The sequence below is a fragment of the Lynx rufus genome, unplaced genomic scaffold (assembly GCF_022079265.1).
Source record: "Lynx rufus isolate CCGP_SWC_20201006 ecotype Redwood Valley unplaced genomic scaffold, mLynRuf1.p SCAF_8, whole genome shotgun sequence".
Taxonomy (NCBI): Eukaryota; Metazoa; Chordata; class Mammalia; order Carnivora; family Felidae; genus Lynx; species Lynx rufus.
The window spans coordinates 25,226,615-25,348,510 of NW_025814896.1; the positions used below are offsets into that span (position 1 = coordinate 25,226,615).

At 45.5% G+C, this 121,896-nt stretch overlaps 2 protein-coding genes, 1 long non-coding RNA gene and 1 other non-coding gene across 6 annotated transcripts; 1 reads left to right on the forward strand and 3 right to left on the reverse strand.

The window, feature by feature from the left end:
• Positions 1-9,492: 9,492 nt before the first annotated feature.
• On the reverse strand, positions 9,493-64,437 carry CHMP4B (charged multivesicular body protein 4B). 2 transcript variants are annotated; one of them, XM_047069465.1, is made up of 5 exons: positions 64,248-64,437; positions 15,107-15,284; positions 12,776-12,890; positions 11,570-11,696; positions 9,493-10,363 (listed from the first exon to the last, which is right to left on the reverse strand). In XM_047069465.1, the coding sequence occupies exons 1-5, from the start codon at positions 64,435-64,437 to the stop codon at positions 10,299-10,301; spliced, it is 675 nt and encodes a 224-aa protein (XP_046925421.1). In that variant the 3' UTR covers positions 9,493-10,298. The 2 variants fall into 2 exon arrangements, with proteins under 2 accessions (XP_046925421.1, XP_046925422.1); XM_047069466.1 differs by lacking the exon at positions 64,248-64,437 and adding an exon at positions 36,569-36,865.
• On the reverse strand, positions 29,582-29,688 carry LOC124504521 (U6 spliceosomal RNA). The gene has a single exon (XR_006960477.1). It is a non-coding gene; the product is annotated as a U6 spliceosomal RNA (small nuclear RNA).
• On the forward strand, positions 63,595-64,407 carry LOC124504125 (uncharacterized). The gene is made up of 2 exons (XR_006960311.1): positions 63,595-63,755; positions 64,354-64,407. It is a non-coding gene; the product is annotated as an uncharacterized LOC124504125 (long non-coding RNA).
• Positions 64,438-74,975: 10,538 nt separating the features above from the next.
• Positions 74,976-121,695, reverse strand: ZNF341 (zinc finger protein 341). 2 transcript variants are annotated; one of them, XM_047068182.1, is made up of 15 exons: positions 121,655-121,695; positions 115,395-115,505; positions 113,336-113,532; positions 110,031-110,180; positions 106,381-106,632; positions 102,404-102,599; positions 100,948-101,038; positions 98,812-99,005; positions 98,385-98,575; positions 93,798-94,006; positions 86,212-86,308; positions 83,077-83,209; positions 79,993-80,104; positions 79,666-79,736; positions 74,976-77,529 (listed from the first exon to the last, which is right to left on the reverse strand). In XM_047068182.1, the coding sequence occupies exons 1-15, from the start codon at positions 121,683-121,685 to the stop codon at positions 77,000-77,002; spliced, it is 2,565 nt and encodes an 854-aa protein (XP_046924138.1). In that variant the 5' UTR covers positions 121,686-121,695; the 3' UTR covers positions 74,976-76,999. The 2 variants fall into 2 exon arrangements, with proteins under 2 accessions (XP_046924138.1, XP_046924139.1); XM_047068183.1 differs by lacking the exon at positions 113,336-113,532 and having other exon boundaries at positions 121,655-121,684.
• Between the last annotated feature and the right edge of the window lie 201 nt (positions 121,696-121,896).

Consider the following 121,896-nt stretch of genomic DNA (forward strand, 5'->3'; position numbering starts at 1 on the left):
TTGAAGGTGTTGCACTAGAAGAGATTATCTCAAAGGCTAGGTGGGATTCGCAGACTTTAATGAAAAAGAGAATCATGTGGAAGCATGTTTAAAATGCAAGTTCCGGGGCCCCACCCTGCAAGCAATTCTGATCCAGGCAGGAATCTGCATGTTGAATCAATCCTTGGGAAATTCTGATGCAGACGTTCTGTCAACCTCAGGACAAGAACGGGTCTTCAAGGAGGCTGGAAAATCAGGCAGGGACCTGCCAGATCAGGGCTTGAGAGTGGAAGCTGTGATTCTGTCCAGAGGGCAGTAGAAGGCACGGAGCTTTTATAACAGGAGTGACAGCTCTTTAGAAAGATTACTCTGGCTCCAGCTACCAGGAAGGATCGGGACCTGGGGAGGCAAGGTGAGTGGCAGAGAGATCACGGAGTTCACTGCAGAAGTTGCTCAGTTGAGATTTAGGTGTCCTGGACCAGGTGGTGGTGATGGACAGGAAGGAGAAGGGACAGATTTCAAAGGTAAATCCTTTAACTTCCTTGAAATACAGGAAGAAAACACTGACATTTCTGATTATCTGATTTATCCCAGGCTTTTATTTTTTAATTATTATTTTAAAAATGTTTTTAACATTTATTCATTTTTCAGAGACAGAGCATGAGCGAGGGAAGAGCAGAGAGAGGGAGACGCAGAATCTGAAGCAGGCTTTAAGCTCTGAGCTGTCAGCACAGAGCCAGATGCGGGGCCCAAACTCACGAACCAGGAGATCATGACCTGAGCTGAAGTCGGACATTTAACCGACTGAGCCACCCAGGTGCCCCTAATTATTATTTTTTTAATGTTTATTTTTGAGAGAGAGAGCGTGCACACAAGCAGGGGAGAGGCAGAGAGAGAGGGGGACAGAGGATATGAGATGGGCTCTGCACTAACAGCAGTGAACTGTCCTACGTGGGACTCGAACTTACCGTGACCTGAGCCAAAGTCAGACGCTCAACCAATTGAGCCACCCAGGCACCCCTTATCTTAGCCTTTTAAAACGTTAAGGTGTTGGGGTACCTGGGTAGCTCAAATGGTTGAGCGTCCAACTCTTGCTCTCCTCTGCTCAGGTCATGATCTCACAGTTAGTGGGATGGAGCCCTGCATGGGACTCTGCGCTGACAGCACAGAACCCCTGCTTGGGATTTTCTCTCTGCCCCTCCCTCGCTCCCTTTCTCTCTATCTCTCTCAAAATAAATAAACTTAAAAAATAAAATCAAACCTTAAGGGGTTCTGTATGTATTATGTATACAATATATTAGTATAGAGGTACACATATATACTATATAAATATACATATTTATATTACATATAATATATCGAGAGAAGGAAAATATATGTACATATATGTATATCTATAGAGAAAGATTGATAGAGAGATAGATAGATGATAGATGTAACATGTACTCAAAAGAATTCTCTGGATGGAGTTTGGAGACCAGATGAGTTAATTCAATTTCTGGCACATGGCCCATGTAAACACTCTCTGTTGGCTATCATGACAGATTATGTCTTCCAAAAATAGGCCCAATGATACCTCCTGTCCTCCAGGGTCTTTTAGAACTAGCCATGCTCTCATCAAGAGGTCGAGTCTATTCCCCTCCCCTTGAACCTGGGTGGGTCTGCAACTTATAACCGGTAAAATGCAGCGAAGTGCCTCTGCATGCCCTCTAAGGCAAGGTCCTAAAAGTAATGCACCTTCCCAGAAGCTGGTTGGGGCAATCCCTTTTAGAGCCCTGAGCTTGGACTACATTGAGGCTCCCATACTGTGAGGAAGCCCAAGCCACATGGAGAGGGCCTGTGCTCCTGCTGACAGTCCCAGAGGAGGTCCCGGCCAATAACCAGCATCAACCACCACATATACCAAAGGACTGAAGAGGTCTCCAGATGATTCCAGCCATTGAAGTAATCGCCAGCCTTCAGGTCTTTGCAGCTGAGGCCCCAGTTATTGAGGAACAGAGACAAGTGGTTTCCACTGGGCCCTTTCCAAATTTCTGACCACAGAATCTGTGAGCATAATGAAATAGTTGCTTTTCACAACTAAGTTTCAGAGTGGTTTGTCATGTAACAATAGACAGGTAGAACTGCCATCATTACGTACCATGGTATCTTTGTCCACACCTTCTATGAGGGAACCAAGTGTCCCCCGCATAGCCGACCAAGCTGAGGATGGAGAGAAGGAAAGAGGTAGTAATTACCGGTGAGATGCTCTGGAGGAAAATGGGTAGGGTCTCAGGGTGGGAGGGCAAGCCAGGCCCTGAGGGGGTCCCACCTTCGAAAGCCTCTAGGAAGGAGCTAGGAGCCTGACTCCACTGTGAGGTTCTGACACCACCACTCCATTCCTGGTCACACTGGATGATTCTAGATCCTGTTGCCTGTGGCCCTTTTGCTCTCAGAGGAAGATTCCTGAGAGAGTTGGCCTCCTCTTTGGACCTGACCATTTGGTCACATTCAGAGTTGGCACCTTCTGAGGGAGACAGGGAGGAGATTCTGTGAACTCCCTGCTCCCACACCACTGTGGCAGGGAAGGAAGGGCTGCAGGGCCCGGGAATAGGGGGGTTTGGATTCCTGTGGCTCTACTGCTCCCCAGTTCTGTGGCCTTGGCCAAGTCACTTCATCCCAATGAGCTTAGGTTTTATTAGCTGTAAAATAAGGCAATATTTGGCCCTGTCCTGAAATTGTTCTTGGGTGGATAAAATAAAATGAAACAGATTAAACCCTTGTTCTTCATAAATAACTTCCTTAATATTTGCCATTCTTTTAAGGCTGTTGTTCTTACTGAAAACCAACAAGTCCAGGCAAGTAACATCACTGAGCAAGAGAACACATTTCTGCTCTGAAAGGGGAGACCTTTCCCCTCTTCTCCAGCCCAGAGTTGCCCTGTACAAATTTGGGCCCGGTTTAGCCAGAGGCTCATGGAAGCCTAGCCTGGGATTGGTGCAGAACCTTGGCTGTGAAACCCAAAGCTCTGGGCTTCTATCCCAGCTCTACCTGACTCCTCTGTTGTCTGAGCAAGGCCAGGACACAGCCTAGCAGGAAGGAAGGAAGCTGCTTCTCCAGGACAGGGTACCCAGGGCAGATAGGAAGAGACCTGGGTAGGGAGACAAGGAAGTTGAGTTCATGTCTTAGTTCTGCAGTATTTGCTATGGGATTTGAAGTACCTGGCGCCTTTGTTTCCCCACCTATAATTCATTTCATAAATACTTAACTGAAGGTCTACTGATTTTGTTCTTGACCAGCTCAGACCCACACGGAAGACCAGGGTGGCCTCCAGGACTTTGAACATGCCTTTGAAAACTATCCTAACTCCCTGTCTTTCACACCATTTCCCTTGCTGAGTCCTCAACGTCCCTCAATCTTGGCTAAGGCAGTGCTTCCTCTCACAAGCCCTCCTGGGGCAGGTACCCTCTTCTCAATGGGTTTCACTACATTGATTACCCAGCCTGTGGTGGCAATGATGTTGAAGAGGACGATGGCCTGATTTTCCCACCAAACCATGAACTGGCACAAAGATGCCCAAATACAGTTGTGGAATGGCCTTCACAAAACAGAAAATTAATCTGCTTCTTTCTGTCATTGATTAGCAGTGGGACCCAAAGTTTCCCTACAGCCTCAGTTTTCACATCTAGTAAGTGGGACTGGCTCCTAATACCTGTGCTTCCCACCTCTATCTCACAGAGCTCTCTAAACCTTGCTGTGTGCTTTACAGGTCATGACCTCACAGCAGTTATGAGGCAACCTAGTGGGTTGAAGTGTCCCCTGAAATTCATGTCCACCTGGAACCTCACAATGGGACCTTATTTGTTTTGTTTTGTTTACTTTTTATTTTTTGTATTCTGCTGCTTTCAGGCCATTTGATACATTTTTCATTTCTTTTTTTAAAATATCATTTACTGTCAAATTGGCTTCCATACAACACCCAGTGCTCATCCCAACTGCCCTCCTCAATGCCCATCACCCACTTTCTCCTCTCCCCCTTCCCCCATCAACCCTTAGTTCTCTGTATTTAAGAGTCTCTCATGGTTTGCCTCCCTCCCTCTCTGTAACTATTTTTCCCCCTTCCTTTCCCCCATGGTCTTCTGTTAAGTTTCTCAAGATCCGCATATGAGTGAAAACATATATTTGTCTTTCTCTGACTGACTTATTTCACTTAGCATAATACCTTCCAGTTTCATCTACGTTGCTGCAAATGGCAGGATTTCATTCTTTTTCATTGCCAAGTTATATTCCATTGTGTATATAAACCACATCTTCTTTATCCATTCACCAGTTGATGGACATAATTTGGCTACTGTTGAAAGCCTTGCTATAAACATTGGGGTACATGTTTGGGGTGCCTGGGTGGCTCAGTCGGTTGAGGGTCCAACTTCGGCTCAGGACATGATCTCGCGGCTCGTGAGTTCAAGCCCTGCATCGGGCTCTGTGCTGACAGCTCAGAACCTGGAGCCTGCTTCAGATTCTGTGTCTCCCCCTCTCTCTGCTCCAACCCATTCTCATTCTGTCTCTCTCTCAAAAATAAATAAACATTTAAAACAAAATTTTTTTTAAACATTGGGGTAATGTTTCTTCCCACATGTGCCCCTACGCATCAGCAGTCCTGTATCCCTTGTGTAAATTCCTAGTAGTGCTATTGTTGGGTCGTAGGGTAGTTCTATTTTTAATTTTTTGAGGAACCTTCACACTGTTTTCCAGAGCAGCTGCACCAGTTTGCAATACTACCAACAGTGCAAGACGGTTCCCGTTTCTCCACATCCTGCCAGCATCTATCGTTTCCTGATTTGTTCATTTTAGCCACTCTGACTGGCGTGAGGTGGTATCTGAGTGTGGTTTTGATTTGTACTTCCCTGAGGATGAGCATCGTTTCATGTGTCTGTTGGTGATCTGGATGTCTTCTTTGGAAAAGTGTCCATTCATGTCTTCTGCCCATTTCTTCACTGGATTATTTGTTTTTTCGGGTGTGGAGCTTGGTGAGTTCTTTATAGATTTTGGATACTAGCCCTTTATCCGATATGTCATTTGCAAATATCTTTTCTGTCAGCTGCCTTTTAGTTTTGTTGATTGTTTCTTCTGCAGTGCAGGGAACTGATTTGTAAAAGACAAAAGATTTATACGATCTGAAGAGAAACCAGAGTATTACAATGGTAACTTATTTGGAAATAGGGTCTGCGCAGATGTAATTCAGGTAAGGATCAAGATGAGATCATATTGAATTAGGGGGGACCTAACAATGATGAGTGTCCTATAAGCGACAGAAAAGGATACACAGAAACATGCAGAAGAAAGCCATGGACTTCAGACCTCTTAAACTGCGAGAGAATAGATTTCTATTGTTTTAAGGCAGCTGGTTTGTGGTCATTTGTTATGGCAGCACTAGAAGACCAAAACAGACAGATGTGTTATTACCTGCACATTACAGATGAGGAAACAGGCTAAGGCAATGAAGTCACCTCCCTAGGCCCACAGAATCCTTGTGCTACAGAGGCAGGATCTGAACCTTATATGCCAGACCCCAGAGCCCTGTGCCCTTGGCATCTACGTCTTGGCCTGCTGCTGCCCACACACCAGCCCACTGTCTAGTCTGCGCTTGGAAGACACAGGACTGTACCCGTGGTAACTGCTGTTTCTGAAATTGCCACACTCGGGGAGCCTGGATGACTCAGTTGGTTAAGCACCTGACTCTTGATTTTGACTCGTTCATCATAAGTGAGTTAGAGCCCCAAGTCAGGATTCTCTCTGTCCCTCCTCCACTCATGCACACTTTCCCTCTCTCTCTCTCTCTCAAAAGTAAACAAATAAACTTTAAAATTGCCACCCTCACTTCAATGAGGGAAATGGAAGGCAGCCTAAAATGCTTCTTCTCCACTGCTCCTCTTGTCCCGAAACTATTGCCTGAGCAACTCATTTTTTTTTCTTTCTCCTCCCCTCCTTCCTATCTGCCCTCCCTCCTTCCTCTGCTTCATTTCTAAGTTTATTTATTGAGAGAGAGAGAGAGAGAGAGAGAGAGAGAGTCTGTGTGAGCATGCACACAAGCAGGGCAGGGACAGAGAGAGAGGGAGAAAATGAGAATCCCAAGCAGTCTCCGCGCTGTCAGCACAGAGCTTGAGGACTGAGCTAAGAGTCAGGACACTTAACCAACTGAGCCACCCAGGCATCTCCCTGCCTGATTTTTGAGGGCTGTGTAGATCCCTCAATCTCATGCTCAAGATCTCAGTCGAGCCCCAACCTATCCCTCCAGTTCTACCTCTTCTCAAGCAAGCCCTTCCTCCAGTCAAATCCTCCTGAGGCAGCCCTCACTTCACTGCCTTCTTGTTTCCCCCCATAAGGTTCCCTTGGTCTAGAATGCCCCATCCATCACAGGCACACATAAAAAAATCCACTTCTGGGACACCTGGGTGGCTCAGTCAGTTAAGCGTCCTGATTCAGCTCAGGTCACTGAATCCCACGGTTTGCGGGATTGTGGGATCAAGCCCTGTGTTGGGCTCTGTACTGACAGCACAGAGCCCCCTTGGGAGTCTCTCTCCCCCTCTCTGCTCCTCACCCATGTGTGCAGGCTCTCTCTCTCTCTTAAAGTAAATTTAAAAAATTTACTCCTTCTTCAAGCCCAAGCTCAATTTCCACTTCCTCCTGGCACAACCAGTCAATAGCACATTCCCCTCTGACCATACACATGCTTTCATGCAAACATCCTTGAGGCCCGATCTGTGCCAAGCAGATCTAGGGGCCAGGAAATGTGATGACCTCACTGTCTGGTAAGAGAGTGAGGAATCCTAACAAGAGGAGGAAGTGGGAAGCAGAGGATGAAGCAGCAAATGCCTGCGGGAACGAGGAAAGCTGTGCCCAGGAAAGGAAGGCCAAGGGACCAGAGCCCATGTAAAGGCTGGGAAGCAGAGAGCACATATTCTAGGAGACAGAAAATTCTGCATAACAATATGGGGAAGTCATGGGGAGAGGTGAAAATGGGGGCCAGGTCACAGAAAGTTCATGTGAACCATTCTGATGTCTTGATCCCGTCCACCCTACATCAGAATCACCCAAGGAGTTTGTTAAAATGTAAATTCTTGGATCCCTACCCAGATCAGGGATGGGGCCCAATACACTTGAATTTTTCACAAGCTCTCTGGGTAATTCCAATACACAGAAGAGGAGAGAGTAGAGGTAGATTGAAGGGTTTGAAAGGAATACATCATGATCTGATTTGCTTTTTAGAAGAAATTGATGGTGCTAATCTCACATCTGCCTTTTGGTGTCTGCCTGTGTGGTAGATACTTGGTGCCACCTAATTCAGCAACCATCCCTCCTTCTTTCTTCCTAACAGAGAATAATGGGCTCACAGAAGGAGGCTCCACCCCCAGCCCAACGGGAGGATCCGGATTGGACCCTTTTGTCCAGTCCCAGATTCCTTTTATACACTTTCCCAGACTCCTTTAGACCATGCAACAGTTGTGGCTCAGGAGATAGAAGGATAGTTTGTGTGGAGTCATCTGGGAAAGGTTTGCCTCCTGTTAACATGGGCAGATGCAAAAGAAAACCTGGCTAGTGCTGATCCTCCTTCTAGATCCTGAGTGTGTGAAGAAAGGCCATCTAATGATCAAGAGGTAGCAAGCCCAGAAAGGAAAAGCTAATGTATGGAGGGTGGCAGTGCAGGATACAACGATCCTGGCTCTTGAGGACGTGGTTGAGGCACTGCCTCCAACCCAGACTCCCCCAGCGCCCTTCCACCCAACCCTCCACCAACCCAAGACTTCTCGTCCTGAGACTACTAGAATCCAGCTCTCTTGAGGGCAGCGACTTTGTCTGTTGCATGCACTCTCCCTGCCTTGAACAGTGCCTGGCACACAGTAGGTGCTCAGTATTTGTTGAGTAAGTTTTGAATGGTAAGTAGATGACTTTAAGGTTTACACCAGTCATCTGAGTCATCTGTTAGCTTGTAGCCAATGAATCCTGACATAGTAGGACTGAGAACCTCCTGAGAGCAGGAGAGACTAAGCATGACTGAACACTACCCCACAGGCCTGCCACAGCCCACATCCAAGAGGAATAAGCAGCTCTTTCTCACAGGAGCTCCAAACACTGTCCTGGACCTGGGTTCAGGCCTGCCAGCGCTGGATGGTTGGGTCTGTGAGTTCCCCTCATCCAGACCTGGGGTCAGAAGCCCTTGAGGCAACTAATGAGAAGCTTAAGAATATCCACTCTGGATTTCCCACACCAAAGGACATCCAGGAGCTACACCAACTGCAGGGTGAGAAGGTGGAAGCTGGCAGCAAGTGTTGCCACTAGATTCTTCTTGAAGTGGAAAGAAAGAACTTCTGAGAATAGCCAGACCCACCCTCCATACAAGTCATGAATTTTCAAGGCACTGTGGTCAAGTCTCAATCCTAAGTGTGGCAGCCAGGGAAGATGAGAAATGAGGAGGCAGGCACAGGGCATCAGCAACGTCACAAATAGGACCTCTGATGATCTAGTCCCGGCCCCTTGTTTCACAGATGGGAAAATGAGATCCAGGGAAGTGGGCAACTTGCCCCACCGTACCCAGTGAGCAATGGCAGTGTTTGTGAACTCAGGTTGATTTTAATCTTAAGAGGTTTAGGGACGGGCATTAGAGAAGGGATCCTCTCAAATTCTGCCAATTGGCATTCAGAATTAAGAACAAATATGCATAGGTCCAATTTTTTTTAAGTTTATTTATTTTTGAGAAAGAGAGAGAGCGAGAGGGGGAGGGGTAGAAGAAGAGGGAGAAAGAGAATCCCAAGCAGGCTCTGCACTGTCAGCATGAAGCCCGATGTGGGGTTCAAACTCATGAGCTGTGAGATCACGACCTGAGCCAAAATCAAGAGTCAGATGCTTAACCGACTGAGGCACCCAGACGCCCCAGGTCCACTTTTCTGAAGGAGAAGGTCCACAGTGTTTGTCAGATTCTCTAGGGGGTATAAGACTAAAGAAAGGTAGAGAGAATGGAAGAGGCCAGGCCAGGGTCACATGGTGAGTCACTGCAAACCTGAGACTACCACTTGTGTCCTAGATTCTCAGTCACTGCCCTACACTTTCTCTCCATGGGAAAGGCCATTTTCTTCAGTGCACCAATGTACCAGATTGGTTCAATAAACCAATGCACCAGGTAGGACTAGTCAGTGGGAAGACCATGGTTTCCAAAAGGTGGAGGCTCTGCTGTCCTGTTGGCACTGCTCATGGACACTAACAGAGAAGAACTAGGAAAGAACATGGAACTACACGAGAACCATTCACTCCTGAGCTGTGCCCAGACGATCCCTGAGCAAGATGAAGGCCACGGATCCATGGCATCCAGAACGTAAATGCATTTCCAGTAAGACGTACTCTGTTCTTTGGTTCTGACTGTTGACGCACGTCATGCTCAAGTCTCGTATATGCTTCCACAGGCTCCACTGGATACCGTGCTAGCCTTGAAAGAGTCAACTCCCAAAGCAAATGACAGATTGATTGAACACAACAGCAAAGTATGAAAATTAATTGAGATATTTAATAGACAGTGCAAACCATAATTTCATCTGAATATAAATGTATGCACATGTTTCCAATGAGTTATCTATCAGTTATCACAAACAGCAACAAGGACCTTAGAGCTATGTTAGAAAAATGTATATAGCTGGAATTTAACTCTACAATCTCACTTGCTCTCAAGAACACCATTCATTTCAAATCAGTGTCACAAACTCCAAAAAACCAGGGGAGTACGAGTGAGGGGTGGGCAGAGTGGTAAACACAGGGGCCAGTATACAGGTGATGGACAGAAATACAGCTCTCAAGGAACCCAAATCAGATGCATTATTACAGCTAAGGACAAGGAAAAGCCTATGGCTTTAAAAAACGATTCTTCTGCCAGTACCATACAAGTCTCACAGAGATGTGCGACGAGTCAACTGACTTAAAAGGACAGAGGCTACATTTTCAGATCATTTCAACTGCACACGGTCGACCCTTTCCATTGAGGTTCAGCAGTGGAGTTAGCGTAGTCCAGAAGCTCAATGTTGGATTTGCAAATACAGTTTATTTTACAGAAATTCAACATTATAAACAGCAGGCACCTCCCACCCACCCCCCGCCCCCCCACCCCCCTCCCCATCCCGCTGGGTGCAGACCATGCTATGCAGAGAGTGAGCAGTGATGTGGCCCTACTGCTTTGGAGGGAGATTCAGGAGCGATGGAACCTGCCTGCACCATGTCCTGCCTGCCCCACACACGCACATGCCTGCCCGCTGCACAGGCCACCAGAGTCTGTCTGGGCCCAGCCCGCATTGGACCAGTTAAATGGATCCAGCCCAGTTCTCCAATTCCTTCATGTCGTCCTCTTCTTCTTCCTTCTTCTTGGCTGTGTAAAGAGAGAAAGGGCTACTTAGAAGCTGGTTACAGTGCTCTCAACACATTCTGGCTGGGTGCCAGGGCTGTGCCACATCATGTCTACAAAACAGCCCTGCCCTCACACCCAGCCTTGTGGCCAAGCTATCAGCAGACTGTTTCTCTGTGCCTGAAAGCTGCAGCATAAAACTCCTGATAACAGGCATACCAGCTCCCAGCACCTCCCCTCCACCAGCACTGAGGCCAGGCAAAACAAGAAGGATTCTACACTGAGAGTCTGTCAGACTTCAGGTGAGGTTTCCATCCAGAGCATTCAAGGAAGAACCCCAGAGGAGATCTAATCCTTGCCAGCACTCCCCCTCCACATTAAGTGGCTTGAACCACCTCTCCACACCCACTAGTGCCCCTTAAACAGTGTGTGGATGTGGACCCCCTTTGCCTGAACCCACCATAGGCTGCTGACTCAACTTGAGGGATCATTTCTTCTCTGTATGTGGGAGGGTAAGAGGACAACAGCCTGGTTACACTGCTCCCTGGGTTCTCCCTCCATGACAAATCAAACTGCTATATCTTTTCTAGAAGTCTGGTGTGGAATACTTCTACCAAGGGTGAAAAATGGAGGAGGGAGGGGGAAGAAGGAGCAGGCAGAAGGAAACGAAGGTTTTATAGAACCAGGTCTCTAAAAAAAGCCAAAGAAGTTTCCTTCCCACAGTGGCTGCCTCTGAGGCCCTAAGTTTTTATAGGTGTGCACAGAACAGGCTATTAGACGGAGTAAGAGCTGTCCTGGAATTAAACTCTCACATCTTCTCCTAGTGCCTAGAGCTTTGTCTTGTTTGGTGACATAGGAAAAAATCATTCTGGAATAATAGTTCTCAACTGGGGGTGACCCCCCACATACTCTGCAGGAGACATATGGCAGTATGGAGACATTTCTGGTTGTCACACCTTGGAGAGGACAGAGCCCAGGGGTGCTGCATAAACATCCACAATGCATAAAACAACCCCCTTCCCCCAACCCAAAGAATTACCTGACTGTGTTAATAGTGCCGAGGTTAAAAAACCCTGTTCTAGAGAAAAACTAGGAAAACACAGGTGACGTTGTCTCTATGGCCGTCAGAACAGATTTTATGTGGTTCTCAATCCTGGGCAAACTCAGGACCCAAACTGACACCACCACATGGCATCAGGGATATGTCATGACTGGGTAAGAAGTACTCACTGGGTTTTGATGGTAAGGTTATAGAGGGAACATTTGGTAGAGGGACTGTTTCGGGTCCACTGATTTCCAGCAAATTCTTGTCTAGCTCCTCCTGTTCTAGTTCTTCTAATTCTGCCATGAGCTCATCCTGGTAAAAGGAAACACAAGAGTGAGACAGATGTCCCTGGGAATCCTAGCCCCTGCAGCAGTACCTCTTTCCTGATGGCTCAGGGGACACACACCCCTTCGAAGGTCAGAAGAGAGATAACTCCAGGTCCACACTCTGTGATTCAAACCCTAAACATGGTTCTACTGGTGAAGCTAACATACCAGCAAGCAGTTATGGAGTCTATATCCAGGGTCCTGCACTAGCTGTCAGCATTTTGAGAGAAGGGATTATACACTTGATCTTAGCCAAAAGGCCGAGAAGCGATTCAGAGAAGGGATCATGTATTTTCATTCCTATTTCTTTATCTCAGAACTGGGCACACTCCATGAATGTTCAGGAATACTTGCTGAATTGAAATTGACTTGACTAGTCCATCAAATTTTAGTCTGACAACATGAAAACCCTGGTGCTGGGAGCCACAGGTGAAAGCCACAGGCTGTATTGTCAGCTACACCGCGGGAATCAGCATGAAGAGGTCCAGTGGAGAGGACCTCACCTTCAGTGGCCTCAAATCTAACACAGAACGAAATACCTTCAACAGGGCCTGTTATTGGATTTTAGAAAGCTAAGAGACCCAAGATCCCAATTGCTACAGCAGAAACCAGCAGGTGGCCGAGTTCCAGATGGATCCCTCAGGGGTCAGATATAAATGCTCCTTCCTTGGCTTCATCTTTACCTCAAATCAGAGTTGCCTGAGGGCAAATCCTGTACCAGGGAATGGTCACCTCAGTTGCCACAGCTCTGAGCCTAGGGTCCACCACGAAAGGTGTAAGATAATTATTTACTGAAACCAATTACTGACCTGAAGCCTGCTGAGGAGTCCCTATGAAGGTTCCTCTACTCAACCTAAACTTCTACACCAAAGAGTGAAAGCATCTCTAAAAATCCAGAATTAGGGAGAGTTAATACCATGCCCTGTTTACGTCCAAGTCTCTGGAGGGATGAGAACTGGTGATTTCCAAACCACATACACCCTACTGGAGAGCCTTCAACAGCACATCAAAAGGTGGCTTGGGTGTCATTTGTGGAACTTGTGAGAACTGCATGAAACCACTCACCTCATCAAACTCTTCTCCAAATCCTACAGGTTTTGAAATAGCTGTTGAAATCTCCTCTGCAAGTTCTTGCTGGTCAGCAATATCCTGCATTAACTCATCAACTTTATCGATGTCCCTTCAAAAGAGATGGACAGACGTAATATTAGACATTCAGTCTGTGTGAAGAGGGCCTACGAGGCAGGAAGAGAAACCCCACTTGCACACAATCTGTTTCCTAGCGCTACCCTCTATACCCGCTACAATTATTCCCTGTGAGGAATTACTTTTTTGTCTTTATTGTCTTCCTCCCCCTTTTAAAACAGAGAAGCACAGAATCAAGAGGATGGAAGTATTCTTAGACATCATCTACTCCCAACACCCTAAGGAAATAAGGCTTAGCAAAGTTAGATGCCACATTCACGATCTCTCATGTAAGCTAGTAATAAACATGTCAAATGAGACTACAGGACTTTAACTCCTGGGCCAGTAAGCTCTTCTTCAAGCTCAAGGGCAACTCTAACACCGCACAGGGGGAGATAAAATCACAAATCATAAAATATAGCTGTGCCACTTGACAGTTCCTCCCCATCTACTCAAATCCACTTATGAACCTCCACCGGGCTCCAAAAGAAAGGCAAACATATAGAATTATTTTCTATATACTATCAATCTTATAAACAATCAATATAATAAACACACACATATTTCAAAGTACGCATAGTGGTTCACTGAGACATGCTCTCTGCTGGGCATCTTGGAGAACATAGAAATTTTTTTTAACGTTTTATTTATTTTTGAGAGAGAGACAGAGCATGAGTTGGGGAGGGGCAGAGAGAGAGGAAGACACAGAATCCAAAATAGGCTCCAGGCTCTGAGCTGTCAGCACAGAGCCTGATGTGGGGCTTGAACTCACAAACCGTGAGATCATGACCTGAGCCAAAGCCAGACGCTTAACTGACTGAGCCACCCAGGTGCCCCAATACTTCACTTATTTAAAGGCTACTTTTCCTGCAACCCCACATTTCTAGAGCAGAGATCAGCAGACTTTTTCCATAAAGGAGCAAAGAGCAAGTATCTCAGAATTTGTGGGCCATACAAACTCTGTCACAAACCTGCTGTCTACCACAAAAGCAGCCAAATAGACAGTATGTAACTTAATGGGCACAACTGTGTTCCAATAAAACCTTATTTACTAAAATAGGTGGCAGGCCCATAGGAGGCATCTTGCCAAACCCTGTTCTAGAACATGGCTAAGTACCCCAAGGAAGTAAAAAAGGGCTTCAAGTACCCAAATATATGATCCAAGTCCAAGTACTGCAACAAATGCAGAATTTTGCTCATGGGAGAGACTCTCGTTTGGAGTCTAGTGTTACTCTGGCCTTTAATTACAACTATAACAAGGGTGGCTATCTAGTTTCTTAGGCCACTGTATGTGAGAAGTAGCCACATAAGGGAAGGATTGCTGAGGTCAAGAACATCATTTTTACAGATATATTTTTATTTATTTATTTTTTCAACGTTTATTTATTTTTGGGACAGAGAGAGACAGAGCATGAACAGGGGAGGGGCAGAGAGAGAGGGAGACACAGAATCGGAAACAGGCTCCAGGCTCTGAGCCATCAGCCCAGAGCCTGACGTGGGGCTCGAACTCATGGACCGCGAGATCGTGACCTGGCTGAAGTCGGACGCTTAACCGACTGCGCCACCCAGGCGCCCCAGATATATTTTTTAAAGTAATCTCTAGACCTAACATGGGGCTCAAGCTCACAACCCAGAGATCAAGAATTGCATGCTCTACTGAGCCAGTCAGGCACTCCAAGAACATTGTTAATATGACAGCCAAAGACAGAGCAAGGGGGGAGCCAGAAAATTCCATCAAAAGCAGATGTAAAAACAGAGAGATCCAAAGTCCTCAGAAGCACCAATCTTTTCAGGGTCCCTACAGCATCAGGAAAAAGCCCTGGACAGTGATTCTAATCCCAGTTCTATCCAAGCTCACATATAACCCGGGGCAAGTCACTTCCCCTCTCTGGGACACAGCGTCCCCCTTGATAATCAGAGGCCTGGGCAAGAGGACTTTCTAAGGACCTTTCCAGCAAGAAACTCTGCTCATCACAGTTAACTCTGAATTACTCAGAAATACAGTTTCATTCCATGTGATCTGCTTCTATAGGCAACAAGATACAGGATCCATTTTAGGAGTTCCAAAAAAGAATGCAAATTAATACAAATTCAGATGTTTGAATGGGTAAGTCAAGGGGTTGCCTAAGGCCTTGTCCTGGGATTGAGGCATTCCAGGGCCAGCACTGCCCTGCCACACGGTGCCCACCCCACCAGTGGGTGACCACGTACATGTTGTCGTGCGCAGCCTTCATGGCCTTGGCAGCATAGCCCATGTTCTTGAGCACCTCCGTGTTGGTATTGGCGTTCTCCAGGGCCTCTCGCTGAAACTCAATGGTTGATAGTGTGCCGTCAATCTGCGCCAGCTGCTTTTCGTACCTCTTCTTGCGCTTCAGTGCCTGGAGGGCAGCTGCATGGGGGGAGAAAATAGGGTTTCAGAGAGCCCAGATCAGAATATCTTCGAGTTCACTTGAGTCTTCTCCCTAATTATAGTAGATGCACCTCAGTTGCTGCTTTCACTATAACACAGGGTTAATAATCTCTTCTATGCAAAGAGCACATTCAATTTTCTAAAAAAAACTATACAAAATTCACATACTTCAAAATGCAGCAAAGCACACAAGCAAAAGTTCACACTGTGTAACCACACCCCCACAAATCAAAGAATGGAGAGGCACCCAGATGGAGGCTGCGTTTTGAGGCCATACTGCTTTAGGTTCAAACCCCAGCTCACAGACTTAGGTGAGCTACTGTGCCTCCCTGATAGGTTCACTGTGAGGAGTAAATGAGATAATATATGTAAACACCTAGCACAACATTAAACAGAGCGGACACCCAGAAAACAGCACCTCTGATTATTATAAAGCAGCTTTTAAAGTATCATTTTATGCTAACTAAATTATAAAAACAATAAATAATTACTATACTAAATACTGGATCAGTTGGGGTTAAAATGCTCTCTCACGCATAGCTGACAACTGTAAATTGATACACTGCTTCTGAAAAGCAACATGGCAACATACAGCAATAGCCATAATGATGTTCCTGCCCTATGACCCAGTAGGGGTCTGGAATACATTCTGGAATTGTATTCAACAAAAGCAAAAATCCTCATGCCTAAAGATGGTTACTACAGCATTCTCTATCACAGAAAACAAAACACAACTAAAATAAAAAGACAGAACTCCCTATCAGGGACAAATCTAGAGTCTGACCATTTGGTCAAGTCAATGTCATCATCTGTCTATGCCTCCTGGCATGTCTATGCTTCTGTCTACGCATCTGTCTATGCTTCCTGGATCACTGGTTCCTGGATCCAGTCAGGGTAAGCAATTTGACCAGGTGCATTTGCGGCAGAGCAAGAGCCAAAAGCACATCTCCCTACTCTCAACCCGGGTTTTGTTCTCCTTACTGTCTCCCCGCTTTCCACCAGAAAGTATCTTTAGTATACATCTTAGATGGTTATCAAAGCCAGAAAGAAGGCTCACCACAGACTTAAACATAAGAAATGGGCTGGGTCCGGGAAGCTGCCCAGCCCTACCTTGGCCTGGACAGCGCTAGCCTTAGACACATACGGACACACATATTATGCACCCACACACACACTCCCCATGTCCCTGAGTTCCAGACCACAGCCATCTCTGGTGGGCTCTCAGAGACATGCAACTGCCCTCCCTACAGGGCTGTGGTTTCTCCACATGTCACATGAATAGGTTCCATGCTCCTTTCACTCATGCTCCCTGTTAGCCTAGGATTGCATCCTTAAAACCATTTGCCAAGGGAAAATGGCCTTGGCCTGCACATAAGCAGTCCATACTTCCTCTAAAAGCAGCAAACAAAACCACTAGGAAAATTCCTCCAGCCAAAGCATAAAGCAGGCTAATGAAAAATGGCAAAAAATCTGAAGAACAATGAAATGTGCCTACTTAAAAGCTGACAAATGGGGCGCCCGGGTGGCTCAGTCGTTTAAACGTCTGACTTCAGCTCAGGTCATGATCTCACGGTTCATGAGTTTGAGCCCTGTGTCGGGGTCTGTGCTGACAGCTCAGAGCCTGGAGCCTGCTTTGGATTCTGTGTCTCCCTCTCTCTCTGCCCCTCCCCCATGTGCGTGCCCTCCCTCTCAAAAATAAACATTAAAAAAAAAGAATGCTGACAAGCCATTCAACCTATTTCCCTTGATTCCTGTGTGAATGGCCTATGACTTCAAGTCATACCCAGGTGTCCCCAAGACTCCTCTGAATGAACCCCTTCAGCTGCTAATACTAAGTCATACATGCTATAAAAGTACCTCACAAAACGGCAACTCTTTAAGGTAGAAATGACCACCCTCTGGGGCACCTGGGTGGCTCAGTGGATTGAGCGTCCAACCTTGGCTCAGGGCTCAGGTCACGATCTTGCAGTTTGTGAGTTCAAGCTCCACGTCAGGCTCTGCGCTGAGCCGTCAGCACAGAGCCTGGAGCCTGCTTCAGATTCTGTCTCCCCTTCTCTCTATCCCTCCCATGCTCATGCTCTGTCTGTCTCTGTTTCTCAATAATAAATAAACGTTAAAAAAAAAAATTAAAAAAAGAAAAAAAAAAGACCACCCTTTTTAGCCGACGAGGAAACTAAGGTTCAAACTCAGGTTACCTGGTAGTAAGTGACATAAGAGATTAAGTCAAGTGCGGAACTCCAAAGTCCATGCTTTGCCATTCTGTTGCACCTCGCATTTAATGAAAAAGGTAGGATCCTGCCCTGGAGGAGTCATCTAGTCCGGCAAAGAGTGTCAAGGAGACCGTGGAAACACAGAAGAGGGTGTGCAAATCCAACCACATCATTCCTTTGCTTAAAAACCCTCAACATCTACCTGTACCCAGAAGACAAAGCCTCCATGTGATTTAATGTAGCCGGTAAGATCCTGCAAGGGACTGGGGTTCTCACCACAGGTCAGGTTCTGGGAGCCCTTTGCCACTGAACATCACGACAGAGGGAAGATCTCCTGGTATGTAAGTGCTCAGGGCCCGGAGCTGTTTCCTTGTGTTTTCCTTAGTGCCATGCTGCCTTTCCACAGAAACTCAGACACATTCTAATCAACAAATGATTCTCAAACCTTCTCAGACCACAGATGCCTCTTTCCCAGGTCCACCTCAGCCATCCCCATCACCCATGGAATACCCCAGCCTATAAAAACTTGTCTGCCATGTTCATGAGTAAAGTGAACAAGGTTGTCTGACTGGCTGCTGTGTGGTAAGTAAACAAGATGGTTGTGGCAGTCCTGGCCACCTTCTTAACAAAGAGATTGGAGCTGAGAAAGGTGAAGCGACTCATCCAAGTCACGCTGCTATTTTGCGTGGAGGGGAGGGTTCAACCACTGGTCTGCATAAACCCCAAGGCCTCTGCTCTTCCCACACAGGCTCAGAATGATGGCAAGTGACACTGGGACAGTTCTTAAGCATGAACAATGAGATGACACATCTGCCTTGCTTTTCGGTGCTCTGAGTATAGCAGAGGCCTTGATTTTATACAGTCAGCTACATTCTGATTTTTTTGTTTTGTTTCCAGTTTAAAAACAAATTTCTTCTTCTTTTTTTTTTTTAATGAACTCTTGTATTGAGGGCTGACTTTCAACAGATGGCAGCGAGGGAGCTGTTCTGCTACATACAAAACCCCAACCCAGAAAGAAGCAGGTCGTCCATGAATGGTTTAGCACCAACTTCCCCATACATTCTGATTTTTTTTTTTAATTTTTTATGTTTATTTATTTTTGAGAGACAGAGCATGAGCAGTGGAGGAGCAGAGAGAGAGGGAGACACAGAATCCGAAGCAGGCTCCAGGCTCTGAGCTGTCAGCACAGAGCCTGATGCTGGGCTCAAATCCACAAACTGTGAGATTGTGACTGAGCCGAAGTTGGACACTTAATTAACCAACTGAGCCACCCAGGCGCCCCACATTCTGATTTTTAAAATCAAATTTATTCTTTCCCTATTAACATCACAGATTTAGAACTGCTTTAACTTTTTTTCTACTAGATTTTCAATTGGCAGTGACTCCTTACATGCTAATCTTACATTTCTCTGATCTCCACCCTACTTCTTAACTTCTCTAAGCGATAAATGATATGGAAGCAAATACCCAAACATAACAGGGAGGTAAGCAAGGGTCCCCCCATGAATGAAATGTTTATATTTTTCATGTTTACAGACCAGCACAGTGGCTAGTACATAGTAAGTGCTTCATACATATTAAACCGAATCTCTAATTTCATCTGTATTTAAATTTTTCATGTATTTTATGCAAGGTTCTTCATGTGTGATGCACCCACATTTTATCACTTGTGTACTTCTGACTCAAAGGAGAAATGATAACGTCTCATCGAAACACTGGCTAAAATGACCATTTGGCAGGATTCTTTGCCTGCATTCCTCCTGCAGGAACTTCTATAATCACATGCCCTACCCTCTCTTCTCACCTGAAAGTGTGTCCTGAGACTGGAAAAAAGGCCTGAGCAGAGCCTTGCTCTCCAGGGTTCCCATTCTGCCTGCAGGGTTCACACAGTCTCTTCCTCTCCATGTAGCAAACTCTCCAGGATGGTGTCTGGCAGGACATTTGATTTATCTATCCCAATCTAATCCTGTGTGTACCTTTCAACCAGTTAAAAATTTCAAAGAAAAGGGGTACTTAATTCATTTTCTCCCTTCATACATAGTTCATGAGTAAAGTAATCTTGAAATTAGACATGGGGTCACCATTTGGGCTACAAGATATATAAATATTCACAGCACTTAAACTACTCTGTATCTTAGAAACAGTGTGGCACAGTGGTGAAGTATAACTTAGGCCAAATTAAAGGAGCAAAGTGCCACTTTTCCTGCATAGTTACACTTAAAAGTAAAATATCATCCATCCCAACCTTATTTCTGACCACAGAAACTTACTTCTTTTTTCTCCTTTTTTCCCAAATGTTTATTTACTTGGAGAGAGAGAGAAAGAGAGTGTGTGCCTGCATGAGCAGGTGAGGGGCAGAGAGAGAGGGAGACAGAGAATCCCAAACATGCTCCACAATGTCAGCACAGAGCCCAATGTGGGGCTCAATCTCACAAACAGTGAGATCATGACCTGAGCCAAAACCAGGAGCTGGAGGCTTAACCAACTGAGCCACCCAGGTGCCCCCAGAAATTTACTTCTATAAGTAGCCAAAGTTTAAAGGGCCAAACCCAATGTTTTACATAAATATATGCTGGCTCTTAATGTCTTACTTTGTATGTCTCTAAATTCCTAACGGTTGGGTTAAAAAACAAAAACAAGAACAGTACTGGGTTCTCATTACAAGAAAAAACAAACAAACAACTGTGTGAGGTGATGGATATTAAACTTATCGTGGTAACCATTTCACAATACACACATACATCAAATCATTATGTTGTATACCTAAAACTGATACAATGTTAAGTCAATTATATCTCAATAAAATGGGGGGTAAAGGGAAAAAAAAGTACTGGGTTAACAAGGAGTTTATCTAAACCAAATAAAGAGGTGTCCAAAGAAATCCCTTTTCTGCCAAAGAACCCTAGCGTCATTCATAAGCACAGCAGCTTTAACGACTAAAATCTAGGGGCACCTGACTGGCTCAGTTGGTGGAGAATGTGACTCTTGATCTCAAAATCGTGAGTTCAAGCCCCACAATGGATGTGGAGCCTACTTAAAATAAAACAAAATTTTAAGAACAACACAACAAACAACTAAAATCTAACTCAGGCCAATAGAAGTTAAAGAGGTTGCTTTTAGATGGAAAAAAATAGTCCTTGGAATCTCCATATTTAATTATGCCTTTGCCGGTTCCAAGAGAGTAATTACAGCAGCAATTACAGAATCTAATAACCAGCTTTATTGGCTCTGAAAGCTGAAGCAAAAACAACTCCAACCATGTTGAAATAAACATTGGTCTCCAGACAGTTGCTTCATTAGACACTCTAAACAGCTATTTGGAGGAAAAATACAGAAGAGATACCCTATGAAAGAGAGCAGTTGAAAATGCATTCACCCAGGACTGGAAACTCCTTCTGTAAGGCACCTGCTAGTGACAGTACAGAAACCATTTTCGGAGAACACATCAATTCAATACAACTAGATAGGATGCTCCTTTCTCTTAGGCAAAGGCAGATCTGACTTCTCTTTGAAGAGTTGCTAAGGAGGGCAAGTTTGCCTGCTCTGATCTGGGGGCATTCAATATAGGGGCCATGAGCCCAGGGCATCTCTACAGATGCTAAAAAGTCATAACTGTATGCTTAGTGACTAATACAGAGAGATTTAGGCAATGGTTATTAATACTAATAACCTCTCACTGAATGAATGAATGATGGTGTCTACAGTCCTTTCAAAGACCCAAGATTCCACATCTGAATTCATCAAGCAAAAGATACACGGACTAGGAGGGAAGGAGGAGAGTGCAGTTCCTTTCCCACTCTCAGCATGAACTACACAGCAAACACAAACATGCTCCAGAGGACACCTACACACAGATGCAACACTAAGTGGGAATTCTGAAGAACACTCAGCAGTCTGATCATGGCAGGGCTACTGGCAGGCAGGCAGCTAAGTGAAGCTGAGGGAGCCCTGCTTTGCCTGCCTCCAGCCATCATTCAGATGCTCCCTGCTCATCATGCCCATGAGTAAAGCCTCAGTTGTTCAGGATACCCTTAGCCAAGAAAACCACATCTGGCCTTTAAGTCACTAGTCACGGCTGGGGTTACCTGTCATCTACCCTGTGTATGTGGGCAAGAAAAGACCCAAAGTCAAAACAACCCAGTTGATCACCAATGTCAAAGAAAGCCATCCTCTTGCAGGGATGGTTATTAGTAAGCATCCCGCACCCCATGGCATCAGATGTCCCACCAGACCCGACCAAATGAGTTCCAACTTTGGCATCAAAAGGGGGAAGGCTGCATGCTTGAAGAACTCACAGAAATACTTATGTCCAACCTGTCTCATTAGAGAACTGAGAAAAAATGATGCCCAGAAAAGGTGACACAGCTTGTCAGGATCATATAGGGAATTAAAGAAAGAACCAGAACCCAGGTCTGCAGCCAGGGCTCTTTCTACCACCTTGACTCTCTTATCTCCAAATCAAGTTGCTACAAGTAAACCAGCAGTTTCCCCACCATAAGGAAAACAATCTCCTAATGGTCTTCCATCCAATTTCCAAATTCTGCCCTTTGCAAACCTCATTTAAAAGCTCATGCTGGGGGCACCTGCCTGGCTCAGTTGGTAGAGCACACAACTCGATCTCGGGGTTGTGAGTGTGAACCCCATCTCGGGTGTAGAGATTAAAAATAAAATCTTGAAAAATAAATAAAGCTACCAATATTCTCTCCTAAGTCTCCAGTTAGAAGAAAAAGAAAAATTAATGGAAAAAAGGTGTAACATCTTCCTGGTTCCAGAATATTTCCCCTACATGGACGCTGTGGATCCTGTCCACAGCTGCAGAAAAAGGGGCCTGGATGGGCTCTCATTTCTCTACCCTGTATAGAAGTGGCAGGAATAGCAATAGCCTGGGTCTACAGGGGCTCCAGAAAGGTCTCAGAAACCCAAATGTGCCTTTAAGCCCAAACAGAGGCTGTTTTGTGTTCATCATCATCATCACTCAATATCTCAGGCTCACCTGTGAAAAAGAGGGCCTCATCCTGCAAAAGCCTTGGAATGTTGTATTTATTAAGCCCACACGGCTAGAGTACAGGCGAGAGGTACAGGCAGCATTTTTCAGAGCAGCCTCCTTCTCTGTGATGTATCTCCCCGTTCCCCTAATTTGCTCTCCGTGGCCTGGAGCTAATGCACTCCATTTAGAGATGGTAAAATAAGTACTTGTGTATGACCAGGAAAGTGGAGTCTGAAACCCTGCTGACTTCATCAGCAAACACACAGGGAGTACAGTACTCACTGCAAGGAAAAATCCTAGAGAGACAGAAAGAAGCCCCTTATCTGCTTAACGGGACAAAGATGAAAGAAATAAGTCCCCCAATCAACAATCTAACAGAGTATCAAATTGTTCCAAATCATTTAAACAGCACATAGAAAATATGTTCTGCAAAAGTCAGATAAAGGCAGGATAAGACACCTTCAAACAAGCTTAGGAAATGCTGGGTCATGTCAAGTTAACATGGTCATTTAGAGAGTCTAGCAGTTCAGCTGTGAGTTTCAGTTCCATTATCAAGTAAACTCTGAGCAAATTACTGAATTTCACTAATCCTCAGATAATAATACTCATCTCATAGAATCACTGTGAGGATTAAAATGAGATATGTTTGTGAAGCACCTGGCACAGGGCCAGACATGCCAAGTGCTTAATAAGTGGTCATTGGTATTATTCTTAACTGCAGGAATTCTCAGAGCCTGTTTTAACAGAAAGAGAACCACCACGATCACCACCTGCTCCCCCCCTCCAAAAAAAAGGATAGCTTGGGGGAAAAAAAAATTTAAAACCACCTTGATTACTTAGCCAACATAAGCTTCATCATCCTTGGTCCTGGTTGATGTGTAGTGGCAAGGGGCACAAAGAAAAGACTGTGAGGCTTGGTGGCAGAATCCTGGCTCTGACGCTGGACTGCAGTAAGTAATTTCACCTCTCAAATTATTTCACCTCTTCATCAAATGGAAAATGGATAACACTACCCCAAAGATGAATGAGAAAGATAATCTCTCTGAAAATACTCAATAAATGCGAGCATTCTCCATCTTGCTCATTTCTTTAAATTTCTGCCTCTCTCTCCTTGCCTATGCCTGCCATTCTCTCGGGGGAATCTCTGTGTCTTTTCTCTATCCTGTTCCTCCCCTTAGCCCAGTGCATCTCTCCAAGAAAGGGCTGCAGCTGTGGATCAGTGAGCAAAATACAATAGAGAACAGCAGCTAACATTTATAAGTGGCTTCCTGGGTGCCAGGCACCATGACTGGTGCTTTACATGTTCACTGGATCCTCCCAAGAACCCTATAAAGTAGGTACTGTTATTGCCCCATTGACTGATATGAAAATTGAGGTTCAAAGAGTTTAACACCTGCCCAAGTCATATGGTTACACAGTGAGAGGCCTGAGATCAATGCCAGGCTGCCTATCTGCAAAGAGTGTGTTCTTACTCCATGGAGAACATCTATCTACCCTGCACTGAGAAGGCAGGTGGCCTGCTTTTGCCTGAGCCTGGGGATCTGAGAGCCTCCTGTGCCTTCCCCACACAACAGATTCCACAAGCTAGTAGCCTGGCACCAAAGGCATCCAGAGGCAGCTCAGTCTGCCCAGAAACACTTGACTAATTGGTAATCCATGAGGGTAGGCAGTAAAAGCCTTTGGCTGAAAAGACAATTTTTTTTCCCTACTGGATTTTAAATTGGTTAAAGGTACATGTGCTAAAGTCCAACCATTTTATTAGCTCCTCTGCATTTAGGTTGGCAATTCTACATAAATGGGGAGATTGTAATGAGTGGTTTTCTGTTTTAAAGAATATCTGCTTCGGGGTGCCTGGGTGGCTCAGTTGATTGAGCGTCTGACTTCGGCTTAGGTCATGATCTCACAGTTCATGAGTTTGAGCCCCACATCAGGCTCTCTTGCAACATGGAGCCTGCTTTGGATCCTCTGTCTCCCTCTATCTCTGCCCCTCCCCTACTCACATGTGCTCTCTCTCTCTCTCTCAAAAATAAATAAACATTAAAAAAAAAAAAGAATATCTTTTCCCTCATGCCTGCCCTGTGTCTTCCCTAGACCACATGCTCCTAAAGAGTGGAACCTACACTTCTGTGCACCTAATAGCACTGACACAAGGAAAAGAGATGGGGGTACTTCATAATGCCCAACTTTGCCCTGTCATTTCTTCTGAGGCCAGTGGGCTCTGGCCTCTGTCCTCTCACCCCATAATATCCTCTAGATCTTTTCCCCAGAACCTAAAATGACCTTCCCTCTCTATTCTAGAAGACCCAGGGACCATAGCTATAAGAACTTGGTAAAGTTTCTCAAACTTCTGTCACTTGCTTATGTTTTTTTTTTTCCTGTATTAACTCCCAGTGGAGTGCCTAGAACTTTATTTGTATTTATTTTATTTTTTAAAGTAATTTCTTTTTTTAATTTTTTAAAACGTGTATTTATATTCGAGAGAGAGAAACAGAGCATGAGCAGGGGAGGGGCAGTAATTTCTATACCCAACATGGGGCTCAAACTCACAACCCCAAGGCACCCCATGATGCTTAGAACTTTAAATTTTTCTCTTTTTTAATGTTTATTTATTTTTGAGAGACAGAGTGTGAGCGGGGGAGGGGCAGAGAGCGAGGGAGACACAGAATCCAAAGCAGGCTCCAGGCTCTGAGCTGTCAGCACAGAGCCCGACACAGGGCTCAAACCCATGAACCGTGAGATCATGACCTGAGCTGAAGTCGGCCGCTAAACCAACTGAGCCACCTAGGCGCCCCAATGCCTAGAAATTTAAAACCAGAGTCCAGGGACCTGTTTAAGTGACAGTGAGCCTAGGACCTCCCCTTGTGACTACATCTGAGGGGAAGTAGCAGAGACTCAGAGTAAGCAATAGACTGTTCCAGACTAGGTCAGTGGGAGTGGCCTAGGCCATAAGCAAGAAGAAAAGATGGCCAAGGGAAGTCCACCCAGGGTAGCAGTGCAAAGGCCTGTGAGGCTGCTCCCTTTTGTTCCAAAAAGGGCAGCTGATGGCTTTTCAGGGTTCTGCTGCAGCTGGGTTCAATTCAGGCAGGAAGAAGCCCCATCTCAGTTCCCAGACACAGCAAACATCCAGAGAGTAACTCTTGTGACAAGGGTAACTCAGGGCCAGATGGGGGTACTAGGATCCCAGGAAGGAAAGTGATCTGCCTTTAGTTATTGAGGGCCACAGTCAGACAGCCTGTGCTTTGGGATCCTAGGTCAAGGTTCTTTTCTGTATGCTGGTCAGGGCACAGAATTTTATTTAAGCAGCTGTCAGAAACGGAAACTGAGTACCCATGCAGCCCACAGATATGTCTTAGTTGTCCCATGTCTTAATACATAAATTTGAATGTTACATATTTCACACAAATATCCAGATTTTTGGCTTCCTTTCGATACTGCAATTTTTCTGGCAACAATCCAACATAATTAAGTAGCAGCTATCCTTTTCGAAAGGGCACACACTCTCTAGTTCACCTCAGTGCCCACCACTTTCCACTAACATATACATGGCCATGTTATTCATATACATGTCCTGACTACCCCATAACACTAGACATTCATCTTAGGTCTGGAAGAAACAGTTACGAGTTATCTGGAACAATCCCTTACCTTCAGGCAGTTAAGGTTATTCCTAATATAAAGACAGGCAACCAAAGGTTCAACAACTTGTTCAAAGTCACAAAGTTAGAGGTAATAACTAAGAAGAATCCAAGCCAGGTACCCTGTCCCCTGGGACAGTGCTCCTTCCACTACTCTTGAGAAGACTTGTGTCTAGACAGAACCTGGAACATGGGTTCCAGCTCTAACAATATATGAACCTATATAGTTCTGAAATTTCTAGTAATTGATTAAAACAAATACAAAGGTTTCTTCTGATTGACCCTGTGTGATCTTGAAACTGTAATTAACATCAATATTCTCCATTTCCTGAGTATTTTGCATAATGAAGTTTTCTCTGTCCAATGAAATTAGCAGTATTTCTTTCAACTGGTTTCACAAACTGTGCTAGAAAAATCAGAGACTCCTTCTGGCATCTGAACTCAGCTGCTCCAGCTGGGGAGAGGAAGTCAGCATTCATATTCAACAACTAGCCACAAATGTCATTCATACACATCATTCAGGAAGAAGAGGTAATTACAGTTAGAATGTAAAGCCAGAAGCCCTCACTCTCCATTTCTTTGTAAGTTCTGGCACTGCTGACGTCCTCTCTCTGAAATGGCTCTCTCCTGTCAGTCTTAGAAGATACCCTAGAGGGGCACCTGGGTGACTCAGTCAGTTAAGCGTCTGACTCTTGATTTTGGCTCAGGTCATGATCCCATGGGTCATGAGTTCAAGCCCCATGTTGGGCTCTGTGATGACAGTGTGAAGCCTGCTTGAGATTCTCTCTCTCTTCCTTTTCTCTCTGTCCCTTAATCCTCTCTCTCTCTCAAAATAAATATAAATAAACTTAAAAAAAAAAAAAAGATACCCTAGAGGGTCTCTGGCTCCCATAATCATTTATTCTTGGGTTTTTCTGGATCCTTTCTCTCCTCTTCTTAATTCCAAATGGGTGGATGGACCTCGAACCTTGATCCTGAGTTCTTTATACACATACCTGAGCTAACACTTGTTCGCAGCCTTGTATTTTATTCCTTCATTTAATCCTCACAATAAGGAATTAGTCTTAGTCCATTTATAGATAAGGAGATTTAAGCTGGAGAGATTAAGTAACTTGTTAACCTCTCAATGCTTGTGAATAACTGGCAGAGTCAGGATCCAAATCCATATTCCTTCTGCTTCCAGCCAAGATAAAATGGTAGGGACTACCTAAAACTTAACCTCCTACTTAAGAAAAATGAAACGATTTTCAAGACACAGGGTATCAGGTAAAAAAAGGTCAGTGATCCCTGAGATGGGACATAAACTAGGTGACAACTCCCCTAGTTTATTGCTTCGAGAGTTTCCTAGGCCTCTGTGCAGGGAGAGAAACCAGGCAGAGTCTGGCAGGCTTCCAGACTTGACGAGATAGAGCTAAGAGTCTAGAAAGACCAAAGTGGCTAGAGTTCACAGGAGACACAGTACCAGAGAAGACAAAGCTGGAAGGGGGAGAGAGGGGAGAAGGGAGAGAGAAAGAGAACACAAAACACAAACTCTTGGAGATCTGTAGAGAGCTCTCTCAAGTATTCAGCAAAATACTGATCAGTGATCAGGGAAAGAACCACTCAAAAGGATTAGAGAGAACAGTATCAGGTGCTCACATGGGGCTGGTTACAGTACCTGCTCCTCAGCCATACTGGAAAACCTCACAATTCATGGGGCTTTGGGTAGAGTACTCAGAAAGGTCTTGTCTTGGGGCTCCTGGGTGGCTCAGTTGGTTAAGCTTCTGACTCTTGACTTCGGCTCAGGTAATGATCTCAAGGCTCATGAGTTTGAGTCTCACGTTGGGCTCCACACTGACAGTGCATAACCTGTCTAGGATTCTCTCTCTCCCCTTCTCTCTGCCCCTCCCCTGCTCCCTCTTTCTCTCTCTCTCTCTCTCTCAAAATAAATAAACTTTAAAAAAAGAAAAAAATACGGGGCGCATGGGTGGCTCAGTTGGTTAAGCATCCAACTTTCAGCTCAGGTCATGATCTCGTGGTTTGTGGGTTCGAGTCCCACGTAGGGCTCTGCACTGACAGCTCAGAGCCTAGAGCCTGCTTCAGATTCTGTGTCTTCCTCAATCTATCTCTGCCCCTCCCCTGCTTGTGCTCTCTCTTTCAAAAATAAATAAATAAACATTTAAGAAAAAAAAAAAAAAAGAAGAAGAAGGGTCTTGTTTGAGTGGTGGGAAATAAATAGCCCTGTTTTGGTCCCACCAAATAAATTTTAAAAGCAAGACCCAAAAACACAAATTGTTACCAACAAAATGAACTATGCCCAAACAAAGCTTAAGAATATTTACAGTGTGGTGCCTGGGTGGCTCAGTCAGTTGAGCATCCTACTTCGGCTCAGGTCATGATCTCATGGTTCCTGGGTTCGAGCCCCATGTCAGGCTCTGCACTAACAGTGCAGACGGAGCCTGCTTGGGATTCTCTCTCCCTCTCTTTCTCTTTGCCCCTCCTCCACGCTCTCTCAAAAATAAACAAACATTAAAAGAAAAGAGTCTCTTAAAAAGAAAGATATTTTTTAAAAAAAAGAATATTTATAGGAATACAGAAATATCCAATACCCAGTAAGGTAAAATTTCCATTTGACATCTGATAAAATTAGCCAGAAGGAAAATGATACCAGACGAAAATACAGCCCTATACAGAGGTATGAGGAGCACCAGAAAGAATAAATACATAAACATATACAGCTTTCTAATTAATTAATTTAAAAAGATTATATTAAGTAATCTCTACACCCAATGTGGGGCTCAAACCCACAACCCTGAGATCAGGAGTCGCACATTTCACTGACTGAGCCAGCCAGGAACCCCACTTTTTAATTATGTAAATCTCTTTATTTTTATTTTTTTTTTTTAATTTTTTTTCAACGTTTATTTATTTTTGGGACAGAGAGAGACAGAGCATGAATGGGGGAGGGGCAGAGAGAGAGGGAGACACAGAATCGGAAACAGGCTCCAGGCTCTGAGCCATCAGCCCAGAGCCCGACGCGGGGCTCGAACTCACAGACCGCAAGATCGTGACCTGGCTGAAGTTGGACGCTTAACCGACTGAGCCACCCAGGCGCCCCTATGTAAATCTCTTTAAACAGAAAAACCAATAATGTAGTGAGGGGTTTATAACATATGTAAAACATATGACAGCAGTAGCACATAAGCCTGGGGGAAGTGAGACTGTACCACTGTATGGTTCAGGTACTGTATGTAAGGCGATAGTATCACTTGAAAATAGAATATATAAGTCAAAGATGTATATTACAAACTCTAAAGTAAATATTTTTTTTTTTTTTAACGTTTATTTATTTTTGGGACAGAGAGAGACAGAGCATGAACGGGGGAGGGGCAGAGAGAGAGGGAGACACAGAATCGGAAACAGGCTCCAGGCTCTGAGCCATCAGCCCAGAGCCTGACGCGGGGCAAAAATATGGAACGCTTCACGAATTTGCGTGTCATCCTTGCGCAGGGGCCATGCTAATCTTCTCTGTATCGTTCCAATTTTAGTATATGTGCTGCCGAAGCGAGCACTAAAGTAAATATTAAAAATAACAAAGAATTACAGCTAATAAGCCAACAAAGGAGATAAATGGAATCAAGAGAAAAAAATGGTAGCAAAGAACAGATGAGACCAATTTTTAAAAAGAGCAAGATGACGGATTTATATTTAGCCATATCAATAATCACATAAAATGTAACCATCTAAATACCTCAATTAACAGGCAGAAGTTGGGGCACCTGGGTGGCTCAGTCAGCTGAGCGTCTGACTCTTGATTTCAGCTCAGGTCATGATCCCAGGGTTTTGGGATTGAGCCCCATGTTGGGCTCCATGCTCAGTGTGAATTAGATTCTCTCTCTCCCTCTGCCCTTTCCCTCATTCTCTCTCCCTTTCTCTCTCTCTCTCTCTCTAAAATAAACAATGGGCGGTGGGGCAGTGGGCACCTGAGTGGCTCAGTCGACTGAGCATCTGACTTCAGCTCAGGTCATGATCTCATAGTTTATGAGTTGGAGCCCCACATCAGGTTCCCTGCTGTCAGCACAGAGCCCACTTCCAATCTTCTTGCCCTCCCCCACTCACACTCAAAAACAAACATTAAAAATAAATAAGTAAATTAAAAAAATTAAACAATAGGGTGCCTGGGTGGCTCAGTCAGTTAAGCATTGACTTCGGCTCAGGTCATGGTCTCGCAGTTCATGGGTTTGAGACCTACGTTGGGCTGTTTGCTGTCAGCATAGAGCCTGCTTCAGATCCTGTGTCCCACTGTCTCTCTGCCCCTCCCCTGCTTGCGCACGCACACATGCACACTCTCTCTCTCTCAAAAATAAGCATTTAAAAAATAAACAATAAAAAGAAGTTTAATGTAAAAAAAAAAAAAGAAGTTATTGATTAGATTAAAATCCAACTACATGCTGCCAACAAAAAACACACTTCAAACATCAAGACAAATAAGTTAAAAGTAAAAGGATGGATCCCCAAAAAATTAAAAATAGAACTACTCTACAATCCAGCAACTGCACTACTAAGTATTTATCCAAGGGATACAGGTATGCTGTTTCAAGGGGCACATGTACCCCAATGTTTATAGCAGCACTATTGACAATAGCCAAAATATGAAAAGAACCCAAATGTCCATCGAGGGGTGAATGGATAAAGAAGATGTGATATATATATACAATGGAGTGTTATTTGGCAACCAAAAGGAATGAAATCTTGTTATTTGCAACAACATGGGTGGAACTAGAGGGCATTACGCTAAGTGAAATTAGTCAGAAAAAGACAAATTTCATATGACTTCACTCATATGTGGAATTTAAGATACAAAACAGATGAACATACGGGAAGGGAAGCAAAAATAATATAAAAACACGGAGGAGAACAAAACATGATAGACTCTTAAATATAGAGAACAGAGGGTTGCTGGAGGGGTTGTGGGTGGGGGATGGGCTAAATGGGCAAGGGCCATTAAGACACTTGTTGGGATGAGCCCTGGGTGTTATACGCAGGGGATGAATCACTGGATTCTGCTCCTGAAATCATTATTGCACTACATGTTACAATGTAACCAAGGTTACACTACACAAAAGAAGGCTGGAATGGATATATTAATTAATATACCAAAGTAGATTTCAAAGCAAAGAATATTACCAGGAACAAAGAAGGTCACCTCATAATCATAAAGAGTTCAATTATCAGGAGGATATAACAATTAGAAACATTTATAGACCTAATTATAGAATTTTAAAATACATGAAGCAAAAATGGATAGAATTACAAGGAGAAACAAATCCACAATTACAGTCAGATTTCAATACCCTTCTTTGACAACTGATATAGACAGGAAATCAGTGAGGATACAGAAGTCTCGAACAGCTCAAAATCAATAAACTTGACCTAACTGACATCTATAGAAAATTTCACCACCAACAGCAGAATACTCATTCTCTTCATGTGAATATGGAACATTTACCAACATGGACCTCATTCTGGGCCACAATACAAAGCTCAATAGATTTAAAAGGATTCAAGTCATAAAAAGTATGTTCTCTAACCATAATAAAATTAAATTAGAAGTCACAAACAGAAGATCTCAGGAAAATTCCCCAAATACTTGAAAACTAACATATTGCTAAATAACCCATAGGTCAAAAAAGAAATTGAATGAGAAATTAGAAAGTATTTTGAGGGGTGCCTGGGTGGCTCAGTCAGTTAAGCTTCCATCTCTTGATTTTGGCTCAGGTCATGATCTCATGGTTCTTGGGCTTGAGCCTTGTGTTGGGCTCTGTACTTACAGCACAGAACCTACTTGGGATTCTCTCTCTCTGCCTCTCCTTGGCTTGCATGTGCACTCTCTCTCTCAAAATAAATAAATAAAATTTTTTTAAAAAGTATTTTGAATGGAATGAAAATGAAAATATAACACATCAAGATTTGTGGGATGTCACTTAAAGCAATCCTTAGGGGAAATTTTATAGCACTAAATGCTTATATTAGAAAAGAAGAGGGGCGCCTGGGTGGCGCAGTCGGTTAAGCGTCCGACTTCAGCCAGGTCACGATCTCACGGTCCGTGAGTTCGAGCCCCGCGTCAGGCTCTGGGCTGATGGCTCAGAGCCTGGAGCCTGTTTCCGATTCTGTGTCTCCCTCTCTCTCTGCCCCTCCCCCGTTCATGCTCTGTCTCTCTGTCCCAAAAATAAATAAATGTTGAAAAAAAAAAAAGAAAAGAAGAAAGACCTCAAATCAGTGACCTCAGCTTCCACCTTAGAGAAACCAGAAAAAGAATAAAGCCTAAATTATGCAGAAGAAAGGAAATGAGGATCAAAATGAAAATCAATAAACTAGAAAACAGATGTATGTTAACTAGACTTATGGTGATCATTTTGCAATATATACATATCAAATCAAATATGTTGTATACTTGAAACTAATATGTCAATTATACCAATAAGGCATAACAAAATAAAAAATAAATAAAATAGAAAACAGAAACAATGAAATAAAAATAGAAATCAATGAAATAAAAATCTTGTTCTTGGGGCACCTGGGTGGCTCAGTCTGTTAAGTGCCCAACTTCAGCTCAGGTCATCAACTTGCAGCTTTTGAGTTCCAGCCCCTCATTGGGCTCTGTGCTGACAGCTCAGAGCCTGGGGCCTGCTTCGGATTCTGTGTCTTCTTCCTCTCTACCCCTTCCCCACTCGTGCTCTGTCTCTCTCTCTCTCTCTCAAAAATAAATAAACCCTAAAAAAAAAAAACAAAAAAAAAAACCCCTGTCTCTTTGATCAATAAAATTGAACTTCTAGCCAGAATGATCAGGAAAAAAAAAGTTGCCAATGTCAGGAATGATGTAACATCACTACTGATTCCACAGATGCTAAAAGCGAAAGGGAATATTATGCACAACTTCATGCTAATAAATTTGAAAACTCAGATTGACAAATTCCTTGAACAACCCAAATCCATGCTCCTTCTACTATCAGGAATTATACTTTGCTTGTAATACTTTGTTACCAGAAACAAAAAAAGACACAGCCCCAAAGCTGAAGGAGTTCACAAACCAGCAAAGAGATGGACAATGTGATATAATGACAGAGGTAAGCACAGGGCACTATGGTAGCCCAGGGGAGGGGAACCTAACCTTTGTAGTTATCACACACTTTAAAGGATGATACGAAAGGGGCACCTGGCTGGCTCAGTCAGCAAAGCATCCGACTCTTGATCCCAGGGTCATGAGTTCAAGCTCCATGTTGGGTGTGAAGCCTACTTAAAAAAATAAATAAAATAAAAAAAAAATAAAGGATGATAAAAGATAGGCAAGAGAAACATATCCCAGGCAGGAGGAACAGAAAGGCATTGGGGGGGAGGGGGAGGAGTAAGGAAAGATAAAAGCTCAAGAGAGAAACTCAAGAACAAACTTGTATGTCTTATTAAGGAGCTGCTAGACTTTATCCCAGGATTAGAGGGAAGCCATTGAAAGATTCTAAGCAGGGCAAGCATGTGATAAGATTTGCATTTCAGAAAGATCTCTCTGGCTGCTGTGAAGAGAAAGGACTGGTGACAACTGCAATAATCCAGAGAGTTTGGATTTCAAGGGCCTGAACTAAGGCCACAGTGGAGGGACTGACCAGAAGAAGATGAGAGGTATCAAGAGGGAAGACCTTGGCCTGTATCATCTGTTTGAATGTGTAGGGGAAGGAAATGAGAAAATGCACAGTCAGGAAGAACCCCCAAGTTCTGGTTGGAGCAACAAGGTGGTGGAGATGCCATTTCTCAGAGAGACTAGTAACCAACTCAGGGGAGAAAAGACGAGGTGCCCCGAGAAGGCACTTTTAAAATTACATACCAGGGCGCCTAGGTGGCTCAGTCGGTTAAGTGTCAAACTCTTGATTTCAGCTCAGGTTCGTGGGTTTGAGCCCTGTGTCAGGCTCCATGTTGGCAGTGTGGGGCCTGCTTGGGATTCTTTCTCTTCTTCTCTCTGCCCCTCCCCTGCTCACTCTCTCTCACTCTCAAAAATAAACTTAAAAGAATGTCAAAAGCTTTAAAAAATAAATAAAATAATGTATCACTTACATGACTATGTAATCAAAACAAACAAAAAAGTAACCTTAATAAAAGAGCCAATTTCTGCCCCATCCCCAGACATGAAAAGACAGTTGTATCTATTTTTTTATTAAAAAAATTTTTTTTTAATTTATGTTTATTCTTGAGAGAAAGAGACAGAACACAAGCAGGGGAGGGTCAGAGAGAGAGGGAGAGAGACACAGAATCTGAAGCAGGCTCCAGGCTCTGAGCTATCAAGCACAGAGCCCGACGTGGGGCTCGAACCCACAAACCATGAGATCATGACTTGAGCCAAAGTCAGATGCTTAACCAACTGAGCCACTTAGGTACCCTAAGACAGTTGTATTTAAAACAGCAAACAGGGGCGCCTGGGTGGCGCAGTTGGTTAAGCGTCCGACTTCAGCCAGGTCACAATCTCGCGGTCCGTGAGTTCGAGCCCCGCGTCAGGCTCTGGGCTAATGGCTCAGAGCCTGGAGCCTGTTTCCGATTCTGTGTCTCCCTCTCTCTCTGCCCCTCCCCTGTTCATGCTCTTTCTCTGTCCCAAAAATAAATAAAAACGTTGAAGAAAAAAAAAAAATAAAACAGCAAACATGTATTAAGAACAACTTAACTATGCCTGGCACTTGAGCTGTGGCCTGGTCCCACGAGTGGAGTAAGGACACTGATCACACTCCTCCCACCCACCAGGTCTCAGGCTGTATGCTCTTAGCCTGCCTTACTGGAGGTGATCAGGTTCTTGGCTGGGACATAGGAAAAGCAGAGCCTACCCTTGGTTTCCGTTCCCAGGCTAGGATGAAATGTTTCTTTTCCAACTGGCTTTTCTTCCCCTGCTTCCAGCTGAATTCAAGCCAACAAAAGCCCCCTCTGCCTGAACAAGCAAGAAAGCACTCTGGCAACTGAGATGACAAGAGAGGTCTGGGGGTTGAAGTCGATTGTGGGGAAGTGGGGAGGGGGAAATGCCAGCAGAAAAGCACTACGAAGTATTTGTCCAAAGCAAGAGGGAAAACCAAACTAGTGTTTTCTCTTAGAGTCGGAGAGGCATGATGAAGTGGGTAGAGACAAATTACCCTCCTTGCCCAAATGGCAGCTTCCAAAGAATGGAGGGCAAGAGGAGCCACAGTAAGCTGGTGTCTTTCTGGGAAAGAAGGTTTTGCCGGGTCCACAATAAATAGGGGCACAGAATCTCAGTGTCCTGGAACCCTAATGCATATCTCTATTTTCACACTTTAAGAATGGGAACTCGGGGTGCCTGGGTGGTTCAGTGAGTTAAGCATCTGACTCTTGATCTCGGCTCAGGTCATGATCTCACAGTTCTTGAGTTCAAGCCCCACATCGGGCTCTGCACTGATGGTGCAGGGCCTGCTTGGGATTCTGTCTCTCCCTCTCTCTGCCCCTCCTCTGCTTGTGCTCTCTCTCTCAAAATAAATAAATAAATTAATTAAAAAAAAAAAAAGAATGGGAACTCTGGGAGGAAGGGACTTGTCTCTCTATCTCAGTATTCTCAGTACATAGTAGGTGTTCCGTGAGGGATGGTTGGCTGGACAAACACACTTCTGGAGGATAAGTCCAACCTTGTTTGCACAGAGGAGGAAACTAAGACCCAGGGAGGTATAAGCAGAGTATGTATTCAGTGAACCCTGGTGGAAGGACCAGAACACAGGTCTCCAGTTCTTTCCCACATGCCCCCACAAGCCCCGTTGGGGCTGAGAAAGAATGAATGAGCAGGAGCAATGAGCTCTACCAGGCAGGAGGAGAAAAGTGCAGGGCAATTGTTTCCAAAGGACCACCCTCCTCAAACACCAAGCCTCTACAAACAAACCTGCCTCCCTGGCCATGGAGCGGAACAGGCTTATGATCCAAGCTGGGTCACAGAACAGCTCCTCCCCTCCACTGCTGTGATTAGCCTAGTCACGAGTACCTAACCCAAGCAGCCAATCAGATTCCTCTTCTGGAATTTGCTAGGAGATTCCAGAGGAGAGAAATGAGAGTGAAGGGAGTTAGTGGCACATTCCCTGCCAAGATCCAAAGCTCTAAGCCAGAGCAGTTGGCAGCCCTGGCCCAGGCTCATGAGGAAGTCAGTAAGAATGAGTCAACATGCTGAAAGAGAGACCAGCTCCACCCTGCCCTTTCCCACAGTCATATGTGTCAATAAGTCCTCCTTCCGCAGAGTAAGCCGGTATGAGTTGGCATTTTATCACCTCCAACTAAAACCAAACTGGCAATACCAGAAATGAGATAGTACAGAAAAACAGCAGAGACGCTGGAGCAGGATTCTCAACCGGGGTCCAGGATCCCTACCACAACCTGCAAAATTTCACATGCACTGTATGTGTAGTTCTGGGAGGAAACGGCACTTACTGGATTTTGAAAAGGGTCCATGATGTCCCAAAGAATTAAAAACGAAGGAGCTTGAGAAAAGGGAGACAGACACTCCCAAAGCCAGGGCCTCCAGCTGAGGATCCATCAGGAGTTCTTGAATGGTCTACCAAATTTGGAGGTCTATACTTCCTTACTGTTTCCATCCCCTAGCTCTGCTGCCCCCAACTTCCTTCATGCCTGCTTTTACCCCTGCAGTAGCCTCTGCACAAATATTCCTGCCTCCAAGAAAGCAACTGAACTGATATTTTCTTCTTGCTACTCTCTACTTTCTGCAACTTTTGTGCTGGGTTGTTTACCCCAGTAATTAGATAAGAACCTCCCTCTTCCTTTTTCTTCCCAGTCATAGATCCTGTCACATGGTGGAGAGACATACAGCAGAGGTTCTGAGGATCTCAGGGCCACAATAAGAGAGGAACAAAAGGGCATCTCTAGAGGACAGGGTCATTTCTTCTTCTACATGCACCTTGCCAGTCGACCTGGGCCAGGGCGATTAGGTGGGAGTTTGGCTAAAGTCCTGTTTACACACACATATGCACTTCCACACCTCTGGGGGAACTTACCTCTTATTTCTATATTCACTCTCCCTGAGGAGCTAGGTGATTAACAATTCTACCTCCTCTCCCATAGCCATTTACCACCCCTCCCAATTCTGGCAGACCCGGATCAAGGCTGAAACATGGAAAACAGCTTCAGCCCCTCCCTCCATAAAGGCATGAAAAGCCTCTTTGCCCACAAATCTTCAGCCTAAGCCCTAAACCTTCAGCACACCAAGGGAAGGCCCCTTCCTACAACTGAAGCAATCAGGACCCAAGAGCAAGAGGACTGTGTCCAGAGCAGAACCCTGTGTTGAGTGTGTGTTTGGGGGAGCAGAGGGATTATGTTGTGTAGTTGCTCACAAGGTTGTGACTTGGGCTCTATGAGCTGGGGGAAGGCAGGGGGAAGAGAGAGTGTATGTGGATGGGGGTAGGAGGTGCCCCCTCCCCACCTGTCACCAATGGTCTTTCTTTCTTTCTTCTTCTTCTTCTTTTTTTTTTTTAACCAGTGGTCCTTCCAAACACAAACTTTAACACTCCACTCCCCTGCCTAGAAAACCCTGTACTGGCTTTCATTCTCTGTAGCCTCCTCAGGCTTCCAGTTCTCCTCAAATGCCCATCTCACTCTTCATCTGGTTTGCTCCCACTGGTCTTGCAGGGCTGTCCAGGCAGCAGCTTCTCAATCCTCCCACTCTCCCCAGGCCAAGTGAGGACACTTCTCCTGGATCCTGAATCACTCCTTGCTGAAAGCTGCCTCAAAACACCAAACTGTACTACTGTAACTGACATCCCCTTGGTGCAATGAAGCTTCTGGGGACAGTCCCTGGCTTAGATAAGCTGTTCGAGCCCACATGTCACTTGAATGAATGAGGAATAAGCAATGCCTATGGTCTGGTCAGTCACTTAAAAACTGCCCAAGAACCTGCCATTGTTGCTTCTACGCCTAAGAGTTGATTTGAACCAAGTCTGGCTACTAAAAAAGTTTTTAAACTATCTCAATGGACTAGTAACCCCAACAGCCTGAGATCCTCATAACACTGGGAGATAGCTCTAATGAGACTTTTATCTTTGCCAGTCCTCACTATTTATGAAATCACAAGACACCCACAGGTCTACCTCCCAGGGTCAAGGAGAAAACAAATAATGAATCTGTTCCTGGCTCCAACCTCCAGGGAATTTAATAGTAATGGCAGTTCTCTGTTTTTATTCTTTGCAAAGCTTCTGAGCAGACATGCTAATAATGGCTGGGAAGACCCTCTTCCTAATCTACTCCATTTCTTTTTTTTTAACTTTCAAATGTTTTCATTTATTTTTGAGAGAGAGAGCATGAGCAAGGGAGGAGCAGAGAGAGAGGGAGACACAGAATCCAAAGTAGGCTCCAGGCTTATAGCTGTCAGCACAGAGCCGACATGGGGTTCAAACTCATGAACTGCAAGATCATGACCTGAGCTGAAGTCGGATGCTCAACTGACCAAGACACCCAGGCACCCCTACTCCTCCTTTAATACCTTTTATTATTTTCTGATTCAGGTCAAATCTCATTGTAATTAATTTCCTGGGGATAGTCAAATTCTTATGCTGAAATGAAATCCATTTTTGTCAACAAATGCTGTAAACAACTGGGCCACAGTCAGGTAATCCTGAGGTACCATGAGGTGGGAATCAGGCAGATTTGGTCCATATCCTGGCTCTGTTGTCTATAATTTGGATAATCTTGTATGAGCCTTGAGCTTTAACTTACTCATTTATAAAATGGTGATAGGGGCGCATGGGTGGCTCAGTCGGTTAAGCATCCGACTTCGGCTCAGGTCATGATCTCACAGTCTGTGAGTTCGAGCCCCATGTCGGGCTCTGTGCTGACAGCTCAGAGCCTGGAGCCTGCTTCACATTCTGTGTCTCCCTCTCTCTCTGCCCCTTCCCTGTTCATGCTCTGTCTGTGTCTCAAAAATAAATAAACATTAAAAAAAATTTAAAAAAAATAAAATGGTGATAAGACAATAAAATAATTCTGGTATTAACTATAATGCCTATCACCTAAAAAAGGTTCAGCAAACATTAACTGAATCAGAATCCATATGAAAAAAAAAATCCCATTTCGGAAAGTACAGTAATAGTCATTCCCAAAAGGTTTTCCCAAGACTTTTAATTGGAAAGACATAGGCAAATCACTTAACCTTTCTAAGACTCAGTTTCCGTATATATAAAATAAGGATAATAACATCTGCATCTCACTGAACCACTACAAGGAAAACAAGGCAGCACATGCAAAGTAGTTGTATAGTACAATACCTAATAGTAGATGCTCAATAAATCTTCATCCCCTTCTCCTTCAATAGCAAAAGAATGGAAATAGAGGCTTAGAAAGCTAAGTAACTTCCCCCAAATTGCAGTCAGTTAAGTGATAGAGCCTAATCCAGTTTGCAAATCCAGTTTGTCTGACTTCAGAGCCCTTATTATGATTATTACTCCTATTTTACAGATGAGGCCAAATAGTTAATCTTGATGGCAGACATCAAGTAACATATATATTACACATATATATGTAAAAAACAGATTTTACTACACACACACCCACGCACACACACCCAATCATGAATTTGCTATCTGGTCTTTCCACTAAACACTGTAGCTTATAACCATATATGTGAAAATAATAAAACTGGAGAACTAACTCCAAACTGCACAGAATTATCAGAAGCCAAAATAATGAAGGGATGATAATTTCTATTCCCTTGAACAATACACAACAGTGATAGATTATAATTGGATTATTTAGAAAAGAATGTAAAGAAAGGAATGTTAGAAAGCAGGCTTCCTACCGAGGAAAGCAATACCTCAGGGGTCCCCAAGTAGTCAAACAGAAAACAAAAAGAGAAGGAGGATAAGTGCCGAAGATTCTCCAGCCAATTAAAGCACTTAATCCTGGCCACAGCAGCCTCCACATCCCCTTGCTATCCACATCCCTTTGCTATGGGGATCCCAGGGCACCCCCTCAGACTACTGACAGCCTCAGTCTTCCCTAGAGGAGACACTCTCACCTCTCCCTCCTCCAGCATTTTGCTTCTCCTGGTCCACTGTTGGGGGAAACCATCCAGTGCTCCTGTCACTCTGTATTCACCCTCCACCTCACCACTACCCCGTCCTAGCCATGCTTCCTTTGAAATCCTGCTGAGCACTCTTCCAGAACATCTTTGTACTCACTAGACATGAGACCTGGTTCTGGTTCCAGCCCTGACCAAATCAAAGTCTTAGTTTCCTCATCTGTAAAATGGAGATGGGGAACGGACCCAAATGATCTAAGACTTATGATTCTAAGACACAGTAATTCATCAAACCTGAACAAGGTTCAGCCGAGCTAAGTCATGTGCCCTTCTTTCTTTCCTATCTACACATACACTAAGGTAAAGCTCTGCAATGTTCAGATGTCCTAGGCTATTATCTTATTAACCCTATCTTAGGCACTGGTCTTCACTACCTTGAAAGAATCTTTCTTTAAAGAAAGGGACCACCTTGCATCTACTTAGACATGGCCTTCTTCCCTCCTACCAACCACAGAGCCATATGCCTTTATTAGCATTTAAAACAAAACAAAAACTTGTTTCTCACACATGAAAACAGATCAGAAAAGTCACTCTTGAGTCTGCTTTCACTTAAGACACAGAAAATTCGATGTTTTAAACGATTTGAACAAAAGGGTTAGAGAAATTCAGGCTAAAATTAACTCACAAAAGATTTGCCGTCTGGGGCACCTGGGTGACTCAGACAGTTAAGCGCCTGACTCTTTTTCTTTTTTAATTTTTTTAACGTTTATTTATTTTTGACACAAAGAGAGACAAAGCATGAGCGGGGGAGGGGCAGAGAGAGAGAGGGAGACACAGAATCCGAAGCAGGCTCCAGGCTCTGAGCTGTCAGTGCAGAGCCCGATGCAGGGCTCAAACTCGTCAACTGCAAGATCATGACCTGAGCTGAAGTTGGACGCTCAACCGACTGAGCCACCCAGGCGCCCCAAGCGTCTGACTCTTAATTTAGGCTCAGGTCATAATCTCACGGTTGTGGGATTGAGCCCTGCATTGGGGCAGACAAAGAAGGGGAGAAGTGCCTTGTTTTTGCTCTCTTCCATATTGTCCATGTTGTCTCCAGCAGAAGTGGAAAGGCCAAGCAAACACCATAGATGCAGATTTTCAGCTAGGCTTATACCTCTCCAAAGTACCCAATATGGTCTGAAAATGCAAAGAACTGGCTGAGAAGGGACTAAAAGTCCAAAATCTGGCTCCTTTCCTATATTTATGAATAGTGAGAAGGCTGGGGAAAATTCTCTGGCTATGTAAATATATATACTCTCCTCTCCCAGCCAGAAGCAGCCTCTTTCCTTCAAGCCGCTTCTCACAGCCCTTCTCAGTCTCCATTGGATCCTAGTCATAATCCCTGATGGGCTGTGAACCTAAGACAGAGGCCAACAATTACTCATTTCTGAACCCCCAGCAACACCTAGCACAGCACTCTCCACTACTAGGTGTTTGGGAAACATGCTGAATGAGTAACAGAAGGATAATATAATGCCTCTGAGATACTTAAGGGGACTGGAGTAAACAAATAAAGTCCTTAGCTGCTATAAAAATCACCAAGACTACTGAAGTGCTAGAAATGTTCTATGTCTTGATCTGGGTGGTGATTACATGGGTATATACATCTGTTAAAAAAAAACAAAAAACCATTGAGCTATACACTTAAGACTTGTCTGCTTTACTATAAACAAATTACATATTAATTAAAAAAAAAAGAAAAAATCAAGAAGCACCAAAAATTGTCATTTGTATACCAACTTTTTCCTAGGTCTTTTTATAGACTTCCTAATCTTCTCCAGAGTCCTGTAAAAGGAGTTAAAAGTAGGAATATTCTAATCCCTTGGATAGGTTCTTAGAAGGCAGGGAAAGACAGCCTGGTTACACAAAGAGTCAGGAAGGTAGCTACAAGACCCTGACGTTTATGAGCCTCCACCCAGGCTGTGCCATCCTGCCAAACCACCAACAGCCAGTTATAACTCAAAAAAAAAAACCACCCCCTAAAATAGCAACTGTTTGCTCCTTCTCTCCCGTCAGCTGGCCTTCTGCGTGGCAGCTTTAATTTTATTTTCAAAGCCATTCTGGCAACAGGCCACACCAGAGTCTGTTGAGAAGCAGTGAGGCAGCAGAACTAATCAGAAAGAGATAAGAGCCACGGGTTCTAGTCCCAGGTTTGTCTTCATGAACTGTGTCACTTTAAAAAAAATTTTTTTTTTAGGGGCGCCTGGGTGGCACAGTTGGTTAAGCGTCCAACTTCAGCCAGGTCACGATCTCGCGGTCCGTGAGTTTGAGCCCCGTGTCAGGCTCTGGGCTGATGGCTCAGAGCCTGGAGCCTGTTTCCGATTCTGTGTCTCCCTCTCTCTCTGCCCCTCCCTCGTTCATGCTCTGTCTCTCTCTGTCCCAAAAATAAATAAACGTTGAAAAAAAAAAAAATTTAAAAAAAAAAATTTTTTTTAAATGTTTATTTAATTTTGAGACAGAGACAGAGACAGAGCAGGAGTGGGGGAGGGGCAGAGAGAGAAGGAGACAGACTCCGAAGCCAAGCTCCAGGCTCTGGCGCTGTCAGCACAGAGCCCGATGCAGGGTTCAAACCCATGAACTGTGAGATCATGACCTGAGCCGAGGTCAGCCACTTAACCAACTGAGCCACCCAGGCACTCCTGAGCTGTGTCACTTTTTATTTATTTTTAATGTTTATTTATTTATTTTGAGGGGGGACAGAGAGAGAGAGAATCTCAAGTGGGCTCTGCGCTAACAGTGCAGAGCCCAATATGGGGCTCAAACTCACGAACAGTGAGATCATGACCTGGGCCAATAGCAAGAGTCGGTCGCTTAACCAACTGAGCCACCCAGGCACCCTGAGCTACCTAACCTCTCTGGGCCTGGAATCTCCCTCTATATGGGCAAGATGAGCTCTAAACTTGTGTGATTTTTCCAGAGCTGCTTAGGACACATGAAAGTACTATGAAAGTTAATAAAAGGGAGAGAATGGTCTTTAATGGGCACTAGTAGGGCCTTGAGGTTTTAAAGGCCTTCATTTAGAACCAGGTGAGTAAATGTCTTCCATATTTTTATTTTTATTTATTTATTTATTTATTTAATTTTTTTTTTCAACATTTATTTATTTTTGGGACAGAGAGAGACAGAGCATGAACGGGGGAGGGGCAGAGAGAGAGGGAGACACAGAATGGGAAACAGGCTCCAGGCTCTGAGCCATCAGCCCAGAGCCTGATGCGGGGCTCGAACTCACGGACCGCGAGATCGTGACCTGGCTGAAGTCGGACGCTTAACCGACTGCGCCACCCAGGCGCCCTGTCTTCCATATTTTTAAAAGGCTTAGCTGTTCAGGGCAGTGCTAGGACCTCAGGTCTTTGCAGAGAAGCCCACTGCTCTCCCCAAGATATACAGCATCATCTTTAGTCACCATCCTAAAAAGCAGATTTATTATTTTTTTAATGTTTTTATTTATTTTTGAGACAGAGACAGAGCATGAACGGGGAGGGTCAGAGAGAGAGGGAGGGAGGCACAGAATCCGAAGCAGGATCCAGGCTCTGAGCTGTCAGCACAGAGCCTGACACGGGGCTCGAACTCATGAATCGTGAGACCATGACCTGGGCCGAAGTCGGACGCTCAACCGACTGAGCCACCCCGGCACCCCTAAAAAGCAGATTTAAATAAAATGACTCAAGTCAGGCCAGCCTTGACCAGCTGGTTCTTTTCTCCACTCCCTTCACAAAGGAGACAACTCCTTTGTATCCTGTGGCCCCAATCCTGTGGGTTGGTGAGGAGGTCAAGTCCTATTACAAGGAAGCATCCTCAGTATGTTTAACTGGTCACTGCTGGGTTTTTGTCCAGCAGGGCTTAAGCCTGCTCAGCCCCAGAAAAAATGTGTGCATCTGATTTGCCAAAAGACTGGCAGTCAAGTGAGAGTCAGACTACTGATCCAAAGCAGGCTCAGACACCAGAAGAGATGCCTTCTGGCAACTGCGCTGCTCACCTGGACAGAGGCTCACGGGAGCAGCTAAAAACGATTATTCAGCTCTGGCGTCTGAACCAGGGAATCACAATTAAAAACAAAACAAAACAAAACAAAACGTCCATCACATTCTACAAAACAGTCTGTGGCTGCCCTCAACATCTACACTGAGCAGGGCTGTACCCAAGCTGCTAACAGACAAAACAAACACTAAGCTGCTCCATCTTTTTATGCAGCAAAATTGCTTAGAGCAACACCTGGTTCTCTGGAGAGTTACTGTAATACAGCACTTGTTGACTCAGACAATGTTAGAGCAGGAAGAATCTCAGCATTCATTTAATCCATCCTTTTCATTTTATTGTTCTCAACAATAGCTGATTCTCAACAAATTGTTGCTTCTCAACAAAGGCCCAGAGTAGAGAAGGCACTTGCCCAAAGATACTAGTTGACAGAAACAGAACTAGAACTGGGGTGGTCTCTAAGTCCTAGGGCTCTGCTTGACCATCCTGGGTAATGGAGGGAGCACCTAGAAAAGAGGGGAAAAAAACAGGAGGCTGGGAGTTCAGGAAAGAGTGAATAAAAGAGTGAGTTCTCAGATTTTTGTGACTAGGATAGCAGAGACCAGACTGAACTTGAAATGTATGGACCTCAGAAACAGAAGTCCTTCTCATCAGCCAAGGGAGGTAAACTCTCCCCATCTCCCTCTCTCATGGATCAAAGATAAACATGAAGGGAAAATTAAATAATCTCAAAGATCACAATTAATTGAGTAAGCCGGCCAGGGAGTCGGGAGCAAAATGCACAACATGAGGTAGTCAAGGACGTGATTAATAAATGAGGCTTGGTCAAACTAGTTTAAGTAGGGAAGATCTGCCTATCTTCAGCATATAACCTGAGATACTCTCAAGTGGAGAAAAGTTACTGTTCTGTCTCTACCCAGCTGCCCAGGATGTTCCAGGCTTCAGATAAAGCAGAAGGGGAACCAGGAAAAAGTAACCAAAGAAAGAGTAATGACCCCCCTTATAAGGGAACCACTCTCTACCCACCTCAATCCCTCTGGTAATAATGGGTAGAAAGCCTACCAATGGGTAACTTCAGCAGGGTGCTGCAGCAAGATGGCTGCTGGTCCCCACAAACTGTTCAACAGACAGAGTGTCTATTCAGTATGTGCCTCACTAAATTCAACCTAACAGATTCCTCAGCTTAGTATCCAGGGCCTCCTCAGGGAGGCTGCAGCCTATCTTTCCAACTGTCACTCTGTCTGAGCCACCACTACCCCCCACCCTTCCCCTATCATCTCCCCTCCCCTCCCACATACACACAGAGTACCTTGGTTCCACAATTCCTTCAGCACAGAATGGCCTTACCCCCTTCCTCTGTCCCAAATCTTCATCTGTGTCCTACTATCCCTTCACATGGAGTCTTTCACAGTGGGCACTTAAAATGCTGGCCAAATTGGGTAGAAGCTAATCTAACAACTTTTTTCCTTATCCCACCATCATCTGACATAAACAAACAACCCCATCTTGGGATGCCAACCAGAGTCCCAGTTCCTAATCCTGAGAGTAGCCGGCTCTCTTTCAGGGACCATTTGTGTGGCCTCACCTCTCTGCCTCTTACCTCTGAAATAAGAGAAATATTTCTTGTCAGAGAAGCTGAGTGCTTCGAGATGAGAGGCTTTGGAAACACATATTCTCAAGTTCAACGCCATTATTTTAAATTCCCCTCAGACCAATGCACCATTTACCAACTAATGCTAAGAACTTAAAGCTTGTTTCCAGCCAAATGCCTCTTCTTTTATCACAAATGCCCTAGTGTATGGCTGTTGAGAGAGCTGCACTGAGGACTCTGGGTAGCCTAGTGGCTTTGTATTTCCACAGACTATGGAGATTTTTCTCTTGAGTGTAAAAATAGTTCATGGTTTCAAGAAAAGCCCCGAGTTTCAGGTCTGCTGTTCTCTCAAATCTCATGGTATAATACATTAACTGGTTCCCAACCTATGGGTTGTGAGCTCATAGGGTTCATAGTCGCCACTACACTACACTGCTCTGTGAAATGTGCCTGCCCAGCACTGTCTGTGCCCTAAATGGTGAATATATCACACAATAATAAAAGCAACTGTCACTTGACCACCTACTGCCATTCATGTGACAATCCTAGGATGGAAACACAGACAGTGGGTATTCAATAAATATTGGTTGAAGGTAATTATTTATCTTCTCAATTAATGGGTACTAAAGTACAACTACACATTATCACATGACCATCCCTGATTTTTTCTGGAATTGGAAAAGCATCCTCCAACCTGAAGACTGAAAACCTCTGGGTTGGTTAAAGAGTCCTGAGTAGGGAGACATTCTGATCTAGGTCCCAATTCAAGCCAGACTCCCAGAAAGCAGAGCCAGGAGGCTGTGTCCTATCTCTAGACCTTGGTGTCCTCAGCAGAACAACAAAAGGGTAGGATTAAAAGTACCCTTAATGGATCCTCTCAGCTCTGCTCTTTAAAACCTCTCACCCTTAGGCCACTCTCTGGAGCAGTGGTTCTCAAACCTAGGAGCTTCTGTCCCCCAGGGGACATTTAGCAGTGTTTAGAGAGTGTTTTTTTTGTTGTCACAACCGGAGGAGGAATGCTATGGATATCCAGCAAGTAGAAGTCAAGGATGCTGCTAAACATCCTGCAATGCACAGGACAGTCCCCTCCGCACCAAATTCTCTGGTCCAAAATGTCAATAGTCCCAAGGTTGAGAAACACTGCTCTAGAGACCACTGAGAAACTGAGCTTGTTGTGGTAAAAGAATGGAAACCAGGCTGGGAAATGCACAATGCTAATGCTGTAACAGACTGTGAATGAATGCAGTGAGCAAAGGCTCTCAAACCATTCTAGACACATATAAACAGTCTCTTGGTTTTCTCTCTGGCACTAGTCCCACTTTGGATAACATAATCCAGTCATTCTGAGGACCCCCAACCTTGCCCTCCCCCTCCTCCTCAACCTGACCCACACCTGTTATTGACACATTGCCTTGCTAAAGCTGGCAAGAGAATCTGAAATTAAGCATTAACAGCAGGGAGCCAGGGGGCACCTGGGTGGCTCCATTGGTTAAGAATCCGGCTTTCCTCAGGTCATGATCTCACGGTCCCTGAGTTACAGCCCTGCGTTCACAGCTCAGAGCCTGAAGCCTGCTTTGGATTCTGTGTCTCCCCCTACCCCCGTCCCTCCCCCACTCATGCTCTTGTCTCTTTCTCTCTCAAAAATAAACAAACATTAAAAAAAAAAAATAGCAGGGAGCCAGAACAGTGCATGGTATAGTAGGAAAGCACCAGACTGGAGCTCTAGCCTTGACTCAGTCCCTACAGAAACCACTTAATTGTTTTGAGCCCTGGTTTCCTCCTCTGCAAAATGGGATTAAAATCACAACCTGTCCTATTTTATAAAGCTTCTCTTTCAAAACCAGATCATGTATGTGAAAGTACTTTGGAAGCCACAAAACCCTATACAAATGTGAAGTATTTCCCTGCAGAATAACCTACACTGTACTTACACTATGTAAAGAATAGTATAAAAATGTATTTCCAGGGGCACCTGGGTGGCTCAGTCAGTTAAGTGTCCAACTTCACCCCAGGTCATGACCTCACAGTTCGTGAGTTCGAGCCCCGCATCAGGCTCTGTGCTGACAGCTAGAGCCCGGGGCCTGCTTCAGATTCTGTGTCTCCCTTTCTCTCTGCCCCTTCCCCGCTTGTGCTATGTCTGTCTATCTGTCTGTCTGTCTCTCTCTCAAAAACAAATAAACATTTTAAAAAATGTATTCTCAAAGACAGGATTTTGTCCATTGATAAAATTATGAGCACTGAAGGCTATGGAGTCCTGGCCCTATCGGACACCAAAAATACCAAAACCCACGGTGATGCAGCCCACATTAGGATCCCCCAAGACTTCTGGATTGGACCAGTGACTCTGTACTCTGAATGTCAGCTTTCTCATCTCTAATGGGGGTGTGGGGTGTAATATCACTTACATGGGTGGTTGGAAAAAAATCAAACATGATCAAGTCTGTAAAGTATATGGCATTTCCCAAAGACAGGGGAATGTTTTCATTTTCTGAAGATATTTCTAGTTCTGAAAATAATCTTTTTACTTTGAAAAAGTTTTTTAGAATGATGAAAATAACTTAAGAAAAGGTGTTTCCATACTGCTCTGTCCTTTACACCTCCAAAATTACCTCTAAAATCTAAACATGAGGGGGCACCTGCGTGGCTCAGGCTTAGTCCGTTAAGTGGCAGACTCTTGATTTTGGCTCAGGTCATAATCTCGAAGTTCATGGGTTCCAGCCCTGCATCGGGCTCTATGCTTACACTGTGGAGCCTGCTCTGGATCCTCTGTCTCCCTCTCTCTGCAACCCCCCTCAAAAATAGTAAGTAAATGTTAAAAACAAATTTTTTTTAACAATAAATAAATAAAATCTAAACATGAGAAAGGCTGTCTGCCACCACCAGCTCTGCAGCCCTGTCTGCTAAACACAACAAGCTGGATGCCAGGCTGATACTAGCTCCCTCCTTGGACATGCCATAGAAGGCTATCAGAGCCCATTACAACTCAAAACCCAAATTTTCTAACTTCAAACTTGCCAAGAAATCTGCAACCATTCACTGACCTTGTACAAGATTCTAAAAGGAGAAAATGCTCTGGAGAGGTGGAAGCAACTGGTATACTTGAAGGAGAAACTAGCAATTATTTGAGCTTTAAAAATTTTTTTAAATTAAAAATTTTTGTTTGTTTGTTTTAGAGAGAGAGCACGTGTAGGGGAGAGGGGTAAAGGGAAAGAGAGAATCTTAAGCAGGCTCCACACTCGGCGGGGAGCCAGACAAGGGTCTCCTTCCCATAACCTTGGGATCATGACCTGAGCCAAAATCAAGACTCAGATGCTCAAGAACTGAGCCACCCAGGAGCCCGCAATTATTTAAGTTTTAAATATCATCCTTGTTAGTTAACGTTTCAAAGTCTAATCAACTCTGGGGACACAGGCTGATCAAAGCCTTCACCCTAATGGGGAGTCTTTCTGATGGCCTTGTTGAATACCAACTCCTCCTCAAAACTCTGCAGAGAATAGCAGCCAGGCTACACATGTACAAGTCTAATTTTTGCTCTTACAACTATCAGGTCTTTTAAAGCTTATAAACAAGAAACTTACAGTTCCTGTTTATGCATACAGTAAATCATTCCTCAAGTTTATTCCTACTTTCTTTTGTAAGAAATAAGACAACTGTAAAGTGAATTTGCAGTAATTACTAGAATAAGCTGTACTTTAAATTTAGTATTCTAAAAGTAATTCTTTCATGACTAAGCTAAGTTAAACATATATCCACTCTTATGTCCGCCTAAAGGGGATTCCGATTCAAATAAAGTGCTTTTAAAAGCACCACATATATTTCCATGTTCCTGGGTTTTCTTTCTCAGAAACTTTTTATATTAATTCAAAGTTTCAAGCACTTAACACATTTTGAGTTCTTTCCTACTGTAATATTCTATTATCTCCAAAAACTATTTGATAAAAATATAGATTCAATCAACACACACATACACACATACAGACTGTTTCAGTTACCTCCACTGCATATCTTGTACTCTGAATTCTGAATATGCTTCTAGAACAGATCACACTGTACCCTGATTATATCTGATTATTTGTTTGTCACTCTAGCTAGATTGTAAAGCATCACAGAAGGCAATGCCTTCACTTGCATTTACCCAATAAACTAGGACAGTATCTGGCACATAGCTCAAGTTAATATATACTTAGCAAATGGGTTTGTGAATGAAGAAAAAGTTTCTAGCTACTCTTATGTTTTAAACTGAAGTATAACCATACAATATTAGTTTCACGTGTACAACATAGCGATTTAACATTTGTATCATTATGACACTTACATATATTGCAAACTGATCACCATAATAAGTCTAGTTTCCATGTGTCATAAGTTAAAACGGTATTACTGACTGTATTTCCTATGCTGTACATTATACCTCATGACTTATTTCATAACTAGAAATTTGTACCTCCTGATCCCCTAACCCATTTTACTGCCTGCCCAAACCCCATCCCCTCCGGCAACCACCATTCTGTTCTCTGTATCTAGGACTCTGGGTTTTTTGTAATCCACTTTTAAGTGAAATCATGTAATATTTGTCTTTCTCGGACTTATTTCACTTAGCATTATACCCTCAAGGTCCATCCATATTGTTATAAAGATTTCATTCTTTTGTATGGCTGAGCAGTATTCCAAATACACTCACAACTTCTTTAATCTATTCATCAATTGACAGATACTTGGGTTGTTTCCACATTTTGACTATTGTAAATAATGCTGCAATAAACATTGGAAATGCATATATCTTTTCAAATTAGTGTTTTTGTTTTCAACAGATAGGTACCCAGAAGTGGAAGTGCTAGATGTGGTAGTTCTATATTTAATTTTCTGAGGAATTTCCATACTGTTTTCCATAGTGTTTGTACCAATTTACATTCTCACCAATAGTGTACAACAAGGTTCCCTTTTCTTCACATCCTTACCAACAAATGTTATACCTTGTCTTTTTTATAACAGTCATTATGACAGGTATGAGGTGATATATCATTATGGTTTTGATTTGCATTGCCCTGATGATGAATGATGTTGAGCATCCTTTTAAGTGCCTATTGCTACCTATATATCTTCTTTGGAAAACATGTATATTCAGATACTCCGTCCCATTTTTTTAATCAGATTTTTTAAATTGTTATTGTGGTATGAGTTCTTTATATATTTTGAATATTAACCCCTTATCAGATACATGATTTGCAAATATCTTCTCTGATTCAGTAGGTTGCCTTTTCATTTTGTTAATGGCTTCCTTCACTGTACAGATGCGTTTTAGTTTGATGTAGTCTCATTTGTTTATTTTTGCTTTTGTTGTCCTTGCCTTTGGAGTCAGATCCAAAGAAAACATTGCTAAGACCAATGTCAAGGAGCTTACCACCTATGTTTCCTTCTAGAAGTTTTACGGTTTATTTTTAAAATTTCTTCTTTACATTTATTTGTTTTTGAGAGACAGAGAGAGACACAGCACAAGTGGGGGAGGGGCAGAGAGAGAATGACTCACAGAAACTGAAGCAGGCTCCAGGCTCTGAGCTGTCAGCACAGAGCCTGACACAGGGCTCAAATTCACAAACCGCGAGATCATGACCTGAACCGAAGTTGGATGCTTTACTGACTGGGCCATCCAGGCTCCCCTAGGAATTTTATGGTTTCAAGTCTTATGTTCAAGTCTTTAACCCATTGAGTTAATTTTTGTATATGGCATAAACAGTGGTACAATTTCATTCTTTTGTTATGTAGCGGTCCAGTTTTCCCAAACCCATTTATTGAAGACACCATTCCTTCTTCCATTGTATACTCTTGCCTCCTTTGTCATAAATTAATTGACCATATATGTGTGGGTTTATTTCAAGACTCTTTATTCTGTTCCATTGACTTGTGTGTCTTTTAGGCCATACTACACTGTTTTCATCACTACAGCTTTGTAGTATAGTTTGAAATCAGGAAGTGTGATGCCTCTGGCTTTGTTCTTTCTCAAGACTGCTCTGGCTATTCAGGTCTTTTGTGGGTCCACATAAATTCTAGAATTATTTGTTCTAGTTCTGTGAAAAATGCCATTGCATTAAATATGTAGATTGCTTTGGGTAGTACAGACATTTACACAATATTAATTCTTCCAATCCACGAGCAGGAATATCTTCCTATTTATTTGTATCTTAATTTCTTTCATCAATTTCTTATAGTTTTCAGGTCTTTCACCTTCTTAGTTAAATTTATTCCTAAGTATTTTATTCTGTTTTTTTTTTTTTTTTTTGGCTCTTTTCAGTTTATTGCACAAAGGACTTAAACTAGTCCAAGTTAAAAGCAGACCCCAAATGATCATCTTTACAAGAAGCTATAGGTTTTTAAACAATGTAACAAAGGACAGAAAGGAAATTCTACCCATTGCGAGGAAATCCTCACTTAAGCTTCAGTGAGCCAAAGGCACTTAAAGCCCATGAACCTTCAGCTGGTTGTCCTTAGCCCGTCCAATCTCTAAGAGGGAGGAACTGGCATATATTCTTTTTTTTTTTAATTTTTTTTTAACGTTTATTTATTTTTGAGACAGAGAGAGACACAGCATGAACGGGGGAGGGGCAGAGAGAGAGGGAGACAGAATCAGAAGCAGGCTCCAGGCTCTGAGCCATCAGCCCAGAGCCCAACACAGGGCTCGAACTCATGGACCGTGAGATCGTGACCTGAGCTGAAGTCGGACGCCTAACCGACTGAGCCACCCAGGCGCCCCTGGCATATATTCTTACACTGGTCACCCTGTAGCTAAATTACTTCTCCATATTCTGGATGCTCAATTAAAGTACTATGACAGGCAAATTTCTTCTTAAACACCTTCACTAGTTTTTGTCGTAATCATCAACAATGCTTTAGACAGTAGTAAAGGTCTTCCTGCCATTTCTTTGTTGAATTCTTATATATATAATCCTCAGTGCCAGCAGGAGGCAGATCATCACCCTTACTTGCATCAGCAAAGGGGTCAAAAGAGTGGAGGTTCTGGACAGTGGAAATAAATATGATTTCTTTTCTTTGGTGGAAAAGGCCTATAGGAGAAGGGGTGGGGAAAAGGTGGGGGGAGGTGATAGAGCATCGGGGAAGCAAGCGGGTTCAAGGGGGAGGCAGCTGAGTCCCTCGTGGCGGCTCAGTCACCAGGGCTATTTTATTCTTTTTGATGCAATTGTTAAGTGGGGCTGTTTTCTTGTTTTGTCTTTCTGATAGTTCCTTATTAGAGTATAGAAATACAACAGATTTTTGTATATTAATTTCGTACCCCACAACTTTATTTATTAATTTATTAGCTCTGAGAGTTTTTTGGTGGAATCTTTAAAGTTTTCTATATATAGTATCATGTCATCTGCAAATAGTGATAGTTTTCTTCTTCCTTTCCAATCTGGATGACTTCTAGCTACCTTCTTTTAAAAGGGACCATCTGAAATGAAATGCAAATGTTTACCTATAAAGCACTAAGACCAAAAAGATTTGGGATCTCAGCATCAAGGTCCCTAAACAGTACACAATGTCCAAATCCATTTCAAAAGCCTTAGTTTCCTTTTCTCAAATATACTACTCTATACTCAACACAGCTAGATAAAAGGAGAGGTTCTTCTGCAACTTCCAGTCACAACTCTAGATCTGAGGTGGTGTCAAATACCAAACATGAGTGTCTACACCCAATCCCCACCCCAGTCGACCCCACCCCACTCCAACCTATAGCTGCCTACTTGTTTAAGGACTAACACAAAAGATCACATTGTCATCTCAACCCTAAACTGGAGAACTGCTCCTTTTTTCTTTTTTTTTTTTTAATTTTTTTTTTTTTCAACGTTTATTTATTTTTGGGACAGAGAGAGACAGAGCATGAACGGGGGAGGGGCAGAGAGAGAGGGAGACACAGCATCGGAAACAGGCTCCAGGCTCTGAGCCATCAGCCCAGAGCCCGACGCGGGGCTCGAACTCACAGACCGCGAGATCGTGACCTGGCTGAAGTCGGACGCTTAACCGACTGCGCCACCCAGGCGCCCCGCTGCTCCTTTTTTCAAATCTCTACCACATATGCCATTTAGGGTGCTCCTGTGGCTGGCCCTTACAGACACTACCGCACTTTAATTATTCCTGTCTACCAAGAGTATGGGCTTTCTGAGAGCAGGATCATTCGACAGGCCTCACACTTGATGAATTGGATGAATGTCTGAACTTCTGCTTTGGGACTTGTAGAGCCTTCAGCTCTAAGCAAACTCAATTGCCCTGATTGTTCAATGAGAGAAAACTTTCCTCAGCAGGTTGTGCCAAGTCCCAGGCCTAGCACCCCAAGCAACCTGGTGCTTGATTCACTATCACCCCAAATCCAGAAAAATATCATTTTATGGAATCAAACAGGGCAGATTCATGATGGAATTCCCTGCACTGATCCTCTCCCACCATTTATATACTTCATTATCCCATATAACTCCTTTCCCCCTGGCTGAGAAGTTCTCTGAATCTTTTTTTACTTTATCCATAAGTTCCTGAGAGGTACGCTTAGGATGGCTGTAAGACTCCAGTGAAAAAACATATGGGTTATTTAGTTGTGGTAACTTTTTTTCTCTGAAAGAGCCACAGATCTGTTTAACAGATCTGTAGGATCCACTGGGCCAAGCTGTGTCTTTTTCACTGCCTGGAAATCCACACAGCATCTCAGATGGCTCCTAACATAGAACTGACTCTTAGAGAACATCTGTCCCTCCTGATGCAGAAAACTGGTGGATCAGAACACTACCAATGCCATAGAAACAGAACAGGAAACAGCCAGAAAGCCACTGAACCAAGAAATCACATTTGAAAAATCATTTCTGGTAGAAAAAAAAAACTTAAAAAAAAATTCATTTCCTAGCCACCCCCCAACCCCCAAGTGGAATTAATTCCTCTTCACTTGGGGTTTTTATAGCACTCTATACAAGCCTCACTGGGTAAAAATTCTTTACCAACTGGTCCCCCCACTAGGCAGTAGTGCTTCCTAAGGATGGGAACTGCGCCCAACTTGCCACCAGGGTTGCCAGTGCCTAACAATCAGTGGGTCCTCATGACTGACAGCTTGACTAAATACTTCTCAATTACCCAGATGACTGACTTCTTTCATGAAGAAGGCCATTACCCCATTAGCAGGATATGTGCTTCAAGTTTTTCAAAGGTGGGGGAGCCAGATTCTACTGAACCAACCACATTCTGTGGCCTCACTGGGTTTGGAGATAGCTGAAGGCATCTGGAAACTGATTGAGTTAGATAAGAGTTCAATCTCTGAGCAGCAACAGAAGTGAGCAAACTGACCAAGAAGACAGCATCCCTGAGTATCCAGGAATGAATATTGACATGGGCATATAAAAAATGCCCACTATTGTCATTTAACCCCCACAACAGAGAGGTGTTTCTCAAACTTTAATGTGCATACAAACCACCTGGGGATCTCATAAATATGCAGGTTCTGCTTCTGTAGGGCTGGCAGGGACTGAGAATCTGTATTTCTAACACATTCCCAAATACTCCCATAGACTACACTTTGAGTAGCAAAGTTGTAAAGGAGATATTAAATACTGTTTTTGCAGCTGAAAAAGCTGATGCTCAGAGATATAAGGAAACTTGCTGCATATCACAAAACCAGCAAGTGGCAGAGGTGGAATATAAGTCAGGTCTTCTGATCCTAAGCCCATCACCTTTTCCACCGTACCATGTCATTAACCTTTTGACCTAAACAGCCACAACCACGGAGATGTATAGTTTTCCTGCATCCCTCAAATAAGCCCTCCAGCCAGTTTTGCCTTGTATGGAAGAGGGAAAAGGTAGAACTACAAATATCCACTATGGGAGAATCAAGACGGCTAGATGCTTTTGTCAAGAATTTCAATCATCCATGGGTACTTGGGTGGCTCAGTCGGTTAAGTATCCTAAACATCTGACTTTGGCTCAGGTCATGATCTCATGGTTCGCGAGTTTGAGCCCCGTGTCAGGCTCTGTGCTGACAGCTCGGAGTTTGGAGCCTGCTTTGGACTTTGACTTTCTCTTTCTCTCTCTCTCAAATATAAAACATTAAAAAAAAAAAAAAAGAATTTAAATCATTCAACCCTTCAGTTAAGACTCCTTAAAGACCAAACTATAGTGGTTCCTAGATGTTCATTCTTTTTTTTTTTAATTTTTTTTTTTAACGTTTATTTATTTTTGAGACAGAGAGAGACAGAGCATGAACGGGGGAGGGGCAGAGAGAGGGAGACACAGAATCGGAAACAGGCTCCAGGCTCTGAGCTGTCAGCACAGAGCCCGACACGGGGCTCGAACTCACGGACCGCGAGATCATGACCTGAGCTGAAGTCGGACGCCTAACCGACTGAGCCACCCAGGCGCCCCAAGATGTTCATTCTTTTATTAATGAAAGGTCACCAGAAATATAATTTGCTTAAAAACAAAAAACCAAAAACCTGTCTCAGTGATATGGAAATTATCAGGGCCATTTAGTACACAGAATCAAATTAATTCCTAGACAAATGGCTAGCCCTGCATGTTCTGGCCTATGCTGCTCAGACCTTGGCTGGAATATTCAGAAATTCAGCTCTGCTCACTCCACAATTTAAAGGAAACACCGATAAAGAGGAGCACATCCAGAGGAGGGTAACAGGGAAAGAACAGAAATACCTGGCAACAGCCAACGGAACAGAGATCTGTCCTAGAGAAGTGCAAGCTTGAAACATTAAGCACTATCTTCCCTGATTTATCTTACTGAAGGAGGATTAGACCTGTTCTCTTTGGCCCCAAGAGGCAGAATTAGCAATTAGCTTTCCCAACGGAAGAAACGCTGTTCACAATCCTGTACTGTCAGAGCCAGGATTTGCCCCCAGGCCTTGTACCACATTCTTTTTACGAGCCCAAACTGCTTCCCTACAGAGCTACCACCTCAACCTGTACTGCAAGTAGGCACTACAGGAAGAAAGATCTCAGTTCCAAAGAAAGGTGATTTTATAGTCAGAGCTATCCAAAGACAGACGATGCTGTAGTATGGGAGGATAGAGCACCTAATACAAATCCTGTCAGCAAAGAGGTTCAATCGGAGGTTAATCGCTTGGCAGGAATACTGCAAAGGGAATTTGGGCACCGGATGGGTGGCTGAGTGAAATGAACCTGCCAACCCTCAGAGGTGAATTAATCTATTCCTGCTGTATTGTCCTCTAATACTTCATTTGTACACTTACCATGCTTTGCCTTTTATCAGTTACTGGTACATGTATGTGTCTTCCTCACTGAAGTGTGAGCCCTTGTAGGGAAAAAGTAGTGTCTTATCCATCTTTATATCCTTTATTTTGCCCAAGACTATACATGGGAAACCAAGGACACATTGACATCTCTCCTATGTTCCAGGCACTCTGCTAGGCACTTTACATGTATCAACTTATTCCATATCCTCACAAGAATCCTAAGAAGTAAGTATTATTTTTCCCCTTTTTATAGATGGGGATATTGAAACTCAGAGAGGATAAGTAACTGCCAAGGTACTGCTGGTGAGTGGTGAGGCCAGCATTCAAACAGAGAAATCTTTTGCCTAAACCATCATGCTGCCTTCCTCCCGGAAGGAACTCTATAAGCATCTGCTGGTTTGAGCCAAACACCTTAAAAACAGGCTATATTATATCCAGATAGGTCTGTTCTTGTTTCCTGTTGCTAAGTTCAACTTTTCCTTCTAAATATAACCATCTATCCTCAAAATGACCATTCTAGAGTTGTATTGTTTGAAGATCCTCTCACTCTTTTAAAGACAATGGCACAGCATAAAAAATTCTGGGCAAGAGGCCCAAATTTTCATAAACCTTTCCTACCCAAAGGAATTCCTCAAGACTCCAAGAGCTTCCCTTCTCCCATTCAGCCCTGGCTCCACCTCAGGGCTCTGGACCACTGGAAACAAATCAGGTCCTGGCTTTCTGCCTCAGGGATATAGGGCTCCCATACATCTTCACAAGCTATTTTCCAAGATCTCGCTCTCTGCACACAAACCCAACCACGGACAACACTAAATTTCCCTGAGCAAAATAGTCAAGCTCAAAGGTCCTCACATGTAGCTAAACTTCCAAACAAAATCTATCTTGAATTTCAAAGCACATTATAAACCTCCTGGCAGGCACTTAAAAATATTTAATCTCCCTGCCAAATGGGGCAAAAAAAGATTTTTGTCATTTGAATCAAAGGCACCAGCATGTTTGGACAGCCAACACATAAGGCCTCTCTGACACTCCATCTGTCTTAAGAAGTAAACCAAACCCAATCTGGCCAGCCATTTCTTCAAACAAGAAACTTAAGCGTCACCAAGGGAAATTCCCACTGCTCAGTTCCCTGGGTGAGTTTTGGATTTTCCATCCCAGGGCCTCCGGAAAAGGAGATCCTGCTGACACATGCACCAATAAGATGCTGTACTTTTCTACCTGATACCCTGAGTCTAGAGAACCAAAAGGCCACATTCACTATAAATGTAACTTATTAAGATGTCTTCCCACATGCTAACATTTTAAAGCAATTCTATTAAACATGAGAGAGTCACCCTGGCTCCAGCAATGAACAGGACCTAATGATGATGTATTTCCTGTGAGCACACAGCCTCTCTACATCCATCAGACATTTTTGACTAAACCTAAATTAACCTGTAAATGAACTGATTTGCATCCATAAATCCAATAGACATGTATTGGTGTAGGGTGTTTAAGGTACCCAGTCTCATACCCATTTCTTAATCTTATACAGTTCTTGTTAAACTAAAATATGATCCTTTCTACAAGTTGTTTTCATCTTTATTAAAACAGGACAAAAGGCAAATCTGAACCACCTAGGGTAGATACTTCATAACTCATTACAATGCCTTAAGAAGAAAAAAAAATCTTTGATATTTGATCATCTGTCTTAGGGATAAAACTAACAGGGTACTGTGGAAAGGAACCAAAAAAAAAAAACCTAAGTTTGAGTGATTTTTGTCAGTTCACCTAGTTCCATCCACTTCTCAGTTAAAGGACTTTTCCATTTTGACAATCAAACCAAAGAAATCTGAGCAGCGAGGGGCACCTGGGTGGCCCAGTCAGTTAAGCGGCCAGCTCTTGGTTTCAGCTCGGGGTCATGATCTCGCAGTTTGTGAGTTTGAGCCCTGTGTCGGGCTCCACACTGACAATGTAGAGCCTACTTGGGATTCTCTCCCTCTCTCTGCTCCTCCCCTGCTCCCATACTATCTCTCTCTCTCAAAATAAATAAGTAAACTTAAAAAAAGAAAGAAAGAAAGAAAGAAAGAAAGAAAGAAAGAAAGAAAGAAAGAAAGAAACAAACCTGAGCAGCAAAACCTTTACCAGAAAAGTATACTTTCATACCCACAATGTGTCACACTTTTTTATACACCATCTTAGCTCATCTTCACCAAAGGTTATGTGAGATGAATATTATTTCTACTTTATACAAAAGGAAAGGTGATGATATTTAAGTCCCTTGAATGGCAGGGACCATGTCTGGTTTCTCTATATTTCCAGCACTGAGCATGGGGCCTAGGACACAGTTTAAGAGCCTACCACATGCTTAAGAATGAATATGTGGGGTGCCTGGGTAGCTCAGTTGGCTGAGTGTCCAACTCTTGATTTCAGCTCAAGTCATGATCCCAGGGTCATGAGATTGAGTCCTGCATTGGGCTCTGAATCAAGTGTGGAACTGCTTAAGATTCTCTCTTTCCCTCTGTCTCCACCCCCCCCCATAAATTAAATAAAATAATTTAATATAAAAAGAATGAATACATGACTAAAGGAAAGGAAAAGAAATTTGGCAAAAATATGCAATCCAAATTTTGCTCCAGGCCCCTAACTAAAACTACTTCCTAGAACACATCTGTGCACTGCAAATAATCTACTTGAGCTTCAGAGATTTGTTTTATTTATTTTTAATTTTTAATTTTAATTTAATTTTATTTGAGAGAGGGGGCGGGGAGAGGGAGAGAGAGAAACCCAAGCACGTTCCACACCCAGCATGGAGCCCAATGCTGGGCTCGATCTCACAACCCTGAGATCACAACCTGAGCTGAAATCAAGAGTCAGATGTTTAACTGACTGAGCCACCCAGGCACCCCTTCAGAGATTTGTTTTAAAGGACAATTTATCATCTTTCCAATGTGTATGCCACAAGGACCTGGCCGGGCTGGGCAACAGGGCCGGGCGTGGTCCTATCTCACTTCTTTTCCCCCCACTCAGCACCACACCTTGCCCAGGTGGGTGTTTAATGAGCCGAGTGATGACAAAGGTAATGATGATGCCTTCAGCCATCATGGGAGTAAACAGAACACAAGGTGCCTACAGCCACCAGAAGAACTGGTCTCTGAATCAAGTTACATCCTCTCTTGAGCCTCATTTTCTTCTCTGTACAATGGGAATAACAGAACATAGTCAACAGATGGTTTCCATTAATTTAATAGATACTTACTGAACATTAACCATATGTCAGACCCTATGCTAGGGGACACAGTGATGAACATAAGCATCCAACCTACCTCAAGGAGTTCATAATCTCACAATGGATGCTGTGAGACTCAGGAAAAAAGAAGTTTTACAAACTTCAAAGGACTACACAATTATGAAGTATTGCTCCTCCTCTGTGTTTCTCAGCTTGATTAACGGCATCACCATCCACCCAGTTGTCCAAGCTGTAAACCTGGGAATCGTCCTCAACTCCTCCCTGCTTCATCCTGCCCCCAAGTCCCATAAATCACCAAGCCTTTTTTGATTCTCCTTCAGAAAAGTCTGACATGCATTACTTCTCATCTAGTTTTTCACGCTTCTACTCTAGGCCCTTTGTTCCCACCTGAATAATTACAGGTCTCCTTATAATAATGATAATGGCAAGCATTTATTGATCACTTACCATATGGCAGGCATATGCTAAGAGCCTTGCACGCATAACACAATTTAACCCAATAAGGTAGATATTAGTACTCCTATTCACAGAGGAGAAATCTAAGGTTCAGAGTAACCAGCCCAAGGCACCAGCTAGTAAATGATAAATCTACGGCTCAAATCATGTCTATAAGATTTTCTATCCTTATGTCTTAATGGATTCCTGCCTCCAGCCCCTTCCTGGTTGGTCTACACTCCTTACTTACTTTTACGCTGCTGCTGGTATACTCTTTGGAAACCTAAGCTGATCTGTCTCTTCTGCATTAAGACAGCCAGTGGCTCCTCAGCATTTCCAGGTTGAGGTCTGAGGCTACAGGCCAGTCTGCAGTTACTTATCTGCTGTCTCACCCCATATCACTCTCACTGCTCCCAAACTCCCTGCTGACCCGTCTCACACTTCCCTCATCTCTGAAGCCCCCCTTGCCCTTTCCCTTCCAGACAGGAACCTCCTCCTATGCAGCCTCAGACCCATGTTCACACGTTTCAGCACCGACTGGTATGTTTCTTTCCCTTCTCTACCCCTTCCTCTCTTCCTCCTCCTACTCCTTTTCCTCCTCCACTCTCTCACTCTCTCTTTTACACACACAAACTACAACAAAAACACACCCACTACCAATCCTGAATTCCTGGAAGGCACACACAGTGTATTTCCATCTGATTGTGCAGATCCCACCACAGTAGCAAGCTAATAAGTGACTAACTGGATGGTATGTGGTGGTGTTAATACCTCACAGCACTATCCCAATAGGCAGATAAGACCTTGATGCTAAAAGACTTCTGGTCTAAAAGACCAGAAGATGCTAAAAAAGAATAGTAGCTCCTGTCCTCTCAGCCAAACTCAAAGAGACAGACTGGGGGCACCTAGGTGGCTCAGTCAGTTAAGTGTCTGACTCTTGATTTTGGCTCAGTTCATGATCTCGAGGTTTGTGGGTTCAAGCCCCGCATCAGGCTCTGCACTGACCATGAGAAGCTTGCTTGGGATTCTCTCTCTCTCTCTCTCTCTCTCTCTGTCCCTCCCTTCCTCAAAATAAATAAATAAACTTAAAAAAAAAAGAAAAGGAAGAAGACAGACTGTTTTCAGCAAAATTATTACAACGAACTGAGATTGGTCCTCCACAGTCTGCTGGTACCCTCTCTAAGCCTCTTGAAAGAAAATTCAATCACCTCTAAAACTGCAAAAACTAAACTAGCTCCAGACCAAAAGACCTCAGAAGAATCTCCCTCTCAGATGGGAGATGAGGTAAAGTGATACCCTCTCCTCCATCACCCTGCAACAGGCAAAGCATTCCAAAATGCAGACTGCTAAAAACAAAGACTCTAATGAACAATAGAGGATCCTGACTGAGGGAGAGTCATCAGAGAAAAAAAGCTAGAGGCAGCAAAATCAAACCCCGTTCTCTATCTCCAGGGCTACCTACAACTGGCATCCAGGCCACAAATGGACGACAGCAACTATCTCAGGCCTCCTTGCTCCCACTCTCACCCCTGACCTGTGTACTTTCCAAAGAGCAGCTAGATGGTGTTTTTAAAACTCTATCAATGATAAGGACACACATACCCTGCAACATCTTGCCACCCACTTGAAATAAAATCCAAACTCTACCAGGAAGTCCAAGGTCCACTCAATCCCCATCTTCCTAGTTCATACCACTCTCCCCTTCAATTGCTACACTCCAGACCCAGAGGTCTTCTGTTTCTTAAAACAGGCCAACCTCCAGGCCTTTTCTTATGCTGTTTTCCCTGAGTGGAAAGCTCCTCCTCTAGCTTTTTACAGAGCTGGTTTCTTAAGGCTCAGTTCACACTTGACTTTTTAAAAAAGGTCTTCCCCTGGCACCTCTTTTCCCATTCCATTGCACCCTATCAGATCATCTTTTTTTAAGCACCCACCACCACTAGACAATATTTTTTTCACTTATTTTCCTATTTCTGTCTTCTCATTAGGGTGGAAGCTGTGCTTTGTTCATCCTGTGAATACGCAGCAAAGAAAAGCACTCAAAAAAAAATTTTCCAGGGGCGCCTGGGTGGCGCAGTCGGTTAAGTGTCCGACTTCAGCCAGGTCACGATCTCGCAGTCCGTGAGTTCGAGCCCCGCGTCGGGCTCTGGGCTGATGGCTCAGAGCCTGGAGCCTGTTTCCGATTCTGTGTCTCCCTCTCTCTCTGCCCCTCCCCCGTTCATGCTCTGTCTCTCTCTGTCGCAAAAATAAATAAACGTTGAAAAAAAAAAATTAAAAAAAAAAATTTTCCAGAGTTATTTGTTGACTATCAGCAGAGAAGCACCCTCAGGATAAGCTATTCTGTTCTTCTGTTAGAACGAAGAAAACTACTATTTAGCCCCTACTATGTGCTGTAAAGTCACCGTAAAGAAATGATCTTCTTTCAGAGAGGTAAAGCAACTAGCTCAAGGTCACGCAGCTAGTAACTAGCAGACTTCTAAATTAAATACTTGTTTGTGCAGTTCCTCAACCCCTCTCACCTTTGCTTCCCTCTGGGGGCGGGAGGAGGCGTTGTCACCCTATAGTTCAATCTCATATTGCCATAACAACAAAATGATCAAATATCTCTAAACTGCTTTACAGTTACTAAAGCACTGTCACGTTCACCTTAAGAAGAATACAAAGCACTTGCCCAGAAAGCCATACAACAACAGAAGTATATTAAAAGCATGCCTCGAGGTTCACTATCCCCACCCTGACCCCCAGTAGAGGGGACTGGGAAGGAGTCACGGCCAATGGAGGAATGGAGTCCTATTTCTGGTTCAGAGGGATGGGGAAGGGATGGGGAAAGGATGGGGGAAGCCATGGGGAAGCCGTGAGTCACCCGTGAAGGCTTCTGCTGCTACCAGAAACTCTGATAAGCCCTGGCTATGAGACAGCAAGCAGTGAATCACAGATCTGGAAGGCACTTGCTGATGGACGGGGAAAATGAGGCCTCAAGAAGAAAAGCAACTTACTCAAGTTCACTCAGCAAGTGAACAGAGACGGTACCAGGGGTCTCCACTCTCCCACTCCCCTTTTCTTTCCATCAAGGAGGTCTCTCAAGGCGAATTGTGAGTGGGAAATGGGGGAAGGGCTGGGGCAGCTCCTAGACCCCCCACAGAGGGTCAGGAGAAGGCAGGGCGAGGACAAGGAAGGGTACATGAGTTAGGATGGGGGGCAGAAATGAGCCAATAAGGAAGAGACAGCAGCGTCTCAAAGGTGGGTGAGGGCAGGCCTGAGAGAGGAGGAAAAGGCGGAAGAGAACAGAATATAGGGCGGGCGGAGGGAAGTGCTGAGAAACCAGGCTCCGAAGGGGCCTGGGGGGTAGGGAGAGCCTGAGGGGAAAGGCAGGAATGAGAGTCTGATGGTGGAGGCGTCCAAGGCCCTAAGGGACACTCAAGGGAGCCAGAGGGGAGGGGTCCGGAAAGGCCCAGAAGGGAGTCTGACCGGGGAGAGTTCCAGGGTCCGGGCAGCCCCCGGGGCGTGTCTGACGACGGTGGAGTCCGGGCCCGGAGAGCCTGAGAGGAGCCTGAGGAGAGTCCGAAGGGACTGGGCCGACTCACCGCGCTTGTTTTTGGTGCCGTGCTTCTTGGCGGCGGTCAGCTCCTGCTCGATCTTCGTCTCCAGGAATTCCTGCTTCTTACTTAGCATCTCCTCCGTGTCCCGTAGCCGCTGGATGGCATCCTGAGGGGTCGGGCCGCCCTTGCCGGCCTTACCCCCTCCGGCCCCGAACAGCTTGCCGAACACCGACATGGTTGCTGCTCGCCGCGCCGGCCTGCGCCGCCCGCTCCGGCTCGGCTCGGCTCGGCTCCAGCGCCCGCTCCTGGCCCCGCCGCTCCCTGCCGCCACAGGCCTCTCCGCCGCCTCCGCCCCGCAGCTGGGCTCGGCCGCGCCACCTCCCACAGGCCCCCACGCCCGGGGCCGGCCAGCGTCAGAGCAATACGTCGCTGACTACAACTCCCGGAGGGCAACGCGCCGGCCGTGCCTCAAATCTAATGGAAGGAGGCGCACTGCATGCCGGGAGACTATAGTCTTCCGGCTTGAGGCGCTCCGCGGCGCGTCTTTTTGGTCCAGCTAGAGTCAAAGGGCGAGGTGGCATGCTGGGAAATGTAGTCTCCTTGGAGCCCGTTCTGTAGAGGTAGGACGACTAGAAGAGAAATAACAGTATTTTTCAAAACGTTAATTAGCATTATGTACATTCTGTGATCCAGGAATTGTGCAAAGTGCTTCACACACATTATCACATTTAATTCTCACAAGCCTAATGATAGATAATACTGTTCCTATTTTGTAGGTGAGTAACCAAGACTCAGAGAAAGTGAGTGGCTGACTAGCTTAATTGACTAGTCCTGTCTTTGTATGCTTTGTCCCCTCTACCTAGAATGCCTTTCTACTCTTTATTCGCCTAGCAGGTTCTTGGAAACCTAGTAGAAACTAACAGCCTTGGCACTGGAGTTAGACTGCAAAGGTTCAAAACGCACCTTGCAACTTAGGCAAGTTACTTCCCCTACTCTGTGTGCCTTCCTGTCTGAAACTGTAAACTAGAAATGATAATAACAAGACCACCTCCAAGTTTATATGAGATAGGTAATGTAAAGTGCTTATTTAGCATGGCCTAGCTAGGTGCTCAAAAAGTTATTCCTTATTCTTGGTCATCATTATACACACTAATAATTAAACCAGGAAGAGACCCAGAACTTTCAAAAGTAGTAGAAGTATTGAAGAGTTTTTTGTCCGTGCACTATACAGATCACTGTGGTTATGGGGCCACATTTCATTGTTTTCCCTTGTCCTTTGCTGTCAAGAATCACTTCTCCCTTGGGGCACCTGGGTGGCTCAGTCAGTTAAGTGTTCAACTCCGTTTTGGCTCAGGTCATGGTCTCCCAGTTTGCGAGCCCCATGTCGGGTTCTGCGCTGGCAACTAGGAGCCTGCTTGAGATTCTCTCTCTCCCTCTCTCTGACACTCCCCTGCTCATGGTCTCTCTCTCTCTTTCTCTCTCTCTCTCTCTCCCTCAAAAAAAAAAAAAAAAGTCACTCTCCATCCATTAGCAGTGAGGCAGCATCTAGTGGCCAATACCTACCCTAAGCCAGCATTCTAATTTGCTGCTTCCAATCTTTTATTTGGAAGTCTTGTTACTTGTCACTTAGCCTTGTATGAAATCAAAGGGTAAACCAGTTCTGAGTGAGGGTCTGAAGTGCTCTCCAATAAAGAAAAACATAGCTTCTCAAAGTGCTTTTTTATCCCTTTCTGGATCTTCCAAAAATGTGAAGTTGTTTTGAAGAGAGTTTCAAATAAATGAAAGTTTAACTGAAAATTTTCTCTATTATTTCACATACAAGTCTTGTCTCCTTCCCAGACTATGATCTACATGTAGATAAAAACCTACCTCACATTAAAAATAATTTTTTTTAATACCTCAGATGTTGTTGTTCTTATTGTAATCAGCCACAGTCCCAGCCTACATACACAGGGAACCATTTCCAGAGGATGGGAAAGTTTATTTCACCCAACTTTCCAGGTTGGAAGGAATTTTTCAAATGTGAGAGACATGCCAGAACTGTCAAGAATCACAGCTGCATAAATTATGAAACATAAGTCACACTTGTGCTTGTTTTGTAATTGAGATACTGCAAGCTTTTATCAAAATACAAAAATATCAATAAGGAGGCTTCATTAGCGCCTCCTCGTGGCTACAGCAACCCCTCCATACTTAAGCAATTTATTTCCTCCCCTCTTACCTAAGTCATGCTGCAATCAGGCATACAGGTAGCAAAAGACTTGCTGGCTTTGAGCCATGACTCAATGAATATATGAGCAGGAGACACTATAGGCCTTACCACCATCAATGTCTTATATTGCTGTGGGATAAACTGAGGGTGATAGCAGAAGCCCTCATGTCATAACTGGAGCCGAGAAAAACATCTCAGGGATATAGTAACAGAACATTTCGATTTTATCTTGAGTACCAACCCCAGTCAATTGGTGTAGGGTGCTCAGATTGCTGGATTGAGAAGAATTCTCAGGCTGCATCAGGACTCCCTGAAAAATATGCTGAGATCTATTTGTGATGTCTACCTGGAGTGTGGGATAGGAAGTGGTGATATTTGGGCAAGGTAGCTGCGATCCTGGCTGAGAATCCAACTGCCTTGGTAGAAATTCATAGGGTCGGCTGACTCAACACAGGAGAGCCCGGGGTTTTCCTGGAATTCATTTTTTCTGGTCTCTTGGGCAAATGCACAGCCTTTTCAAGCCATGACTGACTGGTGCTAAAAATTATGTGAAAGGGGTGTCTGGGTGGCTCAGTCGTTTAAGCGTCTATTAACATTGGCTCAGGTTGTAATCTCATCGATGGTGAGTTCAAGCCCCATGTCGGGTTCTGTGTTGACAGCACAGAGCCTACTTGGGATATTCTCTCTCTCTCTCTCTCTCTCTCTCTCTCTCTCTCTCTCTCTCTCTCTCCTTCTCTCTGCCCTTCCCTCTCTCTTTCTCTCTCTAAATAAATAAACAAATAAATAAGTTTTAAAAATTATGTGAAAAGAGTGACCTATCATTACATGCAACAACCTGGATGATTTGCAGATATTAGGCTGAGTGACAGAAATCAGACTCAAGTCTGTATGATTCAATTTATACAGAGTTCAAAACCAGGCAAAACTAATCTATGGTGATAGGGGTTAGAATAGTGGTTACCTTCAGGTGTGGTACAGACCAGGCAGAATGATATTTGTGGGGTGCTGGACAGGTTCTATATCAAGATCCAGTGGTGTTCACCTGCCTGTATACAAATTAACCTGTCTTCAAAATGAAGATAACTGCCCTTCACATATCTTATGTACTTTACTAAATATATTGCCATTTTTAAAACTTGTCTGGTAAGAGCAGCAATAGAAGCATACAGTTTTTATTAATTTGCAAAGTACTCTCACTTACAAAATCTCATCTGCATCCACCAAAGCCCCAAGAAATAAGCATTACTATACCATCTACTGCTTACTGTTTATTTATTTTTTTAATGTTTATTACTTTTTTTTTTTGAGACAGAGAGAGACAGAGCATGAACGGGGGAGGGTCAGAGAGAGAGGGAGACACAGAATCCGAAGAAGGCTCCAGGCTCTGAGCTGTCAACACAGAGCCTGACACGGGGCTCGAACCCACCAACTTCAAGATCATGACCTGAGCTGAAGTCTGCCGCTTAACTAAGCCACCCAGGCACCCCTAGAATTTGCTGATTTTTAACTGTAAAAAACAGAGTACATCCAACACCCTTTCCTGATAAAAAAAAAACACTCAACAAAGTAGGAATAGAAAAGAGCTGCTCAATCTGATAAAGAACATCTATGAAATGGGGCGCCAGGGTGGTTCAGTTGGTGGAGCATCTGACTCTTGATTTTGGCTCAGGTCATGATCCCAGGGTCGTGGGATCGAGCCCTGAGTTGGGATTCTCTCTCTTTCCCTCTGCCCCTCTCCCCCACTCAACACGTTTTCTCTCTCTTTCTCTCTCTCTCTCTCTCTCTCTCTCAATAAATAAATAAATAAATAAAAGTGAAAAGACATCCCATGAAATGGGAGAAAATAATGGCAAATCCTATACCTGACAAGAGGTTAACATTCAGAGTATAGATTTTTAATTTTTATTTTTATTTTTACTTATTTATTTTAAACATTTATTTTCTTTTGCTTTAAATTTTTTACGTTTATTTCTGAGACAGAAAGAGAGGGACAGAGCATGAGCAGGGAAGGGGCAGAGAGAGAGAGGGAGACACATATTCCGAAGCAGGCTTCAGGCTCTGAGCTGTCAGCACAGAGCCCGACGCGGGGCTCGAACTCACAGACCGCAAGATCATGACCTAAGCCGAAGTCGGACACTTAACCAACTGAGCCACCCAGGTGCCCCAACATTTGTTTATTTTTGAGAGACAGGGATAGAGCACAAGCAGGGGGGTGGGACAGAGAGAGAGAGAGGGAGACACAGAATCTAGATTTTTTATTTTTAAAAAAATGTTTATTTATTTTGAGAGAGCGTGGGGGGGTGGGCGGGGAGGGACAGAGAGAGAGGGAAAAGAGAATTCCAAGCAGGCTCCACTCTGTCAGTGCAGAGCCCAAAGTGGGGCTCTAACCCATGAACTGCGAGAACGTGACCTGAACCAAAATCAAGAGTTGGCCGCTCAGCTGACTGAGCCACCCAGGTGCCCGCAGAATATACTTATATTTAAAAACCCTCTTACAACTCAAAAAACAAAAAGACAAGGGGCGCTTGGGTGGCTCAGCCGGTTAAGTGTCTGACTCTTGATTTTGATTCAGGTCATGATCTCATGGTCTTTGAGATCAAGCCCCTGTCAAGCTCTGCCCTGACAGTGTGGAGCCTGCTTGGGATTCTCTCTCCCTTTCCCTCTCTCTCTCTCTGCCCCTCCCCTGCTTTCTCTCTCTCTGTCTCAAAATACACGTTTAAAAGAAGTTTTTTTTAAGACAAACAACCCAATCAAAAGGCACTAAATTGTATATGCTAAAATAGTTAAATTGGTGAATTTTGTTACGTGAATTTTATTTTCAAAAAGAGTGTGCTGAAGTCATGACAGGAAAACATGTTTTGCTGCCCACCACACAAACCCAGATTAGAACTGAGGCTCTGCCATTCAGCCATGTGGCAAGGTGTGCCATCCGACTCGGTTTCCCAACTGTGAGAAACACTATCTTCCTTACCGGGCCATTTTGAGGATTCAATAAGAACATAGGTAAAGAGCCTGGCACAGAATATGCGCTCAATACACATTTATAAAATAAACAATAATAGTAACAACAGGAATAATAATTAATTACTGACATCTATGGGCCCTCACTTTGAGTCAGATGGCTGACAAAGAATATCTCATTAATTATCTGACTATAGCCCTATGAGGTAGGTACAGATTATAGCCGAGGAAACAGAAGTTTACAGAGTTTGAATGACTTGCCCACAGTTATACTGATGAAGTTTTTTGGTGATGAGAGGGGGGGCGGGATTCATAGGGTTTGGAGCCGATGGCCAAGAAAGAATTCTTGAAGACATCTTTGGTGCAAAAATGGTGATTTTATTAAAGCACGGGGACAGGACCCATGGGCAGGAAGAGCTGCACTGGGGTTGTGATGGGTAACTCATTATATACCCTCAGGTTGGGAGGGGGTCAGGGAAAGAGGATGTCTCTAAGGAATTTTGGAAGCAAGGTTTCCAGGGGCTAGCTGTTGCTAGGGAAACACCATTTATCACCCTTTAATAAAACCTCAGTCATGAGACCCCTCAAATGCATATGGGGGGCCATAAGCTTGGAGCATGATTGCCAGCATATATCCTGGGGCAGTTGAGATAAAGGAAGTAGACTGACTGGATCCTCGAGGTTGGGACAATGTTAAGTCAAGGTTCTCTTTTGTCCCTAGCAAAGTGTCATGTTGAAGGCAGCTGAGCTCCTAGAGGGAGATCACTCTGCTGGTTTCAAGGACTTGTCAATGGGCTATAGGCAGTAAGGGAATTCAATTTTTCATTTGCCTTATTTTCCCACATTACCATAGCAAGCACTTAAACCCCTTTCCTTTGTTCTTGGGTAGCCGGGAGTGTCTGAGGAATATCACAAGATCCCACCTGGGGCAGGGGGTGGGAGGTGTTGCTAGCTTGTGCTTTGCCCCTCAACTTGCCTCATGCTCTCTCATCAATACCATTATTAAGTGACGTGGCTGGCATTTGAACTCCCAGCAAACAATAGGAAATCTTTATTGAGTACTTTATGCTAAGCAAGACACTGAGCTGAGCGTTTACATCCATTACCCCATCTAGCCTGCACACCTGCATGAAGTGGGCATTATCATTGTCCCCATTTTATATTATTAAGTACTGGGGAAACAGAAGTTGAACAGCTTGCCCAAGGTCACACAGCTTGTGGGGGCAAAGCTGAGAGTCTTACTGTAACAACAACCTCCTTAACCTCTCTATTCTACACTGCCTTCATCCAAATGAATGAATGGATAGAGATGCACAAATAAACACAAATAAATGAAGTGTGATGAGCCCGGGAGCAGGTATGAATGACCTCCCTGGGAACAGGGCACAGTTTGCAGTAGGGGTAGGAGAGACCCAGCAGAACCTGAGAGAGGCAAGTGGGGAGCGGGGGTGGAGACTGCTCTGGAAGGGCCCCTGCCCTTGAGTTAATGGTAGGTTCCAGGGCCTGCCTACTCCATACCTCTGCATCCAAGCATGTGTAGGCCATGCAACAGGCTCTGTGCCCTAGAGGGTCAAGTGCTTCCTTCTGAAAAGCTTTTCAGGCCACCCCATACAATGCTGCAACATGCGCCCCACCCCACACTCACATTCTACTCTCCTCCGCTTTTTCTTTTTTTTCTATAGTACTTATCACCTTCTAACGTATTATATAATTTGCTTTTTTGCTGTTTATCATCTGCTTCTTCCACAGATCATTACTTGTTTGGCTCATAATGTGTTGTCAATGCCTAGAAGTATGCCTAGCATATAGTAGGCACTTAATAAAAACATTTGTGAAATGAATACATGAGTGGGCTGAGGGAGCAGTGACTTGGGGGGCAGGAGAACTAGATTTGGATTTAGCCTTGCTATGAGACCTTGGACAAGACCCCTTCCCTCTCTGTGCCTCATTTTATTCTCCAGGATTCTACAAAGGGCTCAAGGCCCTGAAGTTGGGCCTCAGCCCCTGGCCTCAGGATTCTGTGCCTGACCACCCATAAGCCATCCTTGGTGAGCAGGGGTTCACCCCCAACCCTGGGGTGGAACCTGCTGGGCTTTCTGCTCCCACCGTACAGGACCTGAGAATCCGTGGGGGGCATTTGCTGGCAGCTTTGGGAGGTTGGGAACACCTGCAGCTGCCACCTCCACTCCAGCCTTCCCAAGGGAGACAGAACTAGTCCAACTGGTTCTGCTAGGCCACACCAGATACCTGCTGTGTCAACTGAGATTTCTAAACCACTGTCATTTGTCTCAGATGGTCTTGGCTTCCTCTTAAAACAAAGGAAAATGGGGCTTTACAGTGCATTGGGTTAGCCTACATGGCAGATGCTTACTGAGGGAAACTTACCCTTGGCCTCCATGGAACGGGAGGAGGGGTGGTACAGTGGGTCTTGTTTCCTCAAAGAGCTGTTGTTGGTTTATTCAATAAATATTGATCGAGCAATTCCTGAGCAGTTCTAGGCACCATAGATGTATCAGCGAACAAAACAGAAGAGTCCTTGTCCTTGTGGAACTTTTGATTTTTAATGAGGGGAACGGACAATAAAGAAATGTCTAGGGGCACCTGCCTGGCTCAGACAGTGCAGCACGCGACTCTTGATCTCAGGGGTGTGAGTTTGAGCCCCCATGTTGAGTTGTAGAGATTACTTAAAAATAAAATCTTAAAAAAAAAAAAGAGAAATATCTAATATAGTGTCAAGGATGACGGATAAAAAAGAAGAGTAAGGGACTAAAGTGTGATGGGTGTAGGGTGGGAACTATTTTAGACAGATTGGCCAGGGAAAGCCTGAGGAAATAACTTTTGGACAAAGGTAAATAGATGGAGGGGGCCAGCCATAGGAAAATCTGGGGTAAGGGCATTCTAGACAGAGGGAACAGCAAGGACAAAGGCCCTGAGGCAGGAACTAATTTACATGATGGAAAAGCAGCAAGAGGGCAAGTATGGCTGGAGTAGAATGAGAGAAGAAAAGAGTGGTAGGAGACACGGGCCGTATCATGTAGAATCTTGAAATCTACCAGGAAAACTTTAGATTTCATTCTGGGAGATATTGGAAGCCACTAGAGTTTTAAACAGGAAACTGGCATAATCTGATTGAGGCTCTAGAAAGATCCCTTGGGCTGCTGTCAAGAGAATGGATCATGGTGTAGAGAGAGAGAAAGCAGGGAGATCAAAGAGAAGGCTGATGCAATCATCCATGCAAAAGAGGCTTGCAGCCTGGACAGGGTAGCGATGGCGGAGATGAAAAGTGGTTGGAGCTTTGGAGGAGTGATTTAAAAAAAAAAAAAGCCCCAAATACTGGCCTATCAGAGCTGGTGAGAGCTTTAGCGATCCTAAGACAAGGTAGGAACTTTGGTGTCTGTCAGCCCTGGGTTTGAAGCCCAGCTCCACACATTCTAGCTGAGTCTTTGGGCAGGTTGTTACACCTCTCTGAGCGAGTCTCGGTTTCCCCATATATAAACTGGGCATTATAAGAGAGCTTGCTTCCAAGGGGTATCTTGAGGACTCAGTGACATGTAAATAAGACACAGAGCACAAGGTTGGGCACTTAGTGGACAATAAAGTTAGCTATGACTCAATTCCCCACGTTTGTTGAAAGAGAAACTGAGGCCAGCTAGCTTAGAGGCAAATAGAGGACTAGAAGAGGAAGGGAGAAAACAAAGCACTATTTATAGGGTTCTTCAAGTCGTATACCTCAGGTCCAGACAGTAAGATGATTGAGGAGGTCAGGAACATAAAAAATATCATGTGACCCTCTCTGGCCATCGTGTTCTCCTACTCTTCAAAGACGTGGGAAATTAGAATTATGTCTCTAAAACAAATCAACACAAGTATGGCAAGTAGCAACTGACATCCAGCTGCAACATCAAGGAGACAGTAGAGAAAAACAGGAACTATGGCATCCAGAATGTATGTACCCATTTAAAGGGGCTGCTAGCTCAGCTCCACCTGACTGCTGTCTCCCTGCCTATTTTTTTTTTTTTTTTGTTTATTTTCGGGAGAGTGCAAGCAAGGGAGGGGCAGAGAAAGGGGGACAAAGGATCCGAAGAGGGCTCTGCTCTGACAGGCTGACAGCAGTGAGCCTGATGTGGGGCTCGAACTCAAGAAATGTGACATCATGACCTGAGCCGAAGTCAGGCGCTCAACCAACTGACCCACCCACGTGTCCCCAGACATCCTAATTTTCAACAGAAGTCAGAATCCAGATTTTTATATGAAATCTCCCAATTTTTAAAAAATATTTTCTTTTCACATTTTTTAAATTTATCTATTTATTTTGAGAGAGTGAGCGCAAGTGGGGAGAAGGGCAGAGACAGAGGGGGACAGAGGATCCGAAGTGGGCTCCGTGCTGACAGCAGTGAGCCCGATGCGGGGATCGGACTCACGAACCCTGAGATCATAGCCTGTGCTGAAGTCAGATGCTTAACCCACTGAGCCACCCAGGTGCCCCTTCCCTCTGAATTCTAATAACCTTGTTGGGTAGGTACTATTATTCTCCCCATTTGACATATGAGGCCACTGAGGTTCAGAGAAGTGAAGTGACTTGCCACAGTCACACAGTTGGGAAGGGGCAGAGTCAGGATTCAAACCTAGCCCTGCCTAATGTCAAAATCTGTGGGACCCTGGATGCTCAGGACAGACCCTCTTTACACTTCATTCTCCCAGCATCTTGGAGGTCTATGAGGGACTCTGGGGTCCTGGAGCAGCTCTGTTGTCAATTTAGCAAGGCCCTTGAGCAAGGGCCTTCCCCTTTCTAGGCCTCAGTCATCCCATCTGCCTACCTAGGAGGGATTTAGTTATTATGGTCCAAGCTTCCTCCCTTGCAGTCCAACTGTGCATCTATTAAATATTAGTACTTGGGGCGCCCGGGTGGCTCAGTCAGTTAAGCGGCCAACTTCGGCTCAGGTCACGATCTCACGGTCCGTGAGTTCGAGCCCCGCGTCGGACTCTGTGCTGACCGCTCAGAGCCTGGAGCCTGTTTCAGATTCTGTGTCTCCCTCTCTCTCTGACCCTCCCCCGTTCATGCTCTGTCTCTCTCTGTCTCAAAAATAAATAAACGTTAAAAAAAATTTTTTTTTAATTAAAAAAAAAATTAAAAATAAATAAATAAATATTAGGACTTGATATTTTCCTTGTTCTTTTTTTTATGTTTATTTATTTACTTCGAGAAAGAGAGAGAGCGAGAGAGCAGGGGAGGGGCTGAGAGAGAGCAGGGAGAAAGAATCCCAAACAGGCTCCACACTGATAATGACATGAGGCTCGAACCCACTAATTGTGAGATCATGACCTGAGCGGAAACCAAGAGTTAGATGCATAGCCGACTGAGCCACCCAGGTGCCCCAATATGTCCCTTGGTCTGTGGCCTTACTGTTGTGTGATTTGGAGCTCCTTAACCTCCCTGTGCCTTTTGCCTCATCTCAGCCATAAAATGGAATTAGAAGTAGCACCCACCTCAAAGTGCTTAGGACACGTCAGGCATGGCACAGGTACCTAGTCAACATTAGTCTTCACGATTATTGGTAAATGTTCACGCGTGTGTATACTGATAGGCAGAGACAGAAATATAACTTAAACAGTTGTATTAGGATGGAGATGTGATTTTTTAACATTTTATTTAATGTCACGATTGTTAAAAATGTTTAATGTCTCCCATGACTCCTCCACTTTGTAGAGAATAAAATCCAAATTCTTTAACCAAGAGTATCTCTGATTCGACATCAACTCCTATTTCAATAGAGCAAAGTGGCTAACAGCACATGGAGGCAGGCCATTCCTGCCTGAATCCCAGCTCTGTGACTGACTAGCTGTGTGAACTTGGGCGAGGAGCTCTGTGTCTGTTTCCTCATTTGTAAAATAAGTTACAATTTCCACCCGATGGGGCTGAAGTGCTGTGTATCCATCATGTGGAAGTGTCCATCAGGTGGAAGCTTGAAGCATATTAGCAATTGTCATGATCTACCTACTACCGCTAAATCTCTGGCCACCCTGGACCTTGCATTAGCCCCAGAATTATACCTCGAAGGCTTTGCTCATGGCTCGCTCTCCCTGGCACGCCTTCCCCCCCTTTATCCATCCATCAAAACATTCTGTGTCAAGGACCAGCTCAAATGTGACCTCCCCTGGACAGATCTTCAGTCCTCGCCAGTCCTTCCTCTGGCCCTGAAGGCTGCGTGGGCTTACAGTTCTCACTGCCTCAGCTGTGTGCCACTTCCTCACTTGCTGTTCCTCCTGCATCACACCCTTCCTGAGGGGAAGATGGGCTTGCTCTCAGCTCCAGCCCACAGCCCCAGCACAGATGTCTGAGGGACATACCAGCCTTCCAGGAAACTGAGTCTTCAAACTGAGCCTGACAGCCCTGCCACGCCCCACCCTATCCCTTCTCCAGCCCGTTTCCTCTCCTGTAACTGACCAGTGTGGCCCAGCAGGGTGGTTGCGAATATAAATGAGGAAACACTGGTCAAGGTCCCCTTTCTCTTCCCTGCCTCCCTGATTCACTCCTCCTCTGGACTAGCTGGGGAGGCGGAGAGAGTGCTGGCGGTGGGAGCAACTACGGATTCTAGAGGCCTGCTTGAGATGGACTTCTGGCTCTGATCAGAGCTTCTGATGTAGTAGCGTTTGGGGCAAGGCCCAGGATCCTGCATTTTCAAAAGTGAGTTAAAACCTCTTCCATGGCCATGCTCTGAAATAACCATTCTGGGAGCACCAAACCTCTGCATGGCTAACAGGGCAGCACAGCTGTGTGCAAGGGGCCATGGGACCTCTCAGCCCCCACACACTTTGGAGGAGAGAGTGCTGCCACCCAGGGGCAGAAACTCCCAAGGCTCGGGCCTGAGCCATTGGGTACACATTTTGATAAAAACATTTATTGAGCACTTTTCAAGTGCCAAGCATTATGCCAAGTCCTCTGCACGTTTCATCATACTGGACCCCACGACAGCCCTATGGAGTTGAACTGTCATACCCACCCCCCACTGTACAGGTGAGAAATACAGGGCTCAGAGAGGTAAAGTGACTTACCCAAGGTCACACAGCAAGTGAGCAGCAGTGCTTAGATGTGAAGCCAAAACTGGCTGATAGCTGCACTCTTAACCATGACACTTGAGTGCCGCCTAAATGCCTACATCACAGAGTCACCTGGGGATATCGTAAGGGACTGTGTATGAAAAGGTCCAGCAGATCAGGGCTCTAACAATCTCAGGCCTCCAGAAGAGCAGCCTGACTAAAGGCCACACTAAGACAGCCTGGAGGAGGGGCGGGCAGGACCACCCTGTCTTCTCTCTTAGGTGGGCCGACACCAGCCTGGACCAGCCAGACCCTGGGGTTGCTCAGCTCGGCCATCTCTCTTCTCTCCACTGCCCTGACCTGGAAGCTGTAGGCAGCCCTGCCTCAGATTCCAGAATGCTTCAGGGCTCTCCAGCAGAATTGGGGCCATGGCAGGCTGGCCACAGGCCAGGGTTTATACATGACACTCCAAAAGGATTTCAGCCCATGGCTCACTTCCGTTGGAAAGAATCTCTAGCTGGCCCCTGACGTCTGGACCCAAAGATGAGCATGAGGCCAGGCTCTGGGAGCAAACCCCGCGGGTCCATCACTCTGAGGCCTGGATGTACACAGGCACGGCGAGCATGGCACATGGGCCCTCAGTCCCTGCCTGCAGCTCCGCCAGCGCCAGGTTGGAGCCCAGGCTCTCGGCATGCCCAGGCACTACCAGCTCAGGCTCGCCACCCACCGTGCCACCCACTACGATGGACAGCACTGCATCTGGCTCTGAGAAGGGCGGCTTGCCTGGGGCAGCCTCCGGCACAGGCCCAGCCCCTGTGTCTTTCAGTTCCTCCAGCCCCAGCGGGTCAGGCAGGGGGGTCACCACCTTGCGCCCACCACTGTTGCCGCTGCGGGGGGCCGCCCTCCTCCGGGAAGGCCGCCGGGCTTGCAGGTCCTTGTCCTTTTGGGGGCCAAGGCGGCAGCGGTGATCCTTGAGGTATTTGTGTCGGGAAAAGCCCTTGGCACAGCCAGCACAGCGGAACTTGTAGTTGCCCGTGTGGGCGCGCTGGTGCTCCGCGAGGTGGGCACGGCGGCTGAAGGACTTGCTGCACAGGGCGCACTTGTGGAGCTTCATGCCTGGGGTGGGGGGAGGGGGGCAAAGTCAGAGAGAGGCACTCAGACCCCTTACTTTGCAACCGCACCTCTGCACTTGGAATAAAACCCAGTCTCTCGGCTTGTCCTCTGAGCGCGTGCGTGATCTGGGCCCTGCTCCCTGCCAGTCTCATCTCCCCACTTCTCCCAGCTGAGCGTGTGTGCGATCTGGGCCCCTGCTCTCCTGCCAGTCTCATGTCTCCCCTTCTTCCAGCCACTGACTCACGGCCAGCCACACATGCCTTCCTCAGGGCACTAAGCTGGCTCCTGCCTCTGGGCCTTTGCACTTGCTGTTTCTCTCTGCCTGGAATAGGATGTTCAGCCCCCAAACCTTAGCTAACTTAGCCAGGTCACCATCATCTCTTTCCTCTCTGGTCTGTCTGTCTCACCCTGGCCCCCTCAGACCATCCCCACAGGGCAGCTAGAAATGGCTTCATGAAATACACAAAGGATTGTGACATTCTCTGCTCTGAACCTTCCAGTGATTTGCCAAGTTCCCCACAAAGCCCTGTGCAGTCTGACCACTCCCTTCACCTCTCAGCCCCATTCCCTCCTTCCCCCCACTTGTTCTCTGAGCTCCATACTCCCACTCACCTCTCCTGGTCTTAAACACCCCCAGTCCTTTCTCTGCCTCAAGATTTTGGACTTGCTCCCTCCTTCTGGAAGCTATTTCCTGGCTTTTCTCATCCCTTAAGACAGCTCTCATGTCACCTCCTCCAGGAGACTGTCCCTGATACCTGCCTCATATCTTTCTCTGCCCCCTCACTGTTTATTCCTGTCTTTGTAGTCTGCATACTTCTCTGTAACATACTTATTTGTTTGTTGTTCATTTTCAATCTTTGCCACTGAATGCTAAGCTTCCCCAGGAGGGCAGGGTGGGGATCTGCCCATCTGATTCCCCCATGTCACCTCCAGAGTCTGACATGTGATAAGTTCTCAATAGTCACTCACTCAATGAATCACTGGTGCCTCCGTATCCACCATGAAGGCAAGTCCAGCCCACACTCAGCCTGAGCCATACTCTCCTCAGCCTCCCTCGGATGAAGGCTCAGAGAGGGGCAGAGACTTGCATGAGGCAACACGGCAGGACAGTGGTAGTGCTAAAAATCAAACTCAGGCCATCTGTCTGCGAAGTCCTCAACTCTACACTCTCAGTTTTCAAACTATCTTTAGCAACTAAATCCTTTCTTTAAACCCATAATTCTTAACCAGGGGCAATTTTACCGTCCAGGAGACTTTTGTTCCCTGGAGACATTTGTGGTTGTCCTAACTGTGGGGAAGAAGCCACTGACATCTAGAGGGTAGAGGCTAGTATATTGCTAAACATCCTATAATGCACATGGCAGCCCCCTCATACAGCATCAGCCAGTACAAAATATCAATAGTGCCAAGAAACCATGTTCTAGCCCAAACGGTATGTGGAAAGACAGCCAAGCTGCTCTGGGGATGCAGCAGCACCCAAGGAAGAGCCATGGAGCCCCTGGGAAACCGAGGAGCGGGGTGAAGACCCTTGCTCCACACCCCACCTGCCCCACTCGGCTGAGGGTACCAAGGAGCCTTCCTGGCCGTGTCTTGGAGCCAGTTGGAACTTGATCTCCCTCCACACCTGATCCACACCTCTATCACACCGGGCCCCTCTCTGATTTATGAGCTATCTCCTCTTAGGTCAGCTTCCCCTCAGCCCGGGGAACTGTATCTGACTCACCTCTGTAGGACCCTGAGGTCCCTAATGCAGGCCTGGTTCATGGCTCACACGAGCAAAAGTCTGTGGGCTGGAATATACCAGGCAGTGATTAAAAGCCACATGGGAGGGGCGCCTGAGTGGCTCAGTCGGTTAAGCAGCCGACTTCGGCTCAGGTCATGATCTCACGGTCTGTGAGTTCGAGCCCCGCGTCGGGCTCTGTGCTGACAGCTCGGAGCCTGGAGCCTGTTTCAGATTCTGTGTCTCCCTCTCTCTGACCCTCCCCTGTTCATGCTCTGTCTCTCCCTGTCTCAAAAATAAATAAAACGTTAAAAAAAAAAAAAAAAAGCCACATGGGATGTGCCTGCTGTTTCCAGAGGGCCTGCCCCAGGGACTTTGAGCTGAACCAGACCCTGTTGATAGGTCCAGGAGTCACTTACCAGAGTGGGAGAGGATATGAGCCTTCAGTTTGTCCGGCCGATTGAACTCTTTACTGCAGCCCGTGTGTGTCCTAGAACCCAAAACCACTGGTCAGAGGAATCTCACCAAACTCAGGACTCTCTTGCTGGCCTCTGTGCTAGTGCAGGGCATGAGGGACTTCCTGTTTACCCAAAGGGCCAGGCTGGGAAGCAGAGGGGGGAATAGGTAGGCAGGCCAGGCCCACAGCAGGAAAAAGAAGAGAGGGCCTTCAGAAACTCAGCCCTGACGTTTTTGTGTCCCACTGCTGGGTAAAGCTGCCCCTCCCACTCATGCCAGTTTCTACTCACGAGAAGGGGCATTTATATTTCTTGAATGGCTCATGGATCAACATGTGTCTCTTCAGTTTGTCCTTACGGTTGAACGCAGACTCGCACACTGAGCATTTGTAGGGCTTCTCACCTGTAGAAGACACAGATGGAGGCGGGGGAGGGAGTCCCATGAGATGGAGTCCGAATATGGGGCACACTAGAGGGTAGCAGCTCCTCTAAAGAAGTGGCCTGGGAGAAAACAGCCTTTCCCATTCCTCATGACTTTGTTTTTCCAAGGAGAAGAAGGGAGCTATTTCAGAGAGGGCGGTCAGAAAAGGCTTGGGGCGCCTGGGTGGCTCAGTAAGTTAAATGTCCGATTTTGGCTCAGGTCATGATCTCATGGTTTGTGGGTTTGAGCCCCACGTTGGGCTCTGTGCTGACAGCTCAGAGCCTGGAGCCTGCTTTAGATTTTGTGTCTTCCTCTCTGTCTGCCCCTCCCCTGCTCATGCTCTATCTCTGTCTCTCAAAAATAAATAAATAAACATTGAAGTTTAAAAAAAAAAAAAAAGAAAAGAAAAGGCCTTTCTGATGAGACAAGAAGGGAGACGTGAGGTAGGAGGGGAGCAAGCCATGATGGAAACCAGAGTCAGGGTCCCAGGCTGAAGGAAAGGTGGGAGTGTGTGATATGTCTGAAGACAGGGGAGGCCAGTATGGCTGGAACAGAGTAGGGGAGAGAGAATGAGGCAGAAGGGGAGGTTAGCGAGACAGCCTGGCCCAACAGGGAGGGCCTGGAAGGCCTGGGTTTTTACTCTGAGCAAGAAGAGAAGCCACCAGAATGGCTGAGCAGAGGGAGGACCGATCTGACTTAAGAGTTTCACAGTCTCCTTCTAGCTGCATGCGGAAAATACAGTGAAGGGGTGGGGGTGGAGGCATGGGAAGCAGCCAGTACAGGCAACGTCAGGAAAGCAGAATCGGCAGCCTTTGCCAATGGATTGACTGTGGGGTGTGAGGGGAAGGGTGTCAAGGACGAGTCTAAAGTGGGCCTGAGTGACAGGTGAATGGTTGTGGCATTTACTGAAAGGGGCCCACTGAGGCAGAGAGGGGAATTATACCTTATCTAGTGGAATCGTTGTAATGAACAATGAGGTTAAGTACTGGATGAGAAAACTGAAGGTCACGGTCTGCACCTAGTGTTTGGGGGAACTAAGACGCCGGCCCAGCAGTGTGATGCAGAGTCCACTCGAGTGGCCCCTCGTTGGCTGCAAAAGAATCTGGTGGGGGGGGGGCAGGAGGGGAGGAAAGCAGCTCTCACCTGACAGCTCTCATCAGGGCTTACAACCTGTCCTGTGGAAAAGGACTGTTACTGGGCTGTCTGGATTGCCTGCCATTATTTCCTCTCTGTTCTCCCTCTGGAATGAATAAAGTACTTTTGAAAAATGCCAACCCGGTGATTAAGGAAATTCTGGTCCTTATAATGGAATGCTCTGCAGTCATTAAAAAGATTAGTGTCCATCTGTGTTTCCTGATCTGGAAAGATCTCCTGGCCATACTGCTAAGTAAGGAAAGAAATTTGTAGAACAGCTTAAGACAAAAAATGAAAAGAAATGTAATCCTCATACTCCCAAACGGCCCTAGCCATAGGTGTTTGTATACACACAGAATATGCAGGGAGAAAGTTGAGGGAGGGTACACACCAAACTACTGGTAACAATTACAATTTGAAGGGAGAACTTAACATTTTACTTTATGTACTTCTATACTGCTTCATTTATTTTGTTTTGTTTGAGAGAGAGAGACCGAGAGACACAGAGAGAGAGAGAGAGAGAGAGCGTGTGCATGCAAGTAGTGGAAGGGCAGGGAGAAAGGGGGATGAAGGATCCGAAGCAGGCTGTGCGCTGACAGCAGAGAGCCCGATTCGGGGCTTGAACTCACGAACTGTAAAATCATGACATGAGCTGACATCAGATGCTTAACCGATCAAGCCACCCAGGTGCCCTTAATACTGCTTCATTTTTAAAATAAGCATATACTTTTGAACAAAAATTTTTTAATGTTTATTTATCAATTCTGAGAGAGAGAGAGAGAGAGAGAGAGAAAACACAGTGGGGAGGGGCAGAGAGAGATGTAGAGAGAATCCCAAGCCGGCTCTACCCCAGCAGGGTAGAGCCCAATATGGGGCTTGATCTCATGAACCTTGAGATCATGACCCAACCCTAAATCAAGAGTCAGATGCTTAACCCAATGAGCCACCCAGGTGCCCCTTGCATAATAATTTTTAAAACTATAAACAGAGTAATTTGGTAATATCTACCAAAATTACCAATGCATACACTTTTTAAGATTTATTATTTAAAAAAAAAAGTTTTTATTTATTTATTTACTTATTTATTTTAAATGTTTATTTTTGAGAGAGAGAGGAAGAGAGCACAAGTTGGGGAGGGACAGAGAGATGGGGGAGACACTGAATCTGAAGCTCTGAGCTTCAGCAACTAGCCTGAATCTGAAGCTGACAGGCTCCGAGCTGTCAGCAACCAGCCTGATGCGGGGCTCGAACTCACGAACCATGAGATCATGATGTGAGCTGAAGTCGGACGCTTAACCGACTGAGCCACTGCACTGACAGCCATGAGTCCTGCTTGGGATTCTCTCTCTTTACCTCTCTCTCTGTCTCTCCCTTGTGCTCTCTCTCAAAAATAATAAATATATAAACTTAATAAAAAAAACTTAAAAGAAAAGAAGAGAAAATGTCAATGTGTCTCAACTGGGGAGCCAAGGAGAGGGGGTTGGGTGGGAATTCTGTAGTGAGAACAGGACCCCCACCCCTAGGGGCTCAGAATGGTCTGAGTGAGCTGTTGGGGGCAGAGCCAAGAGTCCTCCCCACCAGCCTACAGAGATTCATCTCTACCTTAGTGTTGGTGGGAACCCTTTGTTCACTTGCGAGGGCAGGTGGGTAGGGGGCCAGAAAGGAGATGGGGAGGGGGATGAAGAGAGAGTGGGGGACGGACAAGATGGGGAGGGAGAAGAAGGCTGGAGAAAGACAGGGGCAAAGGCTAGAGGGGGGTGGGAAAGGGAAGAGAGAGGGAGGGGGGCTGGGCAGGAGTTGATGGGGGGCAGGGCACTCACCTGAGTGGATGTGAGCATGCAGTTTGAGGTAGTGCTCTCGCCGGAAGAACTTCTTGCACACCTGGCACTTGAACCTGCCCCCACTGCCGTGGGTGGGCAGATGACGCCGTAGGTAGCGCTCACAAGGAAACACCTGGCAGAAGAGATGAGTTGGCATTAGGTCTGACTCACTAACCCTCACCACCTCCTGAGCTCAAGGGGCCCCTCATTCCCAGCAGTTGTGGAAACCATTCTCCCACCAGGATCAGGGCCCAGTGTCAGGCTTAGAACCTCATGACTCCCACTACTCACCCACAATGCATGTTCTGAGCTTCTGCCATGCTATTTTTTCTACCCAGAGGGCCTTTCTCTCTTAGCCTGACAAATTTTTATTTATCCTTCAAGACCCAACTCAGGTGTCACTGCTTCTGTGAAGCCCTCTCTGACTTTTCAATGCCGTGCCAGGCAAAACAAATCCTGCCCTTGAACGTTCATCTATATTTATTTGTTTACCATCTGTTTATCTGTTTATTTGTGTTTAAAACATTTTTTTTTAACATTTATTCATTTTTGAGAGTGAGAGAGACAGAGCATGAGCGGGGGAGGGGCAGAGAGAGACGGAGACACAGAATCCGAAGCAGGCTCCAGCCTCAGAGCTGTCAACACAGGGCCTGCCATGGGGCTTGAACTCACGGACTGCGAGATCATGACCTGAGCTGAAGTCGGATGCTTAACCGACTGAGCCACCCAGGCGCCTCTGTTTATTTATTGTTTTTTAAGAAAACTCCATCCCCAATGTGGGGCTCAAACTCATGACCCCCAGATCAAGAGTTGCATGCTCTACTGCCTGAGCCAGCCAAGCATCCCTGTTCATCTACGTTTTTTAAAATGCTTATTTATTTTGAGTGAGAGAGAGAGAGAAAGAGCGCGTGCACACACACATGGGTGCATGAGTAGGGGAGGGGCAGGGGGAGAGGGAGAAAGAGAGAATCCCGAGCAGGCTCTGCACTCAGCACAGAGCCTGACATGGGGCTTGAATCCACTAACTGTGAGATCATGACCTGAGCCTAAATCAAGAGCTGGATGCTTAACTGACTGAACCATCCAGGCGCCTCCATCTACATTTTTTTTTTATTATTATTTTTTTTTAATTTTTTTTTCAACGTTTTTTATTTATTTTTGGGACAGAGAGAGACAGAGCATGAACGGGGGAGGGGCAGAGAGAGAGGGAGACACAGAATCGGAAACAGGCTCCAGGCTCCGAGCCATCAGCCCAGAGCCTGACGCGGGGCTCGAACTCACGGACCGCGAGATCGTGACCTGGCTGAAGTCGGACGCTTAACCGACTGCGCCACCCAGGCGCCCCTCCATCTACATTTTTAAAGTCACCATCTAACCCATCTAACCCTGAATTATAACCTTGGCTTTTATGAGATCTCTAAGAGGGCAGAGGAACTTTCATTTCCCAGCACAGGGCCTGTATGAAATGACTTACATGCAAAAGAAAAAATGAAAAGATGAGTAAGTAACTGAAGAAATGAATGAAAAGGTAAGGAAGAGCCAGAAACCATGGAAGTCAGAATCTCCTTCCTCTCCAGCCATAGGAAGGATATTCATTCATTTTTTTCATTCGTTACAGAGAAGTAGTCAAGGTTACAGACTCAACTACTTAGTAGCCCCACCATTTCCTAGCTAGGTGATCTTTCTGTAACTTGGTTTCCCCATCTGTAAAATGGGAATAGTAATAGTATGCCTCCTAGAGTTAAATGACTCAATTCAGATAAAATGCTCAGGACAGCATGTGGCACATGATTCTTTTTCAATTCATGATACTTTTATTTGGAACACAAATTCCAAAGCCCTGAATTAGGCTATATATAATCAGAAACATCTACAATGAGGCTGAAGTGAAATGAGGGTTGTCCTGGGAAATCTGCTGTGTAAGCCTGTAAGAAAATGAGTAGAATAAAGAAACCAGTTAAAATTTTATTTATTTATTTATTTAAGTTTATTTATTTTGAGAGAGAAAGTGCAGAGAGAGAGAGGGGGAGAGAGAGAATCCCAAGCAAGCTCCCCACCATCAGTGCAGAGCCCAATGTGGGGCTTGAAGCCATGAACTGTGAGATTATGACCTGAGCCAGAGTCAACAGTTGGATGCTCAACTGACTGAGCCACCCAGGCACCCCAACAGAAACCAGTTAAACACACTAGGGGGATGCAATCAGCAAAATCCAGACTTTGGGAAACTCCACAAGACCAATGGCCCAGTTTCTTCAACAAATAAATTAAAAGGGGGGGAAAAAAGGAGCACTTGTGGGAGAAACTGTTAATAGAAATTTTGGTTGTATCAACCAATTGGAGTATGTGAGTCTGATTCAAACAAATAAACCTTATAAAAATTATGATGCTTCAGGGTGCCTAGGTGGCTCAGTCAGTTAAGTGTCTGACTCTTGATTTTGGCTCAGGTCATGATCTCATGATTTCATGAGTTTGAGCCCCACATCGGGCTCTGCACTGACAGTTCGGAGCCTGCTTGAGATTCTCTTGGTCTCCGCCCCTCCCCCACTAGGACCCTATCTCTCTCAAAATAAATACATAAACTTAAAAAGAAAAAAGATTCTCTCTCTCCCTCTCTCTGCCCCTCCCCAACCCTGCGCACAGGCAGGTGCGTGCACTCTCTCAAAAATAAATAAATAAACATTTTCTAAAAATTACGATGTTTCTGAGACACTCAGAAATCGGAACACTGCCTGGCTAGCTGATGACACTAAAGGACAGGCTTCAGTGATGGCTTTCACATTCACTGAAAAGAAGAACCAATGATAACAAGCATAATACATCAGGAAGCTGGAGGCCGCTGTCCTGATGCTGGGCCTGGGCCCAGAAGAGGCCTCACCCCACATTAGCGCAGCCTGGCCCAGCCTGGCCCAGCAGCAGCTCCAGGATGGCCATGTGTGCCGTCTAATGGCTAAGATGGGCCAGGCAGGGCCCCTACTCTTCAAAGGTGAAGCACCTATGGAGACAAGTCTGCGGAGACAAGCCTAGGCTTTGCTGCATGTACTGAGGCGGGAGGGGAGAAGGAGACAGTGAGGTGTTTGCTCTACCACCTCTCAGCCCCAACTGCTGTCCCAGCTGGGAAAGGGCAGTGGTACCCACCTTTTGGCAGTGCGGGCAGGGGAAGTTGTGAGTGGCGGTCTGCAGGTGGTGCTCCAGGGCCTCAGGAGTAGAGTATTTGTTGACACATTTGACACACCTACACGGAAAGGAGCATGAGAGGTGACAGAGCAGTGTGTGGAGGCTGGGCTGGCCCCACAGACACAGGAACCAGCTATTCTCCTCCCAGGGCAAACACTAGGAGGCAAAATTCTACATTTAATTCATTCTTTTTTTTTTTTTTTTTTTAAATAGGCTCCACACCCAACTCATGACCTTGAGATCAAGAGTTGCATGCTTGGGGCACCTGGGTGGCTCAGTCGGTTAGGCGACTGACTTCGGCTCAGGTCATGATCTCACAGTTTGCAAGTCTGAGCCCCGCATCGGGCTCTGTGCTGACAGCTCGGAGCCTGGAGCCTGCTTCAGATTCTGTTCTCCCCCTCTCTCTTCCCCTCCCCTGCTCACACTCTGTGTCTGTCTCTCAATAATAATAAATAAGCATTAAAAAAAATTAAAGAAAAAAAAAAAGAAAGAGTTGCATGCTCTACTGACTGAGCCAGCCAGGCACCCTACAAGTCCTTAAAAATGAAAATCAACAATCAATCAATCAATCAGTCAATCAATCAATAAATAAGACCATGTCACATCCTTGCTTAGGGCCTACAAGGCTCTAGTGGCTTGACCACTCCTACCTGTCAGACTTCATCTCTCTCCACTGCCCACCTCACTCTGCCCCAGCCACCTTGGCCTCCTTAGTATTTGTTGAACACACCAAACTCTTTCCTACCTCAGGGCCATTTCACCTGCTGTTCCTGACAGCTGGAACACTCTTCCCCAAGTATTCCCTTGGGCAGCACCTTCTTCTCCTTCAGGTCTCACCTCAAATGTCTCCTCCTTAGAGATGCCTTCCTTGACCATCCTGTCTCAAGCTGTCCCCTATGGCCCACCCCTGGGCACCCCCCAACTACATCACCCAGTTTTGTTTTCTTCTTAGCACTTACTATTTATAATTATTACTTACTTGTTTGCTTACTTGATTAGTATCTGTCTCTTTCACCAGCAATTGGGCTCTAGAGGCAGGGACCATATCTGTCCCGTTCATAACCTGCTTGAAGCACCAGTGACAATCTGTTATATATGAAAGAGTCAGACAGACAAGGGTCCAGGCCTTGCACCTTCTTATTTCTGACCCTCAGTTTCCTCATCCATAAAATGGGGTAGGAATCCCAAATGGGCCTGCTTCTTGTTTATTCTTAAGATTATCACAAGAATCAAAGGACACAACCGTGCCAAACAGCTCGTAAATCAAAACAGCATTATAAGTGTGGTCTCTACTCTTTTTTTAACATGCTTTATTTTTTAAAGGTTTATTTATTTTTGAGAGAGAGAGAGTGCAAGTGGGGGAGGGGCAGAGACAGGGACAGAGGATCTAAAGTTGGCTCCACGCTGATAGCAGGAGCCTAATATGGAGCCCAAACTCATGAACCGTGCGATCATGACCTGAGTCAAAGTTGGACGCTCAACCGACTAAGCCACCCAGGTGCCTCCGCAGTCTCTACTCTTAATATCACTGGTTAACAAGCCTTCAGGTCATAAGCCACTCTGAAGAAAAGACCCCTCCAGTCTCCTGACTACAAAAACATTTGCCGGCAATGGGCCCATTTATGAGGAGGTTCCAGTGAGGAATGCTCACAGGTAGGTGAGCAATTTGTGCCAAAAACAGAAACACGGGCCTGGACATCGGTACACCAGGGCCACCACGGGAAACCCACAGGCAGGCTGCACCTGTGGCAGGCCCAGGGGACCCCCTTCAGACCACACTCTGAAAACCACAGGCTAAATGCCTCCAGATGGCAAGAAAGAAAGAGCAAGTCAGCTGGGAGCAGAGCTACTGGGGGGACAGAGACCTTGCAAACTGGTGAGATGGGAGAGGAACCTCATGGGCTTTAGCAATGAGGAGACACAGGTTTGTGTGGGAGGTATTTTAGCAATAAGCTCAAAATGCAATAAGCAATAATGCTTAGCAATAAGCATTAAAATTAAAACTCCCTGCCAGAAATGCCACCCTAAGTCATCCAAGGTAACATCCCCAGAGTGGGGGCAAACCAACGTCATGTGCCTGCTGATACGATGCACTGAGGACTGAGCAGCACTTTGTGTGATGCCACTCCTGCATCTAACCTGAGGTCAAATCTGACAAACCCAAACCGAGGACATTCTACAAAATAACCAGCCTACACTCTTTAAAAATACCACAGTCATAAAAGACAAAGACAGAATGAGCAACTGTTCCAGCTTAAAGGAGGATAAAAAGACACAATAATTGAATGCAATGTGTGATCCTAGATGGGATCCCAGGCCAGAAAAAACATATTTTTGTCTATAAGGGATGTTATTGAAATAATAGGAGATTTTTGAATAAGGTCTATAGATTAGGCAACAGAACTGTATTGATTTAACTTTCTGATTTTGAGAACTACACAGCGCTTATGTAAGAGGGTGCCCTTATTTCTAGAAAATGTACACTAAAGACAAAGGGTAGAAGAGCATCATGCCAGCAAATAATCTTCAAATAGCTCAAAATATAATAAAGCAAATGTGGTAGAGTTAACAGTTGGGAAATCTGGGTGAAGGATATGTTTTTTCTGGAAGTCTGAAATTATGTCAAAGTAAATTCCTGAAAATGACTGTCTGTGGTATGGGGAAGGGGGTCAGGATAGATGGGGAATTCCTTTTCATCCTATGCCCATTTTTAGTTCATAAATATTGCACTGTATGCACATAATTATTTTTTGAAGTTGGTAATCAATCTTTTTTAAAGCCCTCATTGATCTTTTTTAAAAGAAATTTTACTAAATACTATTTTTTTAATTAAAAAATTTTTTTAACGTTTAGCTTTGAGAGAGAGAGAGAGACAGCACGTGAATGGGGGAGGAGCAGAAAGAGAGGGAGACACAGAATCTGAGCTGTCAGCACAGAGCCTGATGCGGGACTCAAACCCACGAACCGCGAGGTGAAGTCAGATGCTTAACCAACTGAGCCACCCAGGCGCCCCTATTTTTTTTTTTAAGTAATCTCTCCAGTCAACATGGGGCTCAAACTCACGACTCTGAGATCAAGAGTCAGGCGCTCTTCCAACTGAGCCAGCTAGGCGCCCCTCCTCCATTGATCTTTGACCTGCAAAAGCACTTTTAGAAACTTATTATTTTTTTTAATGTTTATTTATTTTGAGAGAGAGGGGGTAGAGAGCCAGCAGGGGAGGGGCAGAGAGAGGAGGAGACAGAGAATCCCAAGCAGGCTCCACACTGTGTGTGTGGAGCCCAATGCAGGGTCCCAACTCATGAACTGTGAAATCATGACCTGAGCAGAAATCAAGAGTCAGACGCTTAACTGACTGAGCTACCCTGGCGTCCGTAGGAACTTATTTACAAGTGAGCAAACATGTATGTACAAAGTTGTTCTCTGTAGTGTTGTTTGTAATAATGACAAACTGGAAAAAAAACCCAACTATCCTGCAATAAAGGACCAGTTACATAAATTTGGCATGTACAACCGAATACCAAGGAGCCATTTAAAAGGATGAGGCAGGGGCACCTCAGTGGCTCAGTCGGTTAAGTGTCCACCTCTTTTATTTATTTATTAAAAAAATTTTTTTTTATGTTTTATTTTATTTTTGAGGGAGAGAGAGAGAGAGAGAGAGACAGAGACAGAGTGCAAGCAGGGGAGGGGCAGAGAGAGAGGGAGACACAGAATCTGAAGCATGCTCTGAGCTGTCAGCACAGAGGCTGATGTGGGGCTCGAACTCACCAACCGTGAGATCATGACCTGAGCCAAAGTCGGATGCTTAACCGACTGAGCCACCCAGGTGCCCAAGTGTCCAACTCTTAATCTTGGTTCAGACCTTGATCTCAGGGTCATGGGTTCAAGCCCTGCATTGGGCTTTGCGCTGAGCATGGAGCCTCTTAAAAATAAAAAATAGGGGCGCCTGGGTAGCTCAGTCGGTTAAGCGTCCGACTTTGGCTCAGGTCATGATCTCACGGTCCGTGAGTTTGAGCCCCGCGTCAGGCTCCATGCTGACAGCTCGGAGCCTGGAGCCTGTTTCAGTCTGTGTCTCCCTCTCTCTCCGACCCTCCCCCGTTCATGCTCTGTCTCAAAAATAAATAAACATTTAAAAAAAATAAATAAAATAAAATAAATAAAAAATAAAAAATAAAAAATAAAGAGATGAGGCAGGTCTGTTTGTGCTGAGAAGCAAAGATATCCATATTACGGTTGTGATAACACACACCATGTGTATGTACAAAGTGATCACATCACGTTTCAGTTTGTCAGAAGTTGTGGGACAGGAAGACGGCACGGTGAATTTTCACCGAAGTCAGTAACTGTGTTTGGGATAACCTGACTCACATACAGCCTGTGACAGTTCTACCTCTAAATGTGCTTAGTACTGACACAGATCAAATAACATGTATCAAGAAGTTAAGAGGGATTATCTTTGCATGGCAGGGGGTTTTGTTTTTTTGAGTTTTTTTTGTGCAATTAAAAAAAATCTTTTTCTCTGCATTGAACGTGGATAACTTTTGTAAATAGAAAAAAAAATCAATAGGTGCACCTGGGTGGTTGGTTAAGCATCCGACTTCGGCTCAGGTCATGATCTCACAGCTTGTGAGTTTGAGCCCCACTTCGGGCTCTGTGTTGACAGCCCAGAGTCTGCTTGGGATTCTCTCTCTCCTTCTCTCTCTGCCCCTCCCCTGCTCACATACACTCTCTCTCAAAAATAAATAAATAAACTTTAAAAAATGCCCTCTCTTTGCTATAAAAAATAATAAAAATTTTATAAAAAGAAAAAAAACAATAAATCTTACTTTTAAAAGGAAAAAATCAATATATAGCACATATATAGTGGCACACATAAAATTCACTTGAGGGGCTTGGGGTTTGGGAAGGCACCATAGGCAGGCCAAGGCAATGTGGTCCAAAGGGAGCAGAGCAGAGAGACCAATGTGGCCTGGGACCCTGAAAATAGTATGAAGCCACTCTACTTGCTCAAACATTACTGTGAAACAGCAATAAATTCTCACTTCACTTATGCCACAGTTATTTGGAGTCTCTATTGCATGCAACCAAACCTATATCTAAATTGTACAAATAATGATAATTGCAGCAATGACATTTATTGAGCACCTACCCTGTTCCAGGTATCATGTCTAAGAGCCTCATAGTTGTCTTAACTAATCCTCATAAATAATCCCACACAGTAGGCACTATAGTTATCCCCATCTCACAGATGAGGACACAGAGGGTCAGAGTGGCCAAATACCTTGCCAAGGTCATCTACTGGGCATGTAGTCAAGCTGGGATTTGAGCACAGACAGGTGGCTCCGGAGCCCTTATCATTATTACTCAAGACACCACACCATTCTTAGGCCATCCAGATGGTGGCCTGCCACGGCAGGCCTTAACTTTTGGGCCAAGAGTTTCAATGGCTACAAAGGGTTAGTGGCACTGTAACCCTTGTAAGAGAACCTAGAAGAAGAAATTGACTGTAGACACAGAGCCATTAGTACTGGGCTTAACCCTTAGCCTACAGATTCCAAGACCAGAGCTGTGAGGCTTCCAAGGTTCCAGACAAGAGTTTGAATCTCAGCTCTGTGCTGACATTGTTACTCTGGTGGGCAAGTCATTTCTCCCTGAGACTGTCCTCATCTTCAAAATGGGGAGAACACCACTGCTATGAACTGAACTGTGACCCTCCAAAAATTGTATGTTGAAGCCCTGACCCTCAATGTGATGGTATTTACAGATAGGACCTTTGGGGGTGATTATGTTTAGATGAGATCATGAGGGTGGGGTCCTCGTCATTGACAGAGTGCCCTTATAAGAAGACCATGTGTCTGTGGTATCGTGTTATGGCAGCCGGAGCTGACTAATATGACCACTTACCTCCCAGGATTGCAGGGATCAATGTCCCTAAGACAGAGCCTGGCCCCTAGTAGATGTTCCCTTCCTTTTATTTGGCTTCTCACTCCAGAGAGCCACACGGCCACAGGAACTCACAGATAATCAATAAACTGATAGGGCAAAAGCAAAATAAAATGCCCCTTGAGTACAAAAGGGAATTACCCATCACTAACTAGAAATCTCCACCCCTTAACTGGCCAAAGCTTTGTCTGGTTTCCTGCCTCTCTGGCTCCACTTCCCAATCGCCCCCAGGCAAGCTGCCCTACACCCATTTCAGTCCCAGTGGCCCGCTAATTTCTCAAAGCTTTTGTGATTTCTGCAAGGCCCTTCATATCCTGGCCCTAATTTCTAAACATCCCCTAGGCTACATCTAAACATCCTCTCTCACTTTAACTCTACACAACAATCATTCTAAACTTCCACACTTGCTGTTCCTCCTGCTAGAAATGCACTCTACCCTACTGTCTACTTGGCAAACTCCTATTCGTCCTTCAAAACTCGGTTCAGATATCACCGCTTCAGGGATACCTTCCCTGCCCTACATCCCACTGTGGTACTTCTCTATCTCATATCTACATGTATGTTAGCATTTTATCAGAGTATATGGTAAGCACATTTACACACTCATCCCCCTAAGAAGCCTGTGCATTCTAAACTCAAGGGCTGTATTTACTTATCTCTGAACCCGAGAAGTATCTCCCAGGAGTTATGCCTCACTAACAGAGGTTATCAGCCAAATCCCTATAGGTACAAGTTTGTACAGAGAAGCAAAACCATTCCAACATGAAAATATTCACTGAGAACTGGGAGAAGTCCCCAGACAAATACCCCTCTTTGCTTATCACTAACATCTATTCCCATGTACTACATGCCAGGTTTTATGAGGCAGCTGCTACCAGAAGTCACAGGGCAAATGCACAGCAAAATGACTGCAGGGCAAAATTTTGGGATTTCCCAAAGTCATGAAAGTGACGTTGGGTGTATGCAGATAACTAAAGAGAGTCTGGAAAAGGGACCAGAAAACCACCAAGAGAAACTCAGTGAGGATGGTCACAGGACTGCTGGCTCCAATGAGAATGATCTGAAGATCCAAGGATGAAACGCATGTGGCCAGACCCCTATGACCGCAACAGAAGACTAAAATGCTGTAAAGGATTGTCAGAAAGAATTACCCCAAACGAGATCTCCACTTGGTTCATTCCCTGTCCACCCTAAGAATCAGCATAGAGCTGCAACTTTAACCCACATTTTATAGATTATAAAAACAAATGCATCTTGTTTTTATGATTTTGGCTTTGCAACATGTGCTTGCTCATTCCGTTTCATTCGACAAATCTGGGTACCATTCTGACTGTAACCTAAATTTTGTAGATTATTAGACAAACTAATACTTTCACGATATTTTTAGTTTAGAGGGGAAAAAAATCCACACTTTTCCCCCCATGAAGGAAAAAATATTGGTTTCTCCTTTTTAAGATTATTTTTTAGGATAAACATCAGCCAAGTTGAAGAATGACAGGAGGGCCAGCATCTGTTCCCACGGGTCCTTAGCAGTCAGAACCACCGAGGCCACTGGCCCTCAGGGTCCCCGCAGGGAGAGGGGGTATGGGCAGTGGGAGGGCACGTACTTGTAGATGGCGCTGTCCTTCTTGGGGCTGTGCTGTGGCAGGAGGCTGTGGGAGTACTGGTGCACGCCCAGGTCGTACAGCGAGGGGAAGTCCTTGCCACAGAGGTGGCAGCGGTAGCTCAGCTCCTCCTGGTGGCTCTTGATGTGCTCCAGAAATGTGTCGAGCTTCGGGAAGGTCTGCGCACAGCTTTTGACCACACACTTGTACACCTTGGGGGAAGATACAGGGCAGGGGAGGCAGGCTGTTCCCCCGCTCTCCTGCTGCCGGAGCCCTGTTTTATTTTGATTATAGAGTCCTCTCTCTGTAGCCAGGCATAAGGGCCCCATTACCCTTCTCTCAGACTCTGTGTGACCTTGCTAGATTTAGAAAAATTACCCCAAACCTGGAAATACAGTACAAGGACGACATCGTGTCCTCCCATTGTTGTACTAGAGTGGTGGCTCTCCGACTTGAGTCCATCACAGTGACAGATTGCTGGGTGCCACCCCCAGAGCATCTGATTCAGCAGGTCTGGGTGGCCTGAATATGTGGCATTCCTAACATGTGCCCAGGAAACGCTGAAGCTGCTGCTCTGGGAACCTCACTCTGAGCAGTGCTATTTAACAAGCCTGCCTACGGCCCTCTCGCTCTCCGGGGGATGGGTCTCGTTTTGACTATTTACTATTGATTAGGATCCAGACTCTATAGTTAAATTTTTACTTGTAGAAAACAGATTTGATGTAAATGATTTTTGTCAAGCAGAAAGGGTAACCCCAAAGGTCATGGGCTTTATTGCCGTCTAGGACATTAACCAGATTTGCATCTACCTTAGCAATCTTTTCTGAATATTCCCTTTTTTTCACTGACATAATTATACACAGGTATAAATACCAAAGTCTCATATCCTCTTTTGAACTGGCTTTGTCATCCTTCCAGTTTCCTTATTAACAAGTTCTGTAAAATTCTGGCCTATGTTCACTATGTCATTCACTTGAAAATTATGTTTTTAAATTTTGAAAAGTATACCTTTTTTTAATGTTTATTTATTTATTTTTGAGGGAGGGAGGGAGGGAGGGAGAGAGAGAGAGAGAGAGAGAGAGAGAGAGAGTGCGACCGAGCACACAAGCGTGAGCTGGGGAGGGGCAGAGAGGGAGAGAAAGAATCTCAAGCAGGTTCCTTGCTGCCAGCGCAGAGCTTGATGTGGGGCTCGAACCCATGAACCGTGAGCTCATGACCTGAGCCAAAATCAAGAGTTGGACTGACTGAGCCACCCAGGTGCCCCCAAAATTATACTTTGACAAATATATTCCTGACTGCCTACACAATCCCACATGTTCCTTCTTCCTAACAAAGTGAATCCTGATTTGTTCAGAGTGGCAACATGCCCAGTTAAAACACTTGATCTCCCTGGCTCCCTTTCATCTAGTGTCAGCCATCTGCATCCTTTCTTGCCAGTGATATGCAGGCAGTGGTCTTTAGGGAAGGGATTACTCCCAGAACAAAAAAGGCAAAGGCTTCCTAGGAGAAATCCCCTCTGCTTTTCTCAGTTGTCCTGACTGGAATACAGATGTGCTGACTGGAGATACAGCAGCCACTACACAACCTTGAGGAGAGAAGTCACATGCTAAGAATGGTAGGGCCGAAAACTAGGGGAAGCCTGAGTCTATGATGACATATCTGACCTGCTATATAAGCCCAACATTGACTACTTACAGCTTTTTATAACATGAGGGAAGTAAAACCTTAACTAGTAAGCTAGTTGTCTTATTATTTGCAAGTAATAATGAATTCCTAAGTGACTGAGTGCATGCACTGGCTTCAACTAATGAGAGATCTACAGAGGGCTTCTAGGAAATTTTCTTGCCCCTAAAAAAGGCATAGAGAAGCAAGCCCCTTTTTGCTCATGGATAACACTGTATCTGGACTGCTGCATAGAAAGTGTGACTACCATCCCACAACCACAGATAAGCCATCAGTAGAGAACAAGGTCATACCCTGAGATGGCAGAGACAAGAGTGGGAAGGACACAGAGTTCCTGATGTTGGATTGAGTCAACTGACTGTTTCAGGCCTGGAGCTGCCCAATCTTGTATTTTCTTGTTATGTGCAATGATAAACCTCTTAATTGTGTTAGCAGTCTGAGTCAAAGTTTCCTATGATTTGCCCCATGGGTATCCTAACTTAATTTCATCAACCCCCCTGCTGGGAATCAATCCTAAGATATAAGCCAGAGATTTAGATGAATATTTGATTACAGTGTTGCTCACTGTAGTTTTGTTTACAATAGCAAAATACAGTTAATATCCAAAATGTTAAAACAATGGGATTTTTAAAAGTACAACTGTTAAAAATTATGTTTTTTAAAATTAGCGACATGAGAAAATTCTCAGAAGATAAAATTAGGTTAAAAAATAGAAAGCACAAATCTCAAGAGAATTTATGCTTATTAAAAAAAAAAATCTCGTGGCACCTAGGTGGCTCAGTCAGTTGAGCGTCTGACTTTGGCTCAGGTCATGATCTTGTGGTTCATGAGTTTGAGTTCTGCATCTAGCTTTATGCTGACAGCTCAGAGCCTGGAGCCTGCTTCAGAGTCTCTGTACCCCCCTCTCTCTGCCCCTTCCTTGTGCTCGCTCTCTCTCTCTCTCTCTCAAAAATAAACAAATGCTAAAAGAAAAAATTAAAAAAAAAATCTCAAAAGGCCCTGTATGGATGATTCCATTTGTACAACGTTCTCAAAATGACAAACTCACGAAGATGGAGAACTGATGAGTGGTTTCCAGAAGTTAAAGATGTTAGGGAAGAGGAGAGTAGGTGTAACTAATGAGCGGTGGCACAAGGAAGGTCTTTGTGGTGATGGAATAGTTCTGTACCGTGATGGCAGTGGTGGTTACCCAAACCTGCAAACCTGCACAGGTGGTAAAATAGCACAGAACCATACACATACTGCATGCCAATGTCAGTTTCCTAGTTTCGGTATCATGCTGTCGTTATGTAAGATGTAACCACTGAGGGAAACTGACTGAAGGGCATAAGGGACATCTCAGTACCATCTTTGCAACTTCCTATGAATCTATAATTCATCCAAAAGAAAAAGCTTAAAAAAAAAAGCACTATCAGAAAAAAAAGCACAATTCAAAATAATATGTGTAGACCAATCCCAATTATAATAGCAATAATACCCCAGGAGCTCCACAAAATATGCTGGATTTTGTGCTGCATTCTTGGGACGGTGCACTGCAAGGTAGTTACTGACATAGGGTTTGGCTTTGAACCCTGACCCAGTCAGTTACTGGCAGTGTGACTCTGGATGGGTCATTTCACCCCTCTGGGCCTCAGTTTCTTCATTTGTGTATACTGAAAATGCCTATCTCTAAGGTTGTTATGAAGATTAAATAAAATATTGAATGTATAGCACTTAGCAGGGTGCCCAGCATATAATAAATGTATTCTTTAAACCTATACATTCTTTAGATTTTTCTGAATTTTCTAATTCTATACTGGATCCATGATACTTTTACAAGAAGAAAAAAATAACAATAAAACTTATTTTAAAAAATAAAGACTGGAATAGAGTTACTATATAATCTAGCAATTCCACACCTAGGTTGATACCCAAGAGAACTGAAAATGTATGTTTAGACAAAACTTGTACACAAATGTCCATGGAAGCGTTAGTCACAATAGCCAAAAAGCAGAAACAACCCAAATGTCCATTAACTGATGAAAAGATAAACAAAATGTGCTATGGCCATATAATGGAATAACATTCTACCATAAAAATGATGTACCAATACATGCTAATACATGGGTGAACCTTAAAAACATGATGTCAAAAGGCCAAATATCATGTGATTCCATTTATATTAAATGTCCAGAATAGGCGAATCCATAGAGACAAAGAATAGTTTTAGTGGTTGCCAGGGACTGGGGAAAGGGGGGAGTGGCAGCTAATGGGTATAGGGCTTCTTTTTGGGATGATGATAATATTCTGGAATTAGATCGTGGTGATGGATGCACAAATTTATCAATAAACTGAAAACCACTGAAGTGTACATTTCAAAAAAGGTGAATTTGGGTGGCTCAGTCAGTTAAGCGTCCAACTTTGGCTCAGGTCACGATCTAGTGGCTTGTGGGTTCCACCTCGTGTCGGGTTCTGTGCTGACAGCTCAGAGCCTGGAGCCTGCATCGGATTCTGTGTCTCCTCTCTCTCTGTCCTTCCCCTGCTCACACTCTGTCTTTCTCTCAAAAATAAATAAACATTAAAATTTAAAAAAAAAAAAAAAAGACTGTGATCCTATATCCCCATGGGTAGGTTTTTAGACATTAAAGTTTCTTGGGGTATTAAGAATTTTTCTCATGTCCAATTCCTCCATTATATGACCCCTAATAAGAGATGGGCTTCCTTCCTTGGCCTCGCACCATAATGGCCTGGTGAACTAGCCCCACCCAGCGAGGGGAAGCTTGGCCTGCCTATCCTGGTGGTTAGATGGTAGCTCACGGCAACTGAGGCCTACTCCCGTCCCTCTCTGGGCAGTGTTCAAGACCTCAGCAGCAGCCAGTGCTCACAACTAGGGTGACTGTGGCCTCCCGCTGCCCACCACTCACCTACCTGCTCATTCTTATGCTGGGTCATGTGGGACTTGAGCTGGAAGTAGGTGCTGAACTTGCTGGGGCAGAACTGGCACAGGTAGGAGCTATCGATGAGGACCACCTGCTTGGCCTCCAGCTTGTCCCCCTCATCCTCACCTGCTGTGGGCAAGGCCTGGGGCTGTGGGGCACCCGACAGGGTCTGGCCCAAACCTGTGGAGAAAACCAGGGAAGGAAGTCACTGAGAAGTGCAGAAGAAGAGTCAGGACAGACAGTCTGCCATGCATACTTGCCATCCCTCCTTTCATGTGATGCCCCATTTTATGCATAAAGTAGACTGAAGCCCAGAGAGGTCAAGGAGATTGCCCAAGGTCACACAGCTAGGAATAAAACCCATGAAGCTTCCGAGGATAGGTATGGGAACGATGGTATTCCCCACTTCCACCTACCTGTGTTTTCCTCGTCCTCCTGCCTGCTGGGGTTGAGGGCCATGACCTGTACAGTTACAGAGTTGCGAGAGACAGTGCCACCACTACGCCCTGGGGGCCACACCTTATGAGTCTGCATGTGTTTCTTGACATTAGACTTCTGGGCAAAGGCACGGCCACATGCAATGCATTGGAAGGGCTTCTCACCGGTGTGGCTGTAGGAAACAAAGCTTGTCAGCACCTTATGTAGGAATCGGGATGTGGCCTCAACATAGGAGCTCACAGACCCCGACAAGGCCCACACAGAGATGCTGTTGGCCATCATTCTTGACACCATGAAGTCAAGCCCTCTTGCTGAGGCAGGCAGGCCAGAGACAGAAAGATCCTGGGCTCTTGGTGACATTACTGAGTTACTGAGTCAACCAGCCCTGGAGCTGACCTTCTCTGTGGCCATCTCATACTGTGAAAGAAAACATTTCCTAACTGGTTAAGCCCATCCAAATAGGGATTTATGGTTATTATTGTTTAAATGTTTATTTATTTTTGAGAGGGAGAGAAAGAAAGAGAAGGCGAGCAGGGGTGGGGTCGGGGGGCAGTGAGAGACTGGGACAGAGGATCTGAAGCAGACTCTGTGCTGACAGCAGAGAGCCCGATTCGGGGCTTGAACTCACCAACTGTGAGATCATGACCTGAGCCGAAGTCAGATGCTTAACCAACTGAGCCACCCAGGCGCCCCTAAATAGGGATTTATTATTTGAAGGAGAAATAGCATAGTCACAGCACAGCATTTGTATCATTATTTAGTATCTTCCTTCAAATCAACCCACTTTTTTAAAACTCAAAATAATTTAAAAATTGAGCTTCCTCTTGTTATTGTATATGGAAAACCACTTGTCATAAATACAAAGTAACCAAAAAAATGCAACAATTTAAAAAACAGTATTGTTAAGACCCAAAGCTGCACTGTCCAGTAAGGTTGACACAAGCCACACAGGATGATTTAAATTTAAAAGAAAAAATTCCGTTTCTTAGTCATACTGGCCACATTTCAAGTGCTCAACAGCCATACGTGGTTAGTGGCTACCCTACTGGGTACAGTGCCAATTTGGGCATTTCCATCACTGCAGAAAGTTCTATTGAACACACTAGTGTGGACGAGTGGGTCTCAACCGAGTTTGATTTTGCCCTTCAGAGGACATTCAGCAATGTCTGGAGACATTTCAGGTTGTTACAGGTGAGGTGTGAGGGGTGTTGCTGGCATCTAATTCATGTTAGAGGTCAGGGATGCAGCTAAACGCTCTGCCAGGCACAGGTTAGCCCCTCACAGGAAAGAATGATGTGATGTAAAATGTCAACAGTGCCAAGGTCGAGACGCCCTAGTCTAGTGAGAAGCTGCTGCCTGCCATGACTGGAATCTGAGCCTGTGCACGTGCACACGCATCCATGTGCTCTCTCCTTCTCTCTCTCTTTGCTATAAAAGACGAGCAAGTATAGGAGAGGCATTCAAGACAGACTAGCACCAGACTGAGGCTTTCTCCTTTGACTCTCTAAGGACTGAAAGAAACCAAAAAGCGAATACTTGAATAATTTCCTGTATCCTTCAGAACTTCTCAACACCATATCCACAAACCACCTAAAATCATCTCAGGTAACAACGCAACTCGTTCTGTGAGAAACACCAAATAAGTTCACCCCTCCACTTCACAGATGGAAAAACCCGGGCCCAGAGGGGCTCCCTCTGTGTTCTTGGGACAGGAGGGATCACGGTTTGTCCCGAGCGAGCAGAACTCGTAGTCCTATTCGCAGATCATGGCAGCTCTTGAGGTCGGTCCTTTCTGCAGAGGTGAGGACTGCGGCACCCCTCACACCTGTGAAGGTCCTACAGTTCAAGTACATTTCTCCTCTCACCTCGCCCCACTCGGACCGTCCCCACTAGAGCGGACGGGCCCTACAGCTTTCACAGATCCCTCCTGCTGCTCCCAACAGCAGAGGGAAAACCATCCTGACTTGGCCCAATGGTCTGAGAACCACGACAGGATGGATGGGGCCTTGGTCACCACCCTGGCCAAGGGGCCTGGGCGGGGAGCCTTGCTTCTACTGTGGATGCCCTCCCACCACCCCTGCCAGAGCCACCTGGCCCACCACACCCGGTGGTACCTGCGGATGTGCTGCTGAAGGTCGAAGTTTTTGGTGAACGACTTGTCACAGTATGAGCACTTGAGTTTCTGAGCCTTTGGCTTCCCTGCAGCTGAAAAACAAGGTGGGGGCAGGGGAAGGTGAGGCTGGGGGTACAACTGAGGGCAACAAGAGCAGCCTCCTGCCACTCTACCCCTTGAGCCTGGGGCCAGAAAGCCCAGACTCTGGGAGGTCCAGATCCTCAAATGCACAGGATGGAGCACAGGTGAGCCTCTCACAGTGCCTGGAGGAGGAAAGCCCAGGACATGCTCTGGCTGGAAGAGAGAGAGAACAACCCCCAAAAGGCTCCCCTCTGCCCTAGGATAAAAGCCAACCTCTCTGCTGGGGCCTACAGGGCTATGCATCCTCTGCTTCCTGCTAACCTCATCGTTCTCTCCATCCAGCTGCGGTGGGCCCCTTCTAACCCTGAAAGACCTCAGGCATGGTCCCACCTCAGGGCTTTTACACCAGCTATTCCCCCTTGCCTGGTGTGCTCATCCCTCAGAGGGCCACAAAGCTGCTTCCTTCTCATCCCTAGATGGATAGGTAGCGGCATTTTCTAGTCTCTCCCCAGTATTCTCAATCATAGAACCCTGTCAATCTCCTGCCTGGAGCAACCCATAAACGGTTATCCTGTTTTCCCTGTCTGTCTCTTCCATTAACTGTAACGGAGGTCAGAGAAATCATGGACCACAATGCTGGATCCTCAGTACCTGACGCTGACTCTGGCACACAGATATTTATGAAAGGAAGGTTGGAGGTAGTTGACTGGAAAGCCCCTGAAAAATTCTTGATTTCTGTGTCCTCCCTCTCCACCACCACTTTCTGACACTGCTCCTGTCCCTTGCTAGCATCTCTGAACGGGCGACAGACATTGTTGCTTGCCTACCTGATATCCACTGCCCCGCTTTGCTCCTCATAAATCCCCTGCATAATGGGAACATCAGTGTTCCTGGCTAAAAGTGACACTTCAGCTTCTTTTACAGCTAGACAGGGTCATGTGACTAAGTTGAGACCAATGAGATGTAAATAAAAGCATCATGCAGAAATTCTGGAAGCTGGGAGATGCCCCTTTTATCCTCCTTACTGCCTGGAATATGAAATTGATGACTGGAACTCCAGCAGCCATATTAGTCGATGAGGCACCCTGATAACAGAAGCTCTGCTCTAGTGACAGCAGAGCAGAAAGACAGAAATGTGGGGGCCTGATGACCATATAGGCACACAATTTCCAGACTGCCTGCCACTGGTCTCGTTTTGCACAGGCAAATAAATAAATAAATAAAACTCTATCATTTTAAAGTCGCTCTAATTTGGATTTTCCATTACATGCAACCAAACTCAACCCTAACCATCACAAAAGGAAAGACCAGAACTAAGCAGCCTTATGAACAGGATAATGCTGAGGAAAGATGCCCATCACAGGCTGCAGGCCCACCTTCTGGGAGTCCACTGGCACCTTTGGCCCTTCGGGTCTTCAGCGTTGGTGGGGAGTCAAAGGTGGCCACCGTGCCCCCAGTGGCGCTGGTCATGGGGGCAGCAGGGTTTGGTCCTTTCGGTTTGAATCCCTGTTTGCCGGGGCTGTAAACCGGAGGGGTGGGGTATACTGGAGCCTCCACACACTGGTTTGGCACCTAGAAGGACAGCACAATTAGGGAGAGAGGCCTGGGAAGGATGGAGAAGAGCTGTACCAGCCAGGGGGACGCTCACTGTAGCCCTGGCTAATCTCAGCCACTTCCCGCCTACATCACCATCCTAATCCCTTAGAACTTCATGGAGCCAGTAGGCTAGAAGCAGCGTTGGAGCCAGGCCATCTGGGTTCAAATGATGCTGATTCTGCCACTTATTTTCTAAGTGACCTTGGGCAAGTCTTTCAACATCTCTGTCTCAGCTTGACATCTGTAAAATGGGGATAATGAGAGTGTTCCTCTCGCTGGGTTGTTGTGAGGTTAGATGAGTTAACATGTAAAGAGCTTAGAACGGTGCCTGACATATGGTAAAGACTCAATAAACATTAGCTGCTCTTATTGCCATTACTGCTGTTACTAGCAGCAGTTTGTTTGCACAGGAGAACCAGGAAGTCAGGAGGGGCTGCGCCCTCATCAGCAACCCCCTCCCTAACTGACCCTGCCTGATGCCACACCAGCCAGCAGCTCTCAACTGAGAACTGACATACCAAATAAATTCTGAGCCACTCAAACCTAGTTAACACTAAGCTTACATCATGACACTGGGGCACTGTGAAGAATTCATTAAATCAGTGATGTACCCCTCATTCATTGGTTTTTCCAGGCTGGCCTATCCAAAATTTCACTCCCTAGCCTTCTCTGCTTTATTTTTCTCTGTAGATTTACCGCTAGCAAATTAATGTATTTTACTCACTTATCTATTACCTGCCTAGTTCTGTGAAGGCAGGGACTTTTGGTCTACTTTTATTTAGTCCTCAAAGCCTGGAGTAATCCTTGGCACAAAATAGGCATTCAATAAATATTTTTGAATCCATGAATTCATGTATGCATTATAACATAATGATATATAAGAAACACATACTTGTTCATTCAGATGACCAAAATATGTTTGTCACATATACTTGGTCTTCATCCACAGTTCCTGGAAATGCTTCAGAGCCATAAAAGTGAAATAGGTGTCTTCTTTTTTTTGTCTTATTATTAATGAAAGTGACTTTTTTTTTTTTTTTTAACAAAAGTGACTTTTGGCCCTGACCCAAGGGTGGGGGGGGCGGGTTGCCAAGAGGACCAACCACATGACTGATGGGTTGGAACATTCAGTCCCAAACCCCAACCTCTGGGGAGTGAGGAAGGGCTGGAGGTTGAATCAGCCAATAGCCAATGACTTAACCGTGACTATGTAACGAAGCCTCATAAAAATCCCAAAGGACTGGGTTTGGACATCTTCCAGGCTGATGAACATAGGGAAGTGTGGAGGGAGTGGCACAACCAGAGAGGGCACAGAAGATCCACTTCCCTTTCCCCACACCTCACCCTATGTGTCTCTTCATTGAGATGTTGATTCATTATCTTTTATTACATCCTTTAACAAACTGGCAAATGTAAATGTTCCCCTGAGTCCCATGAGCTGCTCTAGCAAATTAACAGAACCTAAGGAGGAGGTCGCTGGAACCTCCAAACTGTAGCCTGTCCGTCAGAAGCACAGGTTGCTTGCAACGGGATAAAGTGAGGGTGAGGGCAGTCTTGCAGGACTGAACCCTTAACCTGTGGAATCTGCTGTGATCTCTGGGCTTATGACATCAGAATTGAGTTGAATTGTTAGACACTGCACTGGTGTCTGAGAATTGCTTGGCATTGGCTGGGGGGGGGGGGTAGAGGGGGACCCTACCCAGCTTTGGAATTGGGTCCAGGAACCAAAAGAGTTGACATCAGTAGATGTATGTATTGGGCATCTGATATGGTACCAGTAGGTGCTTCTGTTGGATCTTGTCTGTTGGCCCTTGGCACCATTCTTACACCCTTCCATGCCCTCCCCTGATACGTGCATTCCCAGACTCCCTTGCTAGCAAGGTTCTGAGCATAGATTAGGTTCTGCCCATGAGAAGCACCTGCATGAGATATGGAAGGCAGAGGGGAAGTAGAAACTGCTTTCCCCTGGCAGCCGTGGTGGGAGACAAGGTTTGCAGTCCTGAGTGTTGGAGGGGCTGGCTGAACTCTACATTCCCTTCCTGGCCACCAGCCTCAAGGATGGCAGGGCAGCAACAGAATCCTAAAGCTTCCCCACCTCTGGGCACAGCAGTAGCTTCCTGGCCCTCTGGGCCAAGCAACAACCGTGAACCTGAAAATCAGTGCTGCTCGCCCACTCTGCCTTTTGCTCCATCTAGCCCTTCTGAAGTCAGCTTTGTAAGCATCTGACTTTTTGTATTAAATCCCTCTGCCAGAAATACCTAAAAGGGTTCCTACTTTCCTGACCAATACAGCACTCAGTAAATAGGTATCACATGGATGAATTCACCTTTCAAGTCATTACTGAGAAATTATGTGACTGCCACTGGGTTTGCTCTCATTACCCTCAACAGCTCTACAAGGGGAGTTCCCATTTCAGAGGAGAGGAGACTGAAGTCAGAGGGCCCTATTTCAGATTTTCAGATACCTACTACAGGTGTACCACAGGCCAGGTACTCCGCTAGGTGCTAAGGCTGCCAAAACAAAGAAGACTCAGGCCCTGTGCTCAAAGAGCACCCTCATCTCCATGGGAAGGCTCCTCCGGGGCTGGCCCCTTCACCTACCGGGCCACTATTTAGTCTCTCTGACTCAAAAAAAAATTTTTTTTTAAGTCAACAAAAGGAAGCTTGCTCTATTCCCTCAGGCTAGGGCAAATCTCCTGCAGGCTCTCATCACATCACATGGCTGGTGGTAGAATTTTCCCATTGCTCTGGTTCTCTTCAGATATACATGCTCCCCGACACAGAATGTCTGTATGGCCAGACTGAGTATGAGTATGAGTCAGCACTGGTGTCTGGGAAGGTCCTGAACTCTTAGCACCCTGAACTTACAGCTCAGAGCTCTTCAGCAGGGAATCAGTGTGGTACATATGGTACACTGATTGCATAATGGCCTCAGTTCTTTACCCCTCCCAGGACCCATGCCCTTTGCAGTGTGATTTTGCAGCTTTTCCCATCAAGATGTGGCATCTGTTTCCTTACTGTTTAAATCTAAGCTGGCCTTGTGACCTATTTTGACCAACAGACGGGACACTGTACGAGCCTAAGCCTCAAGAGGTACCCTCGAACATTTCTGCTTGTGTTCCTGCACCCCCACCACTGCAGTAAGAACATGCCTGGCTAACCCGCTGGAGGCTAACAGATGCGTTGGAGCAGAGCCGGGTCGGCCAACTTGTCCCACCCCAGCCATCCTAGAGCAGCTGACAGCTGCCATCTCCAGACACCTGGGAGAGCCCAGCCAAGATCAGCAGAGTTGCCAAAGCAAGCCACATAGATGCAAGAACAATAAACACGGTTTGCCATCTACCACTGAGGTTCTGTGGCTATTTCTTCCTCGGCCATAACTAACCCACACATCTAGCTTGTTCAAAATGTAAGATTGATCACAGGTCAACTGATCATTGACCACTTCTTGGAATCCTCTCCCTAAAACACAGGTGTTCTGACTGTTCTGAGGACTTCTTGAGGGCAGCTTATATTTCTGCCACAACCCTCTGTCTGCTTCGTGCCACCTTCTCATGGTTCGCATTTCACGTTTATGGGCATGATGGCTTGATTAAATTAAATGGCTTGATTCTCTCCCATGATGTGATCTCTCCCTGATCTGATTTTGTCTCAGGCACAGCGTGTGGCACAGAGCTGGTGCTCAGGAAAAGTTCCGGTTACCCATGATGACCGTGACCAGTTCCTTCCCCTCCCCCCAAGCCCCGGCCTCTGCTCACCTCCAGGGGTGGGTAGGGCTGCATTCCCAATGCCTGGATCTCCACTGTGCCACTCCCAGCCAGGGGCTCCGTGGCACTGTACACCTCAACCACGCCATTTCCGCCAGGGTTGGGACGCCCGGGGGGGCCCAGGCTCTGGGGCGGGGGTGGTGGGGGCTGGGGTGGTGGGGGTGGGGGCAGTGGTGGAGGGGGTGGGGGAGGTGGCGGAGGCTGGGAGAGGTAGCTGGGTGCGGAATGCATGTTCAGGCTGCTCTGCAATCAGAAGAGAAAATTAAAGTGCCACACCCTCTTGATACCAGTGAGGAAGGACATCTGTCTTAGCCAGCCACGTGGAAAGAGGAGCCCCTCACAAGGCAGCTCAGAGGACAGGGCTGACAGGAGGCACGGAAACACTCATGGAAGAATACAGAGGAAGCGTCAGCCAGGCGCCGTTACCCCTCTTCTCAATGAAAGTCCACAAAAATGGCCCAGCTTGTACAGGGCTGGGCCCATACAGCAGCCCCGGTGTTGCTGTTTTAGGAGGACTTGCTTGTAGGACCGGCTCTTGAACGGCATCTGAGAACCTGCCTCGTAGAAGGCTGCCTATATCGGTGAGGCTGTTTTGCTCACTAGGGCACTGACTACTCTGTACCAGATCACCTAGATTGTTGTACGGGCAGTGTGATCTATGGTGAACACTTCCTTTCCTTCTAGGAGTGTGGACTTTTGGTCACGGTGGCGCCCACACGACCAATCCCCAATAAAAGTCCTGGCCCTTGAATTGCAGGTGTGCTTCTTGGGCGGAAGCATGCATACACATTGTTGCTCTTCACTGCTGAAGGAAAAAGCGTTTTGTGGGGCACCTGGCTGGCTCAGTTGGTAAGAGCATACAAGTCTTGAACTCAGGTTTGTAAGTTCGAACCCCACGTTGGGTGTGGAGATTACTAAGAAAGAAGTGTTTTGCGTAATTTCTCCCTATGTCCACAAGAGGAAGAACAGTAGAAACCTAGGCCTGGATTCCTCCAGATTCCAGCTGATGTCTTTTCTCCTTGCTGATCCTGCTGTGTATCCTTTGTCAGGGATAAACCACTAGTACAACCATCCCAAGTCCTGGGAGTCTTTCTAGAGAGGCACTGAATGTGTAGGTAGCTGTAGACCCCTGAAACACAGCCACTGACTTCTAGAAACTTATTTCACAAAAATAATCAAGCAGATGGGCAAAGATATCTGTACGTTGATGATTCTCCAGTAGTTTTTATAACAGCAAAAAATGGCAGTGACCTACATGGCCATTAGCAGAAGCCTGGTTAAATACAGGATGGTCCACACACATGATGGAATCTTGTATAGGTATTAAAATGATGGTGGTCAGGGATGCCTGGCCGCCTCAGTTGATAGAGCATTCAATACTTTTTTTATTTAATATATTTTTTAAGGTGTATTTATTTGGGAGAGAGACAGAGTGTGAGTGGGGAGGGGCAGAGAGAGAGGGAGACACGAAATTGAAAGCAGGCTCTAGGCTCCGAGCTGTCAGCACAAAGACAGATGTGGGGCTTGAGTTCACGAACCATGAGATCATGACCTGAGCCCAAGTTGGATACCCAACCAACTGAGCCACCCAGGTGCCCCTAGAGCATGCAGTTCTTGATCTGTGGGTCATGAGTTCAAGCCCCATGCTAGGCAAAGAGTTTACTTAAAAAAAAAAAAAAAAAAAAAAAAATATATATATATATATATATATATATATATATATATATATATATGATGGTGATCAGCATTTCATAAAGGGTGCTCCTCTTAATTACAGTTCCCTGGGTTCCACAGTCAAACATGGTTTGGGAAAAACCTGGGATGACAAAAAAAAGTGTTTTGTTGCAGGAAAACAACAGGAACAGGGCAAGGGAAGAAGTAGAATGCCTCCACCCTAAGCTGGTTGGACCAGAGATCCTTTTTATATTAGAAAAATCCCAAGGAGCCACTCTTCTGAGGAGCATTTTAGGAAATACTGATATAGAATTGTAGGCATAGGGGCACCTGGGTGGCTCAATCAGTTGAGCGCCCGACTTCGGCTCAGGTCATGGTCTTGCGGTTCGTGAGTTCAGGCCCCACGTGGGGCTCTGTGCTGACAAACAGCTCAGAGCCTGGAGCCTCCTTCGGATTCTGTGTGTGTGTCTCTCTCCCCCTCCCCTGCTCATGCTCTGCCTCTTTCTGTCTCTCAAAAATAAATAAATGTTAAAAAAAAAAAAAAAAAAGAACTGTAGGCATAGATAATGACTTTAAGCAAAAGGCAAAATAAAAAAAGCAAGTTTCGGAACAGTGCGTATAACATGGTCCATTTACATGGATATGTATGTTATAAATGCATTTATATAAAAAGCTGTTTCTATCTCTATTTGCATTCAAAGATCAGGAAAACCAGGCACCAAAAATCTAGTAGTGTTTTCTTTGGGTGGAGAGAGTATGGATGGTTGATTAATTGATTGACTTCCCAACTTTTATTCTTTGAGAGAGAGAGAGACAGAAAGAGAGAGAGAAAGGGAGCATGTCCATATGCATGCAGGGGAGGGGCAGAAAGAGAATCTTAAGCAGATGCTACTGCGAGCACAGAGCCCCACTCGGGGCTCGATCTCGCTACCCTGAGATTATGCCCTGAGCTGAAATCAAAGAGTTGGACGCTTAACCGACTGAGCCACCCAGGCACCCCATTATTCTTTGTTTGTCATTTTTTCAAAGATTTTATTTTGGGGGCGCCTAGGTGGCTCAGTCAGTTAAGTGGCCGACTCTTGATTTCAGCTCAGGTCATGATCTCAATGTTCAGGACACGGAGCCCCGCATCCTCTGTGCTGACAGCATGGAGCCTGCTTGGGATTCTCTCTCTCCCTCTCTCTCTGCCCTTCCCCGGCTCGCACTCTCTCTCTCCCTCAAAATAAATAAATAAACTTTTTTTTTTTAAATGAAAAAAAAAAAAAAAAAAGATTTAAGTAATCTCTACACCCAACAGGCTATTCACAACCCTGAGATTGAGTCATGTGTTTTACTGACTGAGTCAGCCAGGTGTCTCCCAACTTTTATTCTGAAAACTTTCAAACCTACAGAAAGGTTGCAAAAAGAATACAGTGATCAGGGACACCTGGCTGGCTCAGTCAGTAGAATAGGCAAAAAAACAAAAAACAAAAGAGAACTATACATTATAGTCAGTTACCATGTCTCTCTAGTTTCCAGATTATGAGTAATTAAACTTTGTTTTTATTTTCCTATTGTGTATTTTCTATTGTTTCCCAATGGACATGAAATATTTCTGTTAAGAATAAAAATAGGAGGGGTGCCTGGCTGTCTTAGTCAGGAGATCACGTGACTCCTGATCTTGGGGTTGTGAGGTCATGAGTACAAGCCCCACACCGGGCATGGAGCCTACTTATTTTAAAAAAAAAAAAAAGGAGTCAAAGTAGCCAGATAATGGCAATGAAACCCCAAAGTAATGTTCTGGATCCCGAATGAAATGACAGCTTCCCTACCCACAGTGGGGCAGGCCAAGGTGCTACTGACAGTCTCTCTTCAGCATGAGAGAGAGCTAAGGCCAATCCCTCTTCTTTTTACAAGGTTCTGAATCCATAGCAGTTAACATGTAGTCCTGGAATCAAGACCCCCTGAGAAGCTGGCCCCGTCCTTACCTGCACAGGTGGGGGGCCCTGGGGCATGGGCTGGTCCAGAGATGTGAAGGCTGACATGGCAGACATGAGCACATCATCGCTCACCAAGATGTTCCCCTGCACCAGCGTCTGGATCAGCGGGGATGGGGGTACTGTAATGTACGTGGAGATCTGAGTAGTGTGAATGAGAAAGAGACAGAGAAGAGACATGTCTGAGGCTCTGGAAGGAAACAGTGCATGATGTAAAAGACTTGGGTTCTGGAATCCCATAGACCTGCATTTCATTTCCACCTCTGCTTCTCCCTGCTGTGTGGCCCTGGGCAAGTCACTCCACCTCTCTGAACTTCCGTTTCCTTATCTATGAAATGAGAATAAGTCATACCTCCCTGTAAGATAAATACTCCATGACCCAGCAATAATACTTCCTGGTATCTCTCCTAGAGAAACACTCACACATTTCACAGGGAGTCTATGAACAAGGGTATTCTATGCAGCCTTATGTCTAATAGCGAATAACTGGAAACAACTTTGGTGTCCATCAAAGGGGAAATGGAGTAAAAAATACAATACAGTCATAAGACAGAATACTACACAGCAGATAAAAAGTACTGCATGAAAAATAAAATTACATAACAACATGCAGATTACATATTCTTAATTTAAAAATTCTAAAACAATAGTACTATTGTACTATTAAAAGTACTATATAATTCCTGTGGGCACTTAAATAAGTATGTGAAAGTATCTCAAAAGGTCAAAGGGTGCCTGAATGGCTCAGTCAGTTAAGCATCTGATCCTTGATTTCAGCTCAGGTCATGATCTCACCGTTCGTGAGTCTGAGCCCCACACTGGGCTCTGCACTGACCGTGCAGAAACTGCTTGGGATTCTCTACCCCCCCCCCCCATCTCTCCCCACTCCCTCCCATGTGTGCACACACACACTCTCTCTCTCAAAATAAATAAATAAACTTAAAAAAGAGAAAAAGATCAAGAAGGATACCCTTCAATAGTTAGCTGGGGGGCAGAGAAAAGGAATAGTGCCAAAGGGACCTTGATTTGTAACATTCTAACTTTTAAAATGGAGATGGGAAATATGTATTACTTGCAAACATACAAATTGATAATAAAAATAATATGCTCTCGAGGGTACTGGTGAGGACGAAAGGCAGACCCTACAAGAGAGTGTCAAACATACAGTGACTTCTCAAAGTAGAAGTAAAGGGTTGTTATTTTATTTGTTGCTTTTCTTTACTGACAGGCTCTTGGCATCATCCTAGGTCACCTGTTTCTTTGGGACCTCTGGGGACACGGCAGCTGGCCCCCGGACCTCAGAGTCCCTCAACCACGTAAGGACAGCCTGGGTAGGTTAGATGATGCCCCATGTCATGGCCGGGAAAGGCAATGTAGATCCTGGCTCACAAGTATTTTTACAATGTCACATGCGTTAGTTAGGCTGACAAAAAATGGGAAAAGATATCCATGTCCATCCAAGTCACTTAGCAGGGGATTCAAGTCTGCCTATGGGCCAATTGCTTATGTTCTAAAGTTATTTCCTTGCCCAGGAGTAAAGGAATTTCCCGCTCTCCTTTTACTGGAAAAAAAAAAAAAAAAAAAACGGTGGGGTGGGGAGAGGGACTATTTTCTGCTAACAAACTCATAATCAAGAAGTGGGAAGAATCATTATGTTTTGTGTTAGATGTCTGTGGCAACCTGAGAAGTTTCAGTCTGCAAGTCCTTTGAATCTGGGGGTGAATGCTTTTATTCTGATGGCAGGAATTATGTCTATACAATAGATAGAGATATGTTTTTTGTTTGGAGATAATGTTTTTTTTTTAAAGATTTTTTTTTTTAATCTTTATTTATTTTTGAGAGAGACAGAGACAGAGCGAGAGTGGGGGAGGGGCAGAGAGAGAGAGAGACACAGAATCTGAAGCAGGCTCCAGGCTCTGAGCTGTCACCGCAGAGCCCAACATGGGGCTCAAACCCATGAACCGTGAGACCACGACCTGAGACGAAGTCGGACGCTTAACTGACAGAGCCACCCAGGCGCCCCCGTTTGGAGATGATGTTTTAAAGGAATAAGGAGATAAGAGGAAGCCAGAAGGAAATTTGACCCCCTGACCTGGCATCCTGAGATATGTCCAGCCTCTTTTTAAAAAAATTTTTTTTTAATATTTATTTTTGAGAGAGACAGAGTGTGAGTGGGGGAGGGGCGGAGAGAGAGAGAGAGACACAGAATCTGAAGCAGGCTCCAGGCTAGCAGCAAAGAGACCGACGCGGGCTCGGACTCATGAACCGGTGAGGTCATGACCTGAGCCGAAGTCAGACGCTTAACCGACTGAGCCACCAGGTGCCCCTGTCCAGCCTCTTTTCTAAGAATTCTTTAATCCCTTTAAGAGCCCCTGACCCAGGGTGTTCTGTTCTCCCCTGACCTCCAGACCTGTGTTATCTGTCTGCATCTTTACCACCTCCACTTAAAGGTCCAATGGGCATCTCAAATCCAGCATAACCAGCTGAACTCCTGACAGCCCCACCAAAATCTTGCTGTTTCCTCCACTTCAGTAAATGGCAATTCCACCTCTGCCATGGATCACCCTGGACTCCTCCTGATCTCATCTCTCACGTCCAATGCATCCACAAACTCTAGTGGCTCCACCTTCAAAATACTTCCAAAACCTCCTCCCTTCTCTCCACCGCCACTGCCACCATCCTGGTCGAGCCACCACCACCTACTGCCTGGATTGGTACAATGGCCCCCTAACGCGTTTCCTGGGTCTCTCTCTTGACTCTCATCAAAATCTATTCTCTGTACAGCAGCCGGAGTAATCTAGTTCAGGTGTAAACCAGACTATGTCCCTCTTGTGTTCAAAACCTTGCAAAGGCTCCCATCTCACTCAGGATAAAAGCCCGTAAGGCCCACATGCTCACCAGGATCCCCCTATTGCCTTGTCTGATCATATCATCTCCCACCCTCCTCCTCACTTATTCAGCTCCGGCCACTCTACCTCCTTGCTGTTCCTGGAATAAACCCAGCATACTCCCACCTCAGGGCCTTTGTACTTGCGGATAGCTCCTCCCGGAATACTCTTCCCCAAAGTAGCAGCATGACTCATTCCCTCACCTCCTTAGGTCTCTGCTCATATGGCACCTCTTCCCAGAGCTCTTCCCCAAGTACCATATACAAAATGGCAAAACCTCCCATCTCTCTGCGCTTAACATCCTGAAAAAAGTATGTGTCCAAAACAGTGCCCACACAGTGCCTGACACATAGTGGATGCCCAAAAAAAGACTTGAACAGATGAATGAACAAACAAACGAACGAATACCTGGCGATTGGCAGGAGGTGGGGCCTGCTGGACTGCTGTGGGTGCTGCTGAAGGTGTGTAGATGCTATTGGTGGCCAGTGAGACCGTGGCCAGGGGTGGGGCATTCCCCTGGCACTGTTCCCGCTTGTGGGTCATAAATGCTGGCAGCGAGTTGAACTGCTTCTTACACTTCCCGCAGAGAAAGACATCCTCATCATCTAGGGGTCACATCCATACAGTAGCAGAGGGAGAGGAACAATGATAAAAAGCAAGATAAATGAGAGGGCATCACAATAAGAAACAGGACAAAACCTGCGGCTGGACCATAAGCATGGCAAACCTAACAGCAACCCATGACTCAGTGTGCGTGTAACAAATGTGAAGATTGTGCTTCCTGGGAGATTTCAAAACCACATAGGCACCTGCAGGAACATCCAGCCACAACTACCCAGGTATCAAAAAATCAGAAATCAAGAAATAGTAGAGTGGGTGCACTTCAAAGTTGAGATATTCGGAATCTTTATCCTGCCTGAGTTTGTTCACCAGTCCCCAAATGGCCTACATGACTTTCTATGTCTCCGCAGGCCCTGTTCTCTCTGCCAAGCTGCTTCTCTCAGAACAACTCATTCTGCAAGATTCTGCTCAAATGTCAGGAAGCCTTCCTAAAGCTAGTCACCACAGCTCCTCGCATATTACACTTTTCCCAGCACCACCAGACTATGAGCCCCCAGAAAGGGAGGAAATAAGTCTTACTTACTACCAGAACTGCAATAATCCTGGCATATTTGTTGAATGAGTGGAAGACTAAATGAATGATTAGCTATAGCTGACACCACCCATTGAGGGTCTACCACAGGCCATGCACTGTGCCAAGCACTTGACATGTTATGGCAGGAATGTCTATTTGTCATTCAGTATTTACTCTTCCTTCTTAGACAGTAATACAAATTTTAGTGGGAAACATGACCATCTCATTAAAGACTGTATTTCCCAGCCTTTGCAGCTAAACATGTCATGTGACCAAATTCTGACCAATAGGACAAGGGCAACAGTATACTGCCTATGCAACTTCCTTTCTTTTTTTTTTTTTTTTCTTTTTTTAAAAGTAGGCTTCATGCCCAGTGGGGGCCTGAACCCAGGACCCTGAGATCAAGACCTGAGCTGAGATCAAGAGTTGGGCACTTAAGTGATTGAGGCACCCAAGCGCCCCTATGCAACTTCCTTTTAAAAGGAAGTTCTTTCTTCCCTTTGTGTTGGCTACAATGTGGAAATGAAAGTGAAAAGCTGGAGCAGCCAACATAGACTGCAGATAGAGGGCAACAGAACCAAAAGAAAAAAGGGTCTGAGTCTCACCATCCCCACCCCAAATGCACATCAGGACTTCATGTAACAGAGAAATAAACTTTCATCTGTACAAACCACAAGAAACTCACGTTTCTTATTTACAACTGCTGAAGGTAAATCCCAAGTGTCCTCACAAGGCTTCTACGAGGCAAGGCTATTATCCTCACTTTACAGATGTGGAAACTGGGGCACAGAGAAGCTAACCTACTTGTGTCCAAGGTCATAGAGCCAGGAACTATGGGAATAAGGATTCAAACCCAGGTGGGCATCTCTCTGTGCCCAGAATGGTTCCTAAGTAAGTATTCAAAACTGTTTGTGGAATGAATAAATACACAGATTCACACAGGGCTTCAAAGTTCCTTACTTTCTCTCTCTGTCTCAGGGGCCTGGCCCGTAAACTGGAGATTCATGCTCAGCCTGTTCTTTCCATAGAAGGGAGGCTGAGAAATAACTTCTGGGTCAAAGGTACAACCACTGCCAAGCTCCATTGCCTAGACCTTCCCTATGTCACAATCCCCACGTTCACTAAATGATTGAGAAAGCGTGTCCTCATTGCTAAGCAGAGAAAAGCATAAGCCTGAAAATCCAGGCTGGGAGAGGGGAGAGGGTTCAGACACCAGAGGACATCCTGGGGACCACAGTAGGCAATTCATTCCCATACGCTCTCAGGAGCCCTACCTGTTTTTCACAGGGAGTTACTCACCCTTCCCACTGGTGAACCTGAGCAGATACTCACCCAGTGGCTGGATAGTAGGAGGTGCATTGACATTCTGGCCTGTTGGATCAGGGACTGCTCCTTGGCCATCCAACAATGACTGGACCGCCAGGACAGTCTGATTGTCCATTCCTGAAAAACAGCAACAACAAAACGGTGTCTCTGACTTCACCCTTACAAGCCAGACCCAATGCAAGGCCTCTGTGGCAAAGACAGTTGGCTGTGCCCCGATGCACATTCTCTCCTACTTCCACTGCAGTAGAACCCAAGGTTTTTGGCTGAAAATATGGCCCCACAATAAAGATCACACTTCCCAGCTGCTCTTGCAGCTACAGAATGTCTAAATTCCGGACAATGGGATATAAGGAAAGGTGTTCTATGGCAGCATCTAGAAAGTTTTCTTAAAACTGCCTGGCAGGGGCGCCTGGGTGGCTCAGTCGGTTAAGCGTCCGACTTCAGCCAGGTCACGATCTCGCGGTCCGGGAGTTCGGGCCCCGCGTCGGGCTCTGGGCTGATGGCTCGGAGCCTGGAGCCTGCTTCCGATTCTGTGTCTCCCTCTCTTTCTGCCCCTCCCCCGTTCATGCTCTGTCTCTCTCTGTCCCCAAAATAAATAAACATTAAAAAAAAAAAAAAAAAAAAAAACTGCCTGGCACATGATGTCCTTCTCTTCCCCATCCTCCATCCTGCTTCCTAGAACAAGAATACGATAGTGAATAATCTAGCCACCATCCTAGATCATGAGGACAAGGGTGATACCCTAGGGATTGCAGGGCAAAAAGCTGGAAACGATCCTGGGCCTCTGGCCACCTTTGTAGCTCTGGACCGTCTTCCTCTGGACTCCCATATGAGAGAAATAAAGAAATAAACTACTAGCCTGTTTAAGCCACTACTAGATTGGGCTTCTCTCTTCCTCTTGGAGAGTCTGATCCTAAATCACATAGCCCCTCCACAAATCATGTTACCAAGTCCTCCCCACCCTATTCCACCCACCCCACAACAAATTTATTTGTGCACTTGGCCATCCTTGCTTCCCTTGTTTTCCAACATGTGCTCGTCTTTTCAGTTCCTCAGTAACCAGTGTAATCTGAACTGATGGTGGGGACACCCGTGAGAAGCCGAGTGCTTCCATGTTTTCCAATCCGTTGTCACTGCCGAGGTTCACGGTAGAACATTATCTAGCCATGTCCCCAGCTGGAGGACAGGTGTTCTCACATCGAAGTGGCCACCAAAGCACATTACCTCCCTCTCCAAAAAACCCAGAGGGTGCCTCCTTCTCTCTGTCCCCACAGCCAGTGCTCTGCTTCCAACCTCTCAGCTTTTACCTGGACCCCTGCCCCAGCTTCTAAAGGCAATGCAAATTAGAACCATTAGTTCCTGCAGCCAAGGTGAATTCATATTTTCTCTTGTCACAATACTTGCTGTGTCTTTCCTGAGACTAGCTCTTCCCTCCAACCCCTCCTACTCCCTCAGAAACCACTCTCCACCAACTGGTCCCTTGTTTCACAGTATGCCAGCAACCTTTCCTTCCCATCAACAGCTACACACGCTCAGGTCTCTCTAGAATGCCCTCTCTTGAACCTATATTCCTATCTCTCCTTCCTTCAGCATCAAGCATCCCTCCATCTCCTCTGCCCACCTCCCGATACTCCTCCACCCACTTCGTGAGGCTCTGGCCCCCAGCATTCCACAAAAATCACCAAAGAAACCTGTCAGCATTGGATGTTCCTTCCTTGAAACACTCCCTTCTCCTGCTCTAGGATACCCCCCTCCTGGGTCTTCTCCCACCTTTGCTCACTCCTTCCCAGACTCCTTTGCTCTTTTCTGTCAGTCCCCTAAAGTTTCTATTTTGAAAGGTTCCTTCTGTCCGGATTCTCTCTCCTTTCCCTCTTACACTCTCCCTGGGTAGACTCACTCACCCCCCATCTAGTTGTCCCCCAAATCTGGAGTCTCAAACCTGGGGTTTGCTCCCCTGGATGAGCTTCAGTAAATCCATTTTATGCAAGATTCTGAGTATATTAGCATTTGTATTCAAACCTGCACATGAGCATTCATACTACTATTTATTCACAATAGTAAAAAACTGGAAACTCAGATGTCCTTCAACGGGTGAATGTTAAACACACTGGTATATCCCACTGTGGAATATGACTCAGCAATAAAAAGGAACACACTAGTGACATACACAATAACTTGGGTGACTCTCCAGGGAATTATAAGTGAAAAAAGCCAATCTCAAAGGTCATATACTATATGATTCCATTTACATAACATTCTTGAAAAGACAAAAATTTTAGAACTGAAGAACAGATCAGTGGTGGACAGACATCAGAGATGAGGAGAGAGGGGAAAGAGGTGGGTGTGGCTATAAATGGGCAACACCTGACAGTGAGGGAACTGTTCTGCATGTTGTGTTATAAAATAGTTTTGCACAATGTTACATTGAGGGAAACTAGTAAAGAGTACATGGAATCTCTCTATATTATTTCTTACAACCACATGCGAATTTATGAAAAAAAAAAAAGAATGATTTCAAAATAAAATATTTTATTTAAAAAATACTGCCTGGGAGTGCCTGGGTGGCTCAGCTGGTTAAGCATCCGACTTCAGCTCAGGTGGTGATCTCACAGTTTGGGAGTTGGAGCCGCACATTAGGCTCTGTGCTTTTCTGATCCTGTCTCCCTCTCTCTGTGCCTCCCCCACTCACGCACGCTCTCAAAAACAAACAAATATTTTAAAAACATAAATATAAATATAAAAAATACTGCCTGTCAGGGTGCCTGGGTTGCTCAGTCAGTTGAGTGTCCGACTCCTGATTTCAGCTCAGAACATGATCCCAGGGTCATGGGATTGAGCCCCCCATGGGGCTCCTCACTGAGTATGGAGCCTGCTTAAGATTCATTCTCTCTCTCTCTCTCTCTCTCTCTCTCTCTCTCTCTCTCTCTCTCTCCCTCTTTCCTGCTTGCTCTTTCTCTGAAATAAAAAATAAAAAGTTTAAAAATAAATAAATAGGGGTCCCTGGGTGGCTCAGTTGGTTAAGCGTCTGACTTTGGCTCAGGTCATAATCTCACAGTTTGTGGGTTCGAGCCCCACACTGGGCTCTGTGCTGACAGCTCAGAGCCTGGAGCCTGCTTCTTAGAGTCTGTGTCTCCCTCTCTCTCTACCCCTCCCCTACTCGCTCTCTCAAAAATAAATAAAACTTAAAAATTTTTTTAAAATAAATAAGTAAATGAATAATACTGCCTGCCAGACACTTGATCTTAGCCAAAAGGCTGAGAAGAGATTCAGAACTATGGAGACAATCGAAAGATCGGTGATACCCAGAGGCTTACAGGGACACAAGATCTTTAAAGCAGTGAAAGTCCTCTGTGATGCCACTGTGATGACGGATATATGTTATTACACACTTGTCCACCAGAATGTGCACCACCAAGAGTGAACCTTAAGGGGCGCCTGGGTGGCTCAGTCGGTTAAGCGTCCGACTTCGGCTCAGGTCATGGTCTCGCGGTCCGTGGGTTCGAGCCCCGCATCAGGCTCTGTGCTGACAGCTCAGAGCCTGTTTCAGATTCTGTGTCTCCCTCTTTCTCTGACCCTCCCCTGTTCATGCTCTCTCTCTGTCTCAAAAATAAATAAATGTCAAACAAAAAAAAATGTTAAGAGTGAACCTTAAGACAAACCATGGACTTGGGTGATTACGATGGGTCAATGTGGATTCATCCTTGGCAGCAAATGTACCATTCTGGCGAATTACGTGGAGAATGAGGGAGGCTAGTCATGTGTGAGATCAGAGGGTACACAGGAAATCTCTGTACCTGCCTCTCAACTTAGTTGTGAACCTAAGACTGCTAAAAATGAAAAAGTTTTTTTTTTTTTTTTAAATACTGCCCATCTAAAATGGAAATCAAGTGGGGCGCCTGGGTGGCGCAGTCGGTTAAGCGTCCGACTTCAGCCAGGTCACGATCTCGCGGTCCGGGAGTTCGAGCCCCGCGTCAGGCTCTGGGCTGATGGCTCAGAGCCTGGAGCCTGTTTCCGATTCTGTGTCTCCCTCTCTCTCTGCCCCTCCCCCGTTCATGCTCTGTCTTTCTCTGTCCCAAAAATAAATAAACATTGAAAAAAAAAATTAAAAAAAAAATGGAAATCAAGCTAAATGTGACACTCTCACCCCTCAATTTTCCCTCTTCCAATAATCCTCATAAACAAGAACAGGTACCACCATTCACCCAGCCACAGCCCCCGGGGCACCCCTTCGCTCTTTCCCCAACCTATTTCCTGGCCCTCTTCTCACTTCTAGTCCCTCAGCAAGTCTGGCCTATTCTGCTCCCACTGCCTCTCTCAGATCCACTTTCTTCCATCTGAGAGGCTGTCCCCCCTGGGGCCCAGGCCACCATCGGTTCTCAGCAGGACAACTGCAGCTACTTCACTCACCTCCCAGCTGCCACTCTGGCCCCCTCCAGTGTGTTCTCAGAGCAGCCTGAGTGAACTTTATAAAACATACATCAGATTGTGTTGCTCCCCTGCTGAAAACCCTTTCTTGGTTCCACACTGATTCCAAGATAAAGTTCAGAAGTCTCATTTCTAGCTCCTCGTTCACACGAACTTCTGTGAATCCTAGAAGACCTCTCTTCCTCCCAGGGCTTTGCAAATGCAGTTCCTACTGTCTGGGTCACCTCTGGATCCCCACAGTTCTGCTGTCCTTGCCCAAGCCCAGCATGTACCACACTGTTCTAGGAACTGATTTTTCTTCTAATTTCCTCATCACTCAGTACATGAACAAATTCAAACATCTAGGACGTCCATGGAACCTAAAGAGAAAGTAGGCCTCACCCCATTCTGTTGGTCTCCCAGATCCTGACACTGACCCTGGCCCTCCACATCCATCACCCACATCAGCACTAAATGCCAGCTAAGATAATCTTTTATGGCTTAACTTTTTTATAATTCTAGAATTACAATATTTGCTTGTTCTATAATTTCTTTATGCCTCCTCCCTGCCCCCCACTGTGGGGCAGGAAATGTGTTTGGCTCAGTGAGTATTCTTGAAATAGAAACTCTCCAGATGGGGTGAGGGTTACCTACATTTTATGGTGAGAACTCTGATCCCCCAAGAAGTGAAGGGACATCATAGAGATCTCCTAAGGGGCTCAGTCTCAGCTACATACCACTAGTCGGGCCAACTTTCAGTCTGCACCCTAATTATGTGCACACTGATCTTATCACACCCCTCCAAGAACATTCACACCTCTCCAGTCCGTATCCCCTGCTGTATCTACTCTGCACCACGGCTCTGAAGCCACTAAGACTCCTTCCCACCCACCCATGTCCAGGAGTGCATATGGAGGCCTTCAGTGTTTTTTGTCTCCAAAACCCACAGTTCCCTGGGTCTGAGACCCACCTCCATGTTAGGAACCTGCAAAGCACAGGACCATCAGTTGGTGCCCAGAGTTTATAGGTTTCCGTCTGAGGGCACTGTGTTCCAGCCAAGCACACCGTTGACACCCATATACTCATCGTTTCTTGGTCTGAGTTTATAAAATTCAGCACCCCAGCACAGCGCACAAAATAGGCACCTAGTGTTTGTTGCTTTGGGTCTGTGCGCACGAAGTCCTGGCCTTGCGCACAGGTAGCACCTATCCCTTCCAGGTCTGATTTTGAGACTATGTCAGGGAACGAGGCACAGTCGGCGCTCAATCCAAGTTCTTCGTGGTCAGGACTCCTGGCTCGGCTGCTTCGGCCTCCAAGCCCCTCCCGCCCTCGCACCAATGTCCCCCCGGGAGCGGCACCCTCCATCGAGCTCTTCCAGGCCTGGCGGGTGCGCGGGCTCCCCGGCTGTTCCCTCCAGGAAATCCCTCCCGCGCCGGCCCGAGGCCCTCGCGGGTGGACGCTGTTCCTGTCCGAGGCCTCCCCCACGACCAAGGCCCCGGCCATGCCTCCCCGGCAGTTCTGCCCCGGTGCTCGCCCCCAGGGCGTTCCCTCCCCTCTCTTCCTGTCCCGTTGTCCCCCCCAGCGCTGAGCCTTGGCTCCCGCGGCTGTTCTGCTCCGATGCCCCCGCCCCCCGCCACTGTGCCCTAGCTCTGCCGCTGTTCCGGTTCCGTTGCCCACCCCCCCCCGCCGGGCCTCGGCTCCCGCGGCTGTTCCCGTCCGTGCCCCTCCCGCCCCGCGGCTGTTCCGGTCCCGGCGCCCTCCGCCCCGCGGCCGCCGCGCGCCCTGGGCCGGGCGCTGCGAGGACGCGGCGGGAGGGGGTGCAACGCGGAACAGCCGCCTCCCCCGGCTCCGCCGCTGCTCACCCTCCAGGGCCTCGAAAATCGTCTGCGCCATCTTGGAGCCGCCGCCGTCTCCGGAGTCGCTGCGGGGCTACGTGAGCATTGTGGGAGCCGCGGCGGAATCAGGGCCGCCAGGGGGCGCTCGGGAGTCGCCGCCGAGCCCCCTGTCCTTGAAACTCAGCCATGGCCCCTTCCCCTGTGGCCGCCTTGGTAACCCAGTCACTGGGGCATGTGGACCCCCATCCCTGTCTTACTTGAACCCGCAA

Bases quoted from the DNA above. Each gene is read 5' to 3' on its own strand.
- CHMP4B (XM_047069465.1), bottom strand. From the start codon at position 64,437: ATGTCGGTGTTCGGCAAGCTGTTCGGGGCCGGAGGGGGTAAGGCCGGC. The intron at 15,285-64,247 runs GTGAGTCGGCCC...CCCCCCATGCAG, and splicing joins CGGCACCAAAAACAAGCGCG to CTGCCCTCCAGGCACTGAAG. The intron at 11,697-12,775 runs GTGAGTGGTTTC...TCCTTTTACCAG, and splicing joins TTGGAGAAGAGTTTGATGAG to GATGAGCTCATGGCAGAATT.
- ZNF341 (XM_047068182.1), bottom strand. From the start codon at position 121,685: ATGGCGCAGACGATTTTCGAGGCCCTGGAGG. The intron at 110,181-113,335 runs GTATTCGTTCGT...CACACTACTCAG, and splicing joins CACCTCCTGCCAATCGCCAG to ATCTCCACGTACATTACAGT. The intron at 83,210-86,211 runs GTGGGTACCACT...CTCTTCTGCCAG, and splicing joins CCTGCCCGCACTGCCAAAAG to GTGTTTCCTTGTGAGCGCTA.